This window comes from Capricornis sumatraensis, chromosome 18, assembly GCF_032405125.1.
Source record: "Capricornis sumatraensis isolate serow.1 chromosome 18, serow.2, whole genome shotgun sequence".
Lineage (NCBI taxonomy): Eukaryota > Metazoa > Chordata > Mammalia > Artiodactyla > Bovidae > Capricornis > Capricornis sumatraensis.
The window spans coordinates 40118186-40240081 of record NC_091086.1 but is presented as its reverse complement, the minus strand read 5'-3'; the positions used below and the strand labels follow the sequence as shown (position 1 = coordinate 40240081).

Below are 121896 nucleotides of genomic sequence, written 5' to 3'. Positions count from 1 at the left end.
AATAATAGTCCTTAGTCCAAAAGGCTGTCACCTATGTCCAACTCGCCAGCTTATCTACTCTGTTAATTGCATGCTAAAATACTAGTTTTTTAATTTCATTACCTTGATCAAGAACTTCTTTTGGTTTCTTCCAAATACAGTATAACTCAATTTGTCCTCCAACATTTGGCCCTTTGCTATTTAGCTGTCTTTATCTCGTAGTAACACCTTTTTAATACAGTCATGGTGCTCCATTCCACACTCTATGACATGGTACAGATTGCAAAATGGCCCTATAGACCTGTCTACACCCATCCACAGGCCTGGCACATTCTCATCATCTCAACTGTAAGCAGAGCCATTGAGAGTTAGATGTGAGATAATTATAATTCCACTGGAATGAAAGTAAAGATAAATTTCAACTCCCCCATCTTTCTCAGAAAAATTTAAAAAGTCCTGGTGAACCTGTCCTGCAGACTAACAAGCAATTCTCCACGTTTCCTGTTTTAAGATAGAGTTTCTTTTTGACAGCCGTGCAATTGAGGTGTTAAGGCATTGGTCAATTTAATCCTCAAAAGTCACTTCAGAATATTAGGAGGAAGTGATAGGTAAGGTAGAGGGAAGGATTTCTTATCTTGTGTTTTTTGGTGGCTCTCAAATTGAAAAAGAAACTGTGAGTCACATATATTTAGAAAATTGTGTTCTCCAAATTTATCTTTCTTTCAGGATAAGCACCTAATTCTATGAATAAAATCCAGGACAGTGTGTCCAGAAGGAATACAAACAAGTAATATTGTTTCGTTGGATAAATAAAGTTTGGTAAAGTAGAGGGAAGAAGCAAATGCCATTTCTCAGGTCATGCCTTAGGGATTTCTGTATGTGCACAAACACACGTATTTTTATGATGAGCCCCACTGTCCTTCCCTCACTTTGCTCCTGACTCTTCCCATGTTTTATTCTGTCCTGGTTTTAGAGATACGTAAGGTAAATTAAAAAGAAAGAGAAATTCTGAAGAATGATAATTCTCAGACTGTAGCTGTAGAAAATTTCTTGCTAGAGAGTTTCTCTCTGTCAGGATGTAGATCAAACACTCTGATCACCTGACAGGTTGCTACCATGTCTGACTGACATGCGCTTTCTAATTTTATACATAGATAATCTGAAGGATAATTATGGAGCTGGAGACTAAGTCAACTGAGAATATAACACTGTTAGAAGATGTTTGCTATAACCTTGTTGGAGTCTCTTGAGGACTCCAGAGTAAGTACCTGGTCTTGGATTTTATGTTTTAAGAGTGGTGGTGGTATGGGGAAAATCTCATTTAAGCAACCCCCTGGCTTCTTTCTCTGGAAGCGTGTCTCCTTCCCATTTGTGGTTTTTTGTTTTCCTGTTTTCTGGTAAAACTGCCTTCTTAGCGAAGTCAGCCAAGCTAAACGTCTCTGATTTACCAGCAGAACACTGGCTTTCACTGTTGGGTTAAAGGGCAGAGTGCTGAATTGCAAAATAATGTCATTCAGAGGGCTTCAGAGTAGTGCTGGCCCATTAAGCAGTCTGTGATCATCACTGAATCTCTATCTGAAAGTAAACACAAGTTGAAAAATGATTACATGTACACATAATGGTGAGGCAAACAGCAGGAGTAAGAGTGGAAAACAAATCTGTAATTTCTTCAAGAGTACTTGAATATATGTTTTCTCTATAACTCTATTTCCCTGAGATCTTCAAGAAGTCTCTCCCTGCTGAGTAACATGCCTGTGTCTCAACCACAGAAGTGAACCATGGAGGCCAGTGGAGGATTAACCAAAAGAGAGGCATCCAGGGGTGTAGGGGCGGGCAAGTCTGAGAGGATGGTAGTGTTTGGGAGCGGTTAATGGAAATACTTGTTGAGGTGAGCAAATCTAAATTTCTCCTGTCACACAACCTGACTGTGACTTATTCTGTACGTTATGAGAGCAAGCAAGAAGACTTGAGTGGGAAGTTACAGTCTGTAAGAGGCCGCCAGAACAGCTGAACTGGATCCTCTGACTAGAGGGGCCATGCTGTCTCCATCCTCCCAAGAAGAGCAGCAACATTCACTGAGCTAGGAATGTGCCACTTGGGGTGGGATAATAAGTTGGATTTATATTGTAAATCATGGAATTTATGTTAAGATTTGTGATTCTAATAATAAATTTGTTATTAATATTTATATTGTATAGTTGACATTTAGTTAATAATGATTCTGTGCCAGATTTCTACATTCTTTGCATGTACATTAATATGTCTAATCTTCACAATAGCACCTTGAGGTAGATAAGCATGATCCCAGTTTCAGTTCAGTTCAGTCGCTCAGTCATGTCCAATTTTTGTGACCCCATGGACTGTAGTACGCCAGGCCTCCCTGTCCATCACCAACTCCTGGAGTTTACTTTAACTCACATCCACTGAGTCCGTGATACCATGCAACCGTCTCATCCTCTGTCCTCCCCTTCTCCTCCCACCTTCAATCTTTCCCAGCATCAGGGTCCTTTCAAAAGAGTCAGTTCTTTGCATCAGGTGGCCAAAGTATTGGAGTTTCAGCTTCAACATCAGTCCTTTCAATGAATATTCAGGACTGATTTCCTTTAGGATGGACTAGTTGGATTTCCTTACAGTCCAAGGGACTCCCAAGAGTCTTCTCCAACACCACAGTTCAAAAGCATCAATTCTTCAGCTTTCTTTCTTCTCAGCTTTCTTTATAGTCCAACTCTCACATCCGTATATGACTACTGGAAAAAAACATATCTTTGACTAGATGGACCTTTGTTGGCAAAGTCAAGTCTTTGCTTTTTAATATGCTATCTAAGTTGGTCATACCTTTTCTTCCAAGGAGCAAGAGTCTTATAATTTCATGGCTGCAGTCACCATCTGCAGTCATTTTGGAGCCCCCCAAATAAAATCTGTCACTGTTTCCATTGTTGGCCCATCTACTTGCCATGAAGTGATGGCACTAGATGCCATGACGTTAGTTTTCTGAATGCTGAGTTTTAAGTTAACTTTTTCACTCTCCTCTTTCATTTTCATTAAGAGGCTCTTTAGTTCTTCTTTGCTTTCTGCCATAAGGGTGGTGTCATCTGTATATCTGGGGTTACTGATATTTCTCCCAGCAATTTTGAATCCAGCTTGAGCTTCATCCAGCCTAGCATTTCTCATGATGTACTCTGCATATAAGTTAAATAACCAGGGTGACAGTATACAGGCTTGATGTACTCCTTTTCCTATTTGGAAACAGTCTGTAATGAGATCAGCCCTGGGATTTCTTTGGAGGGAATGATGCTGAAGCTGAAGCTCCAGTACTTTGGCCACCTCATGAGAAGAGTTGACTCATTGGAAAAGACTCTGATGCTGGGAGGGATTGAGGGCAGGAGGAGAAGGGGACGACAGAGGATGAGATGGCTGGATGGCATCACTGACTCGATGGATGTGAGTCTGAGTGAAATCTGGGAGTTGGTGATGGACAGGGAGGCTTGGCGTGCTGCAATTCACGGGGTTGAAAAGAGTCAGACACAATTGAGGGACTGAACTGAACTGTTCCATGTCCAGTTCTGACTGTTGCTTCCTGACCTGCACACAGATTTCTCAAAAGGCAGGTCAGGTGGTCAGGTATTTCCATCTCTTTAAGAGTTTTCCACAGTTTGTCGTGATCCACACAGTCAAAAGCTTTGGCATAGTCAATAAAGCAGAAATAGATGCTTTCCTGGAACTCTCTTGCTTTTTCTATGATCTAACAGATGTCAACAATTTTATCTCTGGTTCCTCTGCCTTTTCTATATCCAGCTTGGATTTAGAAAATTTCAACAGTATGTGAAGTTCATGGTTCACATATTGTGGAAGCCTGGCCTGGAGAATTTTGAGCATTACTTTGCCAGTGTGTGAGATAATCGTGCGGTAGTTCAAGCATTCTTTGGTGTTGCCTTTCTTTGGGATTGGAATGAAAACTGAACTTTCCAGTCCTGTGGCCACTACTGAGTTTTCCAAATTTGCTGGCATATTGAGTGCAGCACTTTCACAGCATCATCTTTTAGGATTTGAGATAGCTCAGCTGGAATTCCATCACCTCCACTAGCTTTATTCGTAGTAATGCTTCCTAAGGCCCACTTGACTTCACATTCCAGGATGTCTGGCTCTAGATGAGTGATCACACCATCGTGATTATCTGGGTCAAGAAGATCTTTTTTGTACAGTTCTTCTGTGTATTTTTGCCACCTCTTCTTAATATCTTCTGGTTCTGTTAGGTCCAGACCATTTCTGTCCTTTATTGCACCCATCTTTGCATAAAATGTTCCCTCGGTATCTCTAATTTTCTTGAAGAGATCTCTAGTCTTTCCCATTCTATTGTTTTACTCTACTTCTTTGCATTGATTGCTGAGGGAGGCTTTCTTATTTCTCCTTGCTATTCTTTGGAACTCTGCATTCAAATGGGTATATCTTTCCTTTTCTCCTTTGCGTTTTGCTTCTCTTATATTCACAGCTATTTGTAAGGCCTCCTCAGCCAACCATTTTGCCTTTTTGCATTTCTTTTCCATGGAGATAGTCTTGATCCCTGCTTCCCGTACAATGTCATGAACCTCCGTCCATAATTCTTCAGCTACTCTATCAGATCGAATCCCTTGAATCTGTTTGTCACTTCCACTGTAAAATCATAAGGGATTTGATTTAGGTCATACTTGAATGGTCTAGTGGTTTCCCCTACTTTCTTCAATTTAACTCTGAATTTGGCAGTGATCTGAGCCACAGTCAACTCCTGGTCTTGTTTTTGCTGACTGTATAAGGCTTCTCCAGTTTTGGCTGCAAAGAATATAAGCAATCTGATTTCAGTACACCATCTGGTGATGTCCATGTGTAGAGTCTTCTCTTGTGTTGTTGGAAGAGGGTATTTGCTATGACCAGTGCATTCTGTTGACAAAACTCTGTTAGCCTTTGCCCTGCTTCATATTATACTCCAAGGCCAAATTTGCCTGTTACTCCAGGCATCTCTTTACTTCCTACTTTTGCATTCAAGTCCCCTGTAATGAAAAGGACATCCTTTTTGGTTGTTAGTTCTAGAGGGTCTTATAGGTCTTCATAGAACCATTCAACTTCAGCTTCTTCAGCATTACTGGTCAGGGCATAGACTTGGATTACTGTGATACTGAATGGTTTGCCTTAGAAACAGAGATCATTCTGTCATTTTTGAGACTGCATCCAAATACTGCATTTGGACTCTTTTGTTGACTATGATGGCTACTCTATTTCTTCTAAGGGATTCTTTGGCCCACAGTAGTAGATACAATGGTCATCTGAGTTAAATTCACCCATTCTAGTCCATTTTAGTTCACTGATTCCTAAAATGTCGATGTTCACTCTTGCCATCTCCTGTTTGACCACTTTCAATTTGCCTTGATTCATGGATCTAACATTCCAGGTTCCTATGCAATATTGTTCTTTACAGCATCGGGCTTTACTTCCATCACCAGTCACATCCACAACTGGATGTTGTTTTTGCTTTGGCTCCATCCCTTCATTCTTTCTGGAGTTGTTTCTCCACTGATCTCCAGTAACATGTTGGGAACCTACTGTCCTGGGGAATTCATCTTTCAGAGGCCTATCCATTTGTCTTTTCATACTGTTCATGGGGTTCTCAAGGCAAGAATACTGAAGTGGTTTGCCATTCCCTTTTCTAGTGGACCATATTTTGTCAGAACTCTCCACCATGACCCGTCCGTCTTGGGTGGCCCTACACCACGTGGCTCATAGTTTCATTGAGTTAGACAAAGCTGTGTTCCTCGTTGCCAGTTTACAATGTCCATGACCCCAGTTTACAGATGTGGAAATTGAAGTACAGGCAGGTAAAATGATTTTTCCCAAGTCACACAGCTAGTAAAGGGTGAAGCTGGAATGTGATAAAAAGAGTCTTGGAAATTGGTGTCAGGGTGAATCCCTCTAAGATCAGGGTTTAGACAAAAGTTCAGTTGTGGTATGTGTTTCACGTGGCCATTCTACCTAATTTCCACCAATCAATGATAAGGGGGGCTCTTTGCTGGTTGCCAGGGTGGGTGAAGTTTAATAGTGGTGATGGATATGTGAAGAAGTACCAGATAAGATCTTGTGTGAGTGAATTTACACTTATTGAGAATGTCCTGTAGTTCTGGGTGGCTCAGTCCAAATTCTGTTACAACACTTTGCCCCATATTCTGAAATTGTCTTGTGGGATACTGTAGCTGATAGGTACATATGGCTACTTAAAATTAAAAACTTAATTCCTCTGATAGACTAGCCATATTCTAAGGCTAGTGGCTACCATATTGGCCAGTGCAGATATAGAGCATTTCCATCATTGCAGAAAGTTCTATTGGAAATGTCATTTGACTTAAAATAACCTGCCAAAGAGGTCAACTAAACCGTATCTCTTGTCTTCTTGCTTTGTTTCATGTGTGTTAATGCTTTGTAATAGCTCCGACTCCATTAAGAATTTAATCAAAGCCATTACCCGAAAATACACCTACACAATTATACACAGAAACTTGCATATGACTTCAGGTGGGATCACAGACTCTCTGTGTAATAGTTACCCATCAGTGCATAGCAAATTACCTTGGATCTTAGTGGCTTAAAACAACATGGATTTATTATCTCATACAGTTTTGTGGTTCAGGAATCCAGGAGTGGTTTAGCTTAGTGATTCTGACCCAGGACTCTGGTTAGATTGTACTGGAGTGACCAGATTTAGCAAATAAAAATACAAGATGTTCAGTTAATTTGAAATTTTAGAAAAACAATAAATAATTCTTTAGTAGAAGGGTGTCCCATGCAATAATCAAGACATTATTTTACTGAAAAAAGTACTCATTGCTCACCTGAAATTCAAATCTCAATGGGCATTCTATATTTTATCTCATAATCCAGTCAATGTGTCAACTGAGGCTTCAATCACCTGAAGGCTTTGCCCGGGGCTCATGGATTCATTTCCAAGATGGCTCTTTAATGAACCTAGCAAGTTAGCTCTGGTTGTTTGTAGAAGGAGTCAGTTCTTGGCCACATGGATCTCTTTTTGGGTAGCTTGAGCATCCTGATGTTGGCAGCTGGCTTCCTCCACAGTGGGTGATTCAAGAGAGGGCAGTACCATTTATGACCTTGTCTTGAAAGTCACACACTGTCATTTCTGAACTTTTGTATTGATTGCACAGGACATTTCTATTCACTGTGGGAAGAGGGTTACAGGAACATCAGGAGACAAGAATCATTTGGAATCATCCTGGAGGCTGCCTCCATCCTCTGGAAATTATATACAGATGCCATAGAGTATAAATTTCATGAGGGTAGAATTTTTCTACTTTTTTTTCCTCATAGTTGTAGCCCCAGTGGCTATCACAGTGCCTTATACATTTATAGGCACTCAATAAATATTTGTTCAATGGATGAATAAATGAGACTCTGGTCTAAAATCTCTGACCTAAAAGACTCCTTTGGTTCCTAAAATGTTTGGTGGAAATGAAAGATATTTTCTCAAGAACTCGAGGATGAAGGGCTTAGAATATAGATTAGAGGAATTTATAAGGAGCCACGTCAGTTTAGTAAGTGTTGAGGTTATTTGCAAAAAGAATCCTAGAACTTGTTGGAAAGCTGGGGATTTTTGAAGAAGGCACTAACATTCTGTTTCTGGACTGCTGTGCTAATCTATAGATTCTAGACTTGAACTGCAACACTTCCAGTCTCCAGCCAACCCTGCTTACTTCAGACTGGGCCCCATAATCTGAATTGGCAAGAGCCAGTTCCTTAATATCCTGTAACTGTTTGTCCTGAGTTCAGTGGTTTTTGTATACTGACAGACTCCTAGCTTTTCTCAAGTCTGGAGTCAAGAGGAGATTCTGCCAGCAACCAAGGACCTCTCTGTCAGTCCCGAACAGGTTTTTCCTCCGACTGCATGGCTTGTCCCTATGTTTGTGCTACTAAATATAAAAGGTATATAGTTATGATACCCCCTAGATTTTCTCTAATTGTTTAAAGTACAGTGTTAAATACATTGCACCCTTAAAGCTGTCTATCAGTTTATCTTCATTTCAGAAATCTGAACAAAGGGCCAGATCATACTTGAGCTCAATGTTTGAAATTTAAATGTCCACAAGACAAAAATAATAGCAAAAAATAAGGCTGCTAATGAATGACTGTGATGGTGGTCGTGTTAAATGAGTCCTGGACTCTGTGTTAGAAGTTTCTTTGTCTGAACATGACTTCCTGTATTTTCAGGTGTGCATTGTGAAAAAGAGTGGAGAGTTATGATTCAGATGTCATGAAGCAGGTTAACACATATGCACTTGCACACACACAATTCAAAGAGAGGAATGCTCTAGGATAAAAATGGAAAGGAGATAGTGAGATTTAATACAATGTCAGGAAGGGTCTTTTGTAGAAAATTCCCTGGGGCACAATCTCGACACATAAATTACAAAGTAAGAACAGACAGGTTAAAGTTTGTCATAAGACTGTTTTTTAGAAAGAAAAGAGCCTGAGTAGCAAGTCAAAACTGGCAAAGATATGAAAAGGGGCTATGTGTGGAAAGTAGCAGCAGTCCTCTTCTCAGTGGCAGCAGAATTGTTTGATGTTCTTTAATTTTTTTGGTATCTGCTGGGATGTAAGCTTCCATTGAAGGCCATCCTGTGCAAAGGCCATGTGGCTGTCACCACTCACATCACAGGATATTCCTTATGTGAACTGGTGAGTGTGGTCTTTGCTAACAGAAACCACCAGGGAGTCTGGAGGGTAAGGGATATACCACCCTCTAGATCCCCACCCTGGGTGCCACCTCTTTCCTCAAGATATTACAAGTTTGTGAGTTGTGAGGATGAAGACAGGAGTCAGTTATAAAAAAAGCCTAGCAGTTTATTTCCTGATGGTTTACAGACAGACACTTATATCTTTACACCTTCTCAGGAGGGTCTGCATGGCAGCTTCAGCTGCTCTCTGGACACTGATACAAGGGTCCTGTCGAAGTGCTTGGAGCCCTGAAATGGGAAGAAGAGCAACGTCCACTGAGGGAAGAAAGCCAAAGCCCAAGCTTTGCAGTGCAGGGAAGCCTCCACTAAGGGTCAGAGCTACATGGGGCTCAGGTCCCTGGGCTCACATTTTGCCCTAATGGTTAGGATTTGGATCCGCAAATTTAGAAACTATTCTTACATTGAAATAAGGGAAGAGAAGATGCTGACCTTGGGACCAGTAGGTTTATAAACAATCGAAAAATTGAAGTCTGTTGGGAATGGTGCCTACAATGGGATGGAGCTGGGGGTCACCTTACACTCTGGGGAAAGTCCAGTATATGGGGAGCATCAGAGACCACTGATGATGGGGTACACTATGATTTTACAGCTGATGTGGAATTTGGAGTGTCTCTAGTTTCTCTTTCTCTAAGAATATAACAGGGCTCTGGACAGAAACTAGGGTTGGTACTCACGTGTGGTCAGTTGTTCCCTGTCTACTAGCTCCACATATTGGTAGGTCAAATTGAGAACAATGGCATCTAAAATCAACAGGAAGAAAAGTTACTATTTGCTATAGAGGGATTGGCCACAAAAAGTCAGGGCAGACTCTGCACCTGGTCAGAAGTTAAGTGGTCTGAATAGTGAATGAACAAGCTAGGCTCCTCTTGCACCTCCAGAATGACATGAGGGTGATGTGTGTGGGGTCTTGAGTGCTGTGACTGGAAGCGGTTGCTTGCCCGCCGCTTGCATGTTACTGGGAAAACTCACTATGTCCTCCAGGGGGCAGCGCGAGTTGTCAGGGTTTTGAACATGTATGGCCCCTGTCTTCCAAAAGTTTACAACGTAGTTAGGGGGCTATGGTTTTTCCAGTAGTCATGTACGGATGTGAGAGTTGGACCATAAAGAAAGCTGAGCACTGAAGAATGGATGCTATTGAAATGTGGAGCTGAAGAAGACTCTTGAGAGTCTCTTGGATGGCAAGGAGATCAAACCAGTCAATCCTAAAGGAAAACAACCCTGAATATTCATTGCAAGGACTGATACTGAAGCTGAAGCTCCAATACTTTGGCCATCTGACGCGAACAGCTGACTCATTGGAAAAGACCTTGATGCTGGGAAAGACTGAGGGCAGGAGGAGAAGTGGGTGACAGAGGATGAGACGGTTGGACAGCATCACTAACTCAATGCATATGAGTTTAAGCAAGCTCCAGGAGATAGCGAAGGACAGGGAAGTCTGTCATGCTGCAGTTCATGGGCTCACAAAGAGTTGGACACATTTTAGTGACTGAACAACAACAAAAAGGGGATCCTCTATAGGATCCAATAAGGGATCCTTAGGATCCTGGCTCTCCTGGTGGCTCAGACAGTAACGAGTCTGCCTGCAGTGTGGCAGATGCATGTTCCCTAGGTCGGGAATATCCCCTGGAGAAGGAAATGGCAACCCACTCCAGTATTCTTGCCTGGAAAAATCCCATGGATGGAGGAGCCCAACAGGCTACAGTCCACAGAGTCGCAAAGAGTCAGACACGACTGAGTGACTTCAATTTCTTTCTTTCTTTCTTAAAGGTGGCCAACCCAGTGGGCCTATTCATTGTGGGCCTGATTAGATGGAATGGGTTTCATGATAAGACTTAATCTTCAGCGATTCACTTACTTTCCTCTTTAATTTTGTAGATCAAACAAAGAGGCAACACACTGAAATTAAGTGAATTGTCCAGAATCACCAGCAGAGCCAAGGTCCGCTGGCCCTCATGCACCCATACACTTTTCACTAGTTATCATGTTGCTGCTAAAGCTCTCAGCTTGAACTGAATTTAGAAGGTTGACTATGGTTTATGTTAATGGGTGATACAAAGGAAAACAATTTGGCAGGGGCTGCAAGCTTGGATCAAAGACCTGGGGAAAAGAGGGAACAGTGACCTGGAATCAGAAGAAGCAGGAAGGACCCAAATAGGGAGAATGGTCTGATGGAAAGAGAATGAGTGTTGGGAATTCAGAAGCTGCTACTGTAAGTTTGCAAAGAGAACAGGTTCTTTTGAGGGAAGATGTTGTTATACATAAAACGCATTTTCTGGCTTATTATTTTTTTTCTTTTGGTCATACCGATCATACTGGTCTTCCCAGGTGGTACTTGTGGTAAAGAACCCACCTGCCAATACAGGAGACATAAGAGACATGAGTTTGATCCCTGGGTTGGCAAGATCCCCTGGAGGAGGGCGTGGCAACCCACTCCAGTATTCTTGCCTGGAGAAGCCTATGGACAGAGGAGCCTGGCAGGCTACAGACCATGGGGTTGCAAAGAGTCAGATATGACCGAAGCAATAGCACACAATCATACCAGCATTCATGCTGGGGTAGTTTCCAGGCAAAGTAAAACAGGATGGCAAGGAGCAAGCCTGTGAGTGGAGAAAGTGGACGTGGCCTCACCTGTGAGTTTGATGGCTGCACTCCTGATGGTCTCCCAGCTGCTGCTGAAGAACGTGAATGAGTGTGTGTGGAGGATCCATAGGATTTCTTGGTTTCTCTTTGACTGGAAGAGATATGTGTTACAAAAAGGGCAACTGAAAGTGGGAGGGATGGGTGGGCAAGGGAAGAACTGGGGGTTTGGGATTAGCAGATGCAAATTAGTATATAGAGAATGGATAAACAACAAGGTCCTACTGTACAGCACAGGGAACTATATTCAATATCCTGTGATAAACCAGAATGAAAAAGAATATATATGTATAACTGAGTTATTTGGCTGTTGAGTGGAAATTAACACAACCCTGTAAATCAACTATACTTCAATAAATTAAAAAAAAAACAAACACACAGGCAACTGAGAAGTGACTCTTTAAGAAATTAAGCATCCTATAGGCCCCAAGAACAGACATCAAAAGGCCAGTGAGCATGCATACAGCCATTAATTGTTCTGCTGGAAGGTGTCTTATGGCTATTTCATTCTAAATTTAATCAGGGTGGTGCTGGAGCTTATAGGACTAATCAACAGATGTTTCAGGAATCAAGAGCAGATTCCAGCTGGAACTTGGGGACAGAGTAGAGGGTGATGTGGCAGGATATCCAGTATCACTGTTCTTCCCAGATGGTTCTGGCTCTAGCTGGGATTCTTTGCTATGTGCTTTGTCTTCTGGGATTTGCCTGGACTCTTGGCCTGAATTTTTGGAAGCAGCACCTATTGCACACTCACCAGCTTCATGCAGAACTGCCTGTAGAAATCCCTGGCCCTTGGTAGATCCTGACCATCCAGGAGATGGTCTAATACCCCATAGAGTTCCTGGAGGCCCAGAAAAGGAATGCAGATGATCAGGACATCACGGCAAGCCTGAAAAACAGAGTTTTCTGCGTCACAGTGCATAATGCTAGTTCTGCTTCCAGAAGGGAAGGCAGGCTTATTGGTGTGTTGGGAAAAGAGCAGTAAAGAGTGATGCAAGGGCTGGACAGTCAGTGCTACCACCTTCCCAGTTTCAAAGATGGAAGTGCAAACTCAGGAAGTGATGGCCAAAAAGGAACCCAGGATGGGATAACTGGTTTTCAGGTTCATTTGAGACTGGTGTCTTCAGATGTGGCTGCTGGTCCAGCCAGACCAGGCTTCCTGGCACCTCTTGGCTACGGGCAGAGGAGGAGGTGCAGCTGTCTGTGCAAGGGCCACTTACAGTTCCAATCTTGGGATTGGGGTCCCAGAGGTGGAGAAGGAATGAAATCATGCTCTTTTTTATTTCTTCAGCAAAAAAAATCTTCCACCTTCTTCCTGTTAGGGATGCCAGATTCTCAAATAAGAGGATGGCAGTCAGCCTCACATCATCCTGCTCCTGTGATGACAGATGCATGTCGTTGGTGAGTCCCCCACATGGCCATTCCCAGTTGGAAACCCCCAGCCCATTCTGCCCCTTCCCATTCAGTAAAGGAGGCTGGAGCCCAGGCACTGGAGCTCGCTTGTCACAGCCCCTGTGTGTTCCAAGAATGCCCTTCCTTTCCCAGTATCTCTCCACCCACATGACACGAGTTTAGAGCTGGAGACTTGGCTTTTGACTTGGAGGAACTAATGAGGAAATGTGACCACAGGAATAATAAAAAGGGAGTGCTGGTGGTAGAAGGCCAGGGAGGGTTCTTGTTTATTCTGTATTTTATACATATTAGTCTGATTGCATCATTAGCCTGGAGTTATAGGGCCTCTGATCTAAACTGCTCAATGTCTAGGACACTTCTCCAAGATCCCATACACTTTCCAAAGGGATTACAGGAAGCTCAGAAATTTGGGCTTTGGGTCTCAAAGAGAGAGAGAGAGAGAGAGAGGATAAATAAAAAAGTGCTTAGCCCCACTATTGTATATATGAAGTTATGGAGCTCCCTTGCTTACTGTCCAAGAGGGTTGGCAATGCTTTTTAAAAGGCAAAAGATTTATGCGACCTCAACAGGTGGTGGAGAAAGATGGCCTTCTATTATCTCAGACACTTTGTTGATATGGTTTAGAGTTCTAACAAACTCTGATGAATTTTCTGGAGGTTTTCTTTTTTCTTTCTTTTTCTTGAGGGAGTTGGCTATCTAGAAAACTGGTCTAAAATACCTATAGGAAGGCAGAGGGATGAGGGGAAAGGTCATTCCGGGTAACAGAATATTATTTAGATTAGCAACAACCAAGGACAAATAAAAAAGCATTCCCATGGACATGAGGGGAAGAAGACAGAAGAGTTAACTTTGATAGCAAAATAAAATGTGTGTGAGAAGAGGGCATATAAGCAACAACATTGTGAAAAAGGACACTAATAAAGATCTACCATAAAAAAATAAAGATGGCTTGTTGGGAAAAGGCTAGAAAAGTTAAATACATGCCTTGTAGAATGGAAATGGAAGTAGACATGTTCTTTAAATGTACTAGAAGTAAGGTCAAGGTATATATTTAAAAGATCTCCTTTTAGTAAGAGAAGCAACTCAATGACAAACTATCCAAAAGCTAGAGAGTTATTTACTTAAAAAAAAAAGAAACCATTTGAATTTTCTAAAATCAAAAACCTAAAGATAGGTCTGCAAGGAGATCCAACCAGTCCATTCTGAAGGAGATCAGCCCTGGGATTTCTTTGGAAGGAATGATGCTAAAGCTGAAACTCCAGTACTTTGGCCACCTCATGCGAAGAGCTGACTCACTGGAAAAGACTCTGATGCTGGGAGGGATTGGGGGCAGGAGGAGAAGGGGATGACGGAGGATGAGATGGCTGGATGGCATCACTGACTTGATGGACGTGAGTCTGAGTGAACTCCTGGCGTGCTGCAATTCATGGGGTCGCAAAGAGCTGGACGCGACTGAGCGACTGAACTGAACTGAACTGGAAGATAGGTCAAATAGGAATTAACCAATTGGGACGATGAGAAAGCAGAAAAGAGAAGGGTAGAAGTGTCTTGGGTGCTGGGAGAAGTATTAAAGTTTAATTTCCTATTATAGAGAGTGACGTGAGTGCTTGGGTGCTGGCGTGGGAAACAGCAGTGAGCGGGGCCTGGAGCATGGGACAGCAGCTGTATTTTCTGTTCTACCATTTTTTTCAAAGTGTCACCATATTTTTGGAGAAAGTATTTGAATAGTGAAGAAAAGAAAGAGACAGTTTGGAGATTACAGAATTGTATGTTTTACCTATAGAAAAATATAGGGGCAAAGTATCATAATTTATTTGTAGAAAGAGAGTATTGCTTGCATGTAGTTGCTTTAGTTGTGTCCAACTCTTTACCATCTTATGGACAGTAGCACACCAGGCTTTTCTGTCTATGGGATTCTCCAGTCAGCAATACTGAGGTGGGTTGCCATGCCCTCCTCCAGGGGATTTTCCCAGCCCAGGGATCGAACCTGCATCTCTTAAGTCTACTACATTGGCAGGCAGATTCTTTACCACTAGCACCACCTGGGAAGCCCCCAAAAGAGCATTACAGGACTGTAAAGAACATGCCGTTATTAAGACTCAATTTTTGCCAAATTTTATGCAAATTTGATGAGGTTGATACCTACTAGAAATGAAAAAGTCCTAACCTAACAACCAGAAAGACTTTAGATTTTCTTCTTTTGCAGTAAAACTGAGAAACATTCTTTTGACCATAAAACTTGCAGACAGACTTGTGATTAGTGAAGGCTCAGATCCAAGAGTATTACTATCATTGAATCAATTATGGTCCAGGAAACCTAACAGGTAGGGCTCTCTGGAGCTGCCTTCAGCTCTTGGTTGTTAAAGATTGTTTCAATTATCTGTGTATTGAAGAAAAGAACATCTTTGTTATTTTATAGAAGATACTGAATTGAGTGAAAACCCAGAAAGTATTTTTGAGTACAAAATGAGAATGAAAAGTAACACTAATACATTGGAGAAAGTAACACTAATACCAGCAGAAAGCTGCTTTCAAAGGTCAGGTTTAGATTCACACAAAAGAAACTGAAACACACAAAACTGGTGGACTATGGACTGAGGGCATGTATTACGAATTGAAATCTGGAGGTCGGGGTGGTTAATAAACTTCTGAAGAGTCGGGAAGAAAGGGTAAGATAAAAAAAAATACTGGAGTGAATAAATAGGAAAAAATTGGACTTGAGAGGTGATTTTTCTTCAGATTCTATTCAATACTTCTCAGGCCTCATTTAGAGATACAACACAGTCACTGGCTTGTAAAATATTAAGGAGCTGAAAAATTAGGGTTATGGTGAATAATGAAGGAAATAAAGACTTTTCATTCTGGAGACTATCCCTGAACAGGTAATTTAATAAAGCCTGAATGTTTAAGAAGGATGCACTTGAGGAGGCAGCCAACAGTTTCCATCTCCTCCAATCACACAATGGGAGCAGACAGGTTTAGATGATAAAAAATAGGTTTATGTTAGATGTGAAATAGATTTCTATATTAATGGCAGTGAATAAACCAAGAAGAAATAATAAAATCTAGTTTCCCAGAAGGTATAAAGAAAAATGACCTTCCTTTGCCTGGGATCATTGACTAATCTTTTCTGAAATGAGGGCTGTAAACCAGATCAGGGGTTGACAAAATTTTTCTGTAAAAGACCAAATGCTGAATAATGTAGACTTTGCAGGCCACATGGTTTCTGTAACAACTAATCAGCTCTGCAGATGAAGTGTGAAGGCTGCCATAGATAATATGTAACCAATGAGCATGGCTGTGTTCCAATAACACTACCTTTGCAAAAAGATGTTCTGGGTCAAATCTGGCCCATGAGCCATGGGGCAGTTTAATGACTTCTGGGATGAAATGAACTAAGCAAGTATTTTAAGTTTTTGAAATCTTGCACATGAAAAAGATAGTGTTGGAGGCATCAACAATTAGCCCTGTAATGAGTACTGTCATCATCTGTGTTCCCCCAACAGCAAACATTGAGGTAAGGATTTAAGTGTAAGGGATTTACATGGGAGGTGAGCCCAGGAAGCAAGATGGACAAGACAGGAAGGCTACGAAAGGGAATATAAGTGGGTATGGCAGATGGACACGAAACTGGTCTGCTGCAAGCACTGCCTGAAACTCTTTCTGTTCACTCACTTCTTCTGGGGAGGGAAGATTCCTGAACAGGTTCACTTACATCTTCAAGGAAGGTTCTGGTTTGCAGGACTATTTCTTTGAAGTAGAAGCTCACGTCTCTGTCTGTGAGCAGATCCAGGATCTTTTTTAGAGCCTTCAAGCTTTCACAGACGACCTCAGTGCGGGCCAGGTGATAGAGGCCTCTGATGACAGATTCTAACATTATCTGCTTGTGCTTCTTCACCTATTTTGAAATAAGGTTTCTTAATCTCAAAAACTGTTCTATGTGTATCTGAAATAGGGTAGGAGATCCCAGACAAGGGGACTGACATTCTGTTAGGGTCACGGATCCTTCAACACAAGAGCTGCTACTTCAGCAACTTATTTGGATTTTCACTTAATTTCTGAAATTAACACACATGGTTACCCCATGTGTAACCATGGGGTGTGGGTTACTAAATAATTATTTTAAAACGCTACTTGTGTCCATGCATGCTCAGTTGGGTCCAATTCCTTGCAACTTCATGGACTGTAGCCCACCAGGCTCTTCTCCAAGGGATTTTCCAGGCAAGAATAATGGGGTGGGTTGCCATTTCCTTCTCCAGGGGCTCTTCCCAGCCCAGGGATGGAACCTGTCTCCTGTGTCTCTTGCATTGGCAGATGGATTCTATTTTTTTTAAATTTTATTTTAACCACTGAGCCACTTGGGAAGCCTCTAACTCTACTTACATGAACTACTTTTTGTCCTTCCCTCAACCCCTTTTACCTTGTGAGGGGCTCCAGAAGCTGTATTACCGAGACCCCGGATGGCCATTTGCCTCAGGATGGGGTTGGAGTCCCAAGCACTCTGATCCATCAGGACAAGCACATCCCGTAGATTCCCATGCTTCCAAAGGATTGGCTCCTTCATGAGCTGAAAATGACACACTTCTCCCCTTTAGTTGAGGGAAGGGCCTCCCTTCAGGAGAGTTCTGAAGGCATCACAGCTATGATGAAAGGGCAGGGCCCCAGCTGCTTGTGGAGCAGAGGAAGAAGCCGTGGGTGAATATGCAAATCTGGCAGGAACTAAGCTCTAGTGGTAAGCAACCCACAGGTCAAGGTTATGAGCTGATGAGAACCAAAACACCTAGTTAAGAACATATGTGCACGTGTTTAGTTGCTCAGTTGTGTCTGACTCTTTGCGACCTCATGGAATAAAACCCGCCAGGCTCCTCTGTCCATGGAGATTCTCCGGGCAAGAATGCTAGAGTGGGTTGCCATGCCCTCCATGCCCTCCTCCAAGGGATCTTCCTAATCCACGAATCGAACTGGGGTCTCCTGCACTGCAGGCAGATTCTTCATCAGCTGAGCTACCAGGGAAGCCCAGTTAAGTAGATAATTCTGATCTAAATGGGAAAATGGAGCATAGAAAATAGGGGTAACTGACGATGTTACTTCTCGGGACTGGCTGGGCCAGCTTTTATCCCAGGGTGTGGAAGGACTGTAGTATTGACATATTTGTTGGTTATATTTTGTTTTGTCTTTTGCAGGTTATTTCTCTATCCTTCTCTGCTTTGGAAATTGATGTCTACAGACCAGAGGGCAGGAAGAGGATGAGGCTGGGGTCTTTTTCCTCTCTGTCTCTCTGCTCAGGTACTGTATCTCTGGCAGTCGTTGGGCCTCTCCACTCCCAAAGCTCCCAGTGAAGGTCCCACTTCCATGGCTCCGGATCCCATTGAACTCCTGAGAGAGATACCCCATGGGACCCAACAAGCCTGCTGGGGTGGCTTGCCTCAGAGAAGAAAGCTGTGCCCGTTATCCGGTAGTTCTCTGAGGAGGAGGTCAGGGATGGGACGAGTTGTTCTGTGATGTCCAGTATGATTCCATGTTGCCACACGGCCATGCTCCTAGAAAACCAAGGCTCCATTGTAGCGGAGACTTTTTTCTTTCTAAACAATGGAAGACACTTTAGTCTATTTCTCTATCAGGAAAATCAATAATTTTAAAAAGGGATGTTAACAAGGAAAGAGCCCCAAGCCTTAAACTTTATAGCACCCTATCTAAGTGCCTGACGAGAGTGTTCAGTTCAGTCACTCAGTCGTGTCCGACTCTTTGCGACCCCATGGACTGCAGCCCGCCAAGACTTCTTCTCCATTACCAACTCTCGGAGTTTACTCAAACTCTAAAGTGTAGTTCACCTAAAACTGTTCATTTGTATCGCTATTTTCTGAGGAATTGTTGAGTTTGGAGCTGATCCTACCATGTCTTCCCAACCCTCTTTGCTCTTTCCTCTGTTTTTTTTTTTTTTTTTTTCTCCTTGACTTTAAGTCCTTGGTGACTCAATGGCTTTCAGTGAAGTTGCCTACACTGCATTTTCACTTTGTCTTCAGCTTTTCCTTTGGTATCTAGTTTTGGAGTATCTGAACGTTACCTGGCCAGTGCACAGACTCCTATGTGGTGGGTACTGGGGCTGCTGAGGAGGGTCCACAGGTTGTCTCCCTCGTCAGATTCTCTGGTCAGCCCTTCTCTCATAGCCTGGGCCTGCACACACTTCAGAGCTGTAGTTGAGAGCCTGAAAGAGACAGTTGGCATCACAAAAGTAAGTCAACACCATGCAGGGAACTGTGAATTCCTCTAGTCCATAATCCATAATAAATACCATCAAGCTGTCTGTATTCTGTATTTTCACATATTATATCTTGGCTCTTTATATTGACATGTATGAATCTGGTTACTTATAACCACTATGTGCTACAGAATAAATATAGCACATTTTGTTTGTTTTAAAAAATGTTCCCTACAATGCTCCCTTACTTCTGGATGAATGGAGGCTGTGTAAGGAAAACACAGGCAGCCTTGGTGTTGGGGCCAAAGGGGATATTGACATGTCCTGAACTAAGTCAATAATCCCACAAAATCTTCACCTCTCCTGAGAAAATCAAGTCCTGAGGATAGAAACTGTGAAATATTGTATTTTAGTGGCTCAAACACAGCACCTTGGAAACCAGGATGCATCTCTCAATGGATAGTGCATTGCAATTGTTGGCCAAACAGTAGTTGTGATGCAGTCTCTATTGATTGTGTATACAATTCGTGTACACAAACATATTCAAGTACGGCTCTTTGAGGTGTCCCTGGAGCAGGACCTGGCCACTCACTCCAGTATCCTTGCCTGGAGGATCCCATGGACAGAGGAGCCTGGCAGGCTACAGTCCATAGGGTTGCAAAGAGAGGGACATGACTGATGTGACTTAGCATGCGCACATGCAAGCCTAGAGCTGTAGGTATTTATATATGTACATGTGCAGAGCCTAACTGCTTCCTTGGTGGTTCAGATGGTAAAGAATCTTCCTGCAATGTAGGAGACCCACATTCAGTTCCTGAGTCATGAAGATCCCCTAGAGAAGGGAATGGCAACCTACTGTAGTATTCTTGCCTGGAGAATTCCATGGACAGAGGAACCTGGTGGGCTACACAGTCCATGGGGTCAAAAAGAGTCAGATGGGACTGTGTGACTGAGTGCATGGGCCTGCACAGGCAAGCAAGTGGACCCAATCCCTTGCCTGCCCCCCCACTCCACCCCACATGCACGCTCACTGAGTCTAATTGCTCTTTAAAATGCCTTTTAATAGGTTGATTTGACTTTGGAATAAAAAGTTAGGCAAGAGAACAGGGAAGCAAAGCAATGTGTTACAAAATAAAAATCTATACTTAATCCTCAAAGAGCTCTATGGAACAACTTAAAATATGAATTTAATAGTTTAAGAAAGCACTAATTTATGACTTAATTGGGACTTTTAAAAAACTTTTTCAATGGTTCATGAAATAATATTACTTCTTTCAATTGGTGAAGTCTTAGATTTGAGGAAATATGATATTTATTTTTATTTTTCTTCTTTCCTTGTATGGTGTGTATGTGTATACTCGTGTTGGACTCTTTGTGATCCCATGGACTGGGGTCCCCGAGTGTCCCCAGTCCATAGAATTTTCCAAGCAAGAATACTGGAGTGGGTTCCATTTCCTTCTCCAGGGGATCTTCCCGACCTAGGGATTGAACCTGCATCTCTTGCACTGGCAGTCTCCTTCGTTGGGAGACAGATTGTTTACCACTAGTGCCACCTGCCTTGAATATTACAGAATTCCAACTTTCCTTGAAAGGTTTCAAGGAAAGAAGACAAAGGAAGTGGATGGGCCACTCTAGAGAAGAGGATGTTGCTGCTTGTAAGACTGTTCTGGATGACAGCGCCTGGGTACCAGTTCCGGGAAGAAGGTCTATGGAATGGAGGGATGGAGGGACCTTGTTTCTAAATGGGTAGCTGAGGCCACGCCAGGCCCTTTTCTAGAGTCTTGGGTCAGGGTGTCTCCAGAAGGCCCTCCTGCCTGGCCGTTTACCTGCAGGGGTCAGCTCTCTGCTGCCGCTCCCCCTGTGGCATCACCCGCCGGCGGCGGCTGAGGGTGGAGGTGGGCATCTTCTGACCAAGCGTGCAGCTGACCAGCTTCAGGAGAAGCACAAACAGCTCTGGGTACAGGCTTGCGACAGGGGTGCCCGTTGACACCACTTCATACACGGCACAGGCCACCTGCAGGGAGGAAGGGTCTCGTGTCAGGTGGGGCTGACCTTCCAGGCTGTTTTCCCTCCACAGGATTGCTTCCCAGGTGGACCACACTTGTAAAAGCCCACAGAAAGGGGAGAAAATGGAGGGTTTATTTTTCTGGGAACTTCTCAACTCAGGCTGTTTTTCTCTCAGGGCTCCCATGTGGGGTGACTCCAAAGTCTAGCTGGCACCACAAGGTTAGGCTTAGGGTCTTTTGACAACAATTAGATGTCTTGAAGGATAATTTGGAAACACAGAGGCACAGATTTTCCTTGGGCTGGTGAGAAATTGGCTTCTAAACATGATCAGCCACAAAGTCATTGCCATATCACTGCCATGATTGTCCAGTATAAACTGGAGTCGATTTAAAACCAGAGTGTAAGAGGGGAAGAAGTGTGATTAATGCCGTACCCCCCAGTGCCAGGTGGGAACAAGCTCAGATGTGTGACGGGTTGTCCAACTCACAGATATTGCCTCTATTCTGGCTAGGTCATCTTCTAACTCGTTCTCCAGTTTGTCGACTAAGGCTCGCAAGAGTTTGCCACTGGAGGCTGAGTTCTCAGCCAGAGATTTCCACAGTGTCTTTGTGTCCCTAGTCAAGGAAGGCAGGAAGCTGATGAGGCTCAACTCTTTGGGAGATTCGCTTTTCCATTGAATCCACTCTAAAACCACATTATGACTAATCACAATTGCAGGGATGAGTGGACATGCCAACGTGCCTGGGGATAATAAGGATGCTTTATTTAACAATCTAGCATTTGGGCCTTGGGTTGCTGAGGTTTGTTAACATCCATCAAGACAGAAACCTCTCATATAGATGCAGTCTCAGCAACCATAAAGGGGGGAAATAATCACTTTCTAAAACTCACTTACTCCTATTTTAAATATATATATATATATATATATATATATACATATATATATATACACATACACACACACACATACACAAACATATATACATATACACATACCTAAAATTCTCATCTTCCAATGAGGACATATATTTGAAAAATACTTGGAAAACCATTACCTGTGATTCAAGCACTGTTTCTGAAATTAGTCAGGTGAGATGTTTTCAACTTTTGTTTGCTATCTTTCTCTCAAACCAGAGATTCTTCCCCAATGCCTTACAGAGGGGTCTTCCCTGGGAAAAGGGACCACTTAGTTTGAATCTACCTGTCAAAGGGCAGAGGCTTCTGTAAAAGGTTGGCAACAACTGCGTCCATGTGAAAGCTGGCTATCTGAGAAATGGCTTCTAGCATAAACTGAAAACTTTCCTCCTTTTGTCTGAGGACCGGCATGTGATGGTAAATTACGCCCAACATCTCCAACAGCTAAAAAGAAAAAGCCAACGCAATCACTGAATCACCATTTTTCCTTGACATGGTTGACTTAGGTCATGTACAGTCAGCAAGTTGTGGGTGGTGATTGATGAAATAGAAATAATGTTAAGGAAGTGATTGATTCTACACATGGCCTATCTCTTGCTCAGGACAATCATTGATAAATTAGGCATTTATTCTTAAATCAGTTTAGCAAACATTTAGTAAAAGGCAGCATTATGCCAGGTGCTGAGTTAGGCATTGTGGGGATTTTACCAGGGTTGCATAAGATGTATCCCTTTCTCAAAAGGAATGAATCATCTCATAAAGGACTTCGGCTGTACACCCAGAGGCTTGTACACAAAACTGTGTATGGAAAATGGTGTACAAGAGATTCACAGTACTGATAGGGGAATCCAGAAGTAACTGAGGTCACCATAGAGGGACGTCTGGTCTGGGTCTCAAAGGATATATACCAATTCCAAAAGGCAAGGTGGAGATGGCGAGGAAAGGAATCCTCATCAGAAGGAACAAGACAGGTAAAAATGCAAATAGAACACAGAGGGTTCAGAGAGCAGTGAAACTAATCTATCCTCCACTATTGGATACATGTCATTATACATCTGTCAACATCAAAACCAAAAGCTCTAATGTGAACTGTGGCCTTTGGGTGATTATCAGTTCAGTTCAGTCGCTCAGTCGTGTCCTACTCTTTGTGACCCCATGAATCGCAGCATGCCAGGCCTCCCTGTTCATCACCATCTCCCGGAGTTCACTCAGACTCATGTCCATCGAGTCCGTGATGCCATCTAGCCGTCTCATCCTCTGTCGTCCCATTCTCCTCCTGCCCCCAATCCCTCCCAGCAACAGAGTCTTTTCCAATGAGTCAACTCTTCGCATGAGGTGGCCAAAGTACTGGAGTTTCAGCTTCAGCATCATTCCCTCCAAAGAAATCCCAGGGTTGATCTCCTTCAGAATGGACTGGTTGGATCTCCTTGCAGTCTAAGGGACTCTCAAGAGTCTTCTCCAACACCACAGTTCAAAAGCATCAATTCTTCGGCGCTCAGCCTTCTTCACAGTCCAACTCTCACATTCATACATGACCACAGGAAAAACCATAGCCTTAACTAGACGGACCTTAGTTGGCAAAGTAATGTCCCTGCTTTTGAATATGCTATCTAGGTTGGTCATAACTTTTCTTCCAAGGAGTAAGCGTCTTTTAATTTCATGGCTGCAGTCACCATCTGCGGTGATTTTGGAGCCCCAAAAAATAAAGTCTGACACTATTTCCACTGTTTCCCCATCTATTTCCCATGAAGTGATGGGACCGGATGCCATGATCTTCATTTTCTGAATGTTGAGCTTTAAGCCAACTTTTTCGCTCTCCTCTTTCACTTTCATCAAGAGGCTTTTTAGTTCTTCTTCACTTTCTGCCATAAGGGTGGTGTCATCTGCATATCTGAGGTTATTGATATTTCTCCCGGCAATCTTGATTCCAGCTTGTGTTTCTTCCAGTCCAGCGTTTCTCATGATGTACTCTGCATATAAGTTAAATAAGCAGGGTGACAATATACAGCCTTGACGTACACCTTTTCCTATTTGGAACCAGTCTGTTGTTCCATGTCCAGTAGGATGAGTCAATGTAGGTTCATCGATTGTAGCAAACATAACCTGAGGTGTGGGATGTTGGAAGTGTGGAGATAGGAGGTGTACTGAAACTCTGTAACTTCTGCTCAGTTTTGTTGTGAACCTAGTGGCTTTAAAAAGTAAAATCTATATAAAAACTACACAAAAGCCTGGTAGAAGCAGATGTAGAAAACTTTATGGAATAGGAGAATGGTTCAGTTTGGAGCACAGAAAGAGTGAAGGTGAGAGAAAAGAGGAGGATAACTTGATAGACAAGACAAAGCTGAATCCGAAAGGACATTGAGGGTCACCTTTCTGAGTTTGGGTATTAGTCTATGTGCAGTAGGGAATTATATCATGCATTTGGATTTTTGACATGGATTAGGACATGTCTCTATGCTAAAGCAACTTTGCGTCCAGTAGATATTTCTCTTGCTTACTTTGGATAGACATTTTTAGGTTAAATATAACATTTTTCATGGAATTGTAATTCCTTAATCATAAATATCCTGCAAGCCTGATTATCACACAGTCCATACTAGTCATTCTTGGAAAACATTTAGGTCCCTAGCCTTTACCTAGCATATGAACAACTTCCCCTTTTATGTTGAACACACAAACACATGGATATTCTAAATTTATTAACCTTTCATTCTCCCATGACTGGCCTAGGGCCTGCCACAGAGTATATACTCAATAAATGTTTTTGAAAACAAACAAATGGTTGGGCAGTAGTTAGAACAGAGGTCATTTGTAAAAGTCATGCTTTGGAGAATTCTTTAATTTAGGATGATTAACTCCCTGCTCTGGGGACCATAACTTCTTCCTCCTGTTACCCTTGGGAAGGAAGCCTTTCTGAGTTAAAAATTCTTTCCTCATCACTGATCTCTGAATTGTTAATATTTTGATTCTGACTTTAGGAGAGAGAGAAGACAGCATATCCATTTGGAGCTCTTAACCAGACTTCCTGAATTTAAACCCAATTCTCTCTGCTTAATTCTCTAGTTGGGAGGAAGGATTGGGGACTTTTCTTTCAGTCAGTTCCTCAAGGATAGCCTTCTTTATCAGAAAATACCTAAAGGGTGTTAAAGAGCAGCTCACAGGGTGGCAGTGGAGTTAGAAAACCCTCCTGGCCCTCAGTGGCCATCTCAAAGGTTCACGAGACCACTCTTATGCTTGCAGATCTTACAACCCAGTTTTTCACACACCACATGCTTCTGGTTCAGATATTCTTCCTCTGACCAGAGAGTGGCAGCTTGGAAAGTGCTCATCATCACAGACTAGAAAGGCAATTGAGTCAGGTGAGACGGGCCCTCCTCCTGAGCCTGGTTGCTCATACACAACTTCGGTCTCTGTTGAGGCCTCCTGAGGCTGTGTATGCTCTTGCCTGTGACTCATCAGAGGACCAATTGAGGAGTGATGACCTGCTTCTGGTACTGGCATTTCAGAAGTGCTAGAATCATGCTCAGTTGTCAGACTGGCTGTCAGTTCACCTGGTCTTCCAGAGTAGCTCCCTGCTCCTTCAGGGCGGCGATCATCCAGACGCCACAGGCCTTTGTACACGGGGGGTTGAGGCTCTCCAGACCATCCAGGGTTTCCTCCAGGAACATGAGCATTTCTTCACTGGGGATGAGTTTACTGACAATCTGAGAACAGACCCAGAAAGATTCCTGTCACCAACCCCTCACTTCATATTTGGACCCAGAAAGACTCACGTAACCAAGCCCCTCACTTCCTATCTGGACACCCAAAACATGCTGCCCTTTTTTTTAGGATATTAGAAACCACTGGGCTTTCCAAAGAGTTAGCGTATGATCGAGGCCATAGAAACTAGAGAAGATATTAAAATAGGACATAGACATGGCCTTTCAGTCTAAGTAAAACTTTCCTTGAAGTTGCTTTCTAAAAATCATTTCATATTTATTAAATTCTAGGTCTGCCAAGGCAATTTCCTCTCCAAACCTGAATTTGCAATATGCCCCATAAAGGAAAAATAATGCGTAAATGGCAATTTAAGTGTTGTCAAGTACTTTCATACACATTTCATCTATCATAGAAATGTCTTGTGTCTGCCAAAGAGTAGCTAGGAGCTAGGCTTGAGGATTCAGGAAATCTATCAACATGTACTAAGTGCCTGGCTAAATAGCCTGTGCCTTACAGTATCCAAACGGAGGGTGAATTAACAATGAACCCTGTCTTTTGCTTTTGTGTGTTTCAATATTGAGTAGTCAATAAAAGGTCAAGAAAATAAGACTTTGTAATTTTGGTCTCTAGACAAATAATTATATAGAATGTTTGGTTGTATATGTCTCTGTATATGTGCGAATGAAAAGGCAGGCAGGGGAGGTGAAAAGTTAGCAGTCTGAATAAATTCCAGAAGCATTATCTGGGGCTTTAACCAAACAAGAAGGTCATGGTTATGAGTTTGTGGGTATGAAAACATTCCTACCCACAACTGAATTCCCTCTGTATTAAATGGCCCAGTGATGTGTGGTAGAACGATCTTTGAGAGGACATGAATTCCTTTTCATGAGTAGCTGCCTGTCCTAGCTGGGTTCTGAGTTACCATGGCTCCAAGATCAAGGCCTAGACTCATGTGTCTGTTCTACGGAGCACCAAATGTCTGCCTGGGTCCAAGCTCAACAGTTATGTGTTTTTTTCTTTCTCATATTGGGATGATATTGGCTTAGGAATAAAGGAAGGAAGGGAACTCCTGTTTTTGACACTTATCGTGCATCAGACACTGTCTTAGGCCTCGGACCTGTTTTCCCTCCCTGTGTCCCCATGAGTTTCTCTTCTGTATACTCATCACTTTCTTGTCACTGCTGCTGCCTCTTTAGTCCAAGCCTCCTGAGCTCACACATGGATTCTTACACTTTCCTCCAAACTGACCTCACTAGTTTCACTCTTGGCAGCAACATGGCAGCCAGGTGACCCTTCAGAAATAAAGTTGTACCATATTCTTCTTCACAGAACCACCGCTAGCCCATAAGGAGATTTTGCAAGTTAGGAAAAATGCTTTGTTCTCAAGAAAGTTCCCTTCTCTCTGTTATTGTCATGATGACCAATTTTGTTGTTTACTGCCCTCAGTGGGTAATTACCATAGTACACATATAAATCCATAATGTCTGCATTAGGAATAATGCTGTCTCACACAAGTTATACATTTCACACCTGCCACATTATATGTAGTGGTTTTGACTCTTCTGTTCAAATCCCTCTGCTGGTGTTTTATTTTTATTAGAGTGAAGCCAAGGTTCTTAAAAAGGCCTGGAAGGCACTTCAATCAGCTCTGGGCTGTCTCCTGGATCTCATGACCCACTTCTTTCTCCACCTCAGGGCCTTTGCACATACTGTTCCCCCCTTTGCCTGGAATGTTCTTTCCAGATATCTCTGTGGTTCTCTCTTTCAGAGTTGTGATCCCTAGGGGATCTGCCCCCACCTTACTCTTCATTCCCTTCCTTGACTTTGTGTTTCTCACTTATCACTACCTGACATCGTATTTATTTGGCTGCTCCATCCACTAGGACATAAACTCAATGAGGGCAGGCATTTCTATCCTAAGATCCTGGAAAATAGTCTGGGACATGGTAGATGCACAGGGCACATGAGGTGAATGAATAAGTGACTGAATAAAAGAATGAATTGATTGGCCAATTCTCATAGCAGCTCTGAGAGGGAGGTTATGCATTTTTTTAAGATGAGGAAATGGATCACATAGTGCACGCACTCCAGGGGATGCACAGAGAATACATCTGACGGACTCCAATGCCCTGTTTCTCTCATTTTACCCTACTACCTCCTTCACTTGGAGAGGACTGCATGGCTCCCCAGGTTTCCCAGAGCTTGAAATGAGATTGCCTGTATACATGGACCCAGATTTAATGAATGGACAAAAGTCGTTTATTTCGCTAGAAGGGCTAGACTGTTTGCCCTCCTTGGTAGAGGAGCGTACACGGCTGACTCGTTTGAAAATTAACCCAGAATCATCCTTATGTCCCTTGATCAGTCCTCCATATCTATTACCTTTGCTATTTTGGAGGAAATCTTGATCTGGACCTGCACATCATCACATTGCAGCCCTTCCTGCAAATCCTGTAGTCTTTCCACTTCCAGGTGAACACCTACAATCAACAAAGGGTGACATGGGAGTTCAAAGAACTGATAGGGGTTGAAGAGGCTGTCTATATTTTGATGTCACACTAATTCAGCTGCTGGATGCCTTTCACAAACGCACAAAAGCCTCTCTGATGAGCATAAGAGCAAACACTGATTGAGGAATTTCTGCATACTAAAAGCACGGTAAATACTCTGATCTCATTTATTACTCCTAGAGATCATCTGAGGTTATTTGCAGTTGAGAAGACTGACACTGAGAGGTGTAAAGTCATTTGGCCAGGTCATGCAGGGAGTGAAAATAGAGGGTTGGAACTTGAACCCTGGTCTGACACCACTGCCCAGGCTCTAACTACTCTGCTCTACTGCTGGCTCTGTTGGAGTTCTATTCTGCAGTGAGCTTCTGTTGAAGGGAATGGTTAAGGTAACCATTGTAATCATTGCAATTGTGTGATTGTTGATATTGACTTGTAAATGCAGACCTCAGTGGTAATGTTTTTCTGTTTGTTGTTTGGAGTTAGTAATTGGTGGAAACTCACACCTGAATCACTCTCTGGGAGGTACCTTAGCCTCCTGGGCAGAGGACCTGGGCTCAAAGTCCAGCTTCACAGCTTTCAATTGTCCAAGCAACTGGTAAATTTCTCAACCTCTGATCTATTATCTGCATTAACAACGGACTGAACAACATCCACAAATATTAAGTAGGCATTTAATTCAGTAAAACACTAGTTACTTGTATCCAGTACATATTTAATTTAATGATCATATTCTTTGTCTCTCTACCATGTTTATTTGATCAACTAGGAAAGAGTTAACATGAATAATGAAGTATGGGATTTCCTGCTAACAAAGAATATTTAAGAACTGGAACTTTGCATGTTTCAGGAAAATAAAGGAACCTAAAGGGAGAAATATAGATCTGATAGAGCGCCTGAAGAACTATGGACAGAGGTTCCTAACATTGTACAGGAGACAGTGATCAACACCACCTCCAAGAAAAAGAAATGCAAAAAGGCTAAATGGTTGTCTGGTAGACCTTAAAATAGTTGAGAAAAGAAGAGAAGCAAAAGGCAAAGGAGAAAAGGAAAGCTATAACTATCTGAATTCAGAGTTCCAAAGAATAGCAAGGAGAGATAAAGTCTTCTTACTGGAACAATGCAGAGAAATAGAAAACAATAGAATGGGGAAGACTAAAGATCTCTTTAAGGAAATTGGAGATACCAAGGGAACATTTCATGCAAAGATGGGCTCGATAAAGGACAGAAATGGCATGGACCTAATAGCAGCAGAAGATATTAAGAAGAGGTGGCAAGAATACACAGAACTATACAAGAAAGATCTTCATGACCTGGATAACCACAATGGTGTGATCACTCACTTAGAGCCAGATATCTTGAAGTGTGAAGTCAAGTGGGCCTTAGGAAGCATCACTATGAACAAAGCTAGTAGAGATGACGGAATCCCAAGTCGACCTATTTCAAATTCCAAAAGATGATGCTGTGAAAGTGCTGCACTCAATGTGCCAGCAAATTTGGAAAACTCAGCAGTGGCCACAGGACTGGAAAAGGTGAGTTTTCATTCCAATCTCAAAGAAAAGCAATGCCAAAGAATGTTCAAACTGCCACATGATTACACTCATCTCACATGCTAGCAAAGTAATGCTCAAAATTCTCCAAGCTAGGCTTCAACAGTACATGAATCAAGAAGTTCTAGATGTTTAAGCTGGATTTAGAAAAAAACAGAGGAATAAGAGACAAATTGCAAACATCTGTTGGATCATAGAAAAAGCAAGAGAATTCCAGAAAAACATCTAGTGCTTCATTGACTATACCATTTGACTGCATGGGTCACCACAAACTCTGGAAAATTCTTAAACAGATGGGAATACCAGACCACTCAACTTGCCTCCTGAGAAGCCTATATGCAGGTCAAGAAGCAACAGAAAAGGACATGGAACAATAGACTGGTTCAAAATTGGGAAAGCAATACATCAAGGTTGTATATTGTCACCCTGCTTATTTAACTTATCCAGAGTACATCATGGGAAATCCTGGGCTGGATGAAGCACAGGCTGGATTCAAGATTGCTGGGAGAAATATCAATAACATCAGATATGCAGAGGACATTATCCTTATGGCAGAAAGCAAAGAGGAACTAAAGACCCTCTTGATGAAAGTGAAAGAGGAGAATGAAAAAGCTGGCTTAAAACTCAACATCCAAAAAACAAAGATCATGGCATATGATCCCCTTACTTCATGGCAAATAGATGAGGAAACAATAGAAACAGTCAGAGACTTTATTTTCCTGGGCTCCAAAATCACTGCAGATGGTGACTGCAGCCATAATATGAAAAGACACTTGCTCCTTGGAAGAAAAGCTGTGACAAATCTAGATAGCATCTTAAAAAATAGACATTACTTTGCCAACAATGGTCCATATAGTGAAAACCATGGTTTTTCCAGTAGTCATGTATGGATATGAGAATTGGACCATAAAGAAGACTGATCGTTGAAGAAGTGATACTTTTGAACTGTGGTGTTGGAGAAGACTCTTGAGAATCCCCTGGACTGCAAAGAGATCAAGCAAGTCAATCTTAAAGGAAATCAGTCCTAAATATTCACTGGAAGGACTGATGCTGAAGCTGAAGCTCCAATAATTTGGCCACCTGATGCAAAGAACTGACTCAATGGAAAAGATCCTGATGCTGGGAAGGATTGAAGGCAGGAGGAGAAGGGGATGACAGAGGATGAGATGGTTGGATGATATCACCAACTAAGTAGAGTTTGAGCAAGTTCCAAGAGATGATGAAGGACAGTGAAGCCTGGCATGCCATAGGCCATGGGATCTCAAAGAGTCGGACATGAACAACAACAACAAAGGAGGACCAGGCAGAGCAATAATAGAATTCCTTTCTTCCTATGGGGTCCTTCTGTGGGACATTTCTTGTCTTATTAGAGTGGTCCTTTAATTCTCACCCCTTTAATTCATTCTTTTTCTGGCTTTGATAAAATCATACGCCCTTCATGAATTCTCTTCCCCAATCCCAAGGGACTGTCAGATCTATTCAGGTTCTGCTGAATAGTTTTTCCCTATTGACTGACTCTATTGTCTGCCCTCAACCAAATCCCACCTTCCGTCTTTCACACACTTTTAGCATGCAAATTTAGAATTGTTATATTTCTGTGTCCCAGCATCAGAACAGTGTCTGACACACAAAAAGGCACTCAAATATATCCCTAGGGGCTTTCTTTGTAGCACGTTGGTGAAGAATCTGCCTGCAGCGCAGGACACCCGGGTTCGATTCCTGGGTTGGGAAGATCCCCTGGAGAAGGGATAGGCTACCCACTCCAGTATTCTTGCCTGGAGACTTCCTTGGACAGAGGAGCCCAGCAGGCTACAGTCCATGGGGTCGAAAGAGTCAGACACAACTTAGTGGCTAAACCACCTCTTTCACCTTCATCAAGAGGCTTAGTTCCTCTTCGCTTTCAGCTATAAGGGTAGTGTCATCTGCATATCTGAGATTATTAATATTTCTCCCAGCAATCTAGACTCTTAATTCTACATCTAAAAGAATGAAGAGTCTAGCGTAGACATGAGTGGCAGTCAAGCTGGCTGGGGGATCCTGGCTGCACCTGGTCTGGAGGGAACTGTACACAAGGCAGGTCCCACCTCGGCAAAACACTTGCTGATTTAACCTGTATTTAATCAAGAAGCCCTGAGTGTTGGTTTCAGCCTGATATTGAGGTTTTAAAATTCCTTCTGTTTCCTGACATGTATTTACACATTCCGGCAGAGCAGGCAGAGGTCCTGCTATGCAAGCTACAAAAATCTCCACAAAGTTATCTCTCTTAGAGAACTCTGAAATTCACTTAGCACCAGGATAATAGTATGATTTCCTCTGAAAGAAAACTGTGTGGTAGAAAAAGCTTTGCTAATATGTCCAATTGGTGTGTGATTTAAATCAGACACTCTCAAAACATTTCACCTGCTTTAATGGATCTTTATGACGCTTTGGTGCTATTATCTTTATTTTTAAAAAACCAAAAGCAGAGTCACTGAGGAAAAAGGATCTAAGAGAGAGAGAGATAAACTGTGTAACATAACTCAGAAATGACTGAACTAGGGGAGGAGAAAGAGAGAGAGAGAGAGAGGAAGGAGAGAGACAGAGATGTACAAAGAGAAAAGCTGAGAAAAATGAAAACAGATATCTTCTCTGCATCTGTGGGTTTCTCATCCTTCCCTCACCTTTTATAGAGAACAGACCAATAGCCGAACTGGCAGCCGCCTGGCGGATGGAGGGCAGGGTGTCACAGGAGTGAGGAGCCAGGAGGCCAAGGAGTGAGCCGATCTTAAAATTCTCTGGTGCCTGCAGGATAAAGGAGGATCCCGAGGTGATGGGGTGGCTTGATGATGTTGCAGGATAGTCCCAACACTGGATATTAAGTCCTTGTTTCCTCCGTGCAGGTCCTTAGAATAAAACGGAATCTCGGACTTTCCAAGCGGACAGGAGAGCAAAGACAAATGAATCGCTTCACTCCCCGGCTCCCAATCTCCCCACCCACCCCCCGGCCCCCGCAATCCCTCAGCCAGCTCCTGCTTGGACTTACAGTGCTGTGGGATGGGGCAGACCTCAGGGTGGTTCTCTGAAAAAACTCCGCCTGGACCGGATATCCGTCACACAGGCGTTTTGGATTCCAGCGGCCTCCGAGGTCCTTGCTGTTAGCAAGCAATGACATCCACCCATTCTAGGGGCTTACTCACCACGACATCATTTGTCAAAACATTTGCAGTGATCTGGAAGGCTCTTTCTCTTTCCCAGTCTTTTTGTGAGACAAGCCACATTCGGAGAAGCTGTTGGTCAAAGAGTAAAAGTGCTTTCCTTCAGTTCAGTTCAGTTCAGTCCCTCAGTCGTGTCCGACTCTTTGTGACCCCATGAACTGCAGCAAGCCAGGCCTCCCTGTCCATCACCAACTCCCGGAGTCTACCCAAACTCATGTCCATTTAGTCAGTGATGCCAACCAACCATTTCATCCTGTGTCATCCACTTTTCCTCCTGCCCTCAATCTTTCCCAGCATCAGGGTCTTTTCAAATGAGTCAGCTCTTCCCATCAGGCGGCCAAAGTATTGGAGTATCAGCTTCAACATCAGTCCTTCCAATGAACACTCAGAACTGATCTCCTTTAGGATGGACTGGTTGGATCTCCTTGCAGGCTAAGGGACTCTCAAGAGTCTTCTCCAACACCACAGTTCAAAAGCATCAATTCTTCGGCGCTTAGCTTTCTTCACAGTTCAACTCTCACGTCTATACGTGACCACTGGAAAAAACATAGCTTTGACTAGACGGACCTTTGTTGGCAAAGTAATGTCTCTGCTTTTTAATATGCAGTCTAGGTTGGTCATAACTTTTCTTCCAAGGAGAAAGTGTCTTTTAATTTCATGGCTGCAGTCACCATCTGCAGTGACTTTGGAGCCCCCCAAAATAAAGTCTGCCACTGTTTCCCCATCTGTTTGCCATGAAGTGATGGGACTGGATGCCATGATCTTAGTTTTCTGAATGTTGAGCTTTAAGCTAACTTTTTCACTCTCCTCTTTCACTTTCATCAAGAGGCTTTTTAGTACCTCTTCACTTTCTGCCATGAGGGTGGTGTCATCTGTGTATCTGAGGTTATTGATATTTCCCCCGGCAATCTTGATTCCAGCTTGTGCTTCCTCCAGCCCAGTGTTTCCCATGATGTATTCTACATATAAGTTAAATAAGCAGGGTGACAATATACAGCCTTGACGTATTCCTTTTCCTATTTGGAACCAGTCTGTTGTTCCATGTCCAGTTCTAACTGTTGCTTCCTGACCTGCATATAAGTTTCTCAAGAGGCAGGTCAGAGGCTGATCTGGTATTCCCATTTCTTTCAGAATTTTCCACAGTTTCTTGTGATCCACACAGTCAAAGGCTTTGGCATAGTCAATAAAGCAGAAATAGATGTTTTTCTAGAACTCTCTTGCTTTTTCCATGATCCGGCAATATTGGCAATTTGATCTCTGGTTCCTCTGCCTTTCCTAAAACCAGCTTGAACATCTGGAAGTTCATGTATTGCTGAAGCTTGGCTTGGAGAATTTTGAGCATTACTTTACTAGCGTGTGAGATGAGTGCATTTGTGCAGTAGTTTGAGCATTCTTTGGCATTTCCTTTCTTTGGGGTTGGAATGAAAACTGACCTTTTCCAGTCCTGTGGCCACTGCTGAGTTTTCCAAATTTGCTGACACACTGAGTGCAGCTCTTTCACAGCATCATCTTTTAGGGTTTGAAGTAGCTCAACTGGGATTCCATCACCTCCACTAGCTTTGTTCATAGTGATTCTTCCTAAGGCCCACTTGACTTCACATTCCAGGATGTCTGTCTCTAGATGAGTGATCACACCACCGTGATTATCTGGGTCATGAAGATCTTTTTTGTACAGTTCTTCTGTGTATTCTTGCCATCTCTTCCTAATATCTTCTGTTTCTGTTAGGTCCATACCATTTCTGTCCTTTATCGAGCCCATCTTTGTATGAAAGGTTCCCTTGGTATCTCTAATTTTCTTGAAGTGATCTCTAGTCTTTCCCATTCTGTTGTTTTCCTCTGTTCCTTTGCACTGATTGCTGAGGAAGGCTTTCTTATCTCTCCTTACTATTCTTTGGAACTCTGCATTCAAATGGGTATAACTTTCCTTTTCTCTTTTGCTTTTCACTTCTCTTCTTTTCACAGCTATTTGTAAGGCCTCCTCAGACAGCCATTTTGCTTTTTTGCATTTCTTTTTCTTGGGGATGTTCTTAATCCCTATCTCCTGTACCATGTCATGAACCTCTGTCCATAGTTCTTCAGGCACTCTATCTATCAGATCTAGTCCCTTAAATCTATTTCTCACTCCCACTGTATAATCGTAAGGGAGTTGATTTAGGTCATACCTGAATGGTTTAGTGGTTTTCCCCACTTTCTTCAATTTAAGTCTGAATTTGGCAGAGTTCATGATCTGAGCCACAGGCAACTTCCGGTCTTCTTTTGCTGACTGTTACAGAGCTTCTCCATCGTTGGCTACAAAGAATATAATCAATCTGATTTTGGTGTTGACCATCTGGTGATGTTCATGGGTAGAGTCTTCTCTTATGTTGTTGGAAGAGGGTGTTTGCTATAACCAATGCGTTCTCTTGGCAAAACTCTATTAGCCTTTGCCCTGCTTCATTCTGTACTCCAAGGCCAAATTTGCCTGTTACTCCAGGTGTTTCTTGACTTCCTACTTTTGCATTCCAGTCCCGTATAATGAAAAGGACATCTTTTTTGTGTGTTAGTTCTTAAAGGTCTTGTAGGTCTTCATAGAACCTTTCAACTTCAGCTTCTTCAGCGTTACTGGTTGGGGCATAGGCTTGGATTACTGTGATATTGAATGGTTTGCCTTGGAAACGAACAGAGATCATTCTGTCATTTTTGAGACTGCATCCAAGTACTGCATTTTGGACTCTTTTGTTGACTATGATGGCTATTCCACTTCTTCTAAGGGATTCCTGTCCACAGTAGTAGATATAGTGGTCATCTGAGTTAAATTCACCCATTCCAGTCCATTTTAGTTCACTGATTCCTAGAACGTCGATGTTCACTCTTACCATCTCCTGTTTGACCACTTCCAATTCATCGACCTAACATTCCAGGTTCCCATGCAATATTGCTCTTTACAGCATTAGGCCTTGCTTCTATCACCAGTCCCATCCAGAAGTGGGTGTTGTTTTTGCTTTGGCTCCATCCCTTCATTCTTTCTGAAGTTATTTCTCCACTGATCTCCAGTAGCATATTGGAGATATTGATCTCCTTTCCTTAGTATCTTTCACATTCATCCATTCTCATTCTCTCGCTCTCACTCTGCCTCTTCTGGAGTAGGGTGCTGGCCTCCCCACAGAGACTGTGTGAGTGGGCTGGCTCTGTGGTGTTGGCGGAGGGCTACATGGGTCAGGCTGGACGGGTCCCTGGGAGGAGGCGGAGTTGGAGGGTGCCCTGGAGCACAGGTTAGGGTCCATGGGACCTACTCACATTGAACATTTCTTGGCAGTCCTCTGCTTTCATGTTATCCCACATCATGGTCCTCAGCAGCTTTCCGAGAGCATCCATGGATCGTTCGTAGAGAAACTGAAATGAAGTGAGTGACAGTGAGGCTGAGAGCATGCGTTCATTCAAGTTCATTCATTCTACCTGGCTCTTTACCCTCCTCCGGCCTCGCCCCCACATACTTGGATGTGCTCCTTGTCTTTGTCCGTCTCGCCCTCATTTCTGAGTTTTTCCAAGGGTGGAAGGGGCAGCAGCCTCCGAATATTCTCCTCAAGAATATTAAGATGGTCATTCAGTGAGAGTTGAGGCTTCAATTTACTGAAATGAGAACCATGTGGAGGAGTGGATATTATATCGCCAAACAACACATACCTCAGTTGAGTTCCAGAGAACTGAGGAACTGAAGGGTCTTGAAGGGGTCAGAGGCATTTCTGATGGGAATGCAATGTTGAAGGAGATGGTAACAGGAGTAAAGAGAGATTGGGGACATAAAGCCATACTGTAGGTCTAATTTATTGCAGTGATAAACAAATCATCACTTGCTTGGCATCACTTAATCCTTTATTATATGATCTAACATTTATCTACTTGTTTTCTTCAGCACTCAAGTTATGTGTGTATGTGTGTGTGTGAGTGATTGAGAGAGAGAAGAGGGATTCCAAGTTCGGAGCAGTGGGTTTATCCCTTTCATATGTCCTTTCATGTCATGTGTAGTCCCTGATGTCTCAGTCTGGAAAGAATCCGCCTGCAATGCCAGAGACAAAGGGTTAATCCTTGTATGGGGAAGATCTCCTGGAGAAGGAAAGAGCAACCCACTCCACTATTCTTGAATGGGAAATCCCATGAACAGTGGAGTCTGGTGGGTTACTCTTGCAACTCATGTAGTTGCAAGAATGGAATTCAACTTAGTGACTAAACACCACCTATAAATGCATGACTAAATGACACTGGAACCTTCCTTTTCCTTTCTCACTATCTGACATATAGTATAGACATGAGGATATAAAGAAACCTGGAAATAGTTTAGGAAAATGTAAGTATTCAATAAATATGAAAACCTCCATTTGTTATTAAATAAACATAAGTTAAGACAATACAACACTACTTATCTGCAACAAAATTAGCAAAAAAATAAAAAATGATGACACTGTCAGAGAAGGGTGAAATTGGTTCTCTTACAGGGCTTCCCTTGTGGCTCAGCTGGTAAAGAATCTGCTTGCAATGCAGGAGATCTGGGTTTGATCCCTGGTTTGGGAAGATCTCCAGGAGAAGGGAAAGGCTACCCACTCCAGTATTTCGGCCTGGAGAATTCCATGGTCTATAGTTCAAGGGGTTGCAAAGAGTCTGACATGACTGATAGATTTTCACTTTCACTTTCACAGAGGAGTAAAAGTCAATAAAGCTGCGACAGCTTTATTGAGTGTTAAATGTGTTGATATATAGTGTGCAATCTTCTCATCCTTATTGCCTGGCTGGCTATTTAAAAATATCAACTTATCGAGGCATAATTTATGCAAAAGCTGCATCCATTTAAAGTGTGCAATCAAATAAATTTCACACTCATGAAACTACCACTATAATCAATATAGAACATTGCTATCAGCCCCCAGTTTTTCCTGATGCATCTTTGCAGTTCATCTATTCCTCCACCTTGGCCCAAGGTAAAACTGATTTGCTTTCTGTCATTAGTCTTCAAGTTCTACAGATGTCTTGTCCATATGAGGGAAGCCGTTAGCTACATGTGGCTATTGAACTCTTAAGTTGTTGCTAGTTTGATTTAAAATACACTGTAATTGTAAAACACACTGGATTTTGAAGATGTAGTATGAAAATCATGTAAATAATCTTATTAATTCTTTATTTTAAATACATGTTGAAGTAGTATACTGAATATGTTAGATTAAAATAATTATTAAAATTAATTTAATGTTTCTTTTTTACATATTTAATAGTGGCTACTAGAAAATTTTAAACAATAAATGTGACCTGTATTATACTTATTTCTACTCGACAATGCTGTTCTGGAAACTGTTTAATTCTTAATTCATCTTCAAGATTTCTTTGCACTTTCTTGAAACCTCCCTTATCTTTATAAATATGGGAACTTGTGCCTTTCCCTTATTTTGCTTCTTACTGAATTTTAGAAAAATTATGTGGATGCGTTTTGAATTCATTTCTCTTTGTTGGCTAAAACTCCTTCAGAGAAAGCTCATATTTTGTTCAACAGTGTCCTTTTAGAACCTAGCTCAATGTCTGATACGTGGATGCAACTCAATAACATTTATTGAACCAAATTGTCAGCTTTTATAATGAGATGTTCAAAGAACATTTTTTTGCATGAGGATGTTCATCAAAGTATTACTTACAGGTTTTATAAACAAGAAATAGTTAAATGTAGCAATAGGAGGGTGATTAATAATTGAAGGTAACAATATGAGGCATATCTATGCATTAAGATATCAGGCAGTGATTAAAATATTTGTTACCTCAACATAATAAGGGCCATATATGAAAACCGTATAAGCTAACATCATGCTCAATGGTGAAAGACTGAAAACTTACCCTCTAAGATCAGGAACAAGACAAAGATGCTACTTCTATTTAACATAATACTGCAAGTCCCAGCCAGAGTAATAGATAAGAAAAATAAATAAAAACCATCCAGATTGGAAAGGTAAAGGAAAATTATCTCTGTTTGCAGATGACATGATCTTATATATAGAGAATCCTAAAACATCTACAAAAATATTATAACTAATGAACAAATTCTTCAAAGTTGCAGAATACAAAACTGGCACACAAAAATCACTTCCATTTTTATGCACTTAAAACAGTGAACCATCAAAAAAGAAGTTAGCAATTCCATTTACAATAGCATCAAAAGAATAAAATACTTAGAAATAAACTTAACCAAGAAGGTGAAAGGCTTGTACACCAACAAAACCACAAAATGATGCTGAAGGAAGTTAAGAAGACACAACTGAAGGGAAAGGTGTTTCATATTTAGATTGCAATACTTATGATTGTCAAGATGTCCCTCTAAAGCAGTCTGCAGATTTAATGCAATCCCTGTCAGAATCCCAATAATACTTTTTATAGAAAGAAAAATCCAGCCTAAAATTCACATGGAATCTCAAGGGACCTCAAATACCCAAAATTATTTTGAAAAGGAACAAAGTTTGGGATCTCACACTTTTTGGTTTCAAAACTTATTACAAAACCACTGTAATCGAAACAATATAGTACTGGCATAAACAAACAGACACACAAACCAGGGGAATACAATAGAGAGCCCAGAAATAAACTCTCGTGCATATGGTGAAATGATTTTCAACAAGTTCCAAGACCATTCAGAGGGGAATAATATTGTATTTGGCAATGATTACTTGGATATGACACTTAAAAGTACAAACAATGAAAGTACAAATAGACAAATGGGCCTACATCAAAATTAAAAATTTCTGTTCATAAAGGACACTAAGACAACCTATGCAATGAGAGAAAATATTTGCAAATCATATATGTGATAAGGGGTTAATAACCTTAGGCAATGGCAACCCACTCCAGTACTCTTGCCTGGAAAATCCCGTGGAAGGAGGAGCCTGGTAGGCTGTAGTCCATGGGGTTGCTAAGAGTTGGACACAACTGAGCGACTTCACTGTTACTTTTCAGGTTCATGCATTGGAGAAGGAAATGGCAACCCACTCCAGTGTTTTTGCCTTGAGAATCCCAGGGACAGGGGAGCCTGGTGGGCTTCTGTCTATGGGGTCGCACAGAGTCGGACACGACTGAGGTGACTTAGCAGTAGCAGCAGAATAGAAAGTATGAAAAGTATAAAAATATAAAGAACTACAACTCAACAAAAAAATAAAAAGAGAAAGAACTGAGACAAATGGACAAAGGATCAAATATTTTTCTCAAGAAGATACGCAAACAGGCAATAAGCCTATAAAAGGATGCTCAAAGTCATTAATCATTAGGGAAAGGCAACTCAGTGCTACAGTGGGACACCATCTGACACTCATTAGGATGGCTACTATAAAAACAAACAAACAAAAATCAGAAAGCGACGGCAAGGATTTGGAAAACTTAGGACACTTGTGTACTGTTGGTGAATATAAAATATATAGCCCTGCTATAAAAAGCAGTATGGTGGTTCCTCAAAAGATTAAAAACAAGCTTGCCATCTGATCCAACAGACTGACTCATGAGTATATGCCCCAAATAAATAAAAGCATGGTCTGGAAGAAATATCTATATACTTCTGCTCATAGCAGCATTATTTACAGTAGCCAAAATGTGAAAACCCCCCATCAGATGAGTGTCCAACAGATGAATGGATTAACCAAGTATAGTACACACATCAAGCAGAATATTGCTCTGCCTTCAAAAGGAATGAAATTCTGATACACCCTACAACATGAATGGACCTTGAGGACATTATTCTAAGGAAAACAGGTCAGGCATCAAAAGACAAATTACATGATGCTAGGGACATGAGTTACCAAAAGTATAAAATTCGCAGAGACGGAATATAGAGTAGTAGTTGCCAGGGCTGATGGAAGGAGGAAATGAAGAGTTGATTAATGGGTATAGCACTTCCATTTTGAACGATGAAAAGATTTCTGGAGATTGGTTGCACAATCATGTAAAAGTACCTAACACTACTGAACTGTACACTTAAAGATGGCTAAGATGATAAACATGTATATTTTACACAATAAAAAATTTAATGAAAAATGAATAATGTTTGTGAAGAATTGGTAATGACATGGGAATATTTAAGATGAGGGAAAAAACAGGATAAAAATTATATGCAAGAGAGATGTTATGGGGAGGGAGGTGGGAGGGGGGTTCATGTTTGGGAATGCATGCAAGAATTAAAGATTTTAAAATTAAAAAAAAATTATATGCAGAGCAGAATCTCAGCTCTATAATCAACATGGGCAATTAGGAATAAAGAACTGAAGAAAATATACCAAAATTTTGATAATAGGGTAGGGTTAGGTGTGATTTTTACTATTTTTAAAGACTTTCTGCAGTTTCCAAGTTTTAACAGTGAACTTCTATTTCTTTTACTGCAGGGGAAAATATTATTTTTAAAATGTGCTTAAAATTATCATTTTCTTCAGGCATAGTGCTGCTAACCAAACTTGGGTGTGATTAAGGCTTTCATAAGTTTTTATGGAAAGATTAAAATTTGCCTATAGGCCAAGAGAATTTATTTTTGCACAGAAATTTCAGTTCTCATATATCAATAAATCTGACTTTTATAAGCAGCTTGCTAGACCCTGTCAGTCATCAAATGATCAGGCTTTCAGTCAATTCTATCACTTTGGAAAAAGAAAGAGCTCCCATTTGAGATAACCTATTGATGAATTGGGCTTCCCAGGTGGCACTAGTGGTAAAAGAACCCACCTGCCAATGCAGGAGACATAAGAGACATGGGTTTGATCCCTGGGTCAGGAAGATCCCTTAGAGGAGGACATGGCAACCCACTCCAGTATTCTTACCTGGAGAATCCCATGGACAGAGGAACTCGGGGCCAATAGTCCACAGGGGCACACAGAGTCAGACATGACTGAAGCAACTTAGGTAACATGCACACATTGATGAACTGTGTCCTTTCTGTGATGGTGCGCTAGAGTCTGCACTGATCAATGTCAGTTGATCAGAATGAGTATATGGGGAGGAAATTTTTTTTTTTTCACTGAGAAGAAACAAAAAATTCTCTACCTGAGGTATCTGATGGCGATTAAGGCTTTCCACCGAATAGGGCTGGCCAAGGAATCCAGAGGCTCATCCCTGATGAAGTCCTGCAACACAGACAAGGCCGGTGAACCGTCTTAGGGAGGACTAGGGGAGTTTCTAGACGCATTGAGTGGAAGCCTCATTGGACTGTTGGGTGCCCTCAGGCAGAACCGTGGCAAAATTCTGTTCCTAAGGACTGGTGAGTTTTACCCACTTGAAAAAAAAAAAAAAAGACAACTTGCTCTCTTGGTGATTAACTTCTCAGGATCTTGCCCATGTCCTTCCTGCACACTCACCAGCATGTAACCCAGCAGCACCTCCTTGTAGGAGAACTTGAACTTCTCATCCTCAACATCCTGGACAGCAATACCAATCTCTGTGATACTTCTGGTAAAACTCATTTGCAGATCCATGTCCTAAAGGAAAATGACTCACAATGCAAGTCAGGGTCTTAGGTACCGCACCTAGTTCTACAAATGTTTGACCTATGGTTGAAATATGTACCCAGACAGCAGTGACACTGTGCTTCTTTTGCCAATTTCACCTTAGTCTCAGATCCGAGTTGCAGGGAAGTTGAGAAACTATGGTTTCTCAACCCCTGCCTCCACCATGGACTGAGGATTCTCTAGAACAGTGGTTTTCAAACATTTCTAATCAGAATCAAAATAGGAAACAGTTTATAAATTTACCTGATACTTATATGAACTATATAAATATATATATAAAATGCACATATAGTGTGATATTGGAGAAGACTCTTGAGAGTCCTTTGGACTGCAAGGAGATCCAACCAGTCAATCCTAAAGGAAATCAGTCCTGAATATTCATTGGGAGGACTGATGCTGAAGCCGAAGCACCAATACTTTGTCACCTGATGCGAAAAACTGACTCAATGGAAAAGACCCCAGTGCTGGGAAAGAGTGAAGGCAGGAGAAGGGGACGACAGAGCATGAGATGGTTGGATGGCATCACCGATGCGATGGACATGAGTTTGAGTAAGCTCCAGGAGTTGGTGATAGACAGGGAAGCCTGGCGTGCTGCAGTCCATGGGGTCACAAAGAGTTGGACATGACGGAGTGGCTGAACTAAACTGAATGCATGTATATAATACATAACTAAATGTAAAAAAAAAAGTTTTGTGATACTTATTGTTATATATAATCATTTTTCTTTCTTTTTATTTTTTAAATTATGAAAGTATGATAACACACTTACAGGAGACTTGGAAAATATAGGAGAAAGTTATATACAGTTTCACTATATATTACAATTATTTTTAAAGTAGAAAAATTATGATTTTTAGTTGGAGTTTCAATATCAAACTCTCAAAAATTATCTTCTATTCCTCTTTTTTTTATTACAAAAAATTTCTGGTTGTGATCTGTTAGACATATTAAACTGATTTCCTGATCTACTGGTGGGTCACGACCCACAGTTCTAAGAACACTGTTCTGGTTTACAGTCAACTTCCAAACCACCTAGAACCAAATACAGTTCCTTGTTCTGTCTTAAATTAGGCTTGGGAATCCTGACTTCAGAATTGGATTAATTAGTTAAATTTTGGGATTTTTTCCTGTGGAATCAAATCAAGAGAACATTTATGCTTATTGTACTTTCAGGGAGCATAATTTGTATTCAAATATATTTATACTCAAACACAGGTATTCAGGTATATCAAATATATCACCTACCTTGTTCACCACAGACATGCCCAGAACCTGAAAAAAAAAAGAAGGAAAGGCAGATACTAGAGCAGCAGTCAGAGTTCCTTCGCCCCAACCAAAGAACCACGCATCAACCTGAAGGACAACAGTGAGACAGGTGTGCAGCCTTTCCAAGTGGTGGGGGCCACCTCCCTCCCTCAGTTTCAAAGGGACACCTGTGTATTGCTGGATTCTTTGCCCTGGATGAATCATGACTAAGCTACAAAAGGCAGCACAAAGATCTCCAGCCTTTGGATTTCAGGCTTCTCAGTTTAAAAAGGCTCTATCAGACCTTGGTAAGAAAAAGGGCACAAAAGCTCTTGGAAGAAAGAGCAATAAAAACTTATAAAATGAAAGTTAATGGAGCAGCTGATTTTGGAACTGAGATATAGTCAGTTCTCTGACAATGCCTGTGTTGAAAATGCAAATTTGCTACAATGAAATTGATGTATGAGGGAATACTTCTAGCATATTCTGAATTTTGAGTTTGCTTATGTGCAGTTTTGTCTGTGAGTGCAAAAAGGTGAACCAGACGAACTGGGCCTGAGGAAGACTTGCACATACACCACAAACGTCATCAGCTGCCTCTGTTTACTGTGTGTGATGAGCTGCTCTCACCTAAATCTGGCATTACAGCTGTCTGTCGGATTTCAGATATCCCTCCTTCCCACCACCATTTCATAATAGCTCATAAATTGCGCAGTTGACTTCAGGGTTTTTTAAGGAAAATTTCCATCATTTTTTAGTAGTATTTATCTACTTCCTGTTTTTAAAATTTTGAAAATGAAATTGTTGTGTTTCTTTTTAAACTGTATCATGGATGGGGTTGTTGAATATTGTACCAGTCAGTCATCCCATTTCCCCCATAATCCCTGTGGTTTTTCCTGTATTGTCTTGCACAAAATTTGCATTTTAGCAGAGCTGACCTACCTTAAAGTGTAGTGATCCTTATCTAAAACATCTTTATCTCCTTTCTATTTTATTTTTACCATAACTTTCCTCAGTGATGGACTTAATAGTGATATAATATAAAATACCTTCTTAAACTATGTTTTCCGTTCTCATCATTATTTATAAAATTTTGGGTGTGTAGCATCAGAATCACATTTAGAATCTGTCCAAAATGACAGATTCAGTGATCCATCCTTGAAGACTGATTCATTGTTGTTGTTTAGTCACTAAGTCATGTCCAACTCTTTGCAACCCCATGGACTACAGCATGCCAGGCTTCCTGTCCTACACCATCTCCTGGAGTTTGCTCAGATTCTTGTCCATTGAGTCCATGATGCTATCTAACCATCTCATCCTTTGCTGCCTCCTTCTTTTGCCTTCATTCTTTCCCAACAACAGGGTCCTGGTCAATGAGTTGGCTCTTCACATCAGGTGACCAAAGTATTGGAGCTTCAGTTTCAGAATCAGTCCTTCCAATGAACATTCAAGACTGATTTCCCTTATGATTGACTGGTTTGATATCCTGTGGTCCAAGGGACTCTCAAGAGTCTTCTCCAACACCATAGTTCAAAAGCATCAATTCTTTAGTGCTCAGCTTTCTTTATGGTCCAACTCTCACATCCATACCTGACTGCTGGAAAATCCATAGCTTTGACTAGATGTACCTTTGTTGGCAAAGTAGTGTCTCTGCTTTTTAATATGCTGTCTAGGTTGGTCATACCTTTTCTTCCAAGGAGCAAATGTCTTTTAATTTCATGGCTACAGTCACCATCTGCAGTGATTTTGGAGCCCAAGAAAAGAAAGTCTCTCATTGTTTCCATTGTTTTCCCATCTATCTGCCATGAAGTGATGGGACCAGATGCCATGATCTTGAATGTTGAGTTTTAAGCCAGCTTTTTCATTCTCCTCTTTCACTTTCATCAAGAGGCTCTTTAGTTCTTCTTCACTTTCTGCCATAAGGGTGACATCATCTGCGTATCTGAGGTTATTGATATTTTCCTGGGAATCTTGATTCCAGCTTGTGCTTCATCCAGCCTGGCATTTCACGTGATGTACTCTGCATATAAGTTAAATAAGCAGGGTGACAATATACAGCCTTGCTTTACTCCTTTTCAATTTTGGAACCAGTATGTTGTTCCATGTCTAGTTCTAATGGTTGCTTCTTGACCTGCAAACAGGTTTCTTAGGAGGCAGGTCAAGTGGTCTGGTATTCCCATGTCTTGAAGAACTTTCCAAAATTTGTTGTGATCCACACAGTCAAAGGCTTTGGCATAGTCAATAAAGCAGATGTTTTTCTGGAATTCTCTTGCTTTCTCTATGATCCAACAGATGTTGGCAATTTGATCTCTGGTTCCTCTGCCTTTTTTGAATCCAGCTTGAATATCTGGAAGTTCTCAGTTCACATGCTGTTGAAGTCTGGCTTGGAGAATTTTGAGCATTACTTTACTAGCACGTGAGATGAGTGCAATTGTGCGATAGTTTGAACATTCTTTGGCATTGCCTTTCTTTGAGATTGGAATGAAAACTGACCTTTTCCAGTCCTGTGGCTACTGCTGAGTTTTCCAAATTTGCTGGCATATTGATGCAGCACTTTCACGGCATCATCTTTCAGGATTTGAAATAGCTCAACTGGAATTCCATCACCTCCACTAGCTTTGTTTATAGTGATGCTTCCTAAGGCCCACTTGACTTTTCATTCCGGGATGTCTGGCTCTAAGTGAGTGATAACACCATCCTGGTTATATGGGTTATGAGGATCTTTTTTGTATAGCTCTTCTGTGTATTCTTGCCACCTCTTCTTAATATCTTCAGCTTCTGTTAGTTCATACCATTTCTGTCCTTTATTGAGCCCATCTTTGCATGAAATGTTCCCTTGGTATCTCTAATTTTCTTGAAGACATCTCTAGTCTTTCCCTATCTACTGTTTTCCTCTATTTCTTTGCATTGATCACTTAGGAAGGCTTTATTATCTCTCCTTGTTATTCTTGGAACTCTGCCCAAGATTTTACAAAAGAAACAAATCACTCACCTCCATTTCATAATCAAATTTTCTCTTCCCATATGTTCTCACTTTGCAGACAAAGGTCCCTATAGTCAAAGCTATGGTTTTTCCAATAGTCATGTACAGATGTGAGAGCTGGACCATAAAGAAAGCTGAGAGCTGAAGAATTGCTGCTTTCTAACTGTGGTGCTGGAGAAGACTCTTGAGAGTCCCTTGGACTGAAGGATATCACACCAGTCAATCATAAAGGAAATCAGTCCTGAACGTTCACTGGAAGGACTGGTGCTGAAGCTGAAGCCCCAATACTTTGGTCATCTGCTGCGAAGAGCTGACTCATTGGAAAAGACCCTGATGTTGAGAAAGACTGAGGGCAAGAGGAGAAGGGGACAACAGAGGATGAGATGGTTGGATGGCATCATTGACTCAGTGCATATGAGTTTGAGTAAATTCTGGGAGATGATGAAGGACAGGGAAGCCTTGCCTGCTGCAATTCATGGGGTAGCAAAGAGTGGGACATGACTGAGTGACTGAGCAACAACAATATGTTCTTGTCTTCCAAATGTACCAGATCCTATCTTCCCTTTGGTCTGTATCCTTTGAGGATGAAGATTTTGAGGAGCTGAGCTCCTGTAATGTTTGGGAACCCCAGTCTTGGAAATTGAAGTAGCCTTATGTTGGCTATTACCCGAGAGCACTGGCCGTAGAGAAACAGGACTTGGGATACAATGTCCTGATCAAGCCTGGTTAGGAGTTGACTCTTGGGTGCATGGAGGGCCACAGCTCCATAGATTACCATGACATCAGTTTTGCTCAGGCTCTTTTTCCCAGAGAAAATACCCTGAAGAGGAGAAAAGAGAGACATGAAAAATGTGGCTGAAAGAGTTTCTTTTTCTCTCATGATTTTTCCTAATCCTATGGGCCACTATGGGAGTTAAGAAATGGGACTGGGATTATTAAAATGAGTCTGAAGCTGATGTGCTTGCTGATATCAATTTAAACACCCAGAATGGTGTGGTGGATCTACCAGGCTTTAATAGAGGTACTTGAGAGAGGGCTTGTATTCATTTTTACTCATTTATTCCCCTTCTTTAGGGGAAGCAGAGTGTATGCAATGGAAACTGTCCATGAGGCCTGAGGAGCCAGAAGAGGGATAAGACTAGACATACACAGAGCTCCTCAGGTCCTCCCAGGTCAGCATGACTGACAGGAAGTGGAAGAGACTTGTTATCTAGCTGGTCATTCTACAGGGCTTGGGCTCAGATGGTTCCAGCCTGGAATAAAGACCCGAGGATGGGAGCAAGTATGATATGGAGAAAGGATGTCTACTGATGGAGTCAGTGTCACTTGCCTTTGCAATGACCAAGGGCTTTGGAGGAGAAGGATATTCTTTTTACCTTACATCGATTCATGAAAAACTTTTCCCGATCTTGGAATGTTTTAAGAACTTTTAAGACAATTTCAAAGTGTTTCTCAGCACAGTGTCCTAAGATAGATGTTATTCCCTAAAATCAGAAAAGACAGGGCATTTTGATGCATCAGGAACTCTAGGTACTGGAAATATAGGAGTCAACAGAACACACCAAACTCCTCATCCTCTTGAGTGTAAAACCAGGGGAAGTCACAAGGAAGTGACATAAAGTGAACACGCAAATTCAGTAAGCCTATAAATATATAGTATGTCAAATGGTGATAAGTGTTGTAAGAAAAGAAGGAAAAAGGGTAGCTTCTATAAGTTGGGGGAGTTGGCAATACAAATAGAGTAGCCAGACAAGTTGTCAATAAAGGGAGACATGGAGAAGAGCTCTGAAATAAGCAAGAGAGTGAGCCAATGGACTTTCTGGAAATGAGAGTTCCAAACAGAGAGAGTATGTGCAAAGGTCCTGAGGTCCACCAAGGAGGGAAGATGGAACAAAAAAGTGCAAGATGAGGGCAGAGAGAAAGTGGGGGTTGGTCTGAGTAACGTCTTTTAGGCCACACTCCATACTTAGGATTTTTAATCTTAGACCAGTGGAAGCAAGTGGAGGTTTTCTTGAGCTGGAGTTGACTATTATTTCTACAGGATCACTCTCCTGCTGAAACTTTACCTTGAAAAGTGAAAGTGTTAGTTGCTAGTCCTGTCTAACTCTTTGTGACCCCATGGACTATAGCCCTCCAGGTTCCTCTGTCCCTGTGATTTCCCAGGCAAGAACACTGGAGTGGGTTTCTATTCCCTTCTCCAGGGGATCTTCCTGACCCAGGGATTGGACCCAGCTCTCCTGCATTGCAGGCAGATGTTTTACTGTCTGAGCCACCAGGGAAGCCCAAGGTTAACTTCACCCTTAGGTGGTTAAAATGTTGAAAGCTCCTGTTTCACACTCTGTTCATATTTCCCCCTTGCCCACATTCTTTCCACCTCACTTGCTTCAGGCTCACTTCACCACTGTAACTTCAAGCCAGTTTGTTAATGAGTCCTGATTTGTTTCATTTGGTTGCATAACCCTGCTAGAGCCAGAATGAGAATCCAGGGACTAGACTTCTGTCGTTAAGCTCTCAACCAGCACTGTCCTTAGATATCAGGTCTTCTAATCTCTGCTACCAGGAGATGCTTGGAAGAAATCTTTAAAGGCGGGTGGCCTGGTGTCTGTTCGCCTTAGTCATGGTTCCTTAGGTTCCTTTACATCCTAAGATGTAAACCTCTGTGTTTCTCCATCTCTGGGTCCTCTCACCCCACAGTGCTCTGTGTTTCTCCTCTCCTGACCCACCTTCCTAACTTCTTAACTTCCTCCCCAACTTTCCAGCGCTGACCTATGTCCCACTGTCTTTCTAACATCTGAGTCTGGAAAAACCCAGGCCCTGGATAAATCTGACTCTCATACTTGTCTATCACCTATTGCTACACCTCATTTGCTGGATGCCACCGGGGAAAAAAATGCCACCACTGAGAAAATTGCTGGAGTAGAAGATGATTTCAACTCCCCAAGGGGCCCTCAAATCTGCACACGTATCCTATTTGTTTTCTTTAATCTATTTTCTCTCTCCAGTTCCTCACAGTTGTAATTTCAGATCTTCTCTCCTGAAACTCCTTACTATGCATTTTCTATAAAAAAGAACTTTGAAGAGTCTATTTTCCTTTATCTTATTTGGAGGAACTTGAGGGATGCAGGCAATGTGTTGTTGAGGCAGGATTTGAATCCAGCTGGTCTGACAACAGAATCAGAGCCTAGGTGTCATCTGAGTGAGACAGTCACTCTTAGGAGAAGGAAGGCCAGCTGATCAGTGAGACTTAGAGAGTTATATATTAACTCCTCACCAACCCAGAGGCCATTTGCTAAGTGATCTGAGTGTGCAGGATACACTCAAGAACTTGAAGCAAAGTTAAGTAAAAGAGGAATCTGAGAAGCTTAAGTGGATGTCACAAAGTTCATCTTCTAAGGCTTGTGAATCCCTCAGAGTTTGAATGATGGCCATATGGTCTGCTTGGATCTAAAATAAACTTAGTTGTTTCCTAGCCCAGAGCAGAAATAAAAGGGCAAATAGAAAGGAAATAATGGTGCTAGGAACAATGTCAATGAGAAATAATTGAAGGCTGAATATCTGAGATGAGAAAAAGAATTAATGACAATATAAAGTCAGTTTTAAAAGTTCAGTAAGTATAGTGTTTTCTAGCTATTTACAATAGGGAAAGGACCCTAAACACCTGAGAATTTCTGAGATGGGTATATAAAAAGACAGACTATGATAATTTATTTTTTACTAGCTGGTCTTTTCTCCTGGGTGGTTTCTTTTCTTAAACAGACATCGTCTTTTTCTTCCACATTCACATATGCTCTCCAGCTTAGGCTAGGGTAGGGAATAGGCAAGAGCTCTTTGCAAAAGCTCTCCAGGTTATATTTTCTCTAGGAGGAAAACCAGTGATACATACCCTTACTTTCAGCTTACACATTTAATGATTTTGATGTTTACAATCATACCCTTATGTTACAAAGCCAAGGTCAAAATAGTTTTAAAATACTCTTGTTGAGTAGGAGTGACTGAAATTCATTTTTCACTATTTTCACAAATCTGATTAGATAATGAAGCACTGATTTCTAAATAGGGAAGCCTCAACCTAAATGTCCATCAACAGATGAATGGACAAAGAAGACGTGGTACACCTATATGATGGGATATTACTCAGCCATAAAAAGCAATGAGATTGGGTCATTTGTAGTGACATGGATAGACCTAGAGTCTGTCTACAGAGTAAAGGAAGTCAGAAAGATAAAAACGAATATCGCGTATATTTGGAATCTAGAAAAATGGTACAGAGGAACCTATTTGCAGAACAGAAATAGAAAACGCAGATGTAAAGAATATACTACCAGGTGTAAAATACACAGTTAGTAGGAAGCTGCTGTAAAACAAAAGACAGAGAGCTCAGCCCGGGAAGAACGGTGGGTGAGAGGGAGGCTCACGCGGGAGGGTATATATATGTATACATATAGTTGCTTCATACTGTTGTACAGCAGAAAATAACACATTGTAAAGCAATTATACTCTAATAATAATAAAAAAATAGGGAAGCCTCATTTTTCTGAAAAACTCTGTTGGACTATTTTGAATGTATGCATGGATAATTCTGGATAAGCAAGATATTAATGTAAGAACTGCCCGAGGTTTTCCAGAGGGAATTCATTATCATTGTCACGAGAGGAAATAGAGAGAAAGTGGTCCCACCTGTCGTTGGTCCCCCAGGTGGTGGGGAGCAGCCAGAAATTCCTTAACCTGTGAGCTGACAAAGTCCACATCTTGGCAGGATGCTAAGGTGGTTCCCAAGGCTTTCCAAAGAAATTTCTGGAAAACAAAGGAGAAGCAACAGAATGTTAAAAGTTGGAAAGCAAGACTGACAAAAAGTAGAAAGAGTGAAAATAGTCATTCAAAAAAGAAAGACACTGAGTTGACTTAGGACTGCTTGCTTATCAGGCACTTTCATGTACTGTCTCTTCTTCAGAGTGTTCCCTGCCCACAGGCTCTGTGCTGCCTGTGTCCTCCTGCCTTCCTCTTTGCCGTATGCCCTGCCATCATAATAATACATTTATTACCTACCGGGATTTTTAATTTTCTTATCATCTCTATGCTCAGAATTTCAGTTCTTGGTAGCAGAGGTTTTCACTGATTATCTATGTACAAATAAGTGTTAATAAGTTCTTATTGAATAAACATGCTCAAAGAAAATTGGGTTATTTTGAAGACAGTGCCATCTGATATTTTCAAACTTCACAGTATATTGACTTGGTTTATAGTTTAAGAGATTTAGCAGTAGTTTTGAAAGTAATACCTTGGCTTCTCTACCATTATCTCTCTCCAGAAGTGCTGTCAGACTGGTGTTAGGAATGAAGCAGAAAAGTCACATAAGAGCTTTCACATACACATTGTGTCTTCAGTAATGAACGCTGAGTAAATTGGGGAAGGAAAGCACCCAGTGGAGGAACACTGGTGATAGAGCATGTCAGGAATCATTCTGTGGCTTCCACCCCTCTAGAGGTGGTGAGAGTGTTGGATTCATTATGCCAGCCTTACGCTGGGCACTTCTGTAGTGTTGGGGTGGAGAAAAGGCAAGTAGGACAGACACTGCTTCCTGTCATCTTTCACTGGAGGCCATGTAGGGTTATTGACTAGGGGCAAGGGACAGCCCTGCAGTAGCTTGTGTTTGAAAATTACAGCACATGTCTGGCTGTAAATAGGTGTATGAACATGCAGGTATACAAAGCAATTTATACCAGACTGGCATCTTTTAATTTAGAATGTCCATCTGGTTACAGAAAGGAGAAAAATTGACCAGTTGGAAGTCTGCTCCAAAAACTCTGCAGAGCTCAAAAGATTGTAGCTCTTGAGTGGTCATTAGTGATCAGAAAGGATCTATGGCACAGGAGGAATGGAAAATCTAGGTGTAATAGATAAAGTCAAGTTAGTACATTCAGGAGAAATTGTACAGATTAATCTGACTGGGGGCCATGAGGCTATAAAACAGGTGGAACAGGCTAAGAGTAGACTTGATCAGAGTAAGAATCTGATGAGCGAGCATCCACTCATTCTCAGTTGTCTAGGCAAAAGATCCCCTGAGTAGGTCCAAAGCTGCTAGAGTCTATTTAGCTTCATTTTGGGAGAGGGCAGGAAAGAGTTGGGAAAATCTTGTGCTGCAGGAATATTGATTTGAGAAAGAAGGAAAATATATTATATTATAATATAGCTTCAGTGCCTCCCAGCACTGCTGACCTTTTGCCTATCTGCTGAAATTTGTCAGATTCAATGAATAGTGCATTCACACCTGGGGACTTGGTTAGGAATCCCAGATATCAGAAAGCCCGAACTGGGGGGAAATTGTGGTTGATCATAAAATAGCCATAATCTTTCTATCTCCCTTCTGTCCATGCTTCCCTGTTATGGAAGTTTGCGATTCCTATCAAGACAAGTCTGTTTCTCCATTCTTTGCATCTGGGCTTGCCTTGCAACTTGCTTTTGCCGCTGGAATGTGGTAGAAGTGATAGTATGCCCCTTTTGAGCTTAGACCTCAAGGATCTTGCACACATCATTGCCATGAGAGCAAGCCCCCGATAGCCTGCTGCAGCATGAGGGACTGCAAGGAGCAGAAACAAGCTGTCCTAGATAAGATCATCCCAGACCAGCCAATCCCCAGTACACCTCAGTGCAGCTAGTTGAGATCAGAAGAGTTCCCAATTGAGTCCAGCCCAAATTGTCAACCTGTGAAATCCAAAGTTTTTTAGGTGCCCTTTATTTTAAGTCATTAAGGTTGTCATGCTTTTAAAGCTACTTGGTACACTCCTAGTTTTCTGGTGTTAAGCATAATAGTTGAGAGCCATCGAGGCAGCTCATTGTTTGAATTGTTTTGTCTACTCACACCACCATTATCTTGAACTAATCTTGTGGGTTTGGGAGCCATTGGATGAATGGCATTACATAAGATGCAGAAGGGTGGTTTGTGTATAAGAAGATGAGACATTGCTCACCAAATCTTCCTGATGGGTGTGTCTGCAGGCTGGGTAGGCCAATTTGGAGAATCAGTACTCTGTACCAAATTAGAGAGTCAATCAATGAGAGGAATTTTGAAAATTACATAGAAGAGTTGCAGGTTGCTAATAATTTGTGGAAAGACACACTTAATCCTGGGAACACAATGACTTAGGAAATGGTTTTTTCCAGGAAATAATTTAGGATTTGAAAATGATGTAAGAGAGTTGTAGGTTGATAATATAGGATTTGTGGGAAGAAACACTCAATACTGGGAACATTTAATGACTGAGGAAATGTTTTTCCAGGGGAAAAAAAATTTCGGAATGATATAACCACAGTGATAACCATAATCTACTTTTTATTGAACACAGGCCACATGCCAGACACTTCACTAGGGTCTTTATATACTTTATCTCATCGAACCCTTATAACAATACGATCCTCAAAGAGAGATAAAAATTTCCATCTTATTGGTCAGTATACTGAGGCTCTGAAAAGGTTAAAAATTTTACCAAAAGCTGCATTTGTAGTTAAGTAGTAGAAACTGTGAATTCAAACTCCATTTGGAATGGACAGTTACAATGTGGAGGGTTTGGTAGAGGTCATGTGTAGAGAGAGGAATGAAAATTTGTAAATTTGTAAAAATGTAAATTTGAGTGCTCTGTGTTTTTTTTCTTTTCAATTAAAAAAAAAAAAAAAAGATAGATTATTTCCCGCAGCCAGTCTCACAAGAGTGGCCCAGTGGAATGGAAACTAAGACATAAACTGGCATTAAATCAGTGCTATGGTTAAGAGGCGGCTATTTGCTCTCCAGTTTTTTTTTTTTTTTTTTTTTTCCTTCTCTAGAACAGAACCTCCAAATTTTTGTCAGGCATGTATTTATCTTAAAGGCACTATACTCAGCAGTTTTCCTGGCAGATAAGCTGTGGCCCTGTAACTTTGGGTCAAATAAAGGTAAACAGAAGGCAGCATTTTCCTAACCACTTCTTCTTCCTTTGCATTGCACTGCAGACAAGATGGAACTTGCATCACAGTTTCTAGTCATAAATTAGAAGGCATGGTCTCTGAGCTGAGAAACCAACCTTCTCAACAGAGGTGTTGCTGTAACTGTCCATTTGCTGGTTGAAATCCCGACTCAGTTGAATGGTCCAGGATACATCACTGATCTTCCATAACGATTCTTTGAGCAACTGTTGTAGGAGGTAAAAATCAGATATGAATGTGACTGTTTAATGTGTTTCCTTGCTACTTTTCTGTTACAATATATTCTAGAAGTATAAATTGTATATTATATGGGATTATTCCTTTTCCCATAAAAACTTGATTACTTTGAAACTTTTCTTCTTATTTTAGAAGACATACTCTGTTTTGTTCTGAATTTCCAGTAAGAATCAGATCCACAGGAAGTGGAAGTTAACTCCAGGTAAGTGCCTTCTATTTTCCTTTTAAATAAAAATTGCTAAAAGACTTACAATAGAAAGTCTTCCAATCTGAAACTTAAATTGAAGTTAACAATTTTCAAGGTTTCAGTAGATCTGGAAAAACTCCATTTGTCAAAGTTAGTTTGTTTTATTATATACTAAGAAAAAGAGACATTTTTGGAATAGTGAATTAAAGGCCTTGAAGAACCAATTAGATGTACAAGCACAAGTTGCCAACTTCAACTGGAGTAATGAAATACTCCTCATTTCACCAATTATTTTGAGCCAGGGCCACAATCAGTCATCTGAACCCATGTCTTTCTTCATTGAACCATAAATGAAGAGGTGTTTTTGTCTTTTTGGATGGCAAAATCCATTGCAGTTTCTAAAATCTATGATTTCTCCTGTGTTTTCTCTATCTTAAGCTTAGAAAGAACACAGTGTCAAAATCATTGAAAAAGTTTGTGAACGTGCTTTCTTAATAAGAATTCATTCAACAGATCTTTTACAAAGTAAAAATTGTACAACCTTGGCATTATAAGGGAAGAAAGCACATGTAGACAGTTTTGGAAAAAGAAGCCAAGAAGTATACTCAAGATTGGAGAAAGGGAAAGTAATGTTCTCAAGGCTTCAAGAACTTTCCTTCCTAGTAAGAACAGTTATTTTAAAATGGTAAGTGGGGAAACAAGGTAGAAATTTCGACAGAGGGAGGGAGAGATAAAGGAACATAAATATAGGAGAAAGATAGATTCTGGACTTAAGGAACAGGAAGAATAGAGCTGTTGCTTTCAAACCTCATATTGGATAAGACTCATTTGTGGGTGTCATTAAGACCTGTAAGCTGTCAGGTACCCCCTCTTGGAGATTCTGATTCTAGAAGGGGGGTGTTAGGGGTAGAGGTGCTGTGGAGAGGTCACTGAAATATGACATTTTATAGAAATTACAGTTCACATGAAAAGATGCTCAGCATTGCTAATTGTTAGAGGAACACAAATCAACTCTAAATGTCCATCAACAGAGAAATGGATAAAAAAGATATGGTACCTATATACTGTGGAATATTACCCAGCCATAAAAAGGAATGAAACAATGCCATCTGTAGCAACATGATGCATCTAGAGATTATCATACTAAGTAAGTCAGAGAAAGAGAAATATCATGTGATATCACTTTTATGTAAGATATAATTTTTTTAAAAAGATACAAATGAAGTTATTTATAAAACAGAAGTAAACATAGATATCAAAAACAAACTTATGGTTACCAAAGGGAAACATAGGAAGGGGAGGGATAGATCAGGAGCTTGTGATGAACACAAGCACATCTACTGCATAAGATAGCCTACACGGGGGGCTTCCTAGTGGTGCTGGTGGTAAAGGACCTGCTCGCCAATGCAGGAGATGAAAGATATGTGGGTTTGATTCCTGGGCTGGGAAGACCCCTTGGAGGAGGGCGTGGCAACCCACTCCAGTATTCTTGCCTAGAAAATCCCATGGACAGAAGAGCCTGGCTGGCTATAGTCCATAGCATCACAAAGAGCTGGACACTACTGAATTGACAGCACAGCTAACAAGGACCTACAGCATAGCACAGGGAACTCATCCCAATATTCTGTGATAACTTACATGAGAAAATAATCCAAAAGTGAAAGAATACATGTGTATGTATAATTGAATCATTTTGCTGTATGCCTGAAACTCAAACAATATTGTCAATCAGCTGTACTCCAATAAAACTAAAATACTAAAAAAATCTAGCAAATTTTATAATCAAAATCCTAAAAAGTTATTTGATAGGTACTTTTTAAAATATAAATTTTAAAATCATTAAAAATACCCTTAGCTTACTTTTAAAAATACACCTTTTCTATAGTAAATAGTAATAAATACACCCCCTCAAAACTGCCCCCAAACAAAAACAAACTACAGTGAGGTACTACCTCACACTGATTAGAAGAGCCATCTTTAAAAAGTCTACAAATAACAAATGCTAGGGAGGGTGTGGAGAAAAGGGAACCTTCTTACATTCTTGGTGAGAATGCAAGTTGGTACAGCCCCTGTGGAAATCAGTAAGGAGGGTCCTCAGGAAAAAAAAAAAAAACAGGATTGCATTATGATACAGCAAGCCTGCTCCTGAACAAAACTATAATGCCAAAAGATACATGCAGCTCTATGTTCATAGCAGCACTATTCACAGTAGCCAAGTCACAGAAGCAATCTAAGTGTCCATAAATACATGAAAGGATAAAGAAGGTGTGTGTACAATGAAATACGACTCAGCTATATAAAAGAACAAAATAATGCCATTTACAGCAAGATGGATGTGAGTAGAGATTATCCTACTAAGTGACGTAAATCAGAAAAAGACAAATATCATATGGTATCACTTGTATGTGAAATCTAAACTATGACACAAGTGAGGCTATTTATGAAATAGAAACAGACTCTTGGATATGGAGACCAGACTGGTGGTTGCCCAGGGGGACGGGGAGAGGAAAAGGATGGAGTGGGAGGTTGGGATTAGCAAATGTAAGCTTTTATATATAGAATGGATAAACAACAAGGTCCTACTGTATAGTACAGAGAACTATGTTCAGTATCCTATGATTGACCATAATGGAAAAGAAAATTAATAAAGAATATATATGTATATATATAGGTATGTATAAGAGAATCACTTTGCTGTACAGCAGTAAATCAATAAATTCAATAAAAAAAATTAAGGAATAGTTAATTTCTATATAGGTGGTTTATGTTCTGAAACTCTGTTGGATTAAAAGCTTCCTGGCTGTGGGCTCCTTGATCTTTTGTGGACTCCTAAAACCAATGTGCTGTTTGTAATGCTAATGTCCAAGTCCTATCTTACAGTTTTGGGGATTTGACATTATGGCACTGTTGGCTGTCAAAGTCCAAAAAGTTATGGATGAGAGTAAGATTCTTTTCTGGAGAACGGATGCAACGTGGTCTTTTAGTGTTTAGACATCAGGAAAAAGATAATGAGAGGCAGATATAGGAGGAAATGGAGTTGTATTTAGGAGCAAAGAAATGGAAATTATGTTGATTTCTGTTTCTCTATATGAATGGTGAAAGAATGCAATTGCAAGAAGAGGAGAAAACTTAAAAATTAGATAAGATTTAAGAAAGAGGGAGAAAAATATTAGTAAGTGAAATCTTCAAAACTGTCCTAGATTCTGAACCAAATTGAAGACTAAAGACTGTTGTTCAAATTATGGTAATTTAAAGAGCACAATGTTGACACGATCACATTTAATAGTCTAACAATTTTCTCAAGAAAAGGAAATGCTGTTTCCTGCCCTTGGGAATTGAATTCTTTCTGGTCAAGGTGAGTAATTTCAGATGGTTTCATCACCCCATCATCAACAGTTGGTCTGGGAGCCATCTTTACCTGAAGCAGCATGGTCTCCCACAGCACGATACTAGTGTTCTTTCCTAGAAACAGAAATTGATGCAATAAGGAGAAAAAAAAAATTCAAGATGTACTTCTCCCTTGCCAGGTTCCCTCTGGATGCTAATGTTCCATTTTCAGTTTTCTCCCTACACAGGATGGTTATTTCCGATTAAAATTACTATGTTAGCAACCTTAAATTGCTAGTTCATGATAAAAAGCCAGGCTTTTTGCCAATTTCAACAGTACTTACTGAATGATAGTATTTTAATATTCTAGCATAGATGAATAGTAACATTTTAGAATAATACCAAAAGAAAACTTCTCTAAATACAAGAAAAAGACCAGATCACAAGTAAAAGTTCTTGCTAAGTATGTAACCCACCTGGCCTTCTTACAGTATAAGTATCTGGTAGAGAAATGGAACCTGAGGAGTCTAGGACAAAACAGAGCTGTCCACCTTGCATATCAAGTTCACTGTTTTTATTGTCTAAAATGAACACTCATGGCTTAAGACACAGAAGAGGTGCCTTGTTCTTTGTGCTCTTGCCTCCTTGAATAAGACCTGATCCCATGCACTTGTACCTTCCAAAGGCTGTAGGAGTTCAGGTATGCGTGTTTTCCACAGCTCTACTAAATTTGGGTGAATTATCTCAGGCAGTATCTTCAAAAGTCCTATCGCACCAGCCCCACACAATTTCCCCACACTAGCGAGCATAGATATTACCTGGAGGATGGAAGAAAAATTACTGATCAACTCAGGGGTATTTAAAAGGCTCACCGACATTTTCCTTTTAATCATTGTTCTGGATTCCCTAGAATCCTTCATTAGATAATCTCTTAACAGACCATCACAGACTATCCTTACTTATTCTAGAGCAAAGCTAACACTTAGACATCCATCTGTCCAATTTTTTTCTGCAGATAAAAGTGAAAAAGTATATGGAAGGCATCAACTGAAAATAAATGAAATGTACTAACAGATATATCTGTGAATTAAATAAGGGCACGTGGAGATACAACTGGAGTAATTGACACATATGTGGCCAAAAGGAGAGAGAGAAATCTAAACAACAGATATGCAATTTGCTTGAAGTGTTCTTATGGATCAGATTCAGTTTATGCTTATTTAAAAATCATAAATGAAGTTTTAACAAACATTTCAGAGTTAGCAGATAATCTTGCCAGGAGTAAATTTTCATGAGTGTCATTAATATAGCAGAACATTTCTTATGCCCTTTTAGTGTTTCTTTGGGTTTGGAGTATCTTTGTCACTTTTACTATCATTTATTTGGAACTGGAAATATCTTCATTGGTTTAAATTGATCCCACCTTGGTTTTTCATAACTCACTCACCAGAAGTCTGGCCAGTAGCTGTTGTGGTGAAGGAAGTTTCACTAGAAAGAGAAAGCAATTTTCATTACTGTTATGGGGGCTAGAAAAATTCAAACTGGGGTTGGGTGTACAAGCGAAGCCCTGTAGCCCTTCAGGAAACGAGTCTCTCATAAGAGAAATATTTTGCTTTGTACAAACCAGCTCCTGTAGAGATGACAAGTGCTGTTGATTCTTTGGCATTATTCTTCTTTCTTTCCTCTGCCATAAACAGAATCCTGATGATATTAAACAGGTATTCCAGCGTTCCTGTATATTCCGCAGGTACCACGAAAGTCAGGATTCTGGGCCATAGCACCTGTGGAAAACAAAGGCAAGGTGCAAGTGCTGCTTGTTTTTTTCCATGATTCCTCCCTGGTCCTCACTGTGTGTTTCCCTCTAGTTTAGAAAACTTCCTCTCACTTGCTATTATTTTGCTCTTTGGGCCAAATCAAAATGAAATCATGAAATCCAGTCTCTGGTGAGCACATTCTTTTTCAAGTGCTACTTGCCGTGAGTGTCAGTGTTTCTCCATGGGTTGCTGCTGGAATCTGGGACAGGACAACTCTTCACTGTGGGTCACTGCAGGAAGCGCCAGGCTCCACTCACCAAGTGCCATTAAGCCCCTTGTCAATATGACAACCAAAAATGCCCCATATATTTCTCCAAACTCTCCAAAGTGAGAAAGATTGGGAATGGATAGCGAATGGACTGTGTTGCTGTCTGTGCTCCAGGTGCTAACTTCTGTAGTCTGTGTGTTTCACATCTCTCAGAAAACTTGAATATGGTTCATGTCCTAATGGAAACTTAGGTATCAGCTTGGACTCTGCCTTTTGTATTGCCATCTGTATTTAATCACCAACATGCTGAGTTGCTTCAGTCATATCTGACTGTTTTTGACCCCATGGACTGTAGCCTGCCAGGGTCCTCTGTCCATGGGATTCTCCTGGCAAGAATACTGGAGTGGTTGCCATGCCCTCCTCCAAGGGATCTTCCTGACCCAGGGATCGAATCCAAGTCTCTTATATCTCTTGCATTGGCAGGTGAGTTCTTTACCGCCACCTGGGAAACCCCACTGAATCGCCAAGCCTGGACCTTGTTTTCATTATAAGATTTCTCATGCCCTTCCATATTTCCCTTCCTACTTTTATGACCCATATCCAGTCCCTATGAAATTCATCTCAATCTCTGTGCTTAGACTACTCATGTCAATTCACCGACTTCCTATAGTTAGCAAATGTTTAGCCCTTGCTTAAAATTTCCAATGGCTTATCAAGGACAAGGTAGGAATTTAGCATTTCAGACCCTTTATGATTCTGGCTCTAGACTACTTTTTTATCATTTACTGCTACTGCTAAGTCGCTTCAGTTGTGTCCGACTCTGTGCGACCCCATAGACGGCAGCCCACCAGGCTCCCCCGTCCCTGGGATTCTCCAGGCAAGAACACTGGAGTGGGTTGCCATTTCCTTCTCCAATGCATGAAAGTGAAAAGTGAAAGTGAAGTCGCTCAGTTGTGTCTGACTCTTAGCGACCCCATGGACTGCAGCCCACCAGGCTCCTCCGTCCATAGGATTGTCCAGGCAAGAGTACTGGAGTGGGATGCCATTGCAGATCAGAAATTCCCCAAACTTTAATATGCATCAGAAATGTTGGAACTTATTTGCATGCTGACTCATGAGCCCCATGCCCAGATATGCTGACTCATTTAGGTCTGCCATGTGACCTGGAAATCTGCATTTTAAATAAATATTGCAGGTAATCTACAATCACACCTTAAAATACCATCCTAGATAAAGCCTCTGATTCACTTAAATTGGTCTGTAGATTGTTTTCTGGCTGTGCCATGTATTTCTGTCCATTAAATCCTTTCCCAGGTTGTTTTTCTTAAGCAAAACGCAGATCCCAAAGTTCCTGAGGTTCAGGTTATTTTAGACCTCAAGTGAGGTCTGAGAATGTGTGCTTTTAACACATTCCCGGGTAAATGGGGGTAAGTTTAGTATACACTGCACTACTACTTGACAATATGTCTAAATACATTGGGGGAAGAAGAGAAACAATATATTAAGATGCTTAAAAACTGCCATTTGCCTCCAGATATAAAAGAGTATGTAGCTGATTTAACACCTGTTTTTGAGAAACCATTACGTGCTGGCCTTGAATATTCTCATATAATTTCTCTGGCCAGAGCATCAAAAAGCTGATGACAGATGGAGTACCAACTTCTTTGTTCCTAAATGGACAAAGCTTTAGAAAGGTGATCAAAGGAACTATGAGTGGTGGCAGAAGGCTCCTTACCTGAGGCATTCCAATGACCAGTGGGTCCAGGGTTTTTAAGACCTCCAGGCTTATTTCTCGAATAGATGTCTCTCCCTTTTCAGTCTCCTGGGAGTTAGGATTTATTGGTTTCTCCTTTAAGAAAGATGAAGCAGGTGACTTGTTAATAATCCCTGTTTTTGGTCTTCTCTGAGCTTGGGTGTGTTCTTAGTCTCTGGGGTGGAGGATAAAGTCACTCAGCTTAAAGGGCTTGAGGAAGCCAGAGACCTTGGTCTCCAGTATCTAATCCCTGCTTTTAAGTGCTCTTTGGAGGAATGGGGAGACAAAAACGCCTCTGGCTTTTTTCATAGAAAAACAAACATTGTGAACTTCAATTACCCCCTTTCTCACTCAGGCCTTTCCCCATTTCTCTCTGGGACAAAAATTTCCACTACTTCCTATGGAGTGGACTGCAATTTCACTTGCAGTGAGGTTGTAAGATCACTGAGATCTTAGACATGTGTGTTTCAGGCTCTTCATCCAAAGGAACCAATGTAAAAAGGATGGATGTTTCCTGTTTTCTAGAAACAATTCGCTTTCTCTGCCTCTCTGCAAACCAGCCCCCAGCCTTGAAGGCCAGGTTGCCCCCTCTCTAGGGAAAACTGTGATTTAACCTACCTTGCCTTTATGATAAGCTAGAAATGGTATCAGTGGAAGGGAACTGAGAACACTAGATGCTGAAAATTTTATTAATAAAAGTGATAAAGCTTAAATATGACTTCAGATACTAAATTGAACTGCAGATATTTTTAAAAATCCAGTTGAATCAACTGCACTTGTTGCAGGGCAGCACTCAGGATGGCATCCTCTTCGTACCAGATTCTTGTTGGACACTGAAAACTGGGTGAAGATGTAGTCAATCAGTGGCCAGCCTTCCCGGGCTTCAATGTAGCATTTTTCACACATGGTTTGGATGAGGAGGAGGGTGGAGTTCCTCACCTAGAGTAGGGAAAATGCATTCAGAATATTTAACTTCTTTGGGCAGAATGGAAATTTAGATACTCCTATTCTGTAACATTTATGGGTCGTTCAGAGGGAATCTTTCAAAAAAAAAACAACCCTATAAATTGAATGATATTACTGTAATAGATGGGGCTTCTCAGGTGGCTCAATGGTAAAGAATCTGCTTGCCAACCAGCAGACCCCAGGTTTGATCCTTGGGTCAGGAAGATCCCCTGGAGAAGGAAATGGCAACTCATTCCAGTATTCTTGCCTTGGAAATGCCATGGATGGAGGAACCTCGTGGGCTACAGTTCCTGGGGTTGCAAAAGTCAGACATGACTGACCAACTAAACAACAACAACAATTAACCCCTGTTGGAGCTATAAGGTTATGATTTAAGTGTCACTAGCAAAGCTCTCTTTAACCAAACTCTTTCTTTCTAGTTCCCATGACATATCCTGGCTAAAACACTCAGTTCAGTTCAGTTCAGTCACTCAGTTGTGTCCTAACCTTTGCAACTCCATGGACTGCAGCACTTCCCTGTCCATCACCTACTCCCAGAGCTCACTCAAACTCATGTCCATTGAGTCGGGGATATCATCCAACCATCTCATTCTCTGTCATCCCCTTCTCCTCCTGCCTTCAATCTTTCCCAGCATCAGGGTCTTTTCCAAGGAGTCAGTTCTTCGCATCAAGTGGCCAAAGTATTGGAGTTTCAGCATCAGTTCTTCCAATGAATATTCAGGACTGATTTCCTCTAGGATTGATGGGTTTGATCTTGCAGTCCAAGGCACTCTCAAGAGTCTTTTCCAGCACCACAGTTGAAAAGTATCAGTTCTTTGACTTTCAGCCTTCTTTATAGTCCAACTCTCACATGCATACGTGACTGCTGGAAAAACCATAGCTTTGACTAGATGGACCTTTGTCAGCAAAATAATGTCTCTTCTTTTTAATATGTTGTCTAGGTTGGTCATAGCTTTTCTTCCAAGGAGCAAACATCTTTTAATTTCATGGCTGCAATCACCATCTGCAGTGATTTTGGAGGCCCGCCCCCCACCAAAATAAAGCCTTTTCCTTTTCTGTTTTACCCTATGAAAAAGCTAAAAACACTGCCTCACTTAAAAAATCCTCAGTGAAAGATGGCACATTGAAATAAAGTTCCACAATTCCTTATCCACAAACTCAAACTCTAAATGACACTGAAAACTGGAATTTTTTTTCATAAATTTGGTTCCAACTTGGTGGAGAAACTCAAGCTGAGCTGTTTTAAAGATATTTGTTGTTATTCAGTCACTCAGTCATGTCTGACTCTTTGCAAGCCTATGGATTCTAGCATGCCAGGCTTCCCTGTCCTTCACCATCTCCTGAAGCTTGCTCAAACTCATGTCCATTGAGTTGGTGATGTCATCCAACATCTTAACCCATTCTATGTAGTGTGAATATGCATACATTTTCTTGAAGAAATCTTAATAGGTTTGATTGTGGGCTACTATCACAGTAACACTTTTTTCAAATCTGAAAAATGGTAAATTCTGAAATGTGTCTTGCTCTATGGATTTGAATAAATGGTTATGAACCTGTGTCACAAATTTTTTAAATAATTTGGCTTCAATTCGTTTATTGGATTATTTCCCTGGAAGATAGAAACCTCAGATCTAATTCCTTAGTGAATGGGTCTTTTAATGGAGGGTAAGAAGAAAATAATTTTTCACAGGGAAGCAGGATCACAAGGTTGCACACACGGACTCTGTAATCTCCCTAACTGAGGAGAAAGAGGTAAACTCTATATTTGCCCAAGGAGTGAGTGCTTTCTTGGAAATTTCTGTCCTCTTTTATTCTACCCGAAATCCTAGCAATGCTTCAGTTGGTTTGCTCAATTACTGGATCAAGCTTTTATATATAATCACTCTATTATTATTTATTGCATCAGTTCAGTTCAGTTCAGTCACTCAGTTGTGCCCGACTCTTTGCGACCCCATGAATTGCAGCACGCCAGGCCTCCCTGTCCATCACCAACTCCCGGAGTTCACTCAAACTCACGTCCATCGAGTCAGTGATGCCATCCAGCCATCTCATCCTCTGTCGTCCCCTTCTCCTCCTGCTCCCAATCCTTCCCAGCATCAGAGTCTTTTCCAATGAGTCAACTCTTCGCATGAGGTGGCCAAAGTACTGGAGTTTCAGCTTTAGCATCATTCCTTCCAAAGAAATCCCAGGGCTGATCTCCTTCAGAATGGACTTCAGAAGACTCTCAAGAGTCTTCTCCAACACCACAGTTCAAAAGCATCAATTCTTCGGCACTCAGCCTTTTCACACTCCAACTCTTACAGCCATACATGACCACTGGAAAAACCATAGCCTTGACTAGATGGACCTTAGTTGGCAAAGTAATGTCTCTGCTTTTGAATATGCTATCTAGGTTGGTCATAACTTTTCTTCCAAGGAGTAAGTGTCTTTTAATTTCATGGCTGCAGTCACCATCTGCAGTGATTTTGGAGCCCCCCAAAATAAAGTCTGACACTGTTTCCACTGTTTCCCCATCTATTTCCCATGAAGTGATGGGACTGGATGCCATAGGTTTGATTATTTTAACTATAGTTATTTGTGACCAAAGCCTCTTGGGGGAATTTTCTTCTCTTCATTGGCTTCTGCGTAGGGCTTTGATCCAAATAAAATATGATTTTCATACAAAATAATACTATAATTGCTAATTTTAAAAATTTCTCCCATAAAAGTTCTATGTCTTTTCCAACATGGAATACTTTAATCAGATAATCAGGAGATATTGAGAAATCTATTGTGCATGTAAGACTTTCTATAGATGCTCCCTGACTGGAAAATAGGATATCTCTGCACAAAATAGGGTTCAAGGGTTATTATTTTTGGAGGAAGAAGTATCATCTTTATAATTAACAATTAAGTTTTAAACTATTTAACTAGCATAGCAGAATCATGCTTTAGGCCAAAATCTTTTTTTTTTTCTTTTCCTACTAAGAAGCCCTTGAACTGAACGTGCTTCAGAACTTTATTTTGATAGAGTTTATCTTATTAGGGAAAGATGGAGTTCTTTTAAAAGTAGAATTGATCACTGAGCTCTTTATAAATCAGTCTCATAAGCACATCCTTAAAGAGTCAAAACCATTTCATTTACTCCTAAAGCTATCATTATCCAAATAAAAGTCCCCATTAATTCTCTTACTTTAATACTGAGGTCACCCATGACGACTTTGACTGCTTTTTCAATTGAAGTGATATGATCCCTCAACTTGGGCTCTGAAAGACAGAGAGAGAAATTGATAGGCCTGCTTCAGTAGGAGTACAGTACGTTCTGGAATTGTTGAAAACTGATTAGAGTTATGTCACATAATTGCAAAGTCTCTTGTCCTTAACATTTTATGTTGTTCATGTCCTTCCTACCTTTTCCTTTTTCAACTCTTTATAGATGTTGACTATTTTTTTGGTTCTCTGTTACACTTTGTTTAATCTTGTTTAAATTGTTAGATTCTTAAGTGCAGTCAATACATCATACCTAATGGATTAGCCTTAAATTTTGAAGACCACCTCAGGTTTTTTCTGCCAATTCTTCAGTAAATCACAGGGCAAACTGAATTTTTTTAAAAAAATTATTTCATTGTACAAAAATGAATGATCATATTTTATTGAATCTAACATATTAATTTTATGAGGTCTCATTAGATTATATTGCACCAAGAGTGAAAAACTATAGTGGCTAATGATAATTAAAGAGGCTATCATTATAAGATGGATTCTGAAATTGCAAAAATAAACAGTTTTTGGAATTAATGAAAAACGAAAATTTATTAAATTCTCTTTTCTAAAAGTACAAATTTATAGAACACTGTGCATTCTTATACCTACCCTCAGTTTATTGGGCCACTTAACCAATACCTCTTTTCAATTCCAGATTCAATTCTCAAATATTCTATTCCTTTACTGACTGCATCCACAAATATCATGAAAGAACAGAGGTAACTGGAAATGCCTATTTAAAAGTAGTAGATTGATTATAGACAACTAAGAAAACCTAGCTTTACTTGAATATGGGCTTCCCTGGTGGCTCAGAGGTTAAAGCGTCTGCCTGGAATGCAGGAGACCTGGGTTCGATCCCTGGGTCTGGAAGATACCCTGAAGAAGGAAATGGAAACCCTCTCCAGTACTCTTGCCTGGAGAATCCCATGGAGGGAGGAGCCTGGTGGGCTACAGTCCACGGGGCCGCACAGAGTCGGACACGACTGAGCGACTTCACGTTCACTTTACATGAATATGATGTTCTGTAAACCTTCCAAAGACACAGGATCAAATTAGAGGCAAGGCACAGGTTTCAATTTGCTTCTTGACACAAAAGACAACTCCGGTGTCATCCCTATTCTTACCCTCAGCATTGATAGCCGATCTTAACAAAGTCAAGATTCCCATTCGAATGGCTTCATTATTATTTCTCATTTGTTCATCAAAAAAATCCATCAGGTCTGCAGGGTTTGAATGGGCTGTGGGATAAGAAATACTGGAGTCAAAAGAACTCATTTTCACCTTAGGTAAAATTCTTGTGAATGGGAAGACGATTATTCTGTGAAAATTGTCAAAGTCACCCTTTGGTAGGTAATCAGATTTTATTAGGCCCATACTTCTTTAGTATACAGAATTTAACAGTTTGGTCCCTAAGAGAGCTAGGCCCACTTCTGTTAATACCTGTGAATGTAACCTTATTTGGAAATTATGTTCTTTGTAGACGAAATCAAGTTAAGATGAAGTTGTATTAATTCAATATAGCTGGTGTCTTGAGATGAATAGAAGACACGGACAGAGACACAGACGGAAGCCTTGTGAACATGGAGGCAGAGATCAAAGTGGTGCTTCACCAGGTGTGCAGCTGGTGGGGGTAGGGAGGAAGCAGAGAAAACTGAAGAAAGGTCTGGATAGAGTGGGGAGGTATGGGCTGGAAATGATAAAGCGAAGTAGTTAATTAGGCTGGCACATAGAGAACTGGAAAGCATAGAAACAGAGGGCCTGATTAGGAGAGAACTAGACCATACTAGATGGAGAAGGCAATGGCACCCCACTCCAGTGCTCTTGCCTGGAAAATCCCACGGACGGAGGAGCCTGGTAGGCTGCAGTCCATGAGGTCGCAAAGAGTCAGACATGACTGAGCGACCTCACTTTCACTTTTCCCTTTCATGCATTGGAGAAGACAATGGCAACCCACTCCAGTGTTCTTGCCTGGAGAATCCCAGGGACGGGGGAGCCTGGTGGGCTGCCGTCTATGGGGTTGCACAGAGTTGGACACGACTGAAGCAACTTAGCAGCAGCAGCAGACCATATTAGAAAGGTATGCAGTGAGATAGTGGAGATGACATATTTTGGAGAGGGTGCAGGTATGGGAGGGATAGGATTGTTCTTGTCCCTTGCCCTGAGAAACTACACTAGAACATATGTCTGTATCCTGACCCTGGGACCCTGGTGTTTGCTCTGCAACTTGCGTCAGGTTGTAGATTCTAACACGGTGATGGGCAGGATTGTGATGTGAAAGCAAAAAGAAAAAAGAGAGTGAAGGCTGGAGAAAATGGAAGGGGATAAATACCAAGAGTTGACAGGGAAGAAAAAAAGTGTAACATTAGTTTGATAGAGTTTCTAATAATGACAAATACCAAGAAAAAATGTATTTCCTAGCCTTAGGGCTACCAACTCACACTGGTTTGCTTGGAAATAAACCCAAGCATATATGGTCAATTAATTTTCAACAACAGACCCAGGAATATATACAATGCAGAAAGATTAGTCTCTTCAGTGAATGGTGCTGGGAAAACTGAACAGTCATGTAGAAAAGAAAGAAATCTGATTGTTATCTCAAAAAATACAAATGCACACAAATTAAATAAAAATAAATTTAAAACTTGAACATAAGACTAGAAACTGTAAAGCTTCTAGAAGAAAATATAGAGACTAAGGTTCTTGAAACTGGTCTCAGCAATGATTTTTTTTTCATTTGATTCTAGAAGCAGAGGTAACATAAGCAAAAATAAACAAATGGGATTCCATAAAACCAAAAAGCTTCTGCTAAGAAAAGGAAACCATCAACAAAATGAAAAGGCAACCTATGAAATGGGAAAAATATTTGCCAACCACATACCCAGTAAGGAGTTTATATCCAAAATATGTCTGGGACTTTTCTGGGTTTAAAAGTGAAAGTTCTAATTTCCCAGAAATCCTTCAGTCCTGGGCAGATCAGGATAATTGGTCACCCCACCTACTGCACTCCTCAGAACAGGTAGGGTATGAAAAAACAGACTAGTGTGAGTCCAAGGAACGTTTGGTGTGTATGTGTGAAAGTGACGAAAGTGGCAGTTTGCTCACACTTCATCCTTGTTGTCATCACCACTCTGAGACATTTTAATTAAAAGCCTACTGGATGCTGAGTCCTACCTAGAATGAGGAAACAGTTTGAAGCTTCAATTTCATTTTCTTTTTCTGGATGCTCTGGAACTCTGCACACCTGAATGAGAAGAAAAAAATTAAGGGGCTAGACATGAAACAGAAAACTGGTGACAATGAAACAGGTTTGACAGCATGGTCTTCTTACCTGGTGGAGTAAACTGATGAAGATGGCCTTCCTCAAGGCCTTTGGAAGGCTGACACCATAAAGGACTGCTGCGGTCAGGATCTGTCTTAGATTCTGGAATAAAAGCTCTCCAAGGTCAGTTGGAGCCTGTCTGTGGAGCGGCAGCCCAGGATGTGGAAGGCAAATGATCATGTGTCGTGAGGAGAACATACCCCTATTCTTCCAGTGGTTACCCGTTTTCTTTCGTGATTCTGGCTGCCTTACCTTGTTCAGTGCCCCAGCAGCTTGAACAGGAATTCCTTTCTGGAGTTTCTGCCATCTCAGAGGCCTACTGCTTCTCTACCTCATATTTCCTGGGGGGTATGTAAATTCAGCTGCCCCAAAACATGTTTGAGTTCCTTAACCCCTCCTGAGAATGAACATCCTTCAGGATGATCTTTGGACAACCGTGGGAATCAGTTTCTCTGATGTGGCTCTCACCTGAGTGACGTCAAAGTCAATCTCTTTGTCTTTGTACTGGTTAAGGAGCCACGGGACCTGGCCCAGGGCGTATTCACAGAGGTCTTCCCGATGGAGCAGCAAGCTCACTGTGGGGCCGTGAGCCTTAATGATGGCCAAAATCTGCAGAGGCAGCAAACAGATACTTAGAAAAAGTATAATACTTAATTATACTTTACATAAGTATAATATACTTATGTATATTATAAGTATATTATATTTGTGTATATTATGTATGTTATACATATTATGTATAAGTTTAGTATATTTATTTAAAGTATAATATATAACTATATATTTATAATATATATAATAACTATTATACTTTACATAAGTACATAATAAAATATTTCACTTTGCTTTTTGTACATTTCTCAGTATAGTACTCTTGCCTGGAAGGTCCCATGTATGGAGGAGCCTGGTGGGCTACAGTCAATGGGGTCGCTAAGAGTCAGACAATACTGAGTGACTTCACTTTCACTTTTCACTTTCATGCATTGGAGAAGGAAATGCAACCCACTGCAGTGTTCTTGCCTGGAAAATCCCAGGGACAGGGGAGCCTGGTGGGCTGCCGTCCATGGGGTCACACCAAGTCGCACACCACTGAAGCGACTTAGCAGCAACAGCGGCAGCAGTATACCAGGAAGAGCTTTTATCAGTTCAGTTGCTCAGTCGTGTCCGACTGTTTGCGACCCCATGAATCTCATCACGCCAGGCCTCCCTGTCCATCACCATCTCCCAGAGTTCACTCAGACTCACGTCCATCGAGTCCGTGATGCCATCTACCCATCTCATCCTCTGTCATCCCCTTCTCTTCCTGCACCCAATCCCTCCCAGCATCAGTCTTTCCCAGTGAGTCAGTTCTTCACATGAGGTGGCCAAAGTACTGGAGTTTCAGCTTTAGCATCATTCCTTCCAAAGAACACCCAGGACTGATCTCCTTCAGAATGGACTGGTTAGATCTCCTTGCAGTCCAGGGGACTCTCGAGAGTCTTCTCCAACACCACAGCTCAAAAGCATCAATTCTTCGGTGCTCAGCTTTCTTTAGAGTCCAACTCTCACATCCATACATGACCACTGGAAAAACCATAGCCTTGACTAGATGGACCTTAGTCAGCAAAGTAATGTCTGTGCTCTTGAATATGCTATCTAGGTTGGTCATAGCTTTTCTTCCAAGGAGAAGTGTCTTTTAATTTCATGGCTGCAGTCACCATCTACAGTGATTTTGGAGTCCCCCCAAATAAAGTTTGAAACTGTTTCCACTGTTTTCCTATTTCCCATGAAGTGATGGGACCGGATGCCATGATCTTCGTTTTCTGAATGTTGAGCTTTAAGCCAACTTTTTCACTCTCCTCTTTCACTTTCATCAAGAGGCTTTTGAGTTCCTCTTCACTTTCTGCCATAAGGGTGGTGTCATCTGCATATCTGAGGTTATTGATATTTCCCCCGGCAATCTTGATTCCAGCTTGTGCTTCTTCCAGTCCAGCATTTCTCATGATGTACTCTGCATATAAGTTAAATAAGCAGGGTGACAATATACAGCCTTGATGTACTCCTTTTCCTATTTGGAACCAATCTGTTGTTCCATGTCCAGTTCTAACTGTTGCTTCCTGACCTGCATATAGGTTTCTCAAGAGGCAGATCAGGTGGTCTGGTATTCCCATCTCTTTCAGAATTTTCCACAGTTTCTTGTGATCCACACAGTCAAAGGCTTTGGCATAGTCAATAAAGCAGAAATAGATGTTTTTCTGGCACTCTCTTGCTCTCTCGATGATCCAGTGGATGTTGGCAATTTGATCTCTGGTTCCTCTGCCTTTTCTAAAACCAGCTTAAACATCTGGAAGTTCATGGCTCACGTATATCTGAAGCCTGGCTTGGAGAATTTTGAGCACTACTTTGCTAGCATGTGAGATGAGTGCAATTGTGTGGTAGTTTGAGCATTCTTTGGCATTGCCTTTCTTTGGGATTGGAGTGAAAACTGACCTTTTCCAGTCCTGTGGCCACTGCTGTTTTCCAAATTTGCTGGCATATTGAGTGTAGCACTTTCACAGCATCATCTTTCAGGATTTGAAATAACTCAACTGGAATTCCATCACCTCCACTAGCTTTGTTCATAGTGATGCTTTCTAAGGCCCACTTGATTTCACATTCCATGATGTCTGGAACAGGTTTAGATACTTCCAAAAACCTTTCCTTACTGCTTTCAACCAAACAAGGTTTTTTCAAAAAATATTTAAGCTAAGATCACTGTATTCATTGTATGATGAAGAGTTATATTTATATTTGTATCTACATCCATATCCATATCTATGCTCATTTCAATGTTTGCCCCTCCCTTCTATTTCTTTAATCTCATTCTAATGGTCAGTTTATTTTACTATATTAACAAATTTGTTAAAAACTTGTTCTCTTTCTTTATTTTTTAAATTACAAAAGTATGATAATAGCACAGTTACAGGAGACTTGGAAAATACAGAACAATGTTACATGCATTTCCACTATATATTACAATTATTTTTTAAGTAAATAAATTAAGATTTTTAATTGGAATTTCTCAATATTGAACTCTCAAAAATTAATAGAATATACAGAAAAGTAGAAGGATATAGTAGATCTGAAAAACACCATGCACCAATCAACATAATTAAGGTTTAAATAATTTTCACACAATAAATAGTAGGATATAAATTCTATTCAAATTCCCACAGACTAAATTGTTTCTAATTAAATTTTTTTTCATGAAACTTTTAATTTTCTTCAGTATTCCTCTGAATATTATTATTATTCTGAATAATATTATTAAACATCATGGTGCTTAAAATGTCAATAATCTAGAAAATTTACTTATAAGTTTATTTTACAAACAATGTAGATTTTTTCCATTTTGGGGGGGTTTCTTTTTAAATGAACTTTTATTGGGGTATAGTTGCTCTACAATATTGTGTTAGTTTCTGCTGCACAGGACGATGGATCAAGCATATGTATATCTCCTTTCTTTTGGACTTCCTTCCCATTCAAGCCACCACAGGGAATTAAGTAGAGCTCCCTGTGCTCTACAACTAATGAGAATATATTAACAAATTAAAAATCTCCCTGACATGAAAAATTCTTTGAGTCCGTATCACTTCAACCCCACTGTTATCCTCACCCAATTCTCTTTCTCTTTTCTTGCTTGCATATCAAAGTTTATTGAAGGAGTGGTCTGCCTTTGTTATCTCCACTCCCTACCTTCCATTTATTTCTCAGTCCACAATACTCTGGCTTCCACATGACATGAAAAGTGAATCCTCACAAAATCTAAATGCAATATATACTGATGATAAAAATTTAGAAATCACAAAAATTAGGATGAAGCAGAAAACATGGTACCCACAGTACTCATGGATAGGCAGTATTGGGTATGTTTTTAATACATTTTTTTTTTTACTTGACCTTTTCCTTTCTCTCTTTTTCTCTATGTATTTTAATGTCTGAAAAACTGACATCATTTTTAATCTGTAGTTCTATATTCTGCTTTCTCTACCTAGTATTATACAATTTTTATCTATTAGCTAATTTTTTCTATAGAGCAAACCATCTCAAAAGTTAGTGGCAGTCACCAAAGGAATAAAATTGTGTCATTTGTAGTGATGCGGAGGATCCTAGAGTCTGTTACGCAGAGTGAAGTAAGTCAGAAAGAGGAAAACTCTTTGCATATTGTATATTGTAATATACAATGCAATAATATTGTATATTAAAACATATACTTGGAATCCAGAAAAATGGTGCCAATGGACCTATTTGCAGGACAGGAATAGAGATGCAGATGTAGACAACAGACTTGTGGGCACAACGGGGGAAGGAGAGAATTGGATGGATTGAGAGACTAGCATAAGCATATAGACACAGCCTTGCATAAAACAGATAGCTTTTGAGAGGCTGCTGTATAGCACGGGGAGCTCAGCTCAGTGCTCTGGGATGACCTACAGGGGTGGGATGGGGTGGGAGAGAGGTTCAAGAGGGAGGGGATATATGCATACACGTATCTGATTCATGTTATTATACAGCAGAAACTAATACAATGTTGTAAAGCAATTATACTCCAATTAAAAAATAAAGGAAATTTTAAAAGCTTAGTGGCTAACAACAGTAAGCATTTATTTCACTTAAGACTGTATGTCAGCTGAGAGGTGGTTCTACCACATTTCCATGCAGTGGACATGTTTTAAGACTTTCCTTATTTGAGCACCATAACAATGACCTCTGTAGATCTGTCTTTGCTTTTTGAAAATCACTCCTTAGTTTCTAAGATCTCATTCTTCTTAAGTCCTCCCAAGTTTTCTTATTTCTTAAAAAACATCCTGTGTAGAATTCAAGGCTCTTTATTCTGTTGGCCAAGCTCACCATTTGGGTTTCTTTTGTTTCCGCCTCTTTATATTCACGTTCCTCACCCTACTTCCCCTCCTCCCACTTAACTCACTCAAGTGCCACGTTATCCCATCTCCAACCTACCCTGCAGTGAGTTTTCCCCTCTGTAGTGACTGCATCTCCCCAGCAGTAGATGACCTCATAGGCTGCAAGCTCAGGTCTAGTGTCACGGCCTTTCCAGTACTCATCGGGTGTGAAGTGTTTCTCCCCCTGCGCTCTCTTACTCCTTTGTGCACCTTCTTGTTACTTGCCTAACTCTTGTAGTGAGCAAATTTGAACTGTATTTTGCTTTTCAAGTGGCTTCCATAAAAGACCTCTACAGAGTATTTTAAAAATTTCATGTTTGCTAACGATTTCACCATCTCAGCATGTTAAAAAAATTAATAGCTCAAAATATAAAGAAGAAACTAGAGAAGGTAGCTAAATGTTAAATCTTTTATAATATAGCAATAAAGAGATTAAAATAAAATATAAATTAGCTTACTTAAAAAATTATAGCAATTAAGCAAGATTAGGATGGGATTATACATATGAATGCACTTTGTAATCTATTCTTTAGAAGGCATTACATTATTATGAAATGGTCAGTCTCATTCTTTAGATGTCATTTTAACTCATTGTGATAGTCATAGACACAGCAAATTTCTATGGACTGGTGTAATCAGTGACTCAGTCCAAATATGGGTTATGATATAGCTAACATTCAATATATTTTGCTCATTTTAGTTATTTATTGTTCTCTTCACACATAGGCATGTCAGTTCCATGAGAGTGGGGATTTGGGTCTGTTTAATCTCTACTGTATCTCCAGTATGTGGAATGATATCTGACATGTCATGGGGACTCAACAAATATTAGTTGAAATAAATGAGTAAATAGTGATTTGAAACAGGAAAAAGAAAAGACTTAATAAACCAGATAAAATATAACCCATCACTTTCTAAAAGAACTAAGTTGAATTATCATGTTAAAAAGAGAAGAGGAAGTTCAATCGGGATGCGAGGAGAGCTAGGTGAAGTCACACTGAGCCCCACTCACTTGCATGGGTGAGGTCGTGGAGGCCCACTTGTCCATGATATACCGGAACAGCATGAAGATCTTGTCAGAGAGGCGGTTGGCATCCAATCTGGGGTAGGGGAAATCTCTCCAGTGGTTGACATACTTGTAGATGGCTCTGCTGAACTTCTCTAGGGCTGCATTTAAAAACAACCACAGATTGAGAAAAATATCAAGAGGGATGGGCCATAATATAATCTGAGAAGAGCGTACTGATGATTAACAAATGTGTGTTAATTTCTATAAAATCTATGACAGTACCAAATGAATTTATAAAAAAGTGCTCCAGCCACTTTAGTGAAATGTAAATTGAAACCATAATGAGATACTGCAACATACCATCCGGAATTGCTACCATTTCAGACAGTCAGTGTCAAGTATTGACAAGACTAAAGTACAGCTGGTATTTTGACATTTTGCTAGTGAGAGTATGAATTGCTGCAAACACTTTAGAGAATGGTTTGACATTATCAACCAAAGTTGAATATGCTTTATCTAGGACTCAGAAATTCTGCTCTGAGGTATACAGCCCTTAGATATGCATACATGTAGGCACTAAAAACCTTGTACAAGAATGTTTCTATTCACGTTTTGGTAACAGCTTCAAACAGAAAACAATCCAAATTATTTGTCAACAGGTAGGATGGAAAAACTACCATATAGACATGTAACTGTAAACAGAGATGAAGATGGGCTCCATGGACACAAAACAACATGCATGAATCTCACAAATAATCGAAGTTAACCTGTGGTGTTAGAATCCACAATTGTGGTTACTCTTGGAGAAGATGGAGAGGGTGATGATTGGGAAAAAAAGATGAAGGGGGCCTCTAAGGAGTTAGTAATGGCCACAGTTTTAACCTGAGTGGAGGTCAAATGGATGGCTGACTTTGTGACAGCTCAGCACTTTGTATACTTATGGTAATTATGTTTTTCTCCATGTACATTTTACTTAAATAAAACTTAACAATCTTGAACCTGCAAAATATCATATATATTTGCATCAGGTCATTAAATAATTGTTTTTTCCTTCAGCTCCTCATGCTATCCCTTGTATTAGATACTAAAAAATCATAGTTTACTCTCTCAAGGATATGTCACACAATACTATGGAAAAGATGCCGAGTAGCTTAGCTTTAGAACTGGTCATTTATTGGTTTATTCCTCCCCCTCCAGACTCTCTCATATAATCTCATGTTCTCAAATCTATTTCTACATTTTCTCAAATCCATTTTGTGCGTGTGGTATACATACCTTGTTTCTTGATATTCTGAACCAACAAACACAACATCTGTTTCTTTGCTGATTGATTGCACAGCTAGATGGATGGCTATTAAATTGTATGTATTTCCTTTATAGTATAGACATGTAACCTTAACTGGCAGTCAGGCAAAGTTGCTTTAGGACCAAAGAGCACTTAGATAACTTTATAATACACAGATAAGAATTCCCTTATTCATTGCATTGTGATTTCTGATTTTATTTTCTTTTACCTTCTTGGTTATTAATACTGGAGGTAGAAATGCACTTAGAGGCACCAAATGTTGTTTTGCTGGAACACAATGTTAACTGTGATAGTAAGTAGGGAAAATAAAAAAATATTGAAAACTGCTAATCTAGTAGAGTAGTTTGAGTCCTTTACTTAGCCCATCATACTTCACATCTTGTCTCTGCCAAGTATTGGTTATGTGATTGCAAGCAAGCTGTTTAACCTTTCTAAGCCTCAATTTCTCATCTGCAAAATGAACTGAAATAGTTATCCACTCAATGCAGTAACTGTGAGGGTTAAGTGAAATAATAATCTAAAAATACCCATGGCAGTACCCAGGTAGATAGTAAATTCTCAATATTTATCAGGTACAAATCTTACCTTCACTGATGACAGACAAGAAGAAATGGGCAAAATAGAACATAGAAGACTTGGATGATAAGTAAAGAAGACATTTCTGACAGCATGGGCCTTAAAATACTATAAAAATAATAGTCACAGAGATGTCAGTGGTGGAAGGAATCCCAGCAGTCGCTTTATTTGTTGTTTCAAGAGGTGAAATTAAGGTTGAGAGAAGGACAGAATCACCTGATGGCTCAGTGACTGGTCAGAGGAGAGAGTCCAGGTCTTCAGACTCATCCAAGAAGCCTCTTCTTGTGCAGAGAATGCTTTTTCCAGGAACTGAAGGGCAAGTCATCCTCGGCAGACTGTTGATTACTATAGATGTCTCTCAGTTTTGAGGTAGAAGGGACTTGTGACCATACTTTGTTTACCCATTTTCGTTGATTTTTTGATTGCATGTATTTTTATTAGATTGTCTACTTATCATTTTCACAATATTGCATTACAAAGAGATACCAAAATTTAGCCCACAGCTAAGAGCTAGTAAGATCTCATAATCACTAGAGAAAGTGTGGTCCAGTTGAAAAAGGAGACTAGTAGAAACTGACTACGTAGGACAGTGGAAAGAATATGGACAGGGTGGTCATATAGATCTGAATGCCACCTCTCCATCACATTGACTGTCATGACTTTGAGAGAAAATCGCTTAACTCCCTTGACCCTCAGTTTCTCATCTGTAAAATGGGCTAATAGTACTTTGTAGAATTGCAGTGAGGATGGATAAGGGTAACTCCTCCTGGCAGAAGGCCTTCCAAGTAGAAGGCCCTCAGTAAATGGTAGATACTATTACTAGAAAGGATAAGAGCAAAAGGAAAAATAAGGCATTTGCTCCACTAATAGTCTGGTCTTAACAAACAAAGGGGAAACCACAGGGATACCCACCAATGCAGAAAGCGCCTTTCATCCTCTCCTCCTCGGTCAGCCTGAGCATGGTTTGCATGGTGAGCAGGGTCATCATCATGAAGGGAATACTCTGGGACACTGCAGGAAGGGCACAAGAGGAAGTTCTGTCACAGCTCCGCAAACCATCATCAATTAACAAGCATTTCAAAGCAGATGAGGTGTGGTGGGAAGCCATTCTACCCCATACCTACTCCTCAGTGCCAGGCTGTACAGTGAGTCTCCTACATATGAATTTTCAAGTTGCAAACTTTCAGAGATGAGAATGTGCAATTGCATGTCCAGTCTCATACGTTAGTTCACGTGTCTGGTATACAAGGTCATGTGCAAGTACATATGTTCTTTACCGTGCAGTACTGTGGACAATACAGAAGTATAGTGTTTTTATTCCAAGCCCCTCATGTCTGGAAGCAAGCACAAAAGCTGTGGTGATGTAGCTTGAGATTACTGTACTTTTCAAGGTACTGTACGGTAAGATTAAAGTATTTTCTTCACATTTTGTGTTCATTTTTTATGTATTATTTGTGTGAAAATTATTATCAACCTATTACAGTACAGTACTATACAGCCGAACATGTTAGGCTAACTTTGTTGGACTGAACGAACAAACTGGGCTTACAAACACGCTCTTGGAATGGAACTCAGTCACATCTGGGGGATTTACTGTAGTTAGAGCGCCTTAGAATAAGGTGCCTTCTATCAGTTGTCTGTACCTGTTGCTTCATAGCAATTACTTACTTGGATAATTATTTCATTAATGTTCATCCTTCCCACCAGAACTTGCCTGTACCCCCAGGGCCTAGCACAGGTGATAGGTGCTCAATAAATATGTGTTAAATAAAGTAGTTTAGAAAAAAGCATCCTAGGAAACCCTTACTTCATGTAAGAGTTGAGTGGTTTGCAGAATATGGCTTGTGGAAAATGTGCTTTCGCAAAGCCAGATGAAAGGAAAGGTGAGGGTGGGAGAAAGAATCCAGCCAAATTCAGAGCAGCGTGGGCCCACGACTGGTGAGCAGGCCCATCCAAGCTCACAAACAGTAGCCCAGACGTCGCTGTCAGTATTTCTTTAGTACAGAAGGAAGCAGAAGAGACCCTCCCCCTCTGCTGTTTGCTTCCATTTGGGTTTAGAAAATTAAAATGATGATTTCCCAGGGAAAATGTGGAGGCTATTGCCTCCGTACCGTAGCTGGTTGCGAGTTCAGCCAGGGCAAGCACAACGAACTCATTTGGTAGCTCCAGAATCCTGAAGTTACTTTGTAATTCATACATTACAGAGTTGAAGTCATGTGCAGCAAGAGACACCAATACCTCCCCAGCTAGCATTCTGATTTCTCTGAGGATCTGAAGAAAAGGAAAATAACAGTAACAACCAGCAAGAATCAGCAGAGGGGAAATAGTTAAGGTAATATGTATAAGTTCTCTACCTTTTCAAACAAGGGAGAACAGGCTGTCACAAACCATGTGTGGAAGACTCTAGGGTAGATGTCAGCAGCTGGGAAGCAGAGGTAATTCAAAAGCACCTCAAAGCCAGGTTTTCATAGAGTTCTTGTAAGCTCGAGGCAATGCATATTTTCTAGCTAATTAATCAGGTACCATGAACTTAAGATTTATGTTTAAGTGATATGAATTACTGAAGGGAATGGAGAAAGAAAAATGGGCTGGGAGTCCAGAGCTTTGAGTTTTAGTATTGTCCTGATCTAATTATCCTTAATGGAGATATTTGGAGGGGCCTTTGCTTTTGGTAATGGTGAATGAAGTCAATTTGATCCATTTTCCTGCTGAGGAGAAGAAAAAGTGCTGGGCAAGATATTAAAAAATATACTCATAGAAACATCAAAGACAATCACAATATAAGGTGGAATGAATTACTGTATTGAAATCTGGACAAGACTGGAAATCCAGAGATATAAACCCTGCCTTTGAGAATGCTTTGCAGCTTTTCGGGACAATAGTCAGAATTCAGGGCCAACCAATAGTGAGACCCTGGTCATCCTATGTTTTACTTTTCAGGCTTAAGACCCCAAAGGGCTGCACTGATATGGAAGGTTAAATTGGCTCTCCATAGACTATTGAGTCACGGAAGTTGCCCAGAAAAATCCCAAGCCCTGAAAGTAGATTGCTTGTGCCTTGGCAGGTAAACAAGCAAAAATCCTTTCTGGAAGGAAATAATGTAAGACTCAAATTACTTCTACAAATAACTTTTCAGATACAGTGCCTAGTATACATGGACAATTAGGCATATGAAGAGATAGGAATTCACATGGGAGCCAAGAAATTTGGGTTCTAGTTTATTCATTTTGTTGATAGATAGCTGTGTTACTATGCAAACAGTTTCTCTAAGCACCAACATCCTTATCTAAAAGTGAATGAAATATTACTTCTAAAACTTTTCAAAGCTCTACCTTGGTTTCCTCATCTGTGATGGGGTAAATAATATCCAAGTTACCATGGAAAACAAATAGAAGTGATCTATGGTCCTTGTAGTGATGTAAAAAAAGTTTCTGGATGCCTACATGGGTGCAGTTGCATCACATAAAGACCTGTTACTGGCCCTGACACTGATGCATCATTAAGGATCAAACTTACATTGTCATCTCTCATGTCCTTAGAAGCATAATAAATCAACCTTTGGACAATTGCATCATCCAAGATGTCGGTATTCTGAATAATGGAAGTGAGATGACCATAAATGTCTTCCTGTGAACATACAAAGTTATACACAGAAATTTGAGTTGCAAAACTAAAAGAGTCAGATAATGTCCAGATGAATAATACCATTAAACTAAGCAATGTATCCCTGCTACTGCTGCTAAGTCACTTCAGTCGTGTCCAACCCTGTGTGACCCCATAGATGGCAGCCCACCAGGCTCCCCTGTCCCTGGGATTCTCCAGGCAAGAACACTGCAGTGGGTTGCCATTTCCTTCTCCAATGCATGAAAGTGAAAAGTGAAAGGGAAGTCGCTCAGTTGTGTCCGACTCTTTGCGACCCCATGGACTGCAGCCTACGAGGCTCCTCTCTCCATGGGATTTTCCAGGCAAGAGTACTGGAGTGGGGTGCCATTGCCTTCTCTGAATGTATCTCTACGAGATTTTATATATCCTAATTGAGGCTTCCTTAACATAATATGGGCTTCCCACATGGCACAGTGGTAAAGAATCTGCCTGCCAATGCGGGAGATCTAAGAGACATGGGTTTGGTCCCTGGGTCCGGAAAATTCCCTAGAGTAGGAAATTGCAACCCATTCCAGTATTCTTGTTTTGGAAAATTTCAAGGACAGAGGAGCCTGGCAGGCTACAGTCCATGGTGTAGCAAAGAAGTGAACCTGACATGTTTGGGAACGCATGTAAGAATTAAAGATTTTAAAATTAAAAAAAAAAAAGAAGTGAACATGATTGAGCACACATGCACTTAACATAATATGCATCTTTAGGAATCAAAGGCTTATAGGTAATGCAAAGTTCATTCTAAAACCTGTTTTAATATGATTATATTTCTAAGGCAATATCTAACTGAAGGCAGGAATGGGCTACTTGACATACTAAAGTCTCTTGAAATTCTCTGTTGTAGGGCCCTCAGGGCAATGGAAATGCCCATCACCCTAATTGTTGTTTTTACTACCAAAGAGCACCTATAGCATTAAGGAATATGATGTGATTCCCAAAGAGGCTGCGAAGTTATGCAACTCATTCCTAAAGGGGATTTGTAAACCCTTGCTCCATCTATGCCTTTGTGGAGGAGAAGCTGTGAACTCCTTTCCACAGAGCTGCAGCCTCTGGGAACGACATGGCTTGAGCAGATGTTGTGTGTGAGAGCTCTTCTCAATCTCTTAGATGGCCACAAGGCCTTTGGAAGATGAGAGACTGGTCTTCTGAAATCTCCAAGAGCCTCATAGTTACCTTGAGGTACTATGCCTGTGTTTAAGGTGTGAGATAACTCACTTTGCGTACAGGATTCTAATATGGAGTCAGGGTTGAGAACCACTGGATTAAGAGATAAAGGTGTAGGCACTGCCCTTCACAGGGAGGTTACATTGAATAATGATTAGGAGCATTATTTTGGAGTCAGATGGGCTTGTCTACGGTTCTCAAGCATGTTACTTCTCTGGGCCTCAATTTTCTTAGCTGTCAAATGGAAAGAACAATACCTATATCACAAAGTTGTGAGGAGTGAGCATAATACAGTGCATAATTGTTTGGAAAGAATCAAGTGCCCTAGATACGTGTTCTATGAAGGATAGCATTGTTATTTTATGAAAGGTTATTGAAGCCAGAAAAACCTTCAAGTCTCAGAGAAATCCATCTCTATTGTGAAACAGCACTGTAGATGGGCCGTTGCTGTCTGTTGTTCTGTTTCTAAGTGCTGTCCTCTCTGCGACCCCACGGACTGCAACACACCTGTCCCTCACTGTCTCCCGGGGTTTGCTCAAACTCATGTCCATCGAGTCCATGATGGACACACCACGCCATCCTCTGTCACCCCCTTCTCCTGCCTTCAACCTTTCCCAACATCAGGATCTTTTCCAGTGAGTTAGTTCTTCCCAGCAGGTGGCCAAAGTGTTGGCGCCTCAGCTTCAGCCTCATTCCTTCCAGTGAATTACTCAGGGTTGGTTTCCTTTAGGATTGACTGGTTTGATCTTTGGGAATTTTCTCATAGGAGCCCTCAAATTCCTTGCAGGTCATTTGGTCCTATCCCAAACATTCATAAAACATTTGGTCTGCACCAAAAAATGTCTGCTAACCCTCAGAGTACACAGGAGTAGGCTCTAACCCACGTGGTTGTGACTCTGACATCCCCCTCTTTCCACATCTATCTGCATAAGGATATGGAAGGGGACATTCTTTTGCTAGCTTCTACAACTGGATATTCTGAATCCTCAAATGCCAAGTGTCATGATAACATTAAAATGACTGCCATGAAAAGTGCATTTTCTGAAAAACTGAATACCACTTAAGAAGCCCGAAAGAAGCTGAAGCAAAGAAGGATGCAGATGAAATATTGCAATAACTGGACTAGAAAAAGTGAGTGGGGAAGAGATTTTTCTCTGTTTTCCTTACCTTGCTAATATTATCTTCCTTGTTCAGCAAGCCAAGAGTGAGGTTAATATCTCCCAAAATCTCTAAAATGGATGGGAAAAGAATTAAATATGGCAAAAACTAATACAACATTGTAAACATTAAAAAAAAAAAAACCACACACACATGCTGAAATGCCCTCCTGTTAATTACTTTGCAGTGTTCACTTCTCTCTCCCTCTCTTTATCTTCTCTTTCTCTCCTTCTCTGTCTCTCTCCTCTCTCTTCTTCTTTCCTTCTCTCTCCTTTCTTTTCTCTCTCCCTCTCTCCCTTCCTCGTACTTTTCTCCTCTTCCCTCTTGACTGCCAGCTCTTTGATGGCAGGAACACTGTCATGTATATTTCATATACTTGACAATAGAAGATGCTTTGTATTTTTGCTTCAAAACCTAAATTAAACATGGAGGGGAAGACACAAGATGCTATGTCCCAATTTATGCCTCCAGTCATGTAGGTATCACTCTATATCCTCTTTAGCAGGGCTCAGCTCTCAGATTCCATGAACTGAGCCCCTTATGCCTGACTTGAGCAGGGGAAGGCAGAAGTGTAATAGAGCTGGTTATTTTCTACCTCCTTCCTCCATGCTCCCCTCCATCTTATTTATTCACATCCTCTTTTTCTCTGACTTCCCTTCTGGGCCTGCCAGCTCTTCTGGTACCATGCTCATGCAACCTTGTTCTTTTCTGAAAATGATCCAAATATTTTTGACTTGCACATTCCAGGAATTATTTGAATAAACCACGTTGGAAAACTGAAAAGACATATTTGAGTCAAGGGAACTGAGAAATTTCACACCACATGGCAAGGTGGTAGGAGGGACCTTTTTGGACATAATGATTTTCCACAAGCCTCCAAATCAAACAATATCACCCTTTCATACAGTCGTTTTTGGCAAAGCAGAATATTTCCAAAGGACTCTGCCAGCACTGGAGATTAAACAAGAAACTGCCTTTGTGTTGTAGCCACTTTCTCTTCAAATAGACTATACATTTTTAAAGAGGTAAAACACAATCATCTCTCAGGCTCCCAGTCCATCATTGGTCCTTTATACTTATAATTTATAATCTGGTGATTTTTATTATTTTGGAATAAAGGGAGAGTAGAGAGAAACAATCTTACTTTAATATAATTTTTCATAAAACCTTTTCAGGTGTACAGATCTCCCTCAGTCATGCTCACTATTCCCCACCATATGTATATGGTCACACAGACACAAATATCTAACTCCTCAGGGTCCAGTGACGCTTACCTGCAGATTCCTCCATGTCCTCAGCCATGTCTTGGCTGTTTCAGGCTCTCTAAGAGACAGCACCTAAGTATCAGAAACAGTAAGGCTAACAAGTCCAAGAAACAGGTTTGCAATTTTCTCACATAAGGCTCACATAAGGGTATCTAAATGAAAGTCCCTCCAACACTCGATTGGCACAATGCTCTGGAAACTTCCAGCGATGGGCTGCTGCTGAGGAAGATGATGCTGTATTCTACCACTGGGACATTTTCTTGCTTCTGAGCTCCTGCTGACCAACAAAATGGCTTCATCTCACCAAATAGTGTCCTTTTGGTGGAGACCAGAGTATCTGAGAAGGAAGAAATTAGAGACTGAAACTCAAACCATTTTGGTAGACCAAAGGAGTTCTTCTCCTGAAACGTGGGTCCATTGATCACAAATTTGGAAATTGTTTTCACTGGTCACTTTACTGGCCTGGTGTTGGTCGAAATTTTATGGTGACCTTGTTGATTGTTCTACCTGGTGAAAGTCAGTCACACAAACTAGGCATGGTCAGTGGACTGGAATGCCCACCACGGGCAGTTGAATGGAATGTCCAACTGACAGCAGGAGCCCAGACCTTCTCAGCCTCCCTCCCCACTCCCTCTGTCGCTGACTTGATCTGGATACTGCCCCTCACTCCAGGCTCAGGCTTTTTTCCTCTGACTTCATTCTCTCTTCTTAGTTTCAAGTCATTCTTTATCCAGATCTCTTGGCTATAATACTTTCAACTTGACTAGTACTTCAGTCTGTTCTCCCCGCACCGTCAAACTTAAACCTATTCACAATTTTCAGTGTATGTCCAGACTGTATGTTAAGGTGGTAGATGTCAGAGGAAGTGCGAGTGGGGTACCAGCGGTCTGTAGGTCTGGGTGTGAAAGGGGCTGAGGAGAGGGGCCCAGGACAAGTCTCAGCTACCGCTGCTTCTCCAGCTATCTTCCCTTCATTAAGGATATTTCAGATTCCAAGGCTGGATGCTTTCGCCTAAACCTTTGGATTCATTGTCCTTCTTATAGGTATTTTCACTCTGGATCTGTTACAGAGGTCTTCAGTAGGCTGGTGATTAGAAGCACTGTCAGCTTCCCAAGTCACCATCACTGTTTCTCAAAGTGCGGTCCACAAGTGTGTTATATCAGGAATTACTGGTTGTCCTTATTTAAAAATGTCCACCCCCAGGGACACCTCATACCTGGTAAATTACACAGGGGCTTGGAATTTGTATTTTTAATGATTACTCTGACTGATCCTTAGGTCCGCTAAAGTCTGAGATGCACTTGCCAAGATCTTTGTGCAATCACCCATTCGTGGATAATAGAAAATTTAGCACTTTCTTGGAGGGTCTTCATTGTGTTTTGGTGAGAATAGCAGCTGCTCATCTTCAGAACAATGACTCACTCACCCGTTGGAGGAAAGGCTAAGAATTAGCGGGTCGGAGAGGTGATGAGGTGATGAGAGGAAACCCGAATCTCTTAATGTCTTATAGCGAAATGAAAATGTTAGAAATGATGTGCTTTTAGAATCTTAAAGAACACTGTGAAAGAGAATCAATACTAAGGAAGACAGTGATTCAGGTGATTGTTACAATCAATTTCTTATTCTTTTCATGAATGGTGGCAAATGATTTTTTTGAGTGTCTGTACATAAAGATTTTCTTGATTTCACAGAGGTTAGGGAAGTTAGGAGATGACTGATTTATACTGACTTTGTAATTTATTCATCAGGGCAATCAAAACAACTTTTTGTTAAATGTTCTTTCAGATAAAGCAATTTACCCATAGATCTCTCTTTCATAAAGTAGTGTTGCAGATATATTAAAAAAAAAAGTCATTTTCCTACTATTTCCTACTTTTTGTGCTAGGCTAGCACAATATGGGTTTGATTTCTCTGAAGACCTAGAAGCATGCTAAACCCTAAGTCTCAAATCTAATAGGATGGCATGTGCTAACTAATGATGTATTGTTTGATTGCAGGGGAGTTGATGTTCAACTTGCTAAAGAACTAAGGTGTCTCTCTGGGTATGGTGTATCCACCCCCTTGCAGTGTGACTTGTCAAATGATACCACTCAACCCTATGTGTACTATGGGAGCACTATGTTCCCAAATGCAGTGTTATTGGACAAGGATATTAATAAGGCAGTAAAGGAAAAATATAAGGGTATGTGAGAATAGATATGTGAAAATAATATGAAAATATTATAGAAATTAAAATTTTATGGAAATAAAATTTTAAATTTTTGTGGTTTTAATGGTTTCATTGTAAAGTACAATTCGTTAAACCTTAACACAAATCCTTTTGTTCTTTAAATGAAATGTTGAATCTTACAAAAGATAACAAAAATGAAATTTAGGCTCTGAATTTTTGTTAGTTTCATGATATAAGCCTAATCCCTTGTACTCTAGTACCCAGAAGGGCAAGAACTATGAGATAGTAATTTCACAGACAGATTAAGTTGCCTTTGTTGTAAGTAGTTTCCATTTTCCCCTTTTTATTTTCCCTTCCTTCTTTCCTTCTCTCTCCCCCTCTCTCCTCTCCCTCTTGTCCTCTTTTTGCTCCTTTCCTCCTCTCTGGTCTCTCTTCTGTCTTGTTTCTCTTTCTTTGCTTTTTCTTCTTGTAGTAAGCAATAACAACTAAAGAATGATGTCCAGTATTGTTCACTGTGGTTCAATTCAACACACATTTACTGTCTACTTGTTGGGCAAGAAGCTCCATGATGGAGGTGCTTGAACGTATCATGATGAGACGCTATGTTGTAACCTCAAGGAACTTGCAATCAGAGGGGTGAAGCCACCCCATTGACACAACTGACTGACAAATGATCCAGTGTAGTGATAGTTACACTAAAGGCATAAACAAATAGCCCAGATGGATTGTGAACTCTGTCCACAGAGCACCGGGGTAGTGCTTGAGATAGTCTATATGACAGTGGAGACGAGTCCTCTGAATAACATACAGAGAAACACACTTCCTGTTCTAAGTAGAAGCCCACAGACATTCTAATTAACCTATTTTGTCATCAACACGAATAGTAAACATAAGTAATAGCATTTCTTGATTTTTATTTAACAAGATTTAGACTGCTACTCTTTTCAATGCAAATGTAAAGTATTCAACCATGATACTGTGATAAAATATATATTCAAAATTCTTTCTTTCTTCAGAGCAGAATGCACATAGGAAACAAAAGTGAAATGAAGAAATAGTATGAGACTTGGAGTTTAGGAACTTGGAGTATGTCTAAATCCTGCTACAAATTAGTTGTTTTACTCAGGGAAAAATCAATCTCTCTGGACTGAATTTGAGTTTTTTAGTAGCAAAGATGAAAGGATCTGGTTAGTTAACCTGAAAATCTTTCCCTGCAGGAAGCAACTTTGTTTTTACTTTCTCAGTGATACCAAAACCATGCACAGTGCTGTTTTGCATTTCCAAACACTAAATGTGTAAAGGGATGACAGAGGATAAGATGGTTGGATGGCATCACCGACTCAATGGACATGAGTTTGAGCAAAATCCAGGAGATGGTGAAGGACAGGGAAGCCTGGAGTGCTGCAGTCCATGGGGTCACAAAGAGTCGGACATGACTGAGCGACAACAAATGTATCAATGAATTGTTTAGACTACCCTTTTGTGGACAGGGAATTTCTCACCCTCTCCCCCACACAAACCCAGCACGGAGCCTTCCTTCTTCCTTGCCCTGATGGCAACAGTGATGTTGGGCAGTGGTCCCCAACCTTTTGGGCACCAGAGACCGATTTCTTGAAAGAAAATTTTTCCACGGACTGGGTCAGGGGGATGCTTTCAGGATGATTCAAACACATTACATTTATTGTGCACTTTATTTCTATTATTATTATATCAGCTTCACCTCAGATTGTTAGGCATTAGATCCCGGAGGTTGGGGACCACTGATGTACAGAGAGGAAGTCAGAGGAGCATCTAAGGATTGAATGCAAGGCAGCCATCGCTATGGACAGCAAGGGAAGGCACATGAACAAGTTTTCACAAATGGCTGAGCTTCATTTGGTGATTCTTGATTAACAACTCTCAGGTGACATTAGTTATGAATTGCTAATGTGAAACACGTATAAACAGCAGTTACTCTTCTGTATGTTATTAAGCATGCAGCATTTAAAAATTGAGACTGTGGTTTTAAAGTTATCTCTCAGAAATTCAGAAGAAGCTTGAGTTTAGTCTTGACAAGGGAACTTGCTGATGGATTTATAAAATGGCTTCACTCTCAAGTGACAGGTGATTTAAACTCCTGCCGATGAGTAAGTAATTTTCTAGCAAATTCTTTCCCCTTGGGCTTCCCAGGTGGCTCAGCTGGTAAAGAATTGGCCTGCAATGCAGGAGGCCTGGGTTTGATCCCTGGGTTGGGAAGATCCCCTGGAGAAGGGAAAGGCTACCCACTCCAGTGTTCTGGCCTGGGAGAATTCGATGGACTGTATAGGCCATGGGGTTGCAAAGAGTCACACATAACAGAGAAAATTCCACTTTCTCATAGTAGGCATTTCTATTTTAGTTTTGTTACTAACAGATATCAAGAGAAGAATACAGTCTGTTTTTGTAATTTGGAATAGTGAGAGACACGACATGAGCCCTTTGTGCCTCTAAACACCCTGCCTCTCTTGTGGTCTGGTATCGTAAGAGTTTGCTTTCTGCTTTCTGGAGCCTGTTTGCCCTTAAGAAATTTTAGAAGGACTGAGTTTTAACTGTCAGCGACTTCTTGGACAGCCTGGTTGCTTTTTTTTGTTGTTTTGTTGTTTGTTTATTCTCTAAGTTGTATACAACTCTTTGCAACCCCATGGATGGCAGCACACCAGGCTCCTCGGTCCTCCACTGTCTCTCAGAGTTTACTCAGATTCATGTCCATTGAGTTAGTAAGCTACCTAACCTAACCTCATCCTCGGCTGCCCACTTCTCCTTTTGCCTTCAATCTTTCCCAGCAATGGGGTCTTTTCTAATGAGTTGGCTCTTCATGTCAGCTGGCCAAAGTATTGGAGCTTCAGCCTCAGTATCAGACTTTCCAATGAATATTCAGGGCTAATTTCCTTTAGGATTGATGGATTTGATCTCTTTGCAGTCCCAGGGACTCTCAAGAGTCTTCTGCAGGTTGCATTAGTGAGAAATACAACATTATCTTTCTGGTTGAGAAATTCACCTTTAACAGTTGCTAGATAATTCAAAGTAAGATTCTTGCATTACCTCAGTGTTTCAGAATGGATTGCTTGGGTCCTGTAACTGCCCAAGTATATAAATCTTAGAAGAAACAATCATCAGTATATTTTTAAGGGATAGAAAAATAGTTCTAAAAATATACTGTGATATTCTTTTCAACTGTTCCATTCATTGTGCTCTCATATCACCAACAAATATTTTTAATTAAGTTCAGTTCAGTCACTCAGTCATATCTGACTCTCTGAGACCTCATGGACTGTAGCACACCAGGCTTCCCTGCCTGCCACCAACTCCTGGAGCTTGCTGAAACTCATGTCCATTGAGTCGGGGATGTCATCCAACCATCTCATTCTCTGTTGTCCCCTTCTCTTGCCTTTAATCTTGCCCAGCATCAGGGTCTTTTTCAGTGAGTCAGTTCTTTGCATCAGGTGGCCAAAGCATTGGAGTTTCAGCTTCAGCACCAGTCCTTTCAACGAATATGCAGGACTGATTTTCTTTAGGATTTATTGGTTTGATCTCCTTGCTGTCCAAGGGCCTCTCAAGAGTCTTCTCCAACACCAGAGTTGGAAAGCATCAATTTTTTGGTGTTCAGCCTTCTTTATAGTTCAACTTTCACATCCATACATGGCTACTGGAAAAATCATAGCATTGACATTGACTAGATGGACGTTTGTCATCAAGTTAAGTTCTGCTGTATTAATTTTTGTAATTGACTGTTTTTTACTATAGAGAAAAATAAATTAAAAGTATCATCAAAAAGAGACAATTCCATTGCCTACGGGTGATTATCTTGTATTTACAAAATCCTTTGCTTTGATTATGAAGAAACAAATGGGATTCTGTTATTTTTTGTAATAAGTAATCTTACTTATGGCAGAAAGTGAAGAGGAACTAAAGAGCCTCTTGATGGAGTGAAAGAGGAGAGTGAAAAAGTTGGCTTAAAACTCAACATTCAAAAAACTAATATCATGGCATCTGGTCCCATCACTTCATGGCAAATAGATGGGGAAACAATGGAAACAGGGAGAGACTTCATTTTCTTGGGCTCCAAAATCACTGCAGATGGTGACTGCGGCCATGGAATTAAAAGACACTTTCTCCTTGGAAGAAAAGCTATGACCAACCTAGACAGCATATTCAAAACTAGAGACATTACTTTGCCAACAAAGGTCCATCTAGTCAACTGAACTGAATTGAACCGAACTGAACTGAATCCTACGTTTTGTAAGATTAAAAACATGTTTCTTTTTTTTTTCTAAATTTTAATTTTTACTTTATTTTACTTTAAAATACTGTATTGGTTTTGCCATACATTGACATGAATCCACCACAGGTGTACATGCATTCCCAAACATGAACCCCCCTCCCACCTCCCTCCCCATAACATCTCTCTGGGTCATCCCCGTGCACCAGCCCCAAGCATGCTGTATCCTACATCGGACATAGACTGGTGATTTGATTCTTACATGATAGTATACATGTTTCAAATTTGTAATTTTAATAGTTCCAATGCTTTCTAGATATGCCATAAAAATGTGGATATCATAGCAGAAAAACAACTCAATCAAAAGTGGTCAAAAGACCTAAACAGACATTTCTCCAAAGAAGACATATGGATGGCTAATAAGTACATGAAAAGATACTTAACTCTACTCCTTATTAGAGAAATGCAAATCAAAACCACAGTGAGGTATCATCTCACACTGGCCAGAATGGCCATCATCGACAAGTCTACAAACAACAAATGCTGGAGAGGGTGTGGAGAAAAGGGAACCCTCTTACACTGTTGGTGGGAATGCAAACTGGTACAGCCACTATGGAGAACAGTATGAAAACTTCTTAAAAAACTGGGAATAGAACTGCAATATGACCTGGTAATCCCACTGCTGGGCGTACACCCCGAGGAAACCAGAATTGAAAGAGACACATGTACCCCAATGTTCATTGCAGCACTATTTACAGTAACTAGGACATAGAAGCAACCTGGATGTTCATCAGCAGATGAATGGGTAAGAAAGTTGTACATATACACAACGGAATATCACTCAGCCTCAAAAAGGAAGGCATTTGAGTCAGTTCTAGTGAGGTGGATGAACCTGGAGCCTATTATACAGAGTGAAGTAAGTCAGAAGAGAGAGACAATTAATTACTGTATATTACTGTATATAATAACTGTATATTAATGCATATATATTGGAGAAGGAAATGGCAACCCACTCCAGTATTCTTGCCTAGAAAATCCCATGGACAGAGGAGCCTGGTGGGCTGCTGTCCATAGGGTCACACAGAGTCAGACACGACTGAAGTGACTTAGCATGCATGCATGCATTGGAGAAGGAAATGACAACCCACTCCAGTATTCTTCCCTGGAGAATCCCAGGGACAGAGGAGCCTGCCTGGTGGGCTGCCGTCTAAGGGGGTCGCACAGAGTCAGACATGACTGAAGCTACTTAGCAGCAGCAGCAGCAATGCATATATATGCAATTTATAAAGACGGTAATGACGATCCTACATGCAGGGCAGCAAAGAAGACTCGGATGTAAAGAACAGACTTTTGGACTCAATGGGAGAAGGCTATGATGGGATGATTTGAGAGAATAGCATTGAAACATGTACATTACCATATGCAGAATAGATGACCAGTGCAAGTTCAATGAATGGAGGGCACCCCACACCTGTGCTCTGGGACAACCCAGAGGGATAGGGTGGGGATTGGGTGGGCGCTTCAAGATGAGGGGGACACATGTATACCTGTGGCTAATTCATGTTGATATATGGCAAAACCCATCATAATATAGTAAAGTAATTATCCTTCAGTTAAAATCAATAAATTAATTAAACAAATAAACCTCTTAAGGGGGAAAATGTGGATATCTTCAGTTTCGAAACTTTTGCAATTCTACAAATGTTCAATGAATTTTGTAAAAACAAAATAAAATTTCAAATAATGAAATTTCTGGTTACAGAATAGGGATTTCTGCCAGAAAGAAGGTGGATCACAAGACTATTCTAGACCCAGGATTTAGAAACAAAACATAACTTTCATGGCTGGTCCTTGTGCTAACGTATGTCAGTCTTCTGCTTCTATAGGGCACAGAGATGAACACACACATTCAAGAAGAGGAACCTGGAGCTCATGACAGTATTTTGTGCTAGCTAAAGTAGAAAATTGGAGAAGGCAATGGCACCCCACTCCAGTACTCTTGCTTGGAAAATCCCATGGACGGAGGAGCCTGGTGGGCTGCAGTCCATGGGGTCGCTAAGAGTCAGGCATGACTGAGCGACTTCCCTTTCACTTTTCACTTTCATGCATTGGAGAAGGAAATGGCAACCCACTCCAGTATTCTTGCCTGGAGAATCCCAGGGACAGGGGAGCCTGGTGGGCTGCCGTCTATGGGGTCGCACAGAGTCGGACACAACCGAAGTGACTTAGCAGCAGCAAAGTAGAAAATAGACATATTCATTAATAAATAATAGAGATGTTTAGCAATAAAGTTACTTGATCTACCCAAGGCTCACTTACATCTTCTGTAAAATGGTTAGGTGAGAAGATTAAATTTTCTTTAAGTTATCATTTCTTGTTATTTTGTGTTGTTCTGGTTCTTGTCAAATTTGTAATGTAACCAAAGAACAGACTAGTCAGACACATCAGTCCAGCAGCATTATGCTTATTGAGGTTTTAAGAGTATGGTTTCTGATTTCAAAAAAACACATGCTTTTCCAGGACATTTTATGAAATAATCATACTCATGAATGTAATCCTTACCCAATTGTGGTTACTTCTTAAGCATTCCTCATTTATATTATATTTTGTTAATAATATTCCTTAAATCCTCATTGCTTCCTGATGGTATATTAATTCTATAAAAGCAAAGATACAAATCACTTTCCTTGCTGTTTTCATCCTAAAGAATGTGATTTCTGTTTCTCTTTATTGATTATGGTTATTTCTCTTATTGGTCATATTTTCCTGCTTATTCAAATGTTTTTATTTTTTCCCATTAGATGGCAGACAGTATTAATTTTTTCTTGTTGGGTACTAAATATTTTTGAGCTTTGTTCTGTGACACAGTCAAGTCACCTGGAAACAATTTGATCCTTTTCAAGCTTACTTTTAAGTTTTATAAGGTGTGGAGGCCAGGCAACCTTAATAAAGATCTAATTTGGTCCCACTACTGAAGTGATGCCCACTGAGTCCTATCTGGGTCCCATGAGTTATGAAGTTTTCCACTTTGGCTGGTTTCTTTTCAAGAGTTCAACCCATCTGTAAAACTACCTACTCAAAGATAGTATCAGATTCCATAGGCAGAGGGCTTAGTTCCAAGGCTACTACATGCCGGTCACCAGCCCAGATTACCGTCCATGCTGACCCGCTCCAGGTGGTGCTAGTGGTAAAGAATCTGCCTACCAATGCAGGAGGCACGGGTTTGATCCTTGAGTCAGGAAGAACCTTTGGAGGAGGAAATGGCAACCCACTCTAGCATTCTTGCCTGGAAAATTCCATGGACAGAGGACCCTGGCTGGCTATAGTCCATGAGGTCACAAAGTGTTAGACAAGACTGAGTGTGCACATTCTGACCCACCAGCTATAGATTGGAGGTTCCCATGAACCCTTCTACAGGTTCCACTGATTTACTACAGTGGCTCACAGAACTCAGTGAAACGTTTTACTTAGTGGATCACCAATTCATTAGAAAAAGTTACAACTCAGGAACAGCCAGATGGAAGACATGCATTGGAAGAGGTACAGGGGAAGCGCACAGAACTTCTGCCCTAATCTTCCAGTGTGCACGAAACCAGAAACTCTCTGAACCCTCTCTTGTTGGGCTTTTATGGAGGCTTCATTGCAGGGGCTTAATTGAGTAAATTGTTGACCAATGGTGACTGAATTCCATCTCCAACTCCTCTCTCTTCCACAGAAGTCAGAGACTGAAAGTTTCAAACCTTTTAAGTTGGCTCCACTGGCAACTTGCTCCATCCTTTGATGCTTTCTGGAAGCCACCTCACTGACATAACAAAAACTTCTTTATTACTCTCAGTACTTAGGAAATTCCAAAGGTTTCGGAAGCCATGAGCCAGAAAAATGGCTAGAAACCAAATATATATGATAAACATGTTTTCTTATCTGAATGATAAAATATATATTTTTAAATACATAAACAATATTGCTTATTGTTTTAAGGGCAACAAGAAGCAAAATCTACTACTGCCCACTGTTACTTAACAACATGTGGGCTATGACAAAATAATTCTTTTTCCCAATTTACAAAACACTGGTGTAGCTGGAGAAAAAAATGATATTAAGGAAAAGAAGAGAAAATAATCTTAAAAACAGTAACACAGGACAGTTAAAGCTATAAATATTTGCTTTATAAAAATAAAGCATACAACATAAGAAGGAATACTTCTAAAAGCATGTATGTGTGTCTATGTGTTTGTGTCTGTATATGTACGTATATACCTTTTTTGCATTAAAAATTGGCAAAGTATCTCATTCATAAATTATAGTATTCAGACAGATTTGTAGTTCTGAAGTTGGCACTTAAATATTTCCCTTGCTTGTCAAGAAATGTCACTTTAAAAATTTATTAAATGAATACCATATGCACATCTAAATTTAGACAGTTTTTATTTAAGTGACTGGACTAGAAATCCTCACAAGGGCCATTTTGCCTCACTTTGCGCTGGCTGCTCTGTTGTTCGATATAGCTTTCTCCATTGCAGGATGATCATCAGGTTTCTTTGAGTATTTTTTAGTGCCTGGGACTATCTCTCCTTCGTTTGGTATATGGTAGAGTAGCAAGTATTGATGAGCAGACTTTAAAATTGGAGAGGATGTTAGATGGTCATACAGGCTCACATATGTCTGACGGCAGAACTCCTTCCCTCCTCCTCAGTTCCTAGCAGATGGCATCTTGACCTCTACTGGAACCCTTCCAGGGACACAGACTTTACTGCTTCCACACAGCTAGACTACATTGCTTTGACGCAACTTAGTCAGTTATTGGAAAGCCCAGCTGATGAGTTTCTTTGGTTTTGAAAGCTTACATTTGCTTCAGATCTGTCTTTTGCAGTAGGAAAATTCTGTTCTTGCTTCCATATGATAGCACTTCAAATATTTGGAAAGGTTTCCAGAACCTTGCTATCCCTTGCGGATTTCCTGTTTTCCAGGAAAACGTCTCTAAAGGATCTCTTTCATAGTTCTCCCTCCTCCCCACCCCCGATAACATGTTTCCATGTCTCTTACCATCTTTCCCATTTCCTTCTGATTTCTTTCTAGTGTTTAAAAGCCCCTCTTCATTGTTTATAATGGATCCCAATATTTCATTCAGATATAGACATTGAACTTCTCTTACTTCAGTGTTTTTTTGCTTTGGTTTGTTGGTAGTTGTTGGGCTTCTATGCTGTGATGAACTCAGACCTTTTTCACTTGAACTGCCAGCATACCAGATCTTCCCAACTTATATTTAAACAAAGGAGTTTTAAAAGCCTATCACCAAATATATTACTTTTCTAAATATAGTTTTATTTATTTTGATTTGTCATAAAATTTACTTTGATCATTTTTTCTCCTAACTTACTGAATATACCTCCTAGATGTTAGAAAATTTTAAAATTAAATATATCGACCTTAAGTGAGGGCAGGGAAATTTACTTGTTTATTCATTCATCTGTTTCTAGTTCCTAGAATAGTGCTAGGAAAGTTCTCAGAAAATATTTGTTGAATAAATACATTAAAAATAAACATTTCAAAGATATTTTAGAGCCCATAAATTGGATGATCTCACCCATAGGAATAATTAGAAACTGATAACACTGGCCAGCCAGTAGGGAGAGAATATTAAGGCACCAGAGACATGTTTGTTGAGATGAAGGATAAATATTCTTAGAGAAGTAAGAAAATATGCTCACACTGATTCGGGAAGATGAGCAGACTTCTGGATCCTGGGATTTCAGGTGGCAGACAAATAGAGAATAAATCATAGCTACAGATGACATGAGGAGAGAGATCCTTGTTAGTGGGTAGGAGAAGTGAGTTTGTGAGGGCCAAGGACTGTCCTAGGGAGGAGCACAGTAGGAGCCTGGAGGCCTCCACAACCCCAACCCAACAGGCAAAACGTAGCTACTAGAGGAACAAAGCAGAATTACAACGAATGGAAAACGTTTAGGATCATATAGGTTTGGCTTCATGGGGAAGAAAGTGGGGCTAGCACTGAAATTTGAGGACTGCTACCCAGGTGCCCAAGATTTACTCCTAGTTCTTGAGATTTGGGTATAATTGGCTTCAAAGAAGACCTTGAGGGATAGGAGAGTCAGTGTTGCGGACTGATTACTTGTGGTCCCTCAAAATTCTTATGTTGAAGATGGACCTAGAGATTATCAAGTTAAGTGAAGTAAGTCAGAGAAAGACAAATACCATATGGCATCACTTATATGTGGGATCTAAAACATGATACAGATGAACTAATTTATGAAACAAACAGACTCACAGAGAACACACTTGTGGTTGCCAAGGGAAAGGAGGATGGATTGGGAGTTTGGGATTAAGATGCAAATTGTTAACTATTATAAATAAGATGGATAAACAAAGGATCTTACTGTATAGTACAGGGAACTGTATTCAGTATCCTGTGGGGAACCATAATGGAAAAGAATATATATATATATGAATCAATTTGCTGTATAGCAGAAATTAACACAACACTGTAAATCAACTGTACTTTAATAAAATAAATTTAAAAATTTGCATGTTGAAATTCTAACCTTCAATTAAGTAGTGGAGCCTCTGGTAGGTAATTATGTCGTAAAGGTGGAGCCCTTGTGAATGGCATTAGTGCCCTTATAAAAGAGACCCTAAGAGAGTTCCCTAGCCCTCTTCCTGCCATGTGAGGTCATAACAAGAAGCTGGTGTATATTCTACTGTCAAGATTGGCTTGGGAAAGGGGAAGGGTTCTGGGCTGCTTAAAGGCAGAATTTGGAGAGTTACTTTCTAGAAACAGGGCAGATGGAACAAAGAAAATCAAGCAGGAATTGAAATTTGAGGCTGGAGATTATTCTATGTATATTGACAATGATGAACCAGCTATTTGAGGATTTGTGCTCAATAATTCTTCAAATTTTTCTTCCTGTATGTCTCCATTATAGAGTTTTCTCTCTTGACTATATGGTTGTGAGAATTTTTGCTAATTGTCCAATTGAAATAAAACTATGCTCTTTTAGGCACTCATAATGTTTTTGCTACTGTTTTATAGAGATTGTACATTTATTTATGACTTTCCATATCTATCAAAGTGACTCTCTCTGAGCCTAGTTCTCATATCACTTTTACTTTTTCCCTTTATGCCCATTCTTCCTTCTGTACCCTTAAACATAAAAACATCAAAACATTGTACAAGAAAGTTATTGAGCACATACTAGATTCTAAATATGATGTCTTGGTGCATTTAATTATTTTAATATCTAATCTTCCAACAAAAGTACAAGGTATTGCTATTCTTATTTCACAAATGAGGAAACCAAAGTTGACAGAGGTTGTAATGAAAGGGACTTTGAAAGAAAGATAATTAAGTTTCAAAGTCAAATCTTGTCCTTCTGATCTAGAATTGAGTCAAGTGGTTAAGCAGAGGAAGTTTCTCTATAGTACTTGCCTTCACATTTCCCTTTTGGGACCAATTCTAATGTCTATCCTCCATCCTCCTCGTGTCTTACTCAAGCACATAAGTAGTTCAAACCTGAATTCAGCCCAAATTTACTCAAGTTGTATCCCATTCTCTAAGCTATTTCATCCACAGCAAGATCAGAATGAAATAATTTGATCCCCTTTCTGCATCTGTTCCCTTTCTGCATCTGTTTTCAAGTTTCCACTGTTATCAGTACTGGGTACATCTGGGTATTTTTAGGGGATTTCTGGAGACCCCTGAAAATGGCAACTGTTTGAATATCAGGTATTATAAATTGGGTTATTCTGAGATTTAAAGGAGGAGTGAAGTCATGAACACAGCACAATTTTAACTGTCTTTAAAGCATCCCACACCCAGTGTGTTTAGGGGATACCTTGATTCTCATGCCTTTGGCTTATATAGTGTATGTTGTCATCTTTAAAATGCTTTCACAAACTTCATCTCATTGAAACTCCACAGGGTGAAGGACAGCTATTTTAAACTACATTTTACTGTTGAGAATACCAAGGCTTCCACTGACATGGCAACTTGTTCACTTCTCCTGACTTCATGAATAATTCTCTTTCTTAATTTCTTTTTCTTTAATTGAAGTATAGTTGCTTTACAACGTTGTGTTAGTTTCTACTGTACTATGAAGTGAATCAGGTGTATGTGTCCATATATTCCCTCCCTCTTGGACTTCCCTCCCATGCCCACCACGATCTCACCCGTCTAGGTCATCACAGAGCACCCAGCTGAGTTCCCTGTGCGATAGAGAAGCTTCACACAAGCTATCTATTTTGCACATGGTGGTGTATATATGTCAAGCTTAATCCCTCAATTCATTCCACCCTCCCCACTGTGTCTACCTGTCCCCTCTCTTCATCTGCACTGCTATTCCTGCCCTGCAAATAGGTTCTGTACTAAAGCCAGCAGGTGCTCAGTGTGAGCTGGAAAATCAACTTTCTGGGTGTTTAAAAATTTTGTTATTTTGCTGAACACTGAGGAGTAGAACAGGATCAGGGCACTTCTAGGGGCTTACAAGCAGAGCTGAGAGTTGAGTGAGCGTCCTCTTGGGAGCATCTGGGTGTCGAGGAGGCAGCAGTGTAGAAAAAAGGGCAACTAGCCAAGGAGGCAGGGGACTGAGTGGGATTTTGTAGGAATATAGTCATTAGATATAAACAATAAAATAGGACAAAAATGTGTGCAGAATGGAAACCTAAAGTAGAAACCACAGTTCTGTAAAATATCTTGGATAATGTGTAATCCAGAAATGCTACTTTATTTTGGATGCGATGCTCCTGACAGGAAAAACCTACTCCTTTTAATTTACACCCAGCCTCTTGGCACAGCAATGGTAATTTCCCAGCATCCTCCTCCTCAATTTCTGCTGAGTGCTGACTGGTGGGATGCTTTTAATGAGGTCTATTATCATTTTGGCAGCTCAACAAGATTTTCATGAGAGAAGCAGAGAATATGGCTTGGGACAAACATATCTCAAAGCTGTTTCCTATTATTCATACTGACTACTCAGTTTTCTTCATAAAAAACTAGACTGGAGTAAAAATTAATTGTTCTATCAATAGAGCATGCGTAAAAGGCATAACTGTGGTGCCAAGAAGCCAATATACTACATTTCTGGGTGGCATATTCTTCACAAATCCCTTAGATTTTCCCTCAAAACAAAAGATAAACAAGGAGAGCTAGTGTTGGTGTTTGAGTGTTAAGAAAAAGCTCTTTGTGTTCTCTTAGGACTTATCTTGGAGAAGCCAATGGCACCCCACTCCAGTACTCTTGCCTGGAAAATCCCATGGACAGGAGCCTGATAGGCTACAGTCCATGGGGTTGCGAAGGGTCGGACACGACTGAATGACTTCACTTTCACTTTTCACTTTCAGGCATTGAATCAGGAAATGGCAACTCACTCTAGTATTCTTGCCTGGAGAATCCCAGGGACAGGGGAGCCTGGTGGGTTGCTGTCTATGGGGTCGCACAGAGTCGGACACGACTGATGTGACTTAGCAGCAGCAGCCAGCAGGACTTATCTTCCATACAATGTCACAAACCTCCATCCGTAGCTTTTCAGGCACTCTGTCTATCAGATCTAATCCCTTGAATCTATTTGTCACTTCCACTGTATAATTCTAAGGGATTTGATTTAGGTTGTACCTGAATGGTGTAGTGGTTTCCCCTACTTTCTTCAATTTAAGTCATAATTTTGCAATAAGGAGTTCATGATCTGAGCCACAGTCAGCTCCTGGTCTTGTTTTTGCTGACTGTATGGAGCTTCTCCATTGGCTGCAAAGAATATAAGCAATCTGATTTCGGTATTGACCATCTGGTGATATCCTTGTGTAGAGTCTTCTCTTGTGCTGTTGGAAGAAGGTGTTTGCTATGACCAGCGTATTCTCTTGGCAAAACTCTGTTAGCCTTTGCCCTGCTTCATTCTATACTCCAAGACCAAATTTGCCTGTTACCCCATGTGTTTCTTGACTTCCTACTTTTGCATTCCAGTCCCCTGTAATGAAAAAGACATCTTTTGGGGGTGTTAGTTCTAAAAGGTCTTGTAAGTCTTCACAGAACTGTTCAACTTCAGCTTCTTCAGTGTTACTGGTCCGGGCGTAGACTTGGATTACCGTGAATTGAATGGTTTGCCTTAGAAACAAACAGAGATCATTCTGTCTTTTTTGCGATTGCATCCAAGTACTGCATTTTGGATTCTTTTGTTGACTATCATGGCTACTCCATTTCTTCTAAGGGATTCTTGTCTGCAGTAGTAGATATAATACCATCTGAGTTAAATTCATCCATTCCAGTCCATTTTAGTTCACCAGTTTCTAAAATGTCAATGTTCACTCTTGCCATCTCCTGTTTGACCACTTCCAAGTTGCCTTGATTCATGGACCTAACATTCCAGGTTCCTATGCAATATTGTTCTTTACAGCATTGGACTTTACTTCCATCACCAGTCACATCCACAACTGGATGTTGTTTTTGCTTTGGTTCCATCTCTTCATTCTTTCTGGAGTTTATTTCTCCACTTTTCTCCAGTAGCATATTTGGCACCTACTGACCTGGGGAGTTCATCTTTCAGTGTCCTATCTTTTTGTGTTTTCATACTGTTCATAGGGTTCTCAAGGCAAGAATACTGAAGTGGCATGTCATTCCCTTCTCCAGTGGACCACGCTTTATCAGAACTCTCCACCATGACCCGTCTGACTTGGGTGGCCCTACATAGCCTGGCTCATAGTTTCATCCAGTTAGACAAGGCTGTGGTCCATGTGATCAGTTTGATTAGTGTTTTGTGATTGTGGTTTTCATTCTGTCTGTCCTCTGATGGATAAGGATAAGAGGTTTATGGAAGCTTCCTGATGGGAGAAACTGACTGAAGGGGAAACAGGGCCACGCTCAGTAAATCTTTAATCCAATTTTCTATTGATGGGAGGGGCTGTGTTCCCTCCCTGTTGTTTGACCTGAGGCCAAACTATGGTGGAGGTAATGAAGATAATGGTCCCATGCACACAGTGCTGCACTCAGTACCACCGACCCTGCAGCAGCCATCGCTGACCCATGCTTCTGCCAGAGACTCCTGGACACTCACGAGCAAGTCTGGGTCAGTCTCTTGCGGGGTCACTGCTTCTTTCTCCTGGGTCCTGGTGCACACAAGATTTTGTTTGTGCCCTCCAACATCACTGCCTCCTGTACAATGCCCTTCTAGTCAAAGCTATGGTTTTTCCAGGAGTCATGTGGAGAAGGAAATGGCAACCCACTCCAGTACTCTAGCCTGGAAAATTCCACGGACTAAGGAGCCTGGTAGGCTACAGTCCATGGGGTCGCAAAGGATTGGACACGACTGAGCGACTTCACATTCACATGTATGGATGTGAGAGCTGGACTGTGAGGAAAACTGAGCACCAAAGAATTAGTGCTTTTGAACTGTAGTGTTGGAAAAGACTCCTGAGAGTCCCATGGACTGAAAAGAGGTCCAACCAGTCAATCCTAAAGGAAATCAGTCCTAAATGTTCATTGGAAGAACTGCTGCTGAAGCTGAAACTCTGATACTTTGGCCACCTGATGCGAAGAACTGACTGGAAAAGACCCTGATGCTGGGAAAGATTGAAGGCAGGAGAAGAAGGGGATGACAGAGGATGAGATGGTTGGATGATATCACCGACTCTATGGACATGAGTTTGAGTGAGCTCTGGGAGTTGGTGATGGACAGGGAACCCTGGCATGCTGCAGTCCATTGGGTCACAAAGAGTCAGACACGACTGAGTGACTGAACTGAACTGATCTGAGGGCTTATCTTCATATTCCCTTTGGCTACACACTGCCCTGAGTTCTGTATCAACTTTAGTTGCACTTACATCCATTTGTCATCATATTTCTTTTCTTTTTTTAGATTGTTTTATTTTAAACTAATTTTTATTGGAGTATAGTTGCTTCACAGTATTTTTCAGCTTCTATTATTACTATACAGCAAAGTGAATCCTCCATACATATTCATATATCCCCTCTCTTTTGGACTTCCTTCCCATTCAGATCACCACAGTGCATTAAGTTGGGTTCCCTGTGCTTTACAATTAATTTATACATGGCATCAATAGTATATATGCATCAATCCCAATCTCCCAATGTCATCATGCTTGTGTGATGATGTGATTCATGTTTGTCTCATCTCCATGAAGACAAGGATCATGTGTGCTTTGGGATCCATTTGTATCCTCTGTGCTGAGCAAAGTATCTTGCCATGGTTGTCCTTCAACAAATGTTGTTGTTGCTGTTCAGTTGCTGAGTCATGTCCAGCTCTGTGTGACCCCATGGACTGCAGCACACCAGGCCCTCTGTCCTCCACTATCTCCTGGAGTTTGCTCAAATTCATGTCCATTGAGTCAGTGATGCTATCTAGCCATGTCATCCTCTACCTCCCCTTCTCCTTTTATCTTCAGTCTTTCTCAGCATCAGGGTCTTTTCCAATGAGTCAGCTCTTTGCATCAGGTGGCTAAAGTATTTGAGCTTCAGTTTCAGCATCAGTCCTTCCAATGGGTATTCAGGGTTGATTTCCTTTAGGATTGACTGACTTGATCTCCTTGCCATCCAAGGGACTCTCAAGCATCTTTTCCAGCACCACATTTCAAAAGCATCAATTCTGCAGCACTCAGCCTTCTTTATGGTCCAACTCACATCTGTACATGATGACTGGAAAACCATAGCTTCAATTATATGGACCTTTGTCAGCAAAATGATATCTCTGCTTTTTAGTATGCTGTCTAGTTTTATCATAGCTTTCCTTCTGAGGAGCAAGCCTCTTTTATTTTCATGGCTGCAGTAACCTTCTGCAGTGATTTTGGAGCCCAAGAAAAGAAAGCCTGTCACTGTTTCCACTTTTTCCCCTTCCATTTGCCATGGAGTGATGGGATCAGATGCCATGATTTGTTTTTTTCAATGGTGAGTTTCAAACCACCTTTTTCACTCTCCTCTTTCACCCTCATCAAGAGGCTCTTTAGTTTAGTTTCTGCCACTCTAATGGCAGGAAGTGAAGAGGAACCCTTCAATAAATAGCCACTTAATGAATAAATACAACTCATCTGCCTGCATATAATTAGTGAAACTCACCCACTCTCATTTTAAAATGAAGTTTACAAATATCAGCCCTGTGGTAAACAAGCAAAAGACTAGATTAAATCCTCTGGCCATTTCAGGCAGCCTAAAATTATGGTCTTGCTTTAATTTTATTTCTTTAAATATCTGTCTTCAATGTTTACTCATGGAAGTAAGGGGGAAAAGCAGTCTTTATTAAAGAAGTTAGATTTCTTGTTGTTAAAGAGACAGATTTACTTATAAATTCACATACACTGACCAGAGCAGAATCAATGTTTAAAAACTTGTCAAACTCAGCCTGGTGCTCTGAAATGACCTAGAGGGGTGGGGTGTAGAAGGGAAGCTCAAGAGGGAGGGAATATATGTGTACTTATGGCTGATTAATTTTGTTGTAGGGAAGAAACCAACGCAACGTTGTAAGGCAATTATCTTCCAATTAAAAAAAAAAAAAAGCTTGTCAAAATGTGGGCAAGGCTGGTCTGGACAAATCTGGCCTGTGGTGGGTGGGTTGGATACACAGGCAGCGGGACTGTGATTTTCTTGCACCTGGTATCTGCCCCCTCATGAATGAGGCTTGTCTAGAGGTTAGCACAGGCTTCCTGGAGGGAGGGGCTGGTGCCTGCCCACTGGCTGATGGAATTGGGTGGTGAGCCTCTGGTGGGCAGGGCCATGGGTAGAGGTGTGTCTAGAAACAGCTGTGGGCTCAGGAAGTCTGCGAGCAGTTTCTCTGCTGTTGGGTAGGGACACAGCCAACACAACCAATAAGTTTCTTGCCCTGAAATGTCCCAGCACTGGCCCTACTGGCTGTTAGGTGGGGCCAGGTCTTGTCACTAATGACCCCGACAGAGGTTCGCATGATGGCTCCCTGGCACACTAGTGTCTCCCAAATACATCTGCCACCAGTGTCTGTGTCCCCAGGGAGAGCTGCAGCACCCTCCTCCCTCCCACAACCCCTACCTCTCCAGGGACTCTCCAGACTAGCAAGAAGGCCTGCCCATGTTCCTATCAAGTTGCTGCTTTCACCCTGGGTCCCAGAGCCTGTGAGATTTTGTGTGCGCCCTTTAAGAGTAAAGCCTTTATTTCCCTCAACCCTCAGACACCTGAAATTAAGCCCCACTGGCCTTCAAAGCCAAATGCTCTGAGGGTGCCTCCTCCTGATACCAGACACCCAGGCTGGGGATCTGGATGTGGGGCTCAGACCTCTCCCTCTTGTGGGAGATCCTCTGCAGTATAATTATTCTCCAGTTTGGGGGTCTCCCACCTGGGGGTGCAGGGACTTAATAATATTGTGAGTCCACCCCTCCAACCTGTCTTGCTGTGGTTCCTCTTTATGTCTTTAGTTGTAGAGCTTTTCTGGCAGGTTCTGGTCTTTTATTTTAATAGATGTCTGTTCTGCAGATCGCTGTGATTTTGGTGTGCTCATTAGAGGAGGTGAGCTCAGGGTTCTTTCTATTTCCCATCTGGGCCAATTGCCTCAAAAGAGGTAAAGCAGTGGTGGGAGGGATGTTTTCAAATTTCCCTCCATAGATGCTACTTTAGTAGGGTTTATGTGTGGAACGGTGCATGGAAACATGTTTATTTATTCTAGTGATGACTCAGCATCCTTTAGAGATTGATCTCTCCATAATCTGACTCGACAAGAAGTTTCTGTTTTTAAAGAGTAGAGAGTTGACTTAAAGTGGGAGATTACTATTAAATAAAAAACTTTTTTTTAAACTCTATATGAACAATATTAGATTTGCAGTGATGGAGGAGAAGGAGTTAAAATGGAAATACACTCACTATAAATGCCCTTCAAAAAACCACCAGTAAGGAAGGTTGAAACCTGTGGGCCTATGAGCCAAACTTAGCTACCAGATTGTTTTGTGCTTTAATTAAAAAAAAAAAAAAATTATGGCCAAATGTTTTAGTCCTATTTCAGGTACAATAATGTTGGGTGAAATAAAAACCCAGAAATGTCAGGGCATGCAACAACAAACATCCATATCCATCACTCCTGAGTCCACAGGTTGGCTGGGGTGGTTCTGCCTTAGATTGCAGGTGAGGGATCTCTTCCATTTTAGGATCAGCGGCTACAGTGGCACTGAGTTTACAGCTCTGGTTAGACATGGAGTACGAGGATCACTCATTGGAGCAAGTCACATGGCCAAGCCTTTCCTCGGAGGGGCCAGGAATTTCACACATGTCAAGGCAGTGGGTGTGTAATTCAGAACAACAAGGAAATCTCTATCACAGCAACATTTAAAATCATTTAAACTTGCACATAAAGTTGGACGATCTTAAATAAAAACCTGTATTCTCAAATCTTAGAGATTAGTGGACTTGTCACATCTGAGCCTATATTCTTTTATTGGCAAAAATGTGGTGGGTCTGAGTAGAGCTTTTTCCCTTCAGAAAGGATGTGCTCTTTCAGTTAGTCAGGAACTCCACCACCCACGATTGCCATTCGTCAGTTCGCTTTACTCATCATTACCCTTCTGGTGTTTGGAGGCAATTCAAATTATGGCCCGTCGTATTGCAGATGGGGCAAAATGCAAACACACACAAAATGCCTCAAAATCCAACTGGAAAGTATCATAAAACTACTTTAAAATAAATCACCAGGGGAGAACTCTGGGACAGGGATTATTTTTGGTTGATGGCAAGCCATTAGGCTAGAAAGAGTGAACAGTCTATGAAACTCTTTATTAAAGAGCAAAAATTGGATCAGAGTCCCAAAGCATGGGTAAATTTCACTATATAACAAAAAAGTCTTGTTCTAATAAGTGGTCTGCAGACACTATAGAATGTGTGAAACAGAAGCATGCTCTGGGTGTTAGTAGAAGGGTAATACTAAGCAAAAAGCAGAGATATAACTGATCTGTTTATCTTTGCATAGTTATTTTTCTCTAACATAAAGGAGAATTCAGTAAGTTCTTTGGGGCAAGAGAGACCCCATGAAACTGTAGGAATAGACAATAAAAACTAATTAACTTTCCCTATCAGTTATATTAAAGTGTGAATTTTACAGGTTGCAATTTTTACATACTTCCTGCTTTCAGAGTCATAGCTGGCTGGTGTCTCTTAGAAACATGCCTTTCCCCCCTAGAATATTAATTACATTCTAGGAAATCAGAAGCTGCTGATCTTGAGCCTTATTGTTTCATAGTTGCCTAACTGTGCAATGTGGCTAGCATTTTAATATTTAAAGAACTCTTAAGGAACATTTCTAGGATTAATTGTTTAACTGAAAGGTTTTCCTTCACTGTGAATACAAGCAATATTCAATCTTTTGTAGGTGTTGCAACCTGCAGGATTAAAAAGAAAAATACAATCCAATTTGTGTGTCATGTGGGGACAGGGTTTGAGGGGTAGATTATTCAGCTATAGCCACAAAACTTCTATGTAACAAATCACCCCAGAATTCAATGCATTAAAGCAATAGAATTTATTTTTACAGGTCTATAGGCTGGCTGTGGGTGGCTGAGTTAGGCAGGGTGTGACTGGATGGTTCTGTTGATCTTGACTACATTCACTCATGTGTCTGCAGTTTGCTGGGTTCAGCTGGTCCAGGCTGGGTATATTTGGCTCATGTTTTTCTCATCTTCCCTCTGAACCAGTCTTTCTCATGGTGTTGGCAGAGGTAAAAGAGGGCAAACCCAGCCATGCACATGCTTTAAAGTGCCTGCTTGCATTATGTCTGTTAATATCCCATGGAACAAAGCAAGTCACATGGCTGAGACCTGACGAGATATGAAGCTTACTCTCCACCTGTGGTTCAGTAGGTAAAGAATCTGCCTGCAATGCATGAGACGCAGAAGACTCAGGTTTGATCCTTGGTTTCAGGTAGATCCCTGGGAGGAGGAAATGGCAACTCACTCCAGTATTCTTGCCTGGAGAATCCGCATAGACAGAGGAGTCTGGAGGGCTACAGTCCAAAGGGTTGCAAAGAGTCAGACATGACTGAGCAACTAAGCATGGACTCCCCTATAGACAGTCTGTTAGTTACTCTGTCATGTCTGACTCTTTGTGACCCCATGGACTATAGCCTACCACATTCCTCTGTGGGATTTCCCAGGCAAGAATACTGCAGTGGGTTTCCATGCCCTTCTCCAGGGGATATTCCTGACCCAGGGATTGAACCCAGGTTTCCTACACTGCAGGCAGATTTTTTACCATTTGAGCTACCTGGCCCTATAAAGTTACCTGGCAGAGACCTCCCTGATGGTCCAGTGGTAAAAAAAAAAAAATCTGCCTGACAATTGAGGGGATGAGAGTTAGATCCCTGGTCCTGGAATATCCCATGTGCAGTGGAACAACTAAGCCCATGCATTGTCACTTCTGAAGCTTGTGTGCCAAGAGGCTGTGCTCCACAACAAGAGAAGCCATTGCAATGAGAAGCCCACGCACCTCGACTAGAGAGTAGCCCCTGCTTGCCGCAAGCAGAGAAAGCCCAGGCAAAGCAAAGAAGACCCAGAGCAGACAAAAATAAATAAATAAATGCTGGATGCAGGAAGTAGTAAAAAGCTGAAAGCCATGTGGCAAAGGGTGGTTGTACAGGAAGTGGTGAAAATTTGGGAGCATTAAGGCAGACTACCTCTATGAGCAAGATCACACTCTCATTCAACTTGTGCAGTATAGTAAAAAAAGCTGGAGAAAGCAATGCTTTTGGAACAGATATGGATTCATATCTTGGTTTTGCTCTTTATTTGCTCAGTTTTGTTAACTCTAAAATGGAGCTGCTAACAATACTTACTTGTTATGGTGCAGAAAGTGCTTGGGACCTGGTAAACACTAAGTGCTAATTCCTCCCTCTTCAAACGTGGTTTCTTTCAAATATCTCCTCATTTTGCTTTATGGAGATTTTTTATTTTTAAGACTCATAATCTATATCTTTAGTGAAACCCTCACCTTATATTCTTTGATGAGTGAAGTGAAGTCACTCAGTCGTGTCTGACTCTTTGTGACCTCATGAACTGTAGCCCACCAGGCTCCTCCGTCCTTGGGATTCTCCAGGCAAGAATACTGAAGTGGGTTGCCATTTCCTTCTCCAGGGGAACTTCCTGACCCAGGGATCGAACCCAGGTCTCCTGCATTGTGGGCAGATGCTTTAACCTCTGAGCCACCAGGGAAGCCCGATATTCTTTGGTGGTATGAATCAAGTACCTAGGAGGATGCTTTAAGCCCTATAAGAGGGATACCAATGAACATATTCCACCATCATCATATCTCCCCAGGAATAATTCCTTTGATTATTTTTCAAAGCATGCTCATTGAAACTCTCCTGGCAAGAGCGTTCTTTTGTCAGAACATAAGTCTAAACTGGGTTTAAGACAGATTTGTGATTTCTAATGAAAGCCATATAACTCTAAAAATAAACATGAATTACAGACACACCACAGCATTCTCTGAGTCTGCAGCAGATTGGAGTTTAAAATAACACAGAGATTTTGCATGATGGGAATACATGAGGTAGTATGTTTGAAACCAAATTGACCTTACAGAACCGGATTGAAACACATTTTTTGTCATGACAGAATTGTCATGAGCTGTATCAAATTCCCTTCAAAGAAACAAACAAACAAAAAATGTATGTGGAAAGAAGGTTTTCAGTGCACAGAATATAGGCTTTGGCTGTGAAAGGATGCCAGTCTGTACAGTTGAGGCAGAAAGGAAGGATGAGCCCTTGTAAAAGTTCTGCTCAAAGTAAAAAAAAAATCTCTGGGGACATATATCCTCTCCACCAGAATCATTAAATATGTTATCATATTTTCCTTTCCTGGAGCACTGTAATTTTTATTCCAGTCCTGAGTAAGAGTAATACAATCACTTTTATTCTATTAGAGATGAAAATTACCCATGACATTTTGTCTAAACTCATCAGCACTTGGAACTTCTTTATCCATATGGAAGAGAAACCATCTGACTTTAAGGATAGCATGGCCATTACCTGGTTAAAACCAGAACTGGTTCTTTTGTGTTTTTTTGTAATATAAAACTTAAGCACAAGGATGAGAGTAAAACTTCAGCAACACTCATTAAAAAGGGTTAGTATTGATCTATATACATATATACAGTATTATTTCAAGTTGAATACTGTGGAATAAGGAGAGAGCATATGCATTTACAGGACCTGTTTTGGTCTCAGCTATATAGATGATTATACTTCCCTGGCAGCTCAGCTGGTGTAGAATCCACCTGCAATGCAGGAGACCCCGGTTTTATTCCTGGATCAGGAAGATTTGCTGGAGAAGGGATAGGCTACCCATTCCAGTATTCTTAGGTGTCCCTGGTGGCTCAGTTGGTAACGTCTGTCTGCAATGTGGGAGACCTGGGTTTGATCCCTGGGTTGGGAAGATCCCCTGGAGAAGGGAATGGCTATCCACTCCAGTATTGTGGCCTGGAGAGTTCCATGGACTGTACAGTCCATGGGGTCGCAAAGCTCTGGACACGACTGAGCGACTTTCACTTTCATATAGATTATTAACTGATGGGTTTGGGACACATTACCAATGATGATATCTGTCACAGCACTTCTATAGAATTGTTTTCAGTATCAAATAAAACAGTATATAATAAGAAAATTATCTTTAAATGTTAAAGTGCTGTATTTGTGCTGTACCTATGATTTTTTGTTTTCAGATTCCTATGTTTTACAGGTTTCTTTTCAAGTCATATTGTATTTAAATAGCATCACCAAGGTTAGGCAGCTTATACCAAGGGCTTCAACAGTGTTCATTCTTATGTGACCTAGTTATAATCGCCTAAGATGCTCATCACAGTAATAGTTACAAAATAAAATTTTATTTTGCTTCTTTTGACTTCTTTCAAATCATATTTTAAATCATAACATTTTATTTAGTCATGTTATACTTATATAATCATAATTATACTTTTAATCACTTATTACCTTGTTAGTTATATGTTTTTACTATTATTTAGTCATTATGGATTTAGAGATTACAATCTGTATCCTTAAGTTATTAAAGTATCATATAAATTAATACATTTACCACTTTCTAGACAATGCAAGGACCTTAGAACATTTAAACCTTACTTATCCTTACTCCAATTACTTGGGCTTCCCTGTAGTTCAGATGATCTAGAATCCATCTGCAATGCAGGAGACCCTGGTTAGATTCCTGGCTTGGGAAGATCCCCTGGAGAAGGAATATGCTACCCACTCCAGTATTCTTGGGCTTCCCTGGTGGCTCAGCTGGTAAAGAATCCTCCTGCAATGCGGGAGACCTAGGTTCGATCCCTGGGTTGGGAAAATCCCCTGGCGGAGGGCATGGAAACCCACTCCAGTATTCTTCCCATGGAGAGAGAAGCCTGGTAGACTACAGCCCTTGGGGTCCCAAAGAGTTGGACACGACTGAGTGACTAAGCACGCACACATCACTTTCTAGACAATGCAAGGATCTTAGAACGTTTAAACCTTATTTATTCTTTTCTCCAATTATGTAATGTTTTTTCATTTATTTTTCTCTTCATTTTTGTTCAATCTTCACACATCCTGATTATGTACACTCTCTATTCACTTATCCATTTATCCCTTTCCCCTCATTTTCCTTCTGTCTAAAGAACAGCTTTTGTCATTTGTTTTGGTGTAGGTCTGCCAGTGATAAATTCTTTGTGTTTCTTAGAAAATATATTTACATCATTTTCATTTTCAAAAGGTATTTTATTGTATATTAATAGATATTTTCTTTCCATCCTTTTACAATTCTATTATCTTTGGCTTACATTATTTCTGTTTAGAAATAAGCTGAAAGGTTAATTTCTATTCTTTTGGAGGTTTTTTTTTTTCCGTTTTATAATGACATTAAAGATTTTTTTCTGTCTTTAGTTTTCAGCAGTTTAACCTACATGTGGTCTAATACAGCATTATTCTTAGAGTGCAGCTCTTCATTCAGTTCAGTTCAGTTCAGTCGCTCAGTGGTGTCTGACTCTTTGCGACCCCATGAATCGCAGCACACCAAGCCTCCCTGTCCATCACCATCTCCCGGAGTTCACTCAGACTCACGTCCATCGAGTCAGTGATGCCATCCAGCCATCTCATCCTCGGTTGTCCCCTTCTCCTTCTGCCCCCAATCCCTCTCAGCATCAGTCTTTTCCAGTGAGTCAACTCTTCGCATGAGGTGGTCAAAGTACTGGAGTTTCAGCTTTAGCATCATTCCTTCCAAAGAAATCCCAGGGCTGATCTCCTTCAGAATGGACTGGTTGGATCTCCTTGCAGTCCAAGGGACTCGCAAGAGTCTTCTCCAACACCACAGTTCAAAAGCATCAATTCTTCAGCGCTCAGCCTTCTTCACAGTCCAACTGGCACACCCATACATGACCACTGAAAAACCATAGCCTTGACTAGACAGACCTTAGTCGGCAAAGTAATGTCTCTGCTTTTGAATATGCTATCTAGGTTGGTCATAACTTTTCTTCCAAGGAGTAAGCATCTTTTAATATCATGGCTGCAGTCACCATCTGCAGTGATTTTGGAGCCCCCAAAAATAAAGTCTGCCACTGTTTCCACTGTTTCCCCATCTATTTCCCATGAAGTGATGGGACTGGATGCCATGATCTTACTTTTCTGAATGTTGAGCTTTAAGCCAACTTTTTCACTCTCCACTTTCACTTTCATCAAGAGGCTTTTTAGTTCCTCTTCACTTTCTGCCATAAGGGTGGTGTCATCTGCATATCTGAGGTTATTGATATTTCTCCCGGCAATCTTGATTCCAGCTTGTGTTTCTTCCAGTCCAGCATTTCTCATGATGTACTCTGCATATAAGTTAAATAAGCAGGGTGACAATATGCAGCTCTTCATAGGCTCAATCAAAAGCCTGGCATATGTGGTAGCGCCCATCTTTTTGTGTGACCCTTGAACTCAGCTGCAGTAACACCACAGATTGCTCTATACTACTGCTCAGTTTCTCAGCCCTCAGCTGCCATTGTCACAGTTGGCAATTATCTCAATGAAAGAGCCAGTTTCTGTGCCTGTCCCCTCTGCCTAGATCTTGCTACCACAGATCCTCATCTTCATGGTAGCTTTCTGATGCTTTCACATAAATTGTTAACAAGTTATCTAGATTTCCCAGCTGTCCTCATTGCCATTGTTAGAAGCAGAACCCCTATGTTAGACACTCAGTGAAGTGCTATGGAAATGTCATTCTTAATGTAATCAAACTCATCGATGTAGGCTTGATATGATTTGTTCTGTTGTGCACCAAGCATTTTCTTTCTGATAATTTCTGACTTTGTTTAATTTGGGAAAATCATTAGTCTTTTAATTTGAAAATCTCTGGTCTTAAATTGTGGGACAATGGTCAGGTATATGTTAGAACTTCTTATCTATTCTCTCCTATCTTCTACATTTTTATTTTTGCTTATGTGCTACATTTTCTTCCAGGTAAATTCTTTTTTAATTTTAAATTTATTTATTTTTAAATTGAAGGATAATTGCTTTACAAAAGTGTGTTTCTTTCTGCCAAACATCAACCATCAACATAAATCAGCCATCGATATGCATATGTCCCCTCCTCCTTGAACCTCCTTCCTGGCTCCCTGCCCATCCCACCACTCTAGTCTTACAGAGCCCCAGTTTGAGTTCCCTGAGTCATACAGCAAATTCCCATTGACTATCTATTTTATGTATGATAATGTAAGTTTCCATCTCAGTCTCTCCATACATCCCACCCTCTCCTTCCCCCTCCCCACCCCCTCACCCCAAGTCCATAAGTCTGTTCTTTATTATGTCTGTGTCTCCATTGCTGCCCTGGTTCCAGGTAAATTCCTAACCACTATCCTCCAATTTGGACTTCTCAGGTGGTGAAGTGGTGAAAAATCCACCTGCCAAAGCAGGAGGTGCAAGAGATGTGGGTTTGATCCCTGGATCAGAAAGATCCCTTGGAGGAGGAAATGGCAACCCACTCCAGTATTCTTGCCTGGAAAATTCCATAGACAGAGGAGCCTGGAGGGCTGTAGTCCATGGGGTCTCAAGGAGCCAGACATGACTGAACACAAATGAATAATCCTCCAATTCACCAGTTATCTCATCAGTTAGATCCTTATTTGTCTTTTCCCATTACAGTGATTGTATTTTTCACTTTTGTGATTTGTTTTCCTCTTGCTCTAGTTACTCTTGATTCCTATCTTCCTGGTTTTGTTTCATAATGATTGATTTTGCATTATAGAGATGAGAGCAAGATTCAGGGAAGAAAGTAGAAGCTCACAGATAAATGTTCAGCATTTGGCACCATTTCTTTTCTCTTGAGGTGTTTGTTGATTCCAAAGTTAAGAGGTTGAGAAGTTAAGCATTGATTTTGTTGAATGGGGGTCAGGTAAAAATTTGAAATTTTCTCCTTTATTTTACTCATTGATTTGTTGTAGTAAATGAATCAGTCCACTTGAGAATAGTGGCAGAAGTACTCAATTCATTTTAACTGCTATTATTTTGTTGTTGACTTTAGTATTAATATTATTTTCCTCATCACTCCACTCCTCTTTATGGAGATTTTAAAGTCCTTGGAAGACTGTGTTAATATATGCCATTATTTTAGAATAATTTTTCTGTTCTTTGAGCTTAATTATGTTTATTATTATTCAGTTCAGTTCAGTTCAGTCGCTCAGTCGTGTCCGACTCTTTGCTACCCGATGAATCGCAGCACGCCAGGCCTCCCTGTCCATCACCAACTCCCGGAGTTCACTCAGATTCACGTCCATCGAGTCAGCGATGCCATCCAGCCATCTCATCCTCGGTCGTCCCCTTCTCCTCCTGCCCCCAACCCCTCCCAGCATCAAAGTCTTTTCCGATGAATCAACTCTTCACATGAGGTGGCCAAAGCACTGGAGTTTCAGCTTTAGCATCATTCTTTCCAAAGAAATCCCAGGGCTGATCTCCTTCAGAATGGACTGGTTGGATCTCCTTGCAGTCCAAGGGACTCGCAAGAGTCTTCTCCAACACCACAGCTCAAAAGCATCAATTCTTCAGTGCTCAGCTTTCTTCACAGTCCAACTCTCACATCCTTATATGACCACAGGAAAAACCATAGCCTTGACTAGACGGACCTTAGTTGGCAAAGTAATGTCTCTGCTTTTGAATATGCTATCTAGGTTGGTCATAACTTTTCTTCCAAGGAGTAAGCATCTTTTAATTTCATGGCTGCAGTCACCATCTGCAGTGATTTTGGAGCCCCTCAAAAATAAAGTCTGCCACTGTTTCCACTGTTTCCCCATCTATTTCCCATGAAGTGATGGGACTGGATGCCATGATCTTCGTTTTCTGAATGTTGAGCTTTAAGCCAATTTTTTCACTCTCTTCTTTCACGTTCATCATGAGGCTTTTTAGTTCCTCTTCACTTTCTGCCATAAGGGTGGTGTCATTATTATTTTTAAATGCTTTTAAAGTTTTTATTTGCAAGTTTATTTTGTGTAGGATGTATGTTTTTGTGCCCTTGTATGTGTTTTCTTTTTCCCTTGCCACATGCATACCTCTGTGTTAATATTTTTAAGTTGGCTTTGTCCAATATGTTGGTTTCTCATTATGGAACCAGACTTCATTTTGGTATTTTAACAAGGGTCTATTATGCTGGGAGAATATAAAAAACACATTTTGTAAGGCAACAGGATAGCTTGATCCAAGTTTGTGGTCTCAAATGCTACTACTTTCTCCATATAGAATGGGCATAAAAAAAAGAAAGACTTTGTTCAGACAAGAAGCCCCATCTCTGAATTTATGTCACAAAACTGACCCTGGTTGTCTAAAGCGTATGCGACATTATGTGAGCCTCCTTGTTGGCTCAGTGGAAAAGAACTCGCCTGTCAATGCAGGAGATACGGGTTTGATCTCTGGATTGCGAAGATCCCTTGGAGAAGGAAATGGCAACCCACTGCCATATTCTTGCCTGGAAAATCCCATGGACAGAGGAGCCTGGCCTGCCACAGTCCACGGGGGTCACAAAAGAGTCACACATGACTTCGCAACTAAATAAACAAACAAACAAAAACCAATGTGACAATATGGTTTCTTTTTCTTTTTTTGACAATATAGTTTCTAACGAGCTACCTAGAAATTGATGTAGATGTTTGGCCTGGTATCACTCTGATATTCAATAGGTCTGGGGTCCTAATCCAATGTAATTCTCTTTCTGGTTCATGAATATCTGGTTAATACTGTTTTAAGAACAAATACATATGTATGTTTTTAAACATATGCAGATACTTTATCATTGTTATATGTTTACATGAAAGTTGTTTATTTGATGAATAATCTCACAATTATTCATCAAATTGACTAGAATAAAGTATTGTTGTTATTATCAATGGCAGTAATAGAAATAAGGCTAGCAATTATTGCAGTGTAGGCTCACATTAAGATTGTCAGCACCTAAAAGCCTACTTTTTTTAAAATATAAACTGTTCTAAAGACAGCATTTGATTTTCTACATGCATAATACTACTTTTGATGTGCATTCGTACATTTTTGGAAGCCAATGAAGGGAAATAGCTATGTTTATATAGTTATATTAAAGCTATTTTGGAGAAGGAAGTGGCAACCCACTCCAGTATTCTTGCCTGGAAAATCCCATGGACGGAGGAGCCTGGTAGGGCTACAGTCCATGGGGTCACAAAGAGTCGGACACGAGTGAGTGACTTCACTTTCCTTCCATTCATTAAAGCTATTTAAAATATAAACTATTTCGTTTATAGCAAAATAGCAGAAGAAATAGATCAAATAGCCCAGTTTTATTAAGTAGTGGAAGGAAATAAATTAATCAAGTCACAACAGATATCTTGAGAGATCCTCTCTCCCCTAAAAGATAACATGTTATGAAAAAATAGATGCAAAGTGAAATAAAAATTCTAAAATGTAAACTTGATAATGACAATCCTGCAGGTCTTACGTCTTCAAGATATTTCATTGGTATTGAATTATTGTGCTTTGTGTATTATATAATGAATTGAATTTTTGTCCTTTCATTGAATACATTTTCAAAAAATAAGCATGTAAAAGACATTCAGGCGTTTTGTCAAAAAACACACTACACTGATATTCTGCCAAATGTGGTTCTATATTAATGACTTTAGAAATTACAAAACTGGCAAGAAACATTTCAGCTGAATGCCTTCTAAATTGAAACATATAAAAATTAAACATTTTCTTAAAATTTTAAGAAATTTCATGAAATAGACATAAACTAGGGTTTTCTATGTTACAATTTTTCCCCACTGCTTTTTTTTAACTAAATTATAGATTAATTTTATCGATTCACAGAAACAAGATTTTATAGTTTCAGAGATGCTACACATTTTAATTTTTATTAAGTCACTAGGTTTATCTAGATGTTTCTATTCTTGAACTTGCTCTCTTTGTGCACATGAATTCCTTTTGGTTATCTTCATGTATATTTGTTTTTTTTTTTAATTTTTTAAAATTTTATTTATTTATTTATTTTATATTTTACTTTATAATACTGTATTGGTTTTGCCATACATCAACATGAATCCACCACGGGTGTACATGAGTTCCCAATCCTGAACCCTCCCACCTCCCTCCCCGTACCACTGCTTTTTCAATTGAATTTCCATATGCTAGTATGTCACTGGCAGCTTCTATTTTATAAACATGCTTTTCTCCCTCTTTCTGTTTTCTGTTCCTAAGTGATGAGGTTGAAGTTTCCTGGCATCATATCTCAAAGGAACAAGCAAGATAATCCAGTTAATTTATTTGAATTTTTGTTGTAAAAGATTAGAAGAATCATAATTGCTGGATCACAATACATTATGGTTGGTTTATTTATTACAATTTATTTATCACAATACATGATTGGTTTATTCTTTTAGTTATTTGTTTATGGAATAAACTTTAGACTTCTATTTTACATATAAACATTCATGCATCTAGGAGCATGTTGCCATTTCCAATAAGTGGCTAAATGAGAGCAAAATCCTTGAACTGAGCTCTGCTATCTTTTTGCTCATGTTCACAAGCAAAGGTGTTTCCAAACACATTTGCATCTAATTAGCAGGAGTTAGTAAACTGCCTATAAATATGCCTTAATTGGCAGGAGAGTAATTAAAATATTTTAAAAATTGTATTTGAATGGCTGTAGATGGTGTATTGGAGAAGGAAATGGCAACCCACTCCAGTGTTCTTGCCTGGAGAATCCCAGGGACGGGGGAGCCTGGTGGGCTGCCGTCTGTGGGGTTGCACAGAGTCGGACACGACTGAAGCGACTTAGCAGCAGCAGCAGCAGCAGATGGTGTATATGCTGCAGGTTCATCAAAAGATCCCCCACCCTATTCTCTATTAGCAAAAAGCCTGATCTTTACCCATCTTATGCCCTGCCTCTGAAAGCACTGGCATTTGTCACCCATGTTTAAAGCCACAAAACTGATATTTGACTACTTGGAAACTGGATTTCTAAACACAAAATGTTTCTGCTCAGTCTGTGTAAAACAGGCAGACATCATACTGCTGAAAATAATTCCTAGAGAAAAGTTAGCTTAGTGTGGTAGAAAGTACTGGAGTAAGAATCAGGATACTTGGATTCTAGTCCTTCTTTTGCTACTGAGTTAGTAGTCTTAGGAAAGCCTCCCAACTTCCGTCAGCTCCCTAACTATTCTACTATCATTCTACCCCATCTTGCTTGAGAGGTTTCTCTCAAGTCAGAAACCTGAGAGATCTTTACTATCTTTCTTTCTCTGACCAATTACATTCAAACCACCAGCAAGTCCTGTAGCATCTACCTCCAAAATACATCTTGAATCTATTTCCTTCTCTTCATATCTTATACAATTCCAGTCCAAGTTCCCATCATCTCTCAGCTGGGTTACAGTTATGGCTTCTTAGATGATTTCCTTGATTCTTCTTTTTTAAATGCAAATTGAGTTATTTCACTCTCTTACTTAAAACTATAACTCAGAATAGAATTAAGACTTTTGAAGCTGGTGCACTGGGATGACCCAGAGGGATGGTATGGGGAGGGAGGTGGGAGGGGGGTTCAAGATGGGGAACACGTGTACACCCGTGACAGATTCATGTTGATGTATGGCAAAACCAATACAATATTGTAAAGTAATTAGCCTCCAATTAAAATAAATAAATTTATATTAAAAATAAAAATAAATAAATAAATAAATAAATTTGGGGAGTATTTGCATCTTAAAAAAAAAAAAATTAAGACTTTCCACCATAGCCTAAAAGGGTCTGCATGAGCAGCCCCTGCTTATATCTTCAATCTTCTATTTCATTCTCTTGTATGGTAAAGCTATATTGGCCTTATTTGTCTATTTTAAAAAGATTTTCTTGAACATAATAATCATACTTACTTAAGCACCCCATGTCCTAACGTCAATATCTGGGTCACATGAGAGTCTGCATTTGTTGTCTATTTTTCCTCTTGGTTATTGGTTGTATAACCCTTATATGATCCTGTCTAGTAATTTTTAGTTAAGTATCAGACAGTATATATATTTTAAAAAACTTAGAGGTTCCAGTTGATGTTATTACTCACCAGGGAACTTTCTCTCTTTTCTTTGTTAAGGAGATAGAGGGCAGAACTGATGGCTTTAATCCACTCATTGCTGAGCTTGATTGAGGTTGGATTGTGGTTTACCCCCAGGTGACCCTCGTTCTTACGGCTTGGTCCTTTGGGACTTTTTCAGTGAGTCTTGTGGACTTGCGTCTCCTTAGTGGAGAGATATAGTATGAACTGTGGTGTTGGGAGGAGACTCTCGTGAGTCCCTGGGAGTTCAAGGAGATCCAACCAGTCCAATCTAAAGGAGATCAGTCCTGGGTGTTCATTGGGAGGACTGATGCTGAAGCTGAAACTCCAATACTTTGGCCACCTCATGCGAAGAGTTGACTCATTGGAAAAGACCTTGATGCTGGGAGGGATTGGGGGCAGGAGGAGAAGGGGATGACAGAGGATGAAATGGCTGGATGGCATCACTGACTCAATGCACATGAGTTTGGGTAAACTCCGGGAGTTGGTGATGGACAGGGAGGACTGGCGTGCTGCAGTTCATGGGGTCGCAAAGAGTTGGACACGACTGAGCGACTGAACTGAACTGAGCTGATGGTATGAAACTTCCACTCTGATTTTGACAGGTTTTTATTTAACAGCTTTTTTAAGCTATAATATTCACCCATGTTAAATGTACAATGGAATTTAGTGTTTTGACAGAGTTGTGCAGCCATCACCTCAGTCTAATTTTAGGCCTTTTTAGTGGCTTGCATGGTCTTCCCAGGTGGCTCAGTGGCAAAGAATCCACCTGCCAAGGCAGGAGATACAAGTTTGATCCCTGGGTCAGGAAGATCTCCCAGAGTAGGAAACGGCAAACCACTCCAGTATTCTTGCCTGGAAAATCCCATGGGAAGAGAAGCCTGGTGGGCTACAGTCCATGGGGTTGCAAAAGAGTCAGACAGCACTGAGCACACACACATGAGAGGTTTTTGACTTAGCTCTTTAGCCTGCCACCCTATGAAGTTTCAGTCGACAGATGCCTTGAGGGAGAGACTTACTCAGTGCTGAAAGCCCATAAATCTCCATTTCTGTCACTCCTAGTCTACAGGACTGCCAAAGTCCTGCTGGCTTTCCCTTACCTCATCTGTGACTCTTTTCCAGGAACCAGCCTGGATTTTCAGTCTTTAGAAGTGCTGATGTTCCTATATAGGTACATGTGCTGTGCAATGCTTAATCTCTCAGTTGTGTCTCACTATTTGTGACTCCATGGACTGCAGCCCGCCAGGTTTCTCTGTCTATGGGGATTCTCCAAGCACGAATATTGGAGTGGGCTGCCATGCCCTCCTCCAGGGGATCTTCCCAACCCAGGGATTGAACCTAGGTGTCCCACACTGCAGGTGGATTCTTTACTGTCTGAACCACCAAGGAAGCCCAAAGCTGGAGTGGGTTGCCTATCCCTTCTCCAGGGGATCTTCACAACCAGGGATCGAACTCAGGTCTCCTGCATTGTAGGTAGATTCTTTACCGGCTGAGCTATCAGGGAAGCTCCATATTGGTACATGCTCCCATATAAAACGTGTTAAGAAGTTGCCAGGATCATCTCATCACTTCCTCAAGGGTTCCTGACTCCTACTTGGCCTTTTCTCCCCAGATCTTGTGTTCCCAAGCGCTGGGAGACTGCAAGAAATCCCTCTGCTTTTCTAAGACTCAGCTTAAAGTTTTAGCCTCCTGTCCTACATCTCTGGAATGTCAGTATTTTGAAAGACAAAGTGGCCAAATGCCTCAAGCCATTTACTTCTCCATTTGTCACTCCATTCTGTACAACCAAACGATCCCACTGGTTTCCCTGTGCCCCAGCATTGGGCCACTGCCTGTCTTTGCCCCGATTCTTGGTCTCTAGTAGATGCTGAGGATCAGCATGTGTCCCCAGGGGCAGAGGCAAATCACCAGCTCACCTCTTGAAAGTCCCTTTTTTGAAATGTTAGCCCTTTTAGTCTTTGTTGCTTCTCTAGCCTTTTACGCCTTAATAGACACACGTTAAAAATATGTCTGGCTTTTCTTTTTGTTTTAACAGCATATTGGCCTCCAACCTTCTTGAAAGCAGAAGTCAAATTAGTCTTACTCTTTGGAAAGGTCCCGACACTTTCTCAGCTAAGCGTCTTTGCTTGGGCTGTTCTCCACGTCTTCTCTCCTCTCCCTCAGACTTCACATGCTGTATGGCTTCTTCCACCTCTTTGGTTCTCATTGCAGTTTACAATACTGTAACTTACTTACTAGTAGTTAATAATTTATTGTTTGTTTCTTCCATAATAATTTATGTTCCATGAGAATAAGAAGCATG

General features: G+C 40.7%; 1 protein-coding gene across 1 annotated transcript; it reads right to left on the bottom strand.

The window, feature by feature from the left end:
- Positions 1-8871: 8871 nt before the first annotated feature.
- On the bottom strand, positions 8872-84688 carry MROH2B (maestro heat like repeat family member 2B). Its single transcript, XM_068990520.1, has 42 exons — positions 84661-84688; positions 83396-83457; positions 80927-81037; positions 79522-79681; positions 78323-78421; positions 75532-75686; positions 70069-70209; positions 69610-69702; positions 69453-69522; positions 67406-67519; positions 66211-66284; positions 62889-63011; positions 62055-62168; positions 59922-60078; positions 59745-59785; positions 58974-59115; positions 58389-58432; positions 54645-54752; positions 51268-51384; positions 47967-48074; positions 47258-47410; positions 43608-43634; positions 42213-42332; positions 41902-41981; positions 36348-36483; positions 36151-36246; positions 32857-32946; positions 32341-32461; positions 28006-28103; positions 25473-25625; positions 22208-22365; positions 21494-21620; positions 20826-21013; positions 18865-19005; positions 18226-18340; positions 17221-17367; positions 16516-16698; positions 12608-12763; positions 12142-12276; positions 11379-11481; positions 9425-9490; positions 8872-8978 (listed from the first exon to the last, which is right to left on the bottom strand). Exons 1-42 carry the CDS (start codon positions 84686-84688, stop codon positions 8872-8874), a joined length of 4761 nt encoding a protein of 1586 aa, XP_068846621.1.
- Between the last annotated feature and the right edge of the window lie 37208 nt (positions 84689-121896).

Bases quoted from the DNA above. Each gene is read 5' to 3' on its own strand.
- MROH2B (XM_068990520.1), bottom strand. From the start codon at position 84,688: ATGGCTGAGGACATGGAGGAATCTGCAG. The intron at 47,411-47,966 runs GTAAAAAGAATA...TCTCCTCTTCAG, and splicing joins TTTTCATGAATCGATGTAAG to GGTATTTTCTCTGGGAAAAA. The intron at 32,947-36,150 runs GTGAGTAGGTCC...TTTGACCAACAG, and splicing joins ACTGCCAAGAAATGTTCAAT to CTTCTCCGAATGTGGCTTGT.